Genomic DNA, 141,592 nt, shown 5'->3' with positions numbered 1-141,592 from the left:
TATTGTTGCTGACCATGTCTATCCATTATAATTACACTGATCCCATTGTGTGATGGCTACTTCCAGCAGTCAAACATGCCATCTGAAAATCTCAAACTGGTTTCTTAAATGTGACAGCTCACAGTTCACTGTACCAAACGGCCTCATCAGACACCAGATCTCAATCCAAAAGCGCACTCTTTGGATGTGGAGGAAACGTAGATTCAAATCACAGACCAATCTACAGTAATATGGCAATATGTACCAAAGTCTCCGAGGAATGTTTCCAGGATCTTGTTATGAATGCAAAAGGGGCTCCAACTACAAAGGTGTCACAGCTTGAAATTGAAATAGGCTATTAACGTGTGAAGTGTGTACCTCAAAACTATTTAATCTGCATTTTAAAGGGATAGTTCACACCAAAATATATTATCTGCCATCATTTACTCTCCCTTTCCTTGTTCCAAAACTTGTTTGACTTTATTATTTGTTCTGATAAACTCACATAATTATATTTTGAATGAAGCCGGAAATCTGCAACCATTGACTTCCATATTGTTTTTCATACTGTGGATGTCAATGGTTACAGGTTTTTCAGCTTTGTTTCAAAATATCTTCTTCTGTGTACAGCAGAATAAAGGGACTCATAGAGGTCTGGAAACCCTTAATGGTAAGTAAACATTGGGTAAAGTGTCATTTTTAGGTGAACTATCCCTTTAACAAGTCTCGTTTACCTGCAGCAGCTGCATTGGGTCTGTTCTGCCACTAGAGAGCAGTATCTGCATAACCTTATGTAATCTCATGAGAGTGACCTTGTGTTAGTATAGTAAGCACAGTGCCTCTGACCCACAGTGACCTGGATAATTGCCTCTGGCCTACATTGTGTTCTCCATCCTGCAGAAAACTCCAGGTTCCTTTGTATTACAACTATTATGGTTACCTTCTTTTTGAACTGTTGTTTTTTCATAGTTTGTGCAATCTTTCCAATCAATTTATGATTCAATTTTTCGAAAAATAAGGAATACTCAATAATTAAATTAAAAGCTGCCAAAGTGTCAAAGTTGAACATAGTGTAATTTTGAAAATAATGTCGTCAGTTCAAAGCAATGCAGTTGAAACCACTCTGTGTGTTGTAATGGCTGTGAGCGTGTATGCACGTATAGATGTTGCTATTTGACATGAGTTTGAGTATGAAGAAACACTTGCTGTCTGTAACTTCACACACACAATAAGCCTTACTAACTTGTCAACAGTGGCATCTAACGGCAAAGGATGTGAACTGCTTCTCAATGCAGTGTTTAAAGGGATAGTTCACTCATGGAAATTAGCCTACTCGAAATTTAATCACCGTCCAGTAGTTCCAAAACTTTTATGAGCTTTTATTTCTCTGTTCAACACGAAACAAGATATAAACATGCCTGAAATATGAAACCATTTAAATCCATTGTAGGGAAAAAACTAATATTTTCGAAGTCAATGGCAACTGTTTCCAACATTTTCTTTTTTTGTGTTCAGTAGAAAAATGTAACACACACTGGTAGGTCTATGTAATAAGTGAAGGGTGAGAAAATGATGATATTTTATATTTGTGTGGTCAGACTTATCTATTCATTTTATCAAATTTTGGATGGCTTTCATTGTTTATGTATATTTATTTGTTTATTTGTTTTGAAGATTTCTTTAACCATTTAACAGGCATCATAACCACCTGGTTGACCTTTTATCTATAGGTTACCATTATTATTTTAACTGCTTCATACTGTTTATCAGAGTTGTGTGTCAGCATATTATTCAATACAAGATGTGGGCCGAAAAGGAGCATTGTTTGAAATCCTGCTCCAATTTACAAGAAATAGTCATAATACAAAAATCGGCACGCGCAGAAATTCGCAGATTTATGCAGATTTTTAACCCATCATTTATTCTATTAATTTATATGTGTAAATGTGTGTAAATTTAACTTTGTTCAGTTTTTAATTTATTTTCAGTAATATTATTTACTAACATAAAAGTGTTCATTTGATTCATTTATAATAAACTTTAGTCATATAAAGTCATATTTTCTGTTTTTCAGTATGAGAGATCTAATTTGATTTGCATTGTAAACCTTAAATAATGCTAAAAAAACTATTATTTTTCATTTCATGTATTAAGTTTTTAGTCATGATACTCCCAAAAAAATTCCACATAAATCCGCAGATTTTGTACAAAATTCTCTGCAGAAATAGCTAGAAATGTACAAAGAATCCGTCTGGCCCAAGTCATAATTTATTCCAATTTATTTGGGCAGTTTTAATGTTCTTTTATCAGTTTAAAATCTGAATAATAGTTTATAACATTGTTAAGGCAGAATAGTGGGGAGAGAAGGAACATCAGCTTGGAAATTAATCAAGGTCCAACTCAAACTAAATCCCTTTGTACAAGCTACTAAACATGTTTTATTAACAAAAAATATTAATGTTTAATTAACAAAATAGCATTTGATGTTAAACTGGGGCTGAACTCTGAAACATATAAAGGGCCCCATATTAAATAATATTTCAGAACTGGGTTGTGGCTGAAAGGGCATCCACTGTGTAAAACATAAGCAGGAATAGTTGGCTTTCTATTCTGCTGTGGTGACCCCTCATAAATCAGGAACTAAGCTGAAGGAAAATGAATGAATATTAAATAATGCCTTCTTTAAAAAAATAAAAAATAAAAAAAAGGTTTGTAAATAGTTCACCCAAAAAGGAAAATTCTGTCATCGTTTACTCATCCTATACTTGTTTCTTTGTTCTGTTATGTTGAATACATTGGATGATAGGCCTATGGAAGAATGGGGAAATCAGCCACTGATTTTTTTTTTTTTTTTTTTTGGTATTTATCCATATACTATGGATGTTTTGTGTTTAACAAAAGAAAGAATTTAATAACAGTTTAGAACTACTTGAAGATGACAGGCCCGTAGCCGGGGGGTGGGTTATAAAGATAAGAAAATATCTTTTAAATTGAACAATTTCATAAATGATTTACAGACCTGTGTGTGTTGGTTCATTTCCAATATGTAGTGCAATATTGTTTACAGTTGTGCACAGCTCTACCCAAAGTTTGTTGTAAATAAGGGTGATTTTTCCTTTTGGAGAATGCTGTGAATAAATTAGAATTGCAAAAAGCAAATGCAGTAAACATGTGAAACATACAAACATTCAGTGTCTTGTACTCAGATACCTCACTAAATGCAGTGATGTCTAACTTTACTGTAGTTTTCAAATGGCTGTGCAAATAGTAGCCTACCTAGTGCTGTCATGAGCATTTTCACGAAGTGTCACCAAACTCTGACTTTTTTGCATTGGAAAAAATGTACAGAGTAAACTGTTGTAATGAAAACATGACTAAGCCATTTGGCTATCTTCATAAACAATGGTGTCAGGACTTTTCATCTTGATCATACTGACACTTTCATTGACATCAATACTTGCGTTTGAGGAATGAGCTATCCATTTTGAGTAAGTGACACGCTTTTGCAGGTTATCAACAAGGTTTTGCAGTTTGTAATAATTGTTTTGAGAAATGCACAAACTGTTGTGCAAATGGAAATAGTGTTGTGAGAAATGCAACAAAGCGACCAAGAAAAATAAAGGATGTAATTTCAACAAACAATCGCCTGAGGGCGCTTAATGAGCGTTTTTTTCTCGGTTAAGGATTAAAACCACTATCAACTTCTGAAATATGATGAGCACTGAATAAAATAAACTGTTCAGAACGTGCTTGCGTAATTTATTGGGTAAAGTCCTTTCAGAAGTTCCTTATTATTCTACACTGAAAGTAAACCTACAACAACAACAACAACAACAACAATAACAATAATATAAACGAGAATTATACAGTTTATAATCAATATAAAACATGTTTTTTGCAAATTAATAGTTGTGTTTCTAATAAACGTGGGACGAATAAACGTTTGGTCTGTCAGGTGCTCGCTTACGTCATCGTGGCGAAAGAATGTGAAGGGGCAACGTGAGAGTACTTGACATCTCCATTACTGTTAAGTCCGCTTTGGCTCTATCATCTGTGGGGAAATTCGTGACAGAAGTCATTTAACTTCCTTCGAAATGCATCCGTTTCCTGAGAGGAAGTAAGTGATTCCAGATCTCCTCCACAGACAGCTAGGATGGGACTGACCTCGACCGATAAATACAATTTGGTACTGTTCGCGCTGGAATTAGGTGAGACAGACATTTAAACTCGAATGGAATTACTCATTCTTTGTTTGTATGTAATGTAAAAGTCACAGCTTAGTTGAATTTCTCAGTTAATTTGGATGAAGTTTACTTTACGCATTGGTTATGAATTATTCACAAGCATTTTTAGGATGAAAAATTGAGTGTAATGTTCTGACTAATTTAATATATTTTTTTGTATTTCAGTTTCATTAGCTCAGACAGCATGTGCTGGAGGAACATGCGAAACTATATTTAAAGGTTTCTCCGACTGTCTACTCAGTCTTGGAGAAAATATGATGAACTATCCCCAAGAGCTGGACGACAGAGAAAACCTTCAGACCATCTGCTCGTAAGTATACACTGTACGCTAGCATCTTTGAAGAAAGGCTACTAAGCATCACATAACTGGTAATTTGTCGTATCCTAAAATTGAGCCCATGCCATCCATGACTATTTTATTTGTGAGGGCTAAATGAGAGTGTGTTTATCCTCATGCAGATATTGGGATGACTTCCACTCTTGTGCCTCCACCGCAATCGCAGACTGTCAAGAAGGAGCTACAGACCTTTGGGAAAAACTAAAACTGCAGTCGCGGAGCTTGAACTATCAGGGAAGCTTGTTTGAATTATGCTCTGGGAATGATGGAGCATCTCTAGTTTTATTACCTCTGGAACTGAAGATACTGCTGATGTGTTTCTCCACACTCATTTCTTGGCTTGCTTTTGAGTAACAAACACAAAGATCTGAGCTGAAACAAGTTACTAAATGGATATTATGCACCCCTGTCTCTCTTGGAATGAAGCAATTCGTGTTTTGATGTACAGTATGCGATGTATGATGAATATAAGACATCATGGCACTCTTTTGAAAAATTGGTGTTAAAGAATTCCAAAATTTGGATTTTAAGTAGGAGCTGTTTTAAACCGTTTATTTAATTTGAAGTTAACCCTCTCAAGGCAGGCGTTACAGATTTGCAACAGTTAAAAATTAACTACCTTATTACTCCAGAAACATATTTTATATTTAGTTTTTTTTTTTTTTACTCAGAAGTACCACTGCAGGGCTTGGTTGTCCATTAGCAACAAACAGTTACCCCACTTGCTCACCAGATGACACAAAAGACAAAAACTGTTTCTTGGAGTACCACATGACATAGTGACTTGGAAACATGACCTACTCAATCAGGATTTGAGATATTGGATTTGGATGCCATATTGTTTTTGTTGTTGTTCTGCCACAGAAAAGCAATTTGTTGCATTGTTTGAAAAGTTGTACATAAAAAGTTATTGTTCATATCGTATTCAGTCGTCAGTGTCTAATTACCACACTGGGCCAATGTTGCAAATCTGCAACATCCCAGAACGCCTTGCATGTGAAGGTCTCTCTAAAAAAAGTCAGGATTCTATTGTACTACCCTATATGATAATTTTCCCCAAATATCAGATTTTTCTTTTTTTAAAACTTAGTTTGAGCCTGAGAGGGTTAAAATACATGGCTATGGTGTAATAACAACTAACATTCGGAATCGAGGGGTAAATAATAGCATGTTTTTATACAAAATATGATTATTATAATCATCAAATGGTCAAATTTAACATCCTGTAAATCAAAGACCATCTGTTCAATTAGGAAAAGCGGACTTTTATTTATACACTAATACTTTCAAAATTAAAATGCCAGTTTCAGTACCATCAATTATAGAGGTGTCTTTTCTGATGCTGAATCTCGAACAAATGACGTACAAATCAAATAAATCATGCAACTGTTTGTGTTAAGAGCCAATATTTTCTTGAAATGGCACATTCTGTTGTGTTTTGGTATTATAATTCATTTAAGTAGCTTGAATAACTGATTTTAAAACTGTAAAAAGCAGGTATTTATTACTTAACAAATTTTACCACTGCATATTTTTATATAAATTGTACATAAGCTGTTTTTTGTAAGCTTATAAATGCCTTCAAATAACATTATAGGATGTTTGTCTTTGCTCTGACAACTTTAGATGTTCAAAACTGAACTCAGTAATTTAGCAAAGTGACTTTTTAACAAATGTGTACTAGAATTGTTCTGTAATTACGCAGATTTATTTATTAGTGCAAGTTACTTTTGATTAAATGTAATTAAATACACTCAATCCCACACTGAGAATTGTGTAAAAAGGCTGTAAAAAGTTTATTATTTAATTATTATTTTACACTTAAAATAAACCTACATAATAATAATAATAACAATAATAATAATATGAATGAGAAACTTTGCAGTTTACAATCAATATAAGATCATGTTTTTTGCATATTAATAATTGTGTTTTTAATAAACGTGCCACGTTTCATTTTAATTCTCGTAAGAACCTTCAAAGAACCTTTCCTAAAAGAATCTCTTTTTTTCTTATTGATTACAGAATACGTTCTCTATATATTCTGCTATCAATGCCAGTAAAACACCTTTATTTTTAAGAGTGTATATTTTTCACAGAAGCTGAGCAATTGCATGTGTTTATTTAAAGTTACAGAGCCTCCAGCGTTCCTCTTTAATGAAAGCAGAAACCTGAACATCTGTCTAAAGCCATGCGCACACTATAGCACATATTAAAACAGATGAAACGGGATGGAATGGCAGGAAAAGCACAGATGCTCTTTTTCCTGTGAATCACGGCCCTCAAAATAGGACCACGGCCTGGTTATTAACACGTGCAGTGCTGAGGGTCCGAAGCGTTCCCCAAAGGCATTCATTGACTCAAGCACATCTGTCTTTTTGTTTGCTATATAGCCTAAACAAAATAACCTCTCATTCAGTCACCCTGAGTGTAGAATACACCATCCTGTATGTGGGATACGTTGCGTGTGTGTGGAAAGTGGAATAAGAGTTGCTTGAATTATTTAATCAATATCGTTTGCAGTTCTTACATGCAAATGACTCGTCTCTGCACTGTCTATGCTAATTCCAGAGCAGAAAATGAAAGCGACTCATGAGTGTTTAATTATTTAGAGACTCCTCTGGACCCGGGACAGCTTCAAAAACACAATAATGCACTCAGTTTGGCATGAACGCTTAGTATGTGCTTTTTTTGGCATTAGAAGTAGGTTTTTCTCAGAAATGTTTGCTTTTGGAAAACATTGTCTATAAAATGGCTATGTTAGAGTGGCATGATTGTGGGTATAATAAGAATTATGTTTTTTTTTTAATATACAGGGTTGACCATTTATAAGGATACACCTTAATAAAATAGAAATGGTTGGTGATATTAACGTCCTGTTTGTGGCACATTAGTATATGTGAGGGGGCAAACTTTTCAAGATGACCATGGTGGCCATTTTGAAGTCAACCATCTTTGATCCTACTTTTGTTTCTTCAATAGAAAGAGGGTAATTTGACAGATCAAGTCATAGACAATTGCCTTCAGATGACCCCAAAGATAAAAGTCCAAGGGAGTCAGATCGGCAGACCTTGGGGGACATTCAACTGGCCCACGACAACCAATCCACTTTTCAGGAAAATGTTCATTTAGAAATGTTCGGACCTGACACCTATAATGTGGTGTTGCACCATCTTGCTGGAAAAACTCAGGGAGCGTGCCAGCTTCAGTGCATAAAGAGGGAAACACATCATCATGTAGCAATTTCAAATATCAAGTGGCATTGAGGTTTCCATTGATGAAGAATGGCCCCACCCACTATCTTTGTTGTCTATGGTGTGAAGATACAAGATGTGCAGCACCTGAAATTACGGATACTGGAAGCCTGTGCTGGCATTTTTCCTGCAGTCTTGCTATTAGTGTGTGAAGAGTGGGAGAAGAGGATTGCATTGACAATCCAACACAATGGGCAGCATATTGAACATTTTATAAGTGGTCAGAAACGTGTAAATAAATCATAAAAAGAATAAAGTTATGTTAAAACCAAGCACACCATTGTTTTTCTTGTGAAATTCGTAATAAGTTTGATGTGTCAAATGACCCTCTTCCTATTAAAGAAACAAAAGTTGGATCAAAGATGGTCGATCTTAAAATGGCCACCATGGTCACCACCCATCTTGAAAAGTTTGCCCCCTCACATATACCAATGTGCCACAAACAAGACGTTAATATCACCAACCATTCCCATTTTATTAAGGTGTATGCATGTAAAATGGCCCACCCTGAGCTAAATGAAATAACTCTTGGGAAACTTGCGTTACTGATTTGTATTGAGACAACATGAATGAATTGTGTGGAACCCTGCATTTTTTACAGGTTATAACAAAATAAATAAATAAAAATTATATATATATATATATATATATATATATATATATATATATATATATATATATATATATATATATATATATATATATATACTAAAGAAAACCCAAAGGTGCTCTGTTGGATTAAGATATGATGACTGTGGAGGTCATTTGAGTACAGTGAACTCATTGTCATGTTTAAGAAACCAGTCTGAGATGATTCATGCTTTATGACATGGTCCATTATTCTGCTGGAAGTAGCCGTCAGAAGATGGGTACACTGTGGTCATAAAGGGGGGTGGACATGGTCAACAACAATACCTTGATTGTAACGAGTGGTTATTTGAGTTACTGTTGCCTTTCTATCATCTCGAACCAGTCTGGCCATTCTCCTCTGATCTTTGGCATTTACTCCCACAGAACTGCCGCTCACTGAATATTTTCTCTTTTTTGGATAATTTTCTGTAAACCCCAGAGATGGTTGTGCATGAAAATCCTCATAGATTAGCAGTATCTGAAATACTCAGACCAGCCTGTCTGGCACCAACAACCATGCCATGTTCAAAGTCACTTAAATCACTTTTCTTCCTCATTCTGATACTCGGTTTGAACTTCAGCAGATCATCTTGGTCCTGTCTAGAGTTGCTGCCATATGATTGGCTAATTTGCCTTAACAAGCAGTTAGACAAGTGTACCTAATAAAGTGGCCGGAGAGTTTTTCTATTTTTATATTCATTTTTTTTGTTTGGCTTAGTCCCCTTATTAACCTGAGGTCACCACAGCGGAATGACCCACCAACTTATCCAGCATATGTTTTATGCAGCGGATGCCATTCCAGTTGCACCCAGAGGAAACTCGCACGAACACAGGGAGAACATGCAAACTCCACTCAGAAACTGAACCAGCTCAGGCTCGACCCAGAGACCTTCTTGCTGTGAGGCGACAGCGCTACCCACCGTGCCACTATATATAAAGAATACATGTATTGTGTACCAATATTTATCTGCTGACATTGAATTGATTTAAAGCTATCAGCATATCGGCAATAATGTGAAAAAGTCAGTGATGGACAATCCAATGTGCAATGTTTTCTCAGAGCAAAATTGTTAATGTTGATACGTACAAAATGTCAGATGTGTGTTGTGAAAGCAGCTTACATGCAAAACTTCTTTATGAAGCAATTTCATTATGACAACTGCCCTCTTTGGGTGGAAAGCCGATCAAAATGTCTGGTCAGACCATGTCTCTGTCATGTCATGATTTTAGAATAGTAATGCATGTTTACAGTAAATCAAGATTTGGATCTTTATACAAATAACCACGTAACTTTATAATAATTATTGGACACCACAATCAAGTCACAAACAAATTTAGTTGTTTTTGCAGATCTGTGTGAACAAAAAGTATTATTTTTGACAACACAGCTGTCTGTACATGAAGATATTATTTAAAAACATATTTAGTACACGGTTAAAGTTCAGATAGATATTCATCAAAACTCTAAATATGCAAGTATTTTCAACACACTTCAAATACATCATGTGTTTTGAAAATCTAATTCATAGCTGATAAGACCATTGCATGAGTCATAAAATGTTTAGTACAAGCCCAGGAAATGGGTCTGATGAATATCATTATGTGAAATATTTAAGGTGTTGTCAGAGCAGATGATGCCGCTGGTATGTGAGGAGTCTGAAAGTGTTCTTTACCAAACCGTGAGAAAACCATGCTCTGTGCATCATCTTAGAGTATCAGCAAGACTCAGCACTTACTAGTAAATGTATTTAAAGAAGCCCACTAGGAAATTTTGTGTTTGCTAGACATCTAAACATTAAAAAAGCTAAATTATACAGTATACGTACACTACCTGACAAAAGTTGTTTCCTCATATCCAAGTTTTAGGAAAACTAATAATAACTTGAGATCTAGTTGATCATTTAGTGTCAGAAGTGGCTTATATAAAGCAAAGGCCTCTAGATTACACTTATTTTACAAAAATGAAATATGATCATGTCTTGATTTTTAATGATTTAATTAGGACGGTAAGGTCTGACTTTGCTTAGACAAAAGTCTTGTCACTGAACAGAAATAATCTACAGTATAGAATATATGTTATGGTGTAGTGGAAAAACAATTAATACTATGTTTTGTGTATGACTCCGGTAAGGTTGGAGGACTGCATCCATACATCTCTGCAATGACTCAAATCTCTTATTAATAAAGAATCTGGGATGGCAAAGCAAGTGTTCTTGCTGGACTCCCACAGTTCATCAGGATCCTTAATCCTCAATGCCTCCTCCTTTATCTTTCCCCAGATATGCTTAATAATGTTCTTATCTAATGACTGGACTGGCCAGTCCTGGAGGACCTTGACCTTTTTTGCTTTCAGGAACTTTGATTTGAAGGCTGAAGTATGAGAAGGAGCGCTATCCTGCTGAAGAATTTGCCCTCATGCACAAATGTCTTGATACCTCAGGCTGTTGATGTTACCATCCACTCTGCAGATCTCTCGCACACCCCCATACTGAATGTAACCCCAAACCATGATTTTTTTCTTCAACAAACTTGACTGATTTTTGTGAGAATCTTGGGTCCATGTGGGTTCCAATAGTTCTTCCGCAGTATTTGTGTTGATTGGGATGTAGTTCAACAGATGATTCATCTGAAAAATCTACCTTCTGCCACTTTTCCAAGTGATCAACTAATAGTCAAGTTATTGCTTGTTACTCTTACAACTGGGATCGACTGTGAAGACTTTTGTCAGACAGTGCATTAAAAATATTATATTCAGTAATTTAATATATCGTGATAGTGAACACTATTGATATTGTTCACACTTCAAAATAATCCATATTTAAACCTTAAGAGTGCTTTTGAGGAATATACACATAATCTTAACAGTGCTGTTCAACAGCAATGCATGGAGGCTTAGCTTAATAGTTAGCATTACCATTTTTAAATGCTAATTACTCTATAAAATCAAAATGGTCATAGGCCTATTTTTTGTTAACACCGTGTGATTTCATGCAACTAAAACTCACTAGTATTAATCATATATTTGATCTTATGCTTTGGTTAATTATTCAAGTATCTTAAATTAAGAAAATATTCTTTAATGGCAAAATACTTAACTAGAGTTACAGCTTCCAAAATCACTGTCAAGTCGAGCCTCTGAGTCCCTTGCAGCTTCAGTTTGACGGGCTGCAAACGGAGAGAGTCCAGGCTCTTTCTGGATGTTAATAATGGAGGAGGTTGTGTGAATAAATGGGGCAGGCGGAGGATCCTGTGGAGCGGATGAATAATACACACAGATGACATGTTTGAATGCATGCAAGTCAAGGAGAGACATGAAGGCTTTTAGAGGTCCAACTTAATAGTGCTCCGAATGTCATAAAGATGTTAACATTTGTAATGACATTGGTTCTGTGGTATATAATGCTACATAGTATGCATGAATGCTGCTTTTTTATCTGAATGACGGAGCACTTGTTTTATTTATTTATTTATTTATTTTTGCTGCAAGATTAATAAATGTAATGCTTAGATTGTATTGTTCCAAAAACAAAGCATACAATCTAAGAAAAAAGAAAGAATCAATCAATCAATTCATCCTGCATTTAATCAATAAAACAAGAAAGCATGCAAACAAAAACAGCTTCTGAAGACAAACACACTGAACTTAATGCTATAGAGTTTTATTAATCAATTTTTAAATCAATCAATAAATAAAACAAGCAAGCAAGCATAAATGATGAATGTTGCAGTATTACATTAAAGAAAAATGTTAACACTTAACTGTAAAGTGTCATTGTTTCACATGTTTAATGTACTTGCTATAACTTTACAATTAATTAAGCACAATTACATGCAACTATATAGACCTATGATGGCGTGGATTTTCTGATGGATGGAGAAACACATCCATATCCTTTCTTATGTCTGTTTAAGGGCCTAGACCAGGGGTCACCAATCTCATTCCTGGAGGTCCAGTGCCCTGCAGGGTTAAGCTCCAACTTTCCTCAACACACCTGCCTGAGTGTTTCAAGTATACCTAGTAAGACCTTGATTAGCTTGTTCAGGTATGTTTTATTAAGGTTGGAGCTAAAATCTGCAGGACACCGCACCTCCAGGAACAAGTTTGGTGATCCGTGGCCTAGCCTATATGGTGACCTTAGTGTCTACAAATCAACCATTTATGGACTACAAGACCCAGTCATGCACCACACACACACACACACACACACACACACACACACACACACACACACACACACACACACACACACACACAACCGGTTCCTGATCATGACTGATTGCATACATAGACTGATTACATGGACTATAAAAACAGCCCGAACACACACATTGTTGTTGAGTTTGTAAACTTTATTGTGAACATTACAATGCGTTTTCCTTGCCTTGGCTTTTGTGTTTTTAAACCTTGCTTTGTTTTGTTTGTTTACGTTGCCTGCTGCCTGCCTGACATCTGCCTGTTTATCGACAATTACTCTGAATTGCCCGTAACACGCTGCAACACGCCGGATCCGGCACCTCTGAAATCTGATCCGGTCCCTCATTTTACCAATCCCCCTACTCACCCGCCCTCCTCCTCCGTCCACTGTTCACTTTCACTTTGTTCTGCGTCTCCCCAAACCTCTTCACTTTTTTCTGCAACAACCAACCCCCTTAAATTACGTCCACGACACCCTTCCAATATCCAACGGCTCGCTATTTAGTTAATCCAATTCATCTATAGTGCATGTCTTTGGACTGTGGGGGAAACCGCAGCACCTGGAGGAAACCCACGCCAACAAGGGGAGAACATGCAAACTCCACACAGAATTGTCTACTGGTCTAGACAGGACTCAAACAAACAAACTTCTTGCTTTGAAACGACAGCGTTACCCACTGCACCACTTAAATTCATTCATTCATTCGCCACAATGGAATGAGCCTCCAACTTATACAGCATATGTTCTACGCAGCAGATGCCCTTCCAGCTGCAACACATCACTGGGAAACATACATACACATTCATTCACACATGTACACTACTGCCAATTTTTGAATACCCAATTTACCTATACCACATGTCTTTGTACTGTGGGGGAAACCCACAGTCGGGGGGAACATGCAAACTCCACACAGAAATGCCAACTGACCCAGCTGAGGCTCAAACCAGCGATCTTCTTGCTGTGAGGCGACAGCACTACTGCGCCACTGCATCGCCACCACCTAAATTGATTAATTAATTTTTAAAAATTAGAATAATCATAAATGCTCTATAAACACTCTAATACGAAAATCTAAGGTAAACATCAATAAAATGGTCTAGTTAATTAATACATATGAGTTCTGTTGTGTGTGCAGGCTATGTTTGTTTGCCTTTCCACATCATTTTCATTTCAAGATGCCGCTCCAGTCATTGAAAGAGGCCCCATCTGCACAGTCAGCCATAAAGTGGCCTTGGGGATCTGCTGTTGTTCCCCAGACACAAGCACTCTTGTGGATAGGAACTGTTCTGTAGACTTTAAATTGTGATATTAAGTGCCCCATATTGCATATTCTATAGAAAGGAGTGCTGAGTTAGTGGTAAGTGGGCCATAAATTAATCAAAGGTTAGTATTGATACAAATGGTTTAAACATTGTTAGCATAACATATGATCAGATTTACAAGCATATCCAGATTATTACAGAGCAAAGGTGTGCAAAAATTCACAGATCTTTTGAAGATCACTGAACTTTTATTTAATTTCTTTCTGAAGTAAATTACTGTCCAAAGTCAATGCTATAGTGATTTCTCAAAATGAGACAAACGTGCTATTAATTTAATTTCCAGGCTCTTATTTGTCAGATAAGACACTTCTTTAGATCTTTAACTAGCAGAGGACACCAACCAGGTTTAAATTCCAGTTGAGCAGAAATGGAAACGTGACAGTTACATTGCAATGTAACCTGCTTTGAGACTAGCGATGTGATTGTTTGTGATCAAAAGTTTAATTATTTTTCTCTCACCCCCCCCCCCCCCCCCCCCCGCTCATGATTCAACTTAAAAATAATGATTAAACTTCACCCCTAAATGTACTTTTTAAAACTCACAAGCAGGGGTAAAATGTTGGCTCAGTGGTTAGCACTGTCGCCTCACAGCAAGAAGGTCACTGGTTTGAGTCTTGGCTGGACCAGTTGGCATTTCTGTGTGGAGTTTGCATGTTCTCCCTGTGTTGGTGTGGGTTTCCTCTGGGTGCTCTGGTTTCGCCCACAATCCAAAGAAATGTGCTATAGGTAATTTAAACAAACTAAATTGGCTGGAGTGTGTGTGTGTGCATGTGAGAGTGTTGGGTGCTTCCCTAGTACTGGGTTGCAGCTTGAAAAACATATGCTGGATAAGTTGCCTAATGAATAAAGAGAATAAGCCGAAGAAAAATGAATGAATGAACTCACAAGCAATGTTGGACTCATCAGTTAATTATGTAGGTCATTTTAAAGTAGGATTATCTAAATACCAGGGAAAGTAACTACTGTTATTTTGTTTTTAACCACTTCTCTCAATAATAAATGTTAAATTAATAAAATGGACACTAAATAAACAAATACAATGAATTACTATTATTATTATTATTTTTATTATTATTATTATTATTATAACACATACTATTCTACACTATTTTAATGTTGGTGTGTGAGAATGAAAGACACCTGTAAAATGTATTATTTAATTGTAAGTAGGCATAATATAATAGTGGAACATAAAAAATGTTAAGATGATTTAGAACTTTTTTTATTTATTGCTCAACATAGGTCCAAAAATAAATTATGCTTTCCTAAGAAATCTAAATAGGCCTATAACAGACAGACAGACAGACAAACAGACAGACAGACAAATGTATTTTTTGTCACATAAATGTTCAAATATATCGTCTCAAAAAATGGTTAAAAAATGATTCACCTGTACAATATTTGTGTCCCTAATGGCGGATTCTCACTCTAGATGGCGATGTTTTATACGAAACGCAACGTAACAAGAGAAGAAGCACGACACGGAAGTCAACATGGCGTCGTGCAGCAGGGCTCAAATGATCTCCCTTTACAGGATGCTTATGAAGGAGAGCAAAAAATTCCCCTCATACAATTACAGGTTCGTCTCTGTGCATTGGAGAGTGAAATATAAAGCAGGACGACTTTAACGTTACATATATTGCCTTGCATTTTGTTTTTGTCCCGTTTCGTCACTTTAGTGCTTGTTTTTGTTGTTTTTAACCTGCCGCCACCCGAATTTAAGTCGCCCAAGTTAGTTTAAAAATAACTACGTTTTACCGAAAAAACGAAAACATAATTAGGCTACTGTAGTAAAACCGTGGCAACACTAAATTAATCATAGTTTTGCTAACGTTACATGTGTAAGAGGACTGTTTGCCAAAAACTAAACTAGATTGTTTCATAACAAAACCGGTGTTAATTATCATAAGTTAGCGCTGTTAATATTACTCGTTGTTTGAATTATTTTGTAGATTGAACAAATATTAACCATCACCAGATTGTTTGCTGTAAGAATGCTGTTTGTTTGTAGAACATACGCACTTCGCAGAGTGAAGGATGGCTTCAGGGAAAACCTTCACGTTGACAATCCCAGAACACTGGATTTGCTCATAAATCAAGCGAGAGAAAATCTGGCAGTCATCAAAAGACAGGTGAGCTTTGTTAAATAAGGTGTTGACCAAAAATGGAAAATTTCTCCTTCCTGGTGTTCTGTGTCTTTTGGAGTTTTCATAATCAATAATTGTGTCATTGTAAGATGTAATATAATTAAAAATAAAAGTAATGAATAATATTAATCTTTTAATAAATTAAAGTTTTGGTCAAACTTGAAAGACCACTTGAAAATTCATTTTGTTTATTGGATTTACTCACTTTGGATTTACTGTTTTTTAATTTTTTTATTTTTTATTTACATGGTTATGACTTAAGATTTAGGAATGAGGTCAAATTTTTACCCTTATAGGGGGGAAAAAAACGACTTAAAAAATAAATAAAAGTGTATAAAAAATCATAGAAATTAAAAAGAAATGGTTTGAATTTTCCAAAAAACGACTTTTCCCAGACACAAAATTATTAACGTTTTTTTATACTGACCCTATGAAATGTTATATGTAAGCAAAAAATTACAGCTAACAAAATGGAGGCTCTCTGTGGGGCTATGTGTTTTGTTTTAGAGAAAGTGACGTCAGCAGTTTGATATAATGTAATTTCACTATTTACATGATGGGTATCCTCAGGGGCCATAGTTATAAATTTAATTTGAATATATGTTTTATGATTCTTAAACTGATGGTCCTTGCATTTTATTAATCACCAAGGTTTTATTACTTCAGTATGATGAACAAAAATGTTTAAATGACCTGACTCAAATAACAGAATTTGAAGAATTAAAGGTACTAACAATTATTACGATTTAATTCTATGTAATTCTACAATAATGTTTTATTTTTACCTCTTCTTTGTTCATTAAGGTTTCCATTGGTCATCTATATTCAGCTCAGAGGACCGTTGTGGAGAAAGAGCCTCATTTATAAATGTCTTCAGGATCAAGAATAGGTGCCCATGAAATATGGGTTGTGGATGATAAATCACTGTAACCAATGAGCCGCACCACTGTCTGTTATTGTACATTAGAGGAAACTTTAAATGTAACATGTTGATGTAAATAAATATATATCTCAAGCAAATAAATACGTATTAAGCATGTAAATATTAGATCACTGTAAAAAAATAAAAAAGCTGAATTATAGTAAAATATTCATCTAAAAAGACAAATTCTGTTATAAAGTGTGCCTTAATAGCAACAATTATTCCAATCAATTAATTGGAAAGATGTCTGACGTTTATAATTGCTTAGTAATAACTCCATGAACTACAATATTAATATCTTACTAATAAACAATACGCCTTCTGTGGGATTATGGAGGGGATTTCAAGAGTTTAGTTTTACCTTTTATCAAAACAAAAATAACATTTTACTCCACAAACTTAAAAAACGTTGATAATCATATTTATTTTTCATTACAATTTGATTTGTGAGATTTTTTCAGATACCCAACCTTACATCAGTTAATCTCAGATCTGGTTTAAATAAATAACGGCCTGTGCAAACCGATTAGTAATAACCGATTATTAGTGATAGTTTAAAAACAATTTGTAAACAAACTAAGAAAAAAAGAATAAGAAAATATTATGAGGATGGTCTACTGAGCAAATGGAAGCAAGAAAAGACCAAGGGCTCTATTTTGACGGTCCACGCGCAGAGCGCAAAACGCAGGGCGCAAACGCTTTCAGGGCGTGTCAGAACGCATTTTTGCTAATTTAAGTAATGGAAAATCTGCTTTGCGTCGTGGCGCATGGTCTAAAAGGGTTGAGTTTATGTTCTTAATGAGTTATAGGTGTGTTATGAGAATAAACAAATTAGAGTCTCATCTCCCATTCCCTTTAAGAGCCAGCTGCATCGCGCCAAGAGCGCATTCGCTATTCACAGGACGCAAAGTAAGTCTAAGTGGAAAAAAATGAGCATTTCACAAGCAAACAGTTAACAGTTTTTTTTAACAGAAAACTGTTAAACAGAGCATCTACTGCGTGAGAATGAGAGACAATGGATCTACTTTAACATTCGCTCTTGGATAGGGAAACCTTTACGCACAGACATCAGTTAGTCTATAAATAAATACTTTTGTTTGTTAAGCGCAAATATTCGTTTCAAAACTATTTCTAAATTCAGTTCTAATTTCCAGCAAACGAATAAATGAATAATAATAGCAAAATGTGCTCAAAAACCTGAGTTATATCCTAAAACACTTGCTGTGCCCTATATGGTCTAAAACCTGCAGGTGGGCAAATCTAAGCTTGTTTTTAATAAAACAAATATAAATATGGATATAATAAATAATACTGCTAATAATAATAACATTATACATAAGCAAATTGTTATGAATGAACTGAAAAAGCCTCCCGAGATGAAGAAGACATAAAAGCATTGATTTTTCTTATTTATGTAGGCTAGAAAATAATGTTTTGTAATATTTTAATCATTTATATTTATATTCTATATCTATTCTTATTATATCCTATATATACCCTTAATATTTACATTTTTTCATATGTAAAGATGTTTGCCTATTGCTCTCTTGTGTGTATTAAGCAGTGTGTAAGCGAGGCGCAACTCTGTGCCGGAGTTTAGACCGGGTTAGTTTTGGTCTAATGAAAAATCTATTATAGTTTCTCAAAATAGCAACGCGCCAGTGGTCCGCCTCAGAAAGCCTTCCTTTTTAGACCAGAACGCCTATGGGCGCACAAATGAGCGCTAATGCATTTGCTATTTAAACAGCGTGGCACAACGCCTCAAAACGACTCTTGCGCCAAGCTGAAACTACCAAAAGACTACTGCGCCATGCCACACTGCGCCGGGTGTATGATAGGGCCCCAAATGCTCGTCTCTTGCCTATGTGATCCTTTGAGCTGATGCAAAAATAAAAGATCAGAGGACCCAGAGAACAGACTTGCATTCTCATGGAGACCAGTCTTGCCAAGTTACAGCAGAAAACCATGAGAACACAGAATACATCCTGTTGGTCACATGACTTTCACGTTTAATGGAAAGCTATTTCAACTTTATAGCATTCATACAATGATTAATTGTTTTTCCTTTTCCATATCAATAACAAAAACCTTAAAATAAAATAGACTTTAATATGAATTTCAACAATTAAACCTTTCCATAGGAATCTTTACTTTCACTCTCTATTGGGGAAAGCTCTGAGTTAAACAAAAATGGTAGATCTTGATCATCATTCATTTTCCATTGGCTTAGTCACTGATTTACCAGGGGTAACCACAGTGAAATGAACAGTGAATTTCTGTGGAGAATTTTGGTAAAAATCTGCGGATTTCTGCGGAATTATTTTGGGAGTATCATAACTAAAACCTTAATATGTAAAATAAAATATAATATCTTTTAAACTTGTATTTAATGTTTAAAATGCAAATTCAACTAGATTCACTTTATTTTGTTACACAAAGCAAGTCTCTCAAATAATATCTCTACTAAAAGACCGAAAATATTACTGTACAAACTGCATTGTACATAAATCAGGCGAACATTTTCATATTAGTCATTAATATTACTGAAATTAATTAAAAAACTTAATAAATATAAATTTACACATTTACTCGAGTAAATAAACATAATTAATGAAATCTGCAAAAAATCTGTGGAATTCTGTGCGCGCAGATTCCGTGTGGGCCTATGCTGCATGTCTTTGGACAGTGGTGGAAACTGGAGCACCAGAAGGAAATCCAAACAAGCATGGGGAGAACATGGAAACTCCACAGAGAAAATTCCCAACTGGCTTAGCCAGGACTCAAAGCAGTGACCACCTTGCTGTGAGGCGACAGTGCTAACCACCGACTCATCTTTTGGTTTTGGACATACAGAAAGCGACTGCACTGCGTCCATCTTCTGCAAAAATATTATAAACGTTCAGAATATAACGCGATGTCTGCAGAAGCTGGAGACAAGTTGACATAATCTCTGTGCTTGCCCTGGCTCAGTCCCGCTTGTCACCAAGGTAAAGTATGTGATACACACACACACACACACACACGAATGAACGTTATGAAAACTACAGTCTGTTGTACTGTTGGCAGTTCACTTCAGTTATTTGGTATGATGGCATTCATACCAGAAGTGAACCGTACCTTTCAGGCGGACTCGTGTACGGTTTGCGGGTGCACACCCGAGTTCAGGAGACACCTTCACACTAGCTAAACCTACTGTACTCTGACGTCAAACAAATACGGGTTTGGACCAAAAGTGCTAACGTGAAAGCACCTTTATTTAGCTACAAAGACTTCAGTCGAGTGCTGTGCTCAATTCTGCATTAGATGCATCTTCGACATTGAGTTCTTCATGTGTCCTCTGTTCTTGTTTTGAGTACTGGTGCAATTTAACACTTTTGGTTAATGATGTTATACAAGAACAACGCAAGATCTACGCATATTGAGCCAGACTATCTTGGACAATACTGACTAGACCAGTGTTTCTCAACCCCGTTTCTGGAAGACCACCAGCTCTGCACATTTTCTGATTACCCTCATGTTTCTGTTTGCTCCTGTTTTGACCATTGCCTGCCTGACTCACAGCTAATAAACTTCCTTAAGACCCTCACCTCCATTGCCACTCTGACTCTGTTGTTACAGTCATGTGCCTGCAGTTTCACAAGTATTCAAATTTCAGATTTTTTTCCCTACAAACAAACTTAGCATTCTGTGATAATGAAACACAACTCTTTGATAAGCAGCTGGACTCTTGTTCCTCTACATTAAATGAATTGGAAGAAAACAGTTATTCATCTTTCATTTCTATTTTGTAGAAAAAAGAGGAGTACAAAGTATCACTGGTTGAATTATGATGGTCTTTAATTTTTCACTACGGATTTATTATTGCGCATTGGACTCGTGACTTACCAAGTTTTTCAAATATGAATAAAACACATAGCAAAATGTCAGACTTCAGTGTGTAAAGACCTTTAAGGTTGGTACTTCTGACTGGTCTCTGGACAGCTAATGTTGGGTATCCTTCTCAATCTAAGTCCATTACCCATTCCACATTCCTTCAACACAGGCCAGGGAGCTCATTTGCATTTAAAGAAACATGCACAAAAACAGATCCTTTTACTCTGACCACAAAATTGACATTTTCAATATCTAAAGAGTATTTTAGAGATAAAACGTCTTGCGTCGACCCTGGCCATAAAAGCGTACCGAACCTTACCGTACCCTAGCACTTAGTGGAAATGGACCACAAGTGTGTAGTGAAGGGTTTTACAGCCTTAAAACATCTATAATAATTGTAAAAAATAAAGCTGGCTACTTTGCAGATTTCGCCTATTGCTGGTTATTTTTAGAACTCCCATGAATAACAAGAGACAATAGACTGCACATAACTATGTAAAAAGAGGCATAATATGTGTTCTTTAAAATTGTTGCTTTTCTTATCCACAGAAGGGTGAAGGATTTCCCTGAACAAGGTACATTACTATAGCAGTCCAGTATTTAATGACGTCCTATATATAGTCAGTTATCTTACTTGTTTTGGATGCATGTTCTTAGTCATCATAACATGTCTGTCAATTATGTTACCGGTCACAATTTACGAATAAAACACTTCAAACATAAATCTTCAGATTTCCTTACCAAAAAAACACAAAAACCCTGCAAGATTTGCATTCATTTATTTTTCAAAAGGACCATACAATATAAAAGGAATATTTTATAAGGCAGTTGGTAAACTAGTTCATCATTTTTGCACTTAATCAAATGATTGATTGGCATGATGCAGATCTAACATTCACTTGGAATGGTCAATGAACAAGTGGAGACTTCCTTCGGTTGTTTACATATGGCTTCAAGTATGGCGAAAATAAGTGAACCACGGTGGAAGCGAAATTCTCCATAGCAGCTTGAACTCCAGCTGCTGTGTTTGGTGGCAATTGTGAGAAAACACAAACACTTGTGTGTGTCTCCGAGGTTTGCTTGATCATCAGCACCTGACATAAAGTCTGAGTTCAAAGTATGAGATAAGAAACGATGTTAATCACGTTGTGTGACTGATAAAACACCCCAAAATGATGCGATATGGAAAACATACACAAGTGTTTCACAGACAATTCTAATAATACTCAACGTTATAAAAAACTAATTCACTGTTTTTGTGAAGAGTACAAAAACACTAGTATTAATCAACCATTATGACAATTAAAGAGTTTTTGGCAACTTAAGAAAAGTTATTCCCTTTGTTGTTTCTTTGAACGTGATCCTAGTGTGATATGAAGCAATGGAGATGCTAGAAACCGCATAAGCAACTCAAGGGACTGTGGAGGAAAATAAGCGCTTGATCACAAGAAACTGAGCTACAAATCTCTCTCTCGTGAAAGCACAGGCGTTCAGATTCAGCTCACAACTAATATATTATGCATTGCATGCAAGCAGGAAAAGAAGCAAATACTGATGTTGGCGTTCTTACATAAATCAGCTCTGATTATGCTTTGAGAAAGGAGCAGATAAGCTTGATCCCACCACGCTAAGTGTGACTTTTTAATCTAAAATATTAGAACTTTATTAAATATGAATTCCAAAACATATAAAGATAGAATTGAGAGAAAAAAATTTCAGTATTATGGAAAAAAATAAACAAATTAAACTCAGAAAAGTGAAAAAAAAACTGCAAAAGAAAAAGGAGATAGATATAGGAAATAACCCAGAATTGTGAAAAATTGTGTTACTGCAAAAAAAGCTTATCTTGCTTCCAGCTTTTGTCCTGTTTCTATGATATTTTGACATTATTTCTGAAAACAAGACAATATTTTTTGCTTATCTAAAAATGTTTTTTGATTAAAATAGCACCTATGATGAAAATCAACTTTATAAGTTGTTTGGACAGAACTGTGTGCAGGTATAGTGTGTCCACATTCATCCTGGAGTGATAGAAAGAAGAGTCTCTTTTTATTTTAATTTCTGACTTTAAAATAGGACCCAAATCCCAGTGATTTTGAGGCCCACTGTAACGTGACATAGGAGTGTGGTTTCCCCACCCACCAAATTGATTGACAGACACCATGCTTATATAATAGCATGTACACATGTCCACAGAATTTTTTTTTTTTTGCAAATAAACTGGAATTAAAATATCTTCCAACTCTCTGTGATTAAGTTTTATAAGTTTAAAACATAGCATGTTCAGAAGAAAAGAAAGTAAAATCACAATGTAATTCTTAACTAATATAATCAGCACGGCCGCATGGTGTCAGTAAACGCTAATGTTTGTGTGTGCAGTTCAAACGACATTTGTGTCAGACTCATCATTTCAGAAAGGCTTGAATTAAGTCCACCACAAATACACAAAATAAACTTGGTATTGTTGACTAATTAGCTGTACTTCAGCTTTATCCGAGTCTGTCTCTGTCACTGACTGCTGTTTATCTGATGTGACGCATGATGAGAAGCAGACACAAGCGTAGGAGCGGTGGGCGGGGAGAAGCAGCTAATTTGGACAAAGTCACAACTACAAAAACAGCTACAATAAATTCACACACTTAAATGGGATTCTGAAGGCTTTGATAAATAATCTGATGAGAATTTGAAGCTGAAACTTTACAGACACATTCTGGAGAAAAAAAAACACATTCTTTAAAAAAAGGTTAAATAGGTGCCCTTAAGAATTATTAGATATTTGGACTAGAAACAAGACAAAACCTTTAAGCAAGAAAAGCTGCAAGAAATAAATTTTTTTCTGGGATTAACCTAAAACAGCAAGAAATAAATTTGGAATAGCAAAAAATAACATTAGAATAAACTCAAAATCACCAAAAATAATTCGGTAAAGAACTCAGAATTGCAATTGAATTTGAATTTATAATGGAACAAATAAACTCTGACCCAAACAATTCCGATTACTAAAAATCTGAATTGTAAGAAATAAAGTATTATTTTTTTTTAGTTTAAATATTCATTATTTTTTCGTGGTGGAGACAGGCTTCTATAGAAAATGGAATATTAGGTGAACATCCTACATAAAACTAAAGCTTCATCACTTTCAACCAAAAATGTAATTCTGTCATGATTTTTTTAAACCCTCGTGACTTTCCAAATCTGTAGAAACTCATTCATCGTTTTTTGGAATGTTATTTGTACACCAGAGAACCTCGGGGAAAAATCTTCCTCCGAAGACAGGAATGAACTACTTTAGGGCTATTTGAAACATTTTTAAGGTCAGTAAATGTTGACAGAATGGCCATTTTTGGTTGAACTATTCTTTAAAAAAAGCAAGAATTTTATAGTACCACCATCACATGCTATTGTAACAACATGACTGTGTAGCGCTTTAGTCATGTGATCACACATACTGTTTGTTCTGTTATACTGAAAGACTCTACAAGCATGGGAATAAAGTATGTGAATTGGACAAATGTCTGTGCTTAGTATATATACTGAGGTCAACAAAAAGATCCCCTTCCCCCATCACCTTTCTGTTAGCATAGCATAGATCCAAGGTGCTTATCTTTGCTGCAACTCATCCAAATGGGACTGTAAATGTTTGATCGTTTTAAGAAAAAGTGAGCGACTGGACACCCTCCACAGTTTGGCAGTGTGGGCAGAAAGCAGACCACGAGGGCTTGTGCCAGCCAGTCCCTCTGCCAAATCCTACCAATGAACGTTACACCGTCTTCCTGGCCGTCAAGACTCGGACTATGGAGCCCACGCCACCTGCGGACAAAGCCTAACACAGACACACACACACAAATAAGCTAAGTTTGGCTTTGATCTAACAGTTTCTGCAATATAAGTCACTTTTAAAGACTGATTTTATTTATTTATTTATTTTTTAATTAAAAAAATTATATTTTAAATTGAGCAAATCTGTTCCATATATCAAAAAACGTGAATAATAAGAATAATAATATTTAAAATAATTATTAAAAATCAGAAATCAGATATTGACAATTATTTTTTTAAATGAATTGAAATAGCAAGACTGGTGCATCACTACTTTCTATTCTTTCAAAATGAAGGTGAAATCTACCATACATCAGAGCACACTTCTGAAGTTTGACTTTTTCACAGAATGATCATTAATGATTAACTTTAACATGTTAATGTTAAATATGGTTATATTAACAAATTAACATGGTATAGTCAGAAATAATAGTAAATAATAAAAAATCTAATAGTAAATTTTTTAATTAACTTTAATTATATTCATATTATACTTGATTTCATTTGTAGGTCACTTAAAAATTTTTTTAAATATATAATAAAAAAAATAAAAAAAAAACAGAAATTGTTACAAAAGATATGGTGGTCAAAAATACTGACTTTTACCAATCAATATTTAGATTTAAAAAAATTGCCACTTCTTGCTAACATTTGAGCATGTAAGAAGAAAATTCTGTCACTATTTATTAACCATGAACTGATCAAAAACCGAAAAAGCGATACTTTTGACAACCCAAACGAAATTTGTATTAAAGTATTATAATTAAACATTATTACGTATAATTTAATATAATGAGTATTTGTATAATTACAAACATACTAAAACAGGGGGGAAATGGAATATAGAAATATTACAATTAATAAACAGAAATCATGAGAAATAGAGTTTATATTAGGTTGGTGCAACTTATTTTTTAGGAAACACAGTTAATCTAAAATCTATTTATTAAGATGTTACCTTTTCATGCCACTGAAGAAGGATGGCACTGCTGTTGTCAGAGGGTCTTTCGAAGCCCTTGTAGATATACTTCATGAGCAAATCTACTCCAGTCTTATCCAGAGACTGAACAGCCTTTTCTATATCGCTAGCCTTGAAAGAGCTGAGCACTTTCAACACCAGACCTTCAGCCCGATCCTGCGCAAACGCACACGCACACGCACACGCACACACACACACAAACACACACACGCACACACACACAAACACAAACACACTCATCAGCAACTTATAATATGAGATTTTAAATACTTTATTGCAATATATGTATTTTTATATATGTATTTAAGCTTACATACCAAAGAATCTTGTCCAGCATATTAATATCAATAGTACATGAGAAATCAAAACTTAAAATGTTTATCTAGCTAGCTTACATTGTTATTGATAAAGTGAATAATAAACCATCCATAAATAACAGTTATAAAATACAAATTTAATCATTTAAAAAAAGAAATATTGATTGAAGTTTATTTTATTGTGAAATGTTGTCATTACGTAAATTTATTTATGAATATGTATTTTAATAGTCTAATATTAAACACAGTATTAATCAAATACTGAGTAATCATCATAATTTTAAGCAATATTAATATTATTTTAAACCTTTATGCTTAATATCAAGCAAATCCCAAATAACTGATTACATGTCATTATTTAAATTAATTTATGAATATGCACTTTAATATTAATAATATATTCTATGTTTTCGCTATCAAATACAGAGTAATCCTTATAATTATTAGCATTAATAGTGACATTATTTCAATCCTTTATGCTTAATATCTAGCAAATCACAAACAGCAGACATAATCATGGAGATTTGAAGTTGAAGGTGTTGGAGAAAGAAACTTTGGAGACGGTTGAAGATGTTCATGGTAAAAGTTAAAATAGTTTGAGAGACTACAGACAGGTTTTACGATAAGCTCACCTTCACATTCTGGTTTTTGGTGTGGATGGGTGGATTCTTCAGCACTGCCTGCAGGGCTCCCATCAGGTTACCTGTGTCTCGCGCTAAGGAAGCTAATAATCTTTCAGATCATCTTTAATAACATTCACTCTCAAATGATATCTACAACAGCATAAATAAGAGCTCCAAGACAATGCCGGCAAACACCACGTTGTTTTCATACCCCCCCCCCCCCCATTTCATTCATGAGGTTTTGTTTGTTGTTGTTGTTTTTTGTGGCTTTTCGCAGAAAATTTTCCTTTTAATCTAAGGTTAAATAATCATGCAAAATGCATGTTTCCACCCGACTGAAGTGCTGATCTATATTATATCATATATCATATATATATATATATATATATACATCAGTCATGTGTCAACTTTTTTAAGGTTGAATGCTGAATAAATAAGTTTGCCATAAACCTACAGGACAATATTTTGCCATAACTATATTAACATCTGGAATCTGAGTGTTCAAAAACAAATGTAAAACAATTTTTACAAAAATTAGGGTGGTCAAATGTCTCGACTTCGTTACCCATCAATACTGAAATGTAAAAAATGACCATTTCCTGTTAACATTTGAGCATGTTCTTAAAAAGATCACCTAAAGTAGAAAATTCTGTCATTATTTACTAACCATGAACTAAACTAAAACCAGGTTGGGTTTATTTCTTCTGTTAAACACATAAGAAGATATTTTAAAGAGTGCTGAGATCCTGTAACCACTGACATCTATAGTGTTGGTTTTCCAACAATTGAAGTCAATGGTTACAGGTTTTCAGCTTCCTTCAAAATATCTTCATTTGAGTTCAACAGAAGAAAGAAACTCAAATAAGCCACTTTATACACACTTGAGAGCAGTAGGTAGTGTAGATAGTCACCTCACTGCAAGAAGGTCACTGGTTCCAGCCTCGGCTGGGTCAGTTGGCGTTTCTGTGTGGAGTTTGCATGTTCTCCCCATGTTCGTGTGTGTTTCCTCCGAGTGCTCCGGTTTTCCCCCACAGTCCAAAGACATGCGGTACAGGTCATTTGGGTGGGCTAAATTGTCCGTAGTGTATGTGTGTGAATGAGTCCGTATGAGTGTTTCCCAGAGATGGGTTGTGGCTGGAAGGTCATCAGCTGCATAAAACATGTGCTGGATAGGTAGGCGGTTCATTCCGCTGTGGCGACCGCGGATTAATAAAGTGACTAAGCCGAAAGGAAAATGAATGAATGAATAAACACTAGAGCAGTGATGGCCAAACTCAGTTCTGGAGGGCCGGTGTCCTGCAAAGTTTAGTTCCAACCCCAATCAGACACACCCGGGCTAGCAAATCAAGCTCTTACTAGGCTTTCTACAAACATCCTTGCATGTGTGTTGAGGCACCCTCCAGGATTGAGTTTGGACACCCCTGCACTAGAGAATGAGAAAATAGTGAGTACATTTTCATTTATGGCTGGACTGTCCCTTTAAACACATCTGATTGGCCGTTGAGTGCACATGCTCAACAAAAATGACTGTGATTGGCTCTAAAGGTCATCGCTTCCCCATATTTCCATTAGTAAATTTCAGTAGCAGTTGGTAAAAATGATTTATTAAATATAATAAATAAACAAAATAGAACAATTAATAATTAATAAAACACAATAAATAAAATATACCGAGAAAAAAATGCCTTATTTCAGTGTTTAGCACTGCACATTATTAATCTAAAATTAAGTTTTGAAATATTTACAGTAGAAAGTAAAAGAGTCTTCATGGAAGATTATCTTACTCAATATGATTTTAGCATAAAAGGAAAACATCATTTTGATCCATGCAATGCATTTAGGCTATTGTAAAATAATAATTATAGCAATAATAATAGATACCCATAAGACTGGTTTTGTGGTCCAGGGTAACACATGTTGTACAGATCAGTGGTCTTGCCTTTAAAAAGCACATCAAACGACAACCGGAAATCGGTGGCATCCGGAAGTGTTTCTACAGCAACCCCATTCTAAGTAATTACTGCCCTATCTAAAAGGCTAATCTTTATAAAAGGCACTTTTTAAACACTACAACCACAGTTTGCTATTTTAAAAGAAACTTGATGAGTTGGTTCCCTGACACAAACTTGTGAAGTCAATGTGAAACGTGCATGTTTGAAATGAATGACTGACTACCACACCCATGTCTGGAGAACAGCACAATAATAATAATAATAATAATAATAATAAATATAAGCAAATGGACACCAACATAATCGCGTGCTTTTTTAAAACGACTAGTCGAAATGCTGAAGAAAGTAAGCACAACGTGAGCAGCAGGAGCTGTGGAGCAAAAGGATATGATCTGATGAGGGAATCCACCTCTGCCTCATCCGGACCCAGCTGATTTTCTCCGCCGTCCTCCTCGTCCACAAACTTGTTTTCGTCGTACTCGTCAACATCCACCTTCCTGAAGCGGTCGGACACTGTGTTCTTCGACATGGCTGATTCCGCGAGTCTATCAGTCGGGAAATGTGAGTTTGTACAGAGCAGTTTCGGCTCTTTCAGGAAGCAGATCACTGCTCGTTGACTTCCGCATAAAAGCCGCCTAGTGGCCGAAGCCGGAAACAGCACGTGTTCACATGACGCACTCTAGGTGGCAGCAAAGGACAAATAATAACGAAGATGATTATGATACTTAACGACGAGGATGTTGCTACTAGGACTACAATTAATGCAATAAATTACTAATTTGAGAAGAATCATGTTCTGGATATTAGTTATACTTTATATACCAAACTAACAAAATATAAATCTGTGTATCTCATTTATTCATTCTCTCTCTTACTCAGGGGTTACCACCACAAAATGAACCGCCAACTTACCCAGCACATGTTCTATGCAGAGGATGCCCTTCGACCTGCAACCCATCACTGGGAAACACCCATACACACTCATTCACACACATACACTATAGACAATTTAGCTTACCCAGTTCACCTATAGCGTATGTCTTTGGACTTGTTGGGGAAACCGGAGCACCCGGAAGAAACCCATGCGAACACGGGGAGAACATGCAAACTCCACACAGAAATGCCAACTAAGCCAGCCGGGACTTGAACTAGCGAACTTCTTGCTGTGAGGTGATTGAGCTACCCACTGCGCCACCATGACGCCCGTTGTGTATCTCAAAATGTCCGTCTGTCTTTTTATTCATTACTTCCATTTTGATCGATATTTTGATTGTCCTAATATCATTTAACCTAATTGTTTATATGAATTAATTCATTTTACTAGTTTGTAGAATTTTTTATTTTTATCTTTTAATTTTAATGTTTTAATTTTAAGTTGATTATAAAAGTAAAATGGATATTGAAGCTTTATCTATCTAGAACAGAAATGCCCAAACTAGGGCCCACGAGCCAAAGTTGGCCCTTGGTAACCTTTGATTTGGCCCACTATCCCATAGGAACAATACTTGTAGGGGTTGGGCAATGCCTTTAATAGAGTTTGTCATTTCTAATTTAACATAACCTTTTGTTTGTTTGTGTTATTGTTGAGCTAACTTAAACGTTTCAATTAAATGATTAGTTTTTTTTTAAATGTACATACAGTCACTCAATGGATAGAGGACAACGCACGAGACAATACAAAAGGATGTGCGGCTTGACTAGTGTGGTCAGCATTGAACTCCAACGTGTTCTAAATAGAATTGATTGTTTTTTATTCTAATATGTTCATCATAAACACATTAAAACAGATTATATGATTAAAGTAATGTTTTCTATTAAGTTTTAAATATGAATAAATAAATTAGAAATTTACCCATGGCGATGATAATGTAATGTATATGTTATAAGTTATATAACTTCAGCCCACAGCACTCAATCAGGTTTAGTCCCTGCATAAGCAAAAGTTTGGGCATCCCTGATCTAGACTGCAAAAAAATCAGTATTTAAAAAACATAATAAAATAATCAAAAAAAATATAAGTACACGTTAAGGTACATAACATGTGTTAATTCTTTAAATAATTGTGCTCTGATTGCTTTGATCTGACTTATTTCTTATTTAGTTTCCAGCACTATATTATGATAATGATGCATTACTGATGCTACATTCTTTAGGTAAACTTTATTTACTGCATACAGCAATCCAGCAGATTCCCGTAAAAGGTTAATTAAAACGTTTCCAAAGGTGAAAAAAGTCATGACTATATATTTGATGAATCGATTAATTGATACCAGAATGTTCTCCCAATGAATAAAAGGACTAAAAGCTAATTATTATTTTATATGGACAAAGCGTCATAAATTAAATAGATGTTTCTCATAATATTGAGATCTTGGATATTTTGAGGTTTTGGCATCAACATATTAAGATCATTATGCATTTGCCTTCACAAAATGTCTAGTTTGCACAGAAAAGATATACAAATATACTTTAATTCTGCAGTTTAACAAAGATTGAATATCAAACATATTATTGAAAAGTTGATAATTACTTTATTATATGTAAAACAATCATATATAAACAGATTTCCCTTTTAAATAAACATTTCTAAACATAATAGTTTTCTAATAACGGATTTATCTTATCTTTGCCATGATGACAGTAAATAATATTTGACTAGATATTTTTCAAGACACTTCTATACAGCTTAAAGTGACATTTAAAGGCTTAACTAGGTTAATTAGGTTAACTAGGCAGGTTAGGGTCATTAGGCAAGTTATTGTATATTGATGGTTTGTTCAGTAGACGATCAAAAAAATACAGCTTAAAGCGGCTAATAATTTTGACCCTTAAAATGTTTTTTAAAAAAATTCAGAACTACTTTTATTCTAGCTGTAATAAAACAAATAAGACTTTCTCCAGAAGAACAAATATTATCAGACATACTGTGAAAAATTCCTTGCTCTGTTAAACATCATTTGATGAAAAAACTCAAAGGGGGGCTAATAATTTTGACTTTAACTGTATATTTTAATATGTTTGAACTTACTGGCTATCCTACTGATCAGTTTTAGCAGCAGGTTTATTAAATTGGTATGATTTTGGTACCATTTTGGTATAATTTTATTATGCACTACATGTAACAAACCATACACACATACACACAGTCGTGGATGAAGCACCTTAATACCGTATTATTTCAGTAAAAGTATTTGAGTAAAAGAACAAAAGTTTTATGTATAGCCTACCTAAATTAAAGATAAAATAACTAATTAATGAATGAGTTTCTCAAGAAAACTATTTCACTGCATTACCCAAACTTTTCATAGACTCATAGGTCCCACTTTATATTAAGTGGCCTTAACTAATATGTACTTACATAGGAATTAATAGTTTGTTACAATGTACATATTGTGTAAATACATGTATTTACTGTGTACTTATGCTTGATTAAATACATGTATGTAATTACATCTGTAATTAAATTTTGTAATTAAATTTGTAAATACACTGTTGACCACCCCTTACACCTTAACCCACCCTTAAACCTAACCATGCCACCAAACCTGTCCATAACCCAACCTCTATCACAACTCAAAAGCACCACAATTGTTCTCAAATGTACATTGTATTTATTTTTTCTGATGTACTGTAAGTACATAGTAGTTAAGGACACTTAATATAAAGTGAGACCGACTCATAACTAATACTGAAAATGACTGACATTAAAAGGGTGCAAACACATCAAAATAACAAAAAAAAAAAAAAATGGAAATGGCAGATTTTTAAGCATTTTAACAGACTGATCTCTTACAGCATATTTAGTTCTGACAGTTGCGACCTAAATATGATACAATATTTACATTTCAATTTTAAATGCTAAAATTATGCATTTGTAACTTAAATTTCACAACATTGTAGGGATAGTTCACTTCAAACTGAAACTGACTATTGTATATAACGTAAATAATTTGTCTTACAAAAAATGTATGGTTTTTAAACAGAAGTGTGCCACTACTAACTGTACCCATTGGGTGATGAGCCAATAAATTATATTAAAATTTTTGAATGAGATCGAATTTAGATGAATTAACCACGTAAACAAAAAGTTACAAATAGTTGTGAGATTGCATCGGAATGGAAACCATTTACACACCTTCACTTGTCACAAGTTTTGAGTGTCTTTCTTTTGTTCAATAGAACAGAAAAAAGCTATTTGGAAAAATGTTGAGCCCTATCACCACTGACCCTCATAGGATTTGTTTTTCCTACTATGGAAGTAAATGCTTACAATTTTCAACATTCTTCAAAGCATCTTTTGAGTAAAACGAAACTCAAAGGTTTGGAATAGGGCTGCACGATATTGGAAAAAATCTGACATTGCAATATTTTGTTTTGCTGCGATATATATTGCGAAATGAATATAATTTCACCAGATTATTTGAATAGCTCTGTATGGGATTGTATGGGATGATCAAGTCTTTTTCTACACAGAGCATCTGCATTAAAATATAATAAAGTAAAAGCATATATAACTATGACAATGCAAAAATACATTTTCTGGGGTCCAGCTTTATTTAAATAATTAAAAAAAATAAAAAATAAAAAATAAAAATGAAAATATCTAGATCTGTTCAGATCTAGTTTGGAACCAGGGCTTGACATAAATGCCAAATACAGGTAGATTTTTAGTTTGAGACCGTTTGTCAATGGATGCGTGCAGCACGACTGATAAGTGTTCGCTCGAGCAAAAGAAAGCAGGTGAATACCAAATGAATGAGAGGACGCTTAGGCACACAGTGATACACTTAGTGAGATTCCTGCTCACTGACGACAGTCGCGCGCACAGCTGATGTGATGTACGAGAGTCTCCATGCCTGGAAATGAAACTGATGCGTTTCACTTTAAAATAGATTGAAAGAAAATGGTGCTTCTGCATGAACAGTCCTGCTTCTTTCAAGAGCTCAAGATTTTTTGATTGCTGCTTTCACTTTGAACATTCTTTGAAAAGATTATTAATGGGCTTAACGTTAACCGTGAACATCCTTTCACACACGGAATGTTTTTTTCACCGGCTTTTATTTGCTGTTTTTGTTAATGTGGTTTAATTATCATCCTTTACAATAATGTTGCTTTAATAGGAGATTAACTCTCCACTTATCTATAGTTTACTGGTGATCTGGAACCCTCAGCCAAGACAGACTGCAGTGTAAAGTTTTAGATATATGAGAATAATTTCGTAAAATGTCAATGGTTTTTTGAAGAAAAATTTTGTTGGATAAAAAGTGATATTTAGCTTGTTTTGACGCATTATTTAAAATTTGTGGCAAGGAAATAATTAATTAGTTTGGTGTGGCCAGAGGGGAAAAAAAAAAGAAAAATCTTTAGTGTTGAGCCCTAAAAAGTCATGTGAAATAAAACTAATTGCAATGCGACACTGAAACCACAACCTATTTATTCATGCTCAAGGTCACAAAAAAGTGAAATGAATGAGGAGGCATGTGGGCATAAAACAAAATTTAAATCAAGTAATTTTAGCATGCAAAAGTCAAATTAATGCATGAAAAATATATTTTCCCAACAACATAATTGTGGCTAGTGAAAATGGCAAGTGGCTAGAAAACTACTAGCCACAGTGGCTGGTGATCAAAGAATTTAATGTCAAGCCCTGTTTGGAACAACTTGAGGGAGAGTAAATCATGAGTATGTTTTCAATTTTGAGTCAACTATTCATTTTAGCGCACACTGAAAAAAAAAGATTGATTGGATTTGCTCAATTTTTCTAAGGTACGATGTTCAGCATGAACTTATTTCAAACAAACAAATTAAGTTAAATTGACTTTATTTGTTTAAATTCAGCCCATATAAATTGTTAGCAACTGCTTACCTCAAGAAAATCAAACAAATCATTTTTGTTCAGTGCAGGTAATCTCCTGTTCTTGGTCTAACCTGTGAGTAAACTCAGTGAATCTTCAAATGGAGACTCGCTTGCTCCTAAATGATAATTTGAATCAATTGCTGATTCCAAACATCAGATCGTTTCAAATCATAGCAGATTCATTAAATAAGATTTGTGAATGATTTAACTGGTTAACTCAACTTATTTGTGAATTGAACACAGCTATCATGTCTCTGAAAGGATGATTATTACTCCAGTTCAAAACAATGAAGAACAACTCATTTTCTGCAGTGGAATAAAAAGTATATTATTATGCTTTGCAATGTAATGAGATTTCTAAAAGTATACTCTGAAAATATACAGATCACTAAAAAACCCTTTGTTCAGTCCATCACTGAGTTTTGACATCATAATTACGCCATTCCAAACTGTACAAACCACAGACAGTGAGCAATGTTTGAAGGTAACATTTATTTTGGATTTAAAGAGCAGTGTAACACTTTTTTTCTCTATTTTTACCATACAACCAGTCTTTCCGGTATATATACGGTTTTCCCAGTTCAGTACTATCAGTGACCTCACATTCTCAGCTCAAACTCAACAGTTGACATTTAACAAATGCTTAAAGGGGTAGTTCACCAGAAATAAAAATAGACATTTACTCGCCCTTGCATGATTTCAAGACTTTATGCTTTTCTTTCTTCTGCTGAGCACAAAAGAAGATATTTCGAAAGAAAGCTGAAAACCTGTAACCACTGACTTCCACAGTAAGAAAAACAAATGGAAGTCAAACATTCTTCAAAATATCTCCTTTTGTGTTTGGCGGAAAAAAGAAATTCATAAAAGGTTTGACACAGGTAAAGGGTGAGTAAATAATGACGAAATGTTCATTTTTGGGTGAACTCCACCTTCAATTGTGAGATGTCTGAATATGAATAACTAGACAATGAGATATTAAAATAAATAATCTTGCATACACTTTCATGACACAGTTTGTAAACCAATGGAATGATTATATGGGAAGTCAGATTTCTACGCTGAATGTGCCATGGTTTTACCACAGATGCGTGCGATATCAACAGCAAATGAGATTTTCACAACACGTCCCATCATGTCATTATTCGAGTCTTGCGTGGGAGGCAGAAAATGCGCATTTCACCTTCTTTCTTCCCCCCCTGGGCAGATGACATTTGTAAGCACAATAAATAAAAAGCAGCCACATCCAGTTCCAAAGGGATGAATCTTCCGGCTGAAATATGAGATGAATCCTGTCCTGAAGGCTTAAAGTCAACCATCATCCGGTCACAAAACAACTGAACGCAGAAACCTAGATCGTTTTCTTATCACTTCAGCAGAAACACAAGAAGGAACAGCGTGTCCCGAGGCTCTGAGAGCGTAAATTATTCTCTGAACAGTATTTAAAGCTAAAATGTTAAGCGAAAACAAAGCTGTGTAGAGAAGAACACAGCCAGATTTGTAAGGGTGACCTTAGAATGGTTTTGGAAAAAGGTCTAGTGAGAAAAAGAACGGGAAGTGGTGAATCACGGAGTGACTCTTATATACAAAGCTCCTCGCGTGCTCTGATCATCGAGTGTTTGTTTATTGCATTTTTTGGCTAATTTAAGAATGTTTTCAGTAAGAGCAGAGTACTCAGAGCTCTCAGATCAGCTTACGCACTTTACCACATTCAAATCTATTCAACTGAACTTCTCCCAATATCAGCGTAGAAAAGATAAATACATGTTCTGTGTTACTGATGCAACATTCCAGACAAATTAATATTTCCCATTTCTTAATAACGTTTCAGGCAATCTGATGCCCTCCAGAAAACATCCATTTCGAAATGATCCCACGTCTACTTTAGAATAAACAACCTATGTTTTTATAAATGTCAATTCTGAAATGCCATCAAACTGTGCTTATATCATTTTATTTCATATCATTTTAACTAAAACTAAACCCATAAAAACTAAAACAAAAAATCTTTTAATATAATTTGAACAAAAGCTAAAACCATGAACCTACAAAAAATGCTGTAAAACAAAAATCGGCAAAAAACAGTTTTAAATTTTTTAACTTAATCTGAAAGGTATGAAAATTAGTAAAGGGTTTAGAATGTTTAGTAAACAAATAAAAAAAAAAAAACACATTTTAACTAAAATATGTAATTAGATCAAACTTTTAACAATGAAGTAGGGAAGCAATGCTGGTATTCATTGAATTGAATATTGTGAAATTATTTGATTATATTTGACACTTTCTGTTATTTTTTTAGTCTTTTTAGTTAATGATTCAGTGTAACTGTAACACTTTAATATTTGTTAATGCAGTAACTACCATTGACTAATGCTGCGTTCAGACTGCATGATTTTCTCCCCGATTTTCGCCAACAGGTTTTAAGAAATTGCAGACAACTGCCTGAAATCACAGGCAAATCGGTGCTCAGTCATGTGAGTGACAATTACACAGTATCAAAGAAGCGATCTGAGAGAATTGCAGATGAGTGGTCAACACCTGTCAGATATTTGGTATGCTAAATATGTGGACCTGTCGGTGATTTAAATCATGCCGAGTGAAATGTGCTCTAATTGAAAATAACATCGGCGATCACCTACAGCCAATGAGAGAGCAGCATCCATTAGTATAGGTATCTGCAGGCCAGAGAGGATGGGAGAGAAGTTAAAAGGGCTTATTTTCAGTCTATTTGGACCCAAGAAATGGAAGAAAAACTAGATTAAATTTGGCAGGAGCACCAGTGTCTGTTTGACGAGTCGTCTGAGCAATCTCACAACTGGGTTGAAACAAAAAAGTTTAGGAGAAATTGCTAATTCCCTTTAAAGGTCAGGTTAGCCAAATAAGTACATTTCCTACCCCAGAAAAGGCTTCCTTCTCATTGTGCAGTTATGAACACAATATAGACTACATGACCTCGCATGGTTTCTATTTAACTTTTCGTGTGTTTGGTTATGAGACATATTTTGGACAAAGTTGTCTGCGATTCTTCTTATTTTAAAGTCATGCGGAGTGAAACCCTCTGTCACCGATCCATCTTGCAGTGTAAACAAAGCAGCGACGAAACGCTAGCCCAGATAGTCATGCAGTGTGAAAACATCCGTGACACGACTACTTTGAAAATCATGCAGTCTGAACTCGGCAGAATGCAGGGGTGTCTAAACTCGGTCCCGGAGCGCCAGTGTCCTCCATATTTTAGTTCCAACCCCAATTAAACACACCTGATTCAGCTAATCAAGCTCTTTCCAGGTATACTAGAATCTTTCAGGCAGGTGTGTTGAAGGAAGTTAGACTTAAACTATGCAGGACGACGGCCCTCCAGGACCAAGTTTGGACACCCCTGAAACTAATGGAACCTTATTGTAATTATCAATGAGCTATACATTAGTTACATGCTTATTAACATCAGGTTTTATAAAAATTCATTGTATGTTCTTGTTAGTGCAGGTACATTAGATATTAAAAGATACACCTTTTGTAAACATTTATATAAACATTAATAGATGCCTATAAGTCTTTTCAGTGTAAATTCATTTTATAAAACTATAATTATCTATAATGTAAAATGTTGCCATTTAGTTTTATTTAGTATACTGGCGTAGCTACCATATTATATTGCATCATAAGAAGTACAAATAGCTAGTTAAAGGGGACCTATTATGCCCCTTTTTACAAAATGTTAAATAAGTCTCTGATGTCCTTGGCGTGTGTATGTGAAGTTTCAGCTCAAAATTCTTCACAAATAAGGTTTAATAACTCTTTAAAACGAACCCTTTTAGGCTTTGATCCTAATTGTGCCTTTTTAGTGACTGTCGCTTTAAATTCTAATGAGATTTTGCTCCCAGAACTCATCTCGAAAGAAGGCGGAGCTATAAATGCCTTTGTGTCAGCTTAGTGGCAGATTCAAAAACAAGACTATGGTCCAATGCTAATGAGGGAGATATCCTCACAAAGAGGCGGGTCAACTAAAGTGTTTCTGCAGGCTTTTTGCAGATAGTCTTTAGACAGTTTTTAGTGTGATTATAAAAAAATAAACGAATAAAAGTTTACTATTAGATGGCTGGTTATATTCACAGACTGTTGCCAAACAACTGTGTTTAAACCCCGTATAAAAGTGGTTTTGCTTAACAGGTCCCCTTTAAGACTCAAAACTGCAGTGATCATTTGAACCACATTGGTTTAAAATGATAGAACTTTCATTAGCCCCTTTCACACATACAGACTTTTCTGTAGGGATCATGTGTAAACAGGCCCTTTTTAAAAATACAAGTAAATTAATTCCCGGAATTTTCCGGAAAGTGAACTTGTAACATTACCGGTAATTTGCAGGAATGCTGCAGGAAAATTGCCAGAAAGAGCACGTTCACGCTAAGAATTTGCTGACATGAGATGTCTACTCCAGCCAATCAGAACATTCAGACGCATTCACATCTGCGCTGTTTATAAAAATAAAAGCCTTTAAATATTTTTCCCAGACACATTTAGCTGCTAGATGTTAGTCAGATAACGTTTCTATGTTCCTTCTTAATGCCAACTTTGTAAAAATGTATCGATAAAATGCTTATAATAAACCGCTGTTTGTTTACCTTCAAGCTCTGCTTCAGTTGCCTGACGCGTGTGCACGTGAAGCAATGCACTGGTGAGTGCTAGCACATACACATATTATGTACATCTCGACATGCGAAAGTGTTCCTCCACATGTTTTCATCACAGTTATTCATGAATATGCAGAATGTGTAATGTCGTCAAATGTGTAAACATAAAGCTGCGGTTGGCGCTTCTGCCAAAGCAAAAACAAAGCAGCTACATAAATGCTTAAGCTATAAATAAAAGTGTAACCATCAACAAAAGCCAGACACCTTCTATGTTTACAAATACAAGTGCTCAGTTCTGGTTAATGATGTCAGAATTTACTGGTATTTTGGAATGGGAGTGTGAATGGAAAATTCCGGAACGCCCTTGCCAGTGTGAACAGCACTTTTTTGAATTTACCGGTAAACTCGTTCTGGTATCACTGTGTGAAAGGGGCTATTAAAGATGCTGCACAGTATTGGAATAACAACTTCTAGTAATTGACTTTTTTGGACAATGGACCTCTGGTGGTTGTGAACCCGACATCTCACCTCAAGTGTTCCTGTGGTTATTTTCAAGTAGGAGATGAAAGAATTCAAGAATGCAGCATACAATGATCCTGTAATAAGGTCAATCCAGCCTTGTCTGATGAATCTGCTCACTGATTCAATTTCCGCACCAATGGACCAATGCAGTCTCACACTTTTGTGTAGCTTTTTGCATAGCTGTCTGTTAGGTGGGTCGTTTTGCAATGCTGTTGTCTCGTTTCAGGAACTTCTTGTTTTCGATTTCACTGAGCGAAAGGGAAACCGAACATCGCGCTGGGTTCTCTCGTCTCAGCAGAATGCTGTCTTTAATGGCTTCTTTGATAACCTGCAAAACAAAAGAATCATGTAGAATGAAGAGCAAAAACAAACTGCAGGTGAAAGCCAGAGATTGAAGAGTAGACCTGACCTCGATGTTGTTAAGCGTATTGAACTCCATGAGGTCATGAAGTCTCTTGAAGGCCTGGTTGTTGTATTTGAAGTTGAAAGTGGAGTAAGGGGAGGCTGGCTCGTCAAATATGTCAAAGTCACCAAACTCTATGTCCTTGTCTGAATCTCGAGGAACTCCTTCGAGAAAACAGTGAAGATAAGGGTTTAGTGAGACCTTTTCTATCAATAAATTCACATCATCAGTAAGATACAGTTTTGATATATGACCTACAAATGCAGAATCTAGTTCTTAATATTTCTGTCATTTAAAATGCCCAATATTCCAATAAAAACAATGCTTGTTTACAAGTTTTCATATAAGTTTTTGATATGGCCTGAAATTCAGTTTTGTTGTGCATCAATTGTTGCACACAGGCAGTGTGCAAGGGGAATTAATCTCTGGTCGGCCCTTATGAGGGAATCGCAGAGTTGGATTAGAGCAGATCCTTTTGGATGCTTTGAAAAGGTTAGGTGTCTGAGCCACAACAAATGACTACCGATGTGCCTCAGGGCTCAGTTATTGGATCCCTTCTGTTCTCCACCTACTTGGCATCACCAGAACAGGCCATTTAGAAACATGTATTTTCCTGTCACTGCTATGCTCCCATTATAGCTTATTGATAGAGCAAATGCTGCTTGTATCTTAGCCTGTCTGATGGACATCATTAGATTAAAAAAAAAAAAAAAAACATCATAATCAACTCAACCATACCAGGACAGAACTTATTCATTCAGTTAAATCTGTTTTGATCTAATCTGTTTTGAGCAGATTTGCCTTATACATTAGAATGATTATACACGTGTTCCTATTGAAACATGCACTATTACTTACTGTTGAAGCTCTTGTTTAATCCAGCCTGGATTTTTGCAATGCTTTCTTGAATAGTCAGTACTATCAAACCTTGAAAAGTTTAGTGGGCAAAATGTTAAATGTCAAAGAAAGTGACATCTCTGTTCATCCGTTTGCATTAGCTTGCTGAAATGCCTAAAACCTATTTGTTGTTAGCACTTCACCCTTTAACACTATTGGTCCGATCATATACCAGGCACAAGATGTGTATGGTGCCATTTGTTGCTATTTTCAGACCAGTGCAACTGTAATTTCCTTGTTTTGAGCCACGTTGTTTAAATAGCAAATCCATTTGCGCCACTTTGTGGACTCATGGGTGTTCTGGCCTTAAAAGAAGGTGTGTTAAGGTGCATTGTTAATGCATTGCTATTTTGAATAACTGAAATAGACTGCACAATTGCAAGTCCAGCGCAGAGCACATTATTTATACTTACAAAGAGGGCTTTTTGCCAGTTTATTCATGACAATCTGCATTTTTATAATGTTATTATTATAAGCAGTAGTATTTATCATGTGCATATTTATGTTTGCTTTAATAAAATCAAGTTTAGATTTGTCCACCTGTCAGGTTTTGTAGATGTACGCATTACCATATTGAGCATAAGAATAGGACGTGTGTTTGGATAAAACTCAGTTTTTTGACCACACTTCGTTATTACTGTTCATTTATTTGTCTGCTAGAAATTAGAACTGAATTTAGAAATAGTTTTGAAACAAATCTTTGTGCTAAACAAACAAAATAAACATGGATGTCTTCAGAGGATTGAGTACAACACTGATTTCTTATCCATGAAAGTAAAGGAATAAAGTAAAAAGTAAAAGTAAGGAGAAAGTGAAGAGGCCGAATGGAGGAGGCTCATTCTTTATCCTCACGCTGCAGATGGTCTATTTAACTGTTTTCTCACAACTGAAGTGTTCAGTTTAACCACTTACAAAGCCCACCATGTAAATAGCAAATGCGCCATGGCGTGACACAAATGAGTCTTAAAGTGAATGGGAGATTAGGCTGATTGGTTTAATGCATGTTATGCTGAGAATAAGCACAACATTGTTAGACCATGCACCAGGGCGCAGACCACATTTTTTTAGTCTTTAAAATAGCAAAAGTGTATTTAGACACACCCTTAATGCTTTTGCGCCATGCCCTTTAGACTTTGCGCCTAGATTGCTAAAATAAACCCAATAACTTCCTGTGCTGTTTCTATTCTATCTACTTATTTTCCCTTATTTATTTATCAACTATAATGACATTAGCTGATAACTATTACTGTTTATTACATTTTTAGGTCAGCAAAACTTAGCTTAGGTTACAGTTTTTAAAATATCCTTGTTACAGTGTTTTTATACATTAAGGCTATAATAAAGTGCTGCTACAGCTTCCTCACTAGCCTATTTAATGGTGCTTTTCCACTCCATGATATGACATATTTCAGTTTGAATATGGCACACTTTTACAAGCTTTTCCACTCTGTTTCGTACCTGGTACTTTTTTAGTACCACCTTGCGTGATGTTTCAAGAGTGCCCTACCATTAACAAACATGACATATACACACAGCTTTTCAGATTGATCCGTGGGAATCGTCAATACCAGCATCAACACCAGTGTCATTGGATTTGTGCCACAAGACAACAAACCTGATTTATTTTAATAGTCAGCAGCAGTCACTAAACCACCACAAGAAAAAGACACCTGAAATGGCAGCATCGTGGTCAGTAAAAGAGGTCCAGACATTACTCTAATTGGTAGCAGAGGACCAGATTAAACTACCAAAAATGTAAACGATGATGTCAGGGTAGTTGTTTGGTGCAACAATAGTGACAATCACACCCACTTTAAACAGTACTAAACTGCATAGGAAATGCAAACTGAACTGAGCAAAACCAAATCAAAACAAGCCTAGATGTGCTGAACCATACCGTACCACACAGTGAAAAAGCAGCTTTTGTATCAAACTCTCACCAGGGGCTTTAAAATTCCGGAAGTTGATGTTGGCCAAGACAAAATGAATGATGGTGGGGCAGTTCTTGTCTCCTTTAGCAGGCTTGAACACATAGCACTCTTTTAGACCCTCTCTGTCGAATACTTTCGAATCAATCTTCGGGAAGGGCAGCTTATTCATACGGGCCCATTTTTCAGCCAGCAGTAACTCCTGACACAGACAAACAAGGACATGATTAGACAAAAAAGCCAACAGAAAAAAAAAAAAAGAAAAAAAAGAGTTCTCTGATAGATCAAAAAAGACAATACACTGTTGTCTATGAATTTTGATAAACTTTATAATTGAACTGTTGTATAAAATTAATGTTATATACTCAAAATTAACAAACAGAAAACAAATGACAATTATTTGAATTTCTAATCATATTTTATAATACTGTTAAATCTTTTGTATAGCATTTCAAATCAAATAAATGCAGCTTCTGTGAGGCACTCTGTACAAAAACATTTTTAAAAAATCATATCAACCTTTTAAACCAACAGTTTATGACCAAATCCCAAATCTGTTATGCTCATACAACTAAACCTAAAAAAACAGAAACTATGAAACGAACGAAGGCAGAATTCTGTTTTCCTATTTTTTTTTTTTACTGATATCACAAACTGCATTGTGCATTTTATTTTTTTTCTGCTGTAAACCTACTTTTAAATACATACAATACATTCTTCAGGTGTCAGACACTTACTTTGAACGGTGGGCTGGAGTCACTGGGTCGGGCTGAGAAGTCGAATGAAATGATGAGGTCGACTCCTCTCTGACACCGCAGAATGAGAGGGTAGGGCAGGTTAAAGGTCAAGCCACTGTCCACCACATGGATTTTCTTGCTCTTCACATCCAGAGGCTCATAGATTCGCTCAAACTCATCCGGATCTGCAGAAATGGTTGATTTCTGTTACTGCTTTATCCATAAACATGCAAGTTTAACACGTAACAAAGTTTATGTTGGAAAATAAAAGCCTATAAAAGAGATTGTTCACCCTAAAATTAAAATGTACTTACCACAGTATTTGTTCACCCTAAAGTGATTATAAACCTTTATAAGTTTATTTAATCTGTCGAACACTAAGGAATATATTTTAAAAGAAATCTAAAAACCTGTAACCATTGACTTTCATAATAGAGAAAACAAATACTGTGGAAGATAATGGTTACCGGTTTTTAGCTTTCTTCAAAATATCTTAATTTGTGTTCAACAGAAGAAAGAAAGGCAGACCGGTTTATATCAATTAAAGTGTGAGTAAACGATAACAGAATTTTCAATATTGGGTCAACTATCCAGCAAAATGCTAATGTAGGCAAGATGCTAATGGTCTAATTTGATTCAATGATTTATGCTAAGCTAAAAGTGTCTAAATGAATTAAAAAATAATAAAGCTCAACTGTTTAATTCAAGAGTTGTTCTTTTAAAGGCAGTTTAAAAGTTTAAATAAAAAAATAATTATTCTCCTCAATATTTTGAAATGCCCAAGATAACATCATGCATGTTCATGTTATTGAATAATGGCACGTCTAATAATGACCGACAAATGAACTTCAAGATGTGATCACTTAGATTCACCTAGTGGTTCCGTAATAAAGATTCTATGCAGCAACAATGCAATCATTTATTCACATTCTTACAACAGCTTATCTTATTTTTCACAACCAAGCGTCAACAGGAAGTACAGACTTCTGCTGAGTCACAGAGACATGCAGTGGCCTTATTATCAGTAATAATCTAAGGAGACGTTAAACATAGACCATCTTGTTTAACACAATCGCTGATCTTGCATTGACATGCAAGTGAGAGATGTTTCCTGTGTTATGTTTTCAGGTGTTTCTGGGATGAAAGGTAACCTGCAGTGGGTGTGTTGGTATTTCTTAGATGTCAGAAGTTTTGAGAGCTGACTAACTGACTTCCTCCCACTCGAGCACCGCATAATGTTTGAAAGGCCATCCTCGAGTCCCATGGCACCTGACCAGATTTAACACCATTGTTCCACCTACGGTCCGTCACACCCTTTTCTTTTAAACTCATACTTCACAGGGCTCAGTTAAATCGAGATTTCAGGCACTACTGTGGAATATAATTCTGGATCTGTTAAAAAGTTAAGATAAAAATATGTAGTACTTTTTTAAGTAAAAAAAAAGTTAGCCAAAAGGTGTTTTTATTATTATTCGTTTCTTTTAAAATCAAGATAATTAAATATTATACCAAATTTTAACTATGAAGCCTAATAGTAACACTTGCCAAATGACTAAACTGAGTAAAAATATGCATTAACCAATTTATAAAACATATAATATAATTACTACTATTATTAAAAAAATTCATATAAATAAATAGTATATATATATGAGCAATATGGCACACGTAGAAGTGCCTTAATGTCCCACCAGTGCTGATATACAGTTACATCGCACTGCTGCGAGTGTGATATTGCGTACATACCAAGTAGCAACCTTCTGCTCTCCCTCAGGAAGCCAATACGCAAGTAACTGAAACTGCAATTCATCGAAATTCCGCTAGTCCTGGCTCCGTAATAGAGCAAATTTCAATTAAGCCCACTGTTAGAATGGCCAACTTTACAGCAGAAAAAAAGGTGTTCACAGCCTGGTACAATGAACGATTTTGGTTCATATAACTAATATTATTCTTCATGACAACTATGAGGGGGGTGAATTTTTTTTATAACTCATTTGTTTCCTTTAAATTAGGTAATATTAAGTTTGCATAATTAAGGGCATGGCCACTTGAGTGACAGTTAGGTCTCGCTGGTCGCCGTCACTTCACCTCAGCTGACTTTGGCAGATTAGCCACTGAACTCAGCATATTCATCCTATTTTTGTGTTGTTTTATGTGGCTTTACACAGTTGCCTTTTGGAATTATTTCTAACAATTATCAGATGATATGGGATGCTGTGTGCAGTAAATTTTGCTCACAAACCATTTACGTGGCCTCCGTTTCCCATGCGAGTAAAGTTGTATACATATATACCATCTCTATAAATGTATTTGTTTTCATTTAAGATCATTTATCATTTATATTTTTTTAGACCTGTAATGCAGTCCAGAATCTGACAGACTGATTAGTTGTAGGCTCTCGAACAGTCGTCTGAAGCGTTGTCATACACTGTTATGCTGGATTTCATTAATAGCCTTGCATTTACTAACACAGACTATATCTAAAGTGTTTGGAAGTAATTCGCGTTTTCCTCCTGTAGAAAAACATCATAAGAACAATGCTTAGTGGCTCAAAGTCTTACAACAGTCTTTATTGATACCGCCGTGGGTGCGCCTACTTGTGGCTTCTTTTGAAGTGTTCAGAAACCTATGGGTGATGTCACGGATACTACGTCCATATATTTTACAGTCTATGGTATATACAACAGTTCAGTGGCATAACTGTGTATATAAAAAAAAAAATCAAACACGAAGAGTCTCAAAATCCTTTTGTGAGAGGAACTACTTTTTCCGCCATTCATTCACATTTGCAGCTGACATCAGAACAGTAGAAACTGTCACTTTAGAGCTAGTATTTGAATGACTCTCTAGTGTAATTAATGTAAAGTGATGACAAAACAAGGTGATTTTGCTTACATTTTAAAAGGGCCATGAAACCCCCCTTTTCAGCAGGGTGTTTTCACACCTCTAGTTTGGAAAAAGTCAGGAAAGTGGGTGTGTCAAGCTCTGTTTGGGTGGGAGTGTCGGGGGAGGGAAAATGGGAAGGGTTTGAATAAAAATGGGAGTGCCATTTGAGTGTCTTTTTCTTTTCCTTTTGCCTACTCATTGTCGTTGACTATCATGTATGTAGTCGACAGCACTTGGGAAGAGCGAAAAAGTTTCTGTCTCCTTTCTTTATTCCATAAAGTCTCCGGGTAAATGCTGGGACACCTGGCACCCGTCACAATACCGACGACAACAGAGAAATACTGTAGACTGTAATAGACTGTAGGGAGATACCCCTGTAGACGGATGGCATTTCATGTCACGTTCAGCAATATAATTTTAAAAATGTGAGCAAAATCATCTGTTTTGTCATCACTTTAAGGGGGTCACACACCAGAAGCGCCGCTTCACATTACGTTATAGAAAATCATTCAAACACTAGCTCTAAAGTGACGTTGGTGAATTAGTAACGGCTTCTGTTCTAACGTCAGCTGCAGATCTGATTGAATGGCGGAAGAAAGTAGTTCCTAATACAAAAGGGTTTTAGACTATGCGTGTTTGATTTTCTTTTTTATATACAAGATTGAGCCATCGAACTGTTGTATAAACGCAATATCACACTCGTAGTAGTGTGATATGGCTGTATATCAGTACTGGTGGGGCACTAAGGCACTCGGCCTGCTGCCTCGTGCCAACACACGCCTCCCATCAGTGCTGATATACAGCCATATTGCACTGCTACTCGTGTGATATTGCTCATATATACAGTTTGTTGGCTCATGTGATATAAAAAATATTTTCTTAATATATATATATATATATATATATATATATATATATATATATATATATATATATATATATATATATATATGAAAACATTCAGTTTGGCAATACCGGAGACCTTTTTGTTTTAGGAAAGGGGTTTTAGCTAAAAATATTTTTGGCATCAAATATTTGTTAATGTGCATGTGCGTGTCGGTGTACCAGTAACAGCGTCCACTTCCTCCTCCAGCGAGGTCTGGTGTGTGATGCCGCTGAAGGGAGAGAAGGGCAGGGTTGAGTTCAGGTTCAGTCCCAGCATGAAGTTGTGCACTTTGCCTGCGCGGCCCTCACGAGTGGTGAACAGAGTGGTGTCGCCCATGATGGAGGTCAACATGCGCTGTACCCAGCTGGCCTGGGCATGACGCTGGCGCTCGTCCTCTGCATCTGCAGACTCTGTGCCTCCTGGGTAAAAGACAAACAGACAGAAAATTTGCCTCAGTTGGCTTGCTCACAGATATGTATAGACCTTTTTCTTTGTTGCTGCATGGAGGGCACCATAGAGACCAGTGCCTTCTGGTAGGATGCTTAGAACTTTGGTTTAGGATTGTCATCAGTGAGAGCAGCGTTTTTAAACTGGGTGTCAATACCGTTTTGAGTGTTTTTGTGATGCAAAATGTTGATTTTGAAAGGTGTGTAAAGCCGTTATGCTTCTGTCAGTTGCAGTTTAAGTGCGAGAGAAAAACGTTCTCCTAATTCAGTGTCTGCCTTCAGATAAAATGTTGAAATATAGCGTCAGTGTTCCTGACCTGTCAGCTGTTATACTCTACTCAGCTGGATCTTCAATGCATACACAAATCACACACAAAACATCACTGCATTATAAAGAGCTAACTTTACTGCCATGAAACTTAACAAGTATGTAAGCCATGCAATTTCCAAAAATGACCAATAAAAGTACGTTACTGATACTACTTGGCTGATTTACATGTTGATTCTAATCGGGAACAATTATGTTCAATTTAGTTAGTTTGAATTGTGTAGTATTTACTACCGTTCGATGCATCCACATACCCACAAAACATTATGTTTTTTTTGTGTTCTAAGAAAAGGTCTATATACTGTACTAGTGTAATTTAGTTTGTATATTAATTGGCAAGAATACCAATGCTGGCACTTAAACATTAGACATCAATAAATAAACAAGCAAACCATTAACTAAATAGTACTTGTTTTTTTCAGTTTCAGGTGTGCCTTCAGCGCACCTGATGCTGGTCAGCGCCCCAATTTAAACCCAGGCAGAGAGTTTGTCGGGGCCGCTGTCCATTCACTTGGCAGTTGGCCAGAGCTGCGATCCAATTTGGACATTATGCTTTGTTTTACATTTACCGCATCCATACACTTGCATTTCACACTGATTGAACATACTGATACTGATATTTTGATTTTATTATTCAATTGAGTTAAATAAATCTTCTTTTTGATTATACTTTGCCTTGTCGTCTCCCTTACTTTGTTACATCCCTGAGCCAGGTGTAACACTGGGTAACAATAACATTTGAATAAATAAATTAAATTAAAAATAATCAATAAATAATCAAATAAATAAATAAATAAAAAAATAGATAAATAAATAAATAAATAAATAAATAAATAAATAATTGATAGCAAGCTAAGTTTACTTTTGTAAATAAAAGTTAAATAAATAAATAAGTTAGATAATGTTAGACTGGTAACAATTTAAATGAATAAATAAATTAATAAAATAAACACAGCATTATAGACGAAGAGTTGTACATTTGAAAAAAATTTAAAGTAAATAAATTTACAGTAAATTAAAAATTTTAATAAAATATTGGTTAGCTAATGTTACCTCACTAAATATAAATAAAGAGAAAATGATTAAATAAACAATTTTATTAATTAGATGTTAGACCATTACATTGGTAACAATTTTAATATGCAAGTAAATAAGAAAATAAATACATAAATAAATATTTGATATCAAGCTACTCTTACATTTTAAAATTAAATAAATAAATAAATATATAAATAAGTTAGATAATGTTAGACTGGTAACAATTAAAATAAATAAATTCAGAATTATACATTAACATAATTGTACAATAGAGAAAAAGTAAGAGTAAATAAATTTACAGCAAAATAAAAAAATAAAATCATAGTAAGATCGAAAATTATTAAATAATTATTAATATTAATAATTTATATTAATATTATATTAATATTATATAAATATATTAATTTGATGTTAGACCATTATATTGCTAACAATTTAAATATATAAGTAAATAAGAAAACAAATTAATGAACCAATAAACAAATAAGCTATTTAATTAATTATACATTAGAAAGTTATACTGGTGACTATTTAAAATAAATAACTAAACAAGAAAAAATATTAAAAAATGAAGTAAATATCTAAGTAAATCAATAAACTAGTACAATGCTAATGAGTATCATTATAACGACAAATCAATCATTCCATCAATCAGTCAATCAATAAATAAATTCAATATTAATAATTAATATCTCTTTGGTAAGGACTTAAGTAAAAAAAAAACTCACAATATTACAATAACAATTAAATGAATAAACAAACAAAGTAAAACATTAGACAGTCAGCTTAATAAAACATTGACAATACAAACAGTATTCACCACATCAAGTTTAGACATAAAACTCAACACATGAAGAATGCACACAGGATGTATTGACGCAACGCTAAATCTAACAAGGTAAATGACATTTCAGTCAACCGCCCTGAAACCTAACACGCTGACCCCAGAGCAGCGGGTCATCTTTACTGTTGAGCCCTGAACTGAACTGACTGTGTGCATGAGAGAAAATCTTCTCACCTCTTTGAGTTTCCTCCTCGTTATCAGCAGAATCGTCACCCACAATGTGCTCTGGTTTAATTTGCTCTGACAAACACAAGAAACAAACGGTGTTTAGATCAGCCGCCTGATAAAAGACACCATTTTTTTTTTACCCTGTTCTGTGTTACAACCTACGAGTAAAACTCATAACAACGCATCTGTGCACAGAAGAAGTGCACCTTATGAATATTATGATCACAGAGATCCCCTGATAATTACTAGCTTACTATAAATGAAACTAGTAGCACATCTGTTAATAAGTTTAGTTTAGGCAAGGCAAGGAAAGTTTATTTATATAGCACATTTCATACACAGTTGCAATTTAAAGTGCTTTACATAAAGTCAAAGTCAAAGTCAGCTTTATTGTCAATTCAGCCACATGTACAAGACATATAGAGAATCGAAATTGCGTTACTCTTTATAAACAAGAATTAAAGAAACAAGTATAAGAAAAATAAAAACAAATAATAAAAATGATAAAAAAAACATAAAAACAGATAAAATGTGTTATAAAAGAATGAAAAAGAAGAGAAAAAAAGAGAAAAACTTTTAGTTTAAACTTTATGAAAGGAAAATTTTTCTTTATCACTGGATTTAAGACAACTGCATACATACAACAATCACACAATAGCAACACTCATCAAGACAACAACATGAGTTAAAAATGTAAAAACCAAATTAGCCCCATGCATATTACTGCAGATCATTCTTGACAACCACCCCGTTCACTTCAAGCAGTGATCAGATTTAAGACAACAACTGCAATAGGGATAGATGACATTTTATAAGCATTTCTTGGAGCTTTAGGAATTCTAAACCTGTATCCTGATGGTAACACTTCAAAAGCTGAGTGAAGGGGATGTGTATTGTCATCAAAAATCCCAATTGCTGTTGGAGGAGTCAAATTGAATCTTTAGCAAATGTTGTTTGCGATCAGTTATCTTATTTGCCTGATTAATAATTTGCGATAATTTCTTCCTCTGTTTAAGTGTTAGCAAAGCATGAAACAATGTTATATATGAGAACACTCTATTAATGATCTATATGCCCTGTTTAAAGTGGAAATTAAGTTTATATTATTTTGTACATTGGTTTCCACTTTAAATGGAAATTATATATATATATATATATATTATATACAAACTTGATTAATGTTACCATTTAGTAGAAAACGGCACGTTTTACTATAGATTTTAGACCTAGGGCACCGCCATCTTGGAATATCACCATCACTGCATTGGTTTCATTCCCTCAGCTTAACAGACACAGTGGAAGTAAAGGACTGAACATGGAGACTGCAAAGCCTAATTTAAGCCAATGCGTGAAGTTATGGGTTTGGAACTGGTGCAAATACAAGCATAAGGTGCGTGTCTAATATAAATATATATTTATTTTATTTTTTCTCTTTTGAATGCTGATCATTTGATGCGCTTTGGTCCACTCCCTGTATGTGATGCCTGACTGCCTGTATAGGTTCAACAATGGTTTTAACAAGGTCCAGTACTGACGTGATGGGGCCGGGTACTTTCATTTTCCACTACTACAGCATTCACCTCTTTTCGTGTTCAAACCAAAGATCGGCGTGTTTTTTCACATGGCAGGTTTTAACATCATACATGTTGAGCAGTGTTAATTTTGACCACAAATTTTGATTTAGTTTTAGTCTTATTTTGTCTTTTAGTTTCAGTCATATTTTAGTCTTCTGAATCATTTTAGTTTTAGTCAAGTTTTTTTTGACTACATTTCATAAAATTTTAGTCAACTAAATCTACCTTACTCTTACGATGAAGTAATCGCATCCCTTTTCTACTGTGGATCAGTTACTTTTCAATATGTGTGTGCCTCATACATCACACCAAGATTAATTCTGATTGAATATTTTACAAAAAAACTTTCTCCAATCACATTCTCATGTCTTTTTATTATTAGTCTATTTTTATTATAGTTGTAGTCATCATTACTTAATTTTTATTTAGTTTTCATCTAGTTTTTTGTCAGTAGAAACTTGTTCGTCATAAAAATTATGACAAATTTTTCATCAACAAAATTACCATTGATGTTGACAGATCGAGTTGATCGACTTGAAAAGGGAATATGTCTTGACCTAATCCACACAGACATGACTTGGTAAAGAGTGAAGTCATGTATCATTTTAATCGTTGCATTAGTCTGAATGTAAATCCCCTCATCAGGCAACACTGGAGCAGCGTGAGAGAGTGGACCAAAGCACATCATATAAAAGGTATTAACAAAAAGAAAAATACACATATTAAGACAAAACTTAAATGCTTTTATTTTATGTATTTGCACCAGCTCTGTGATGCACATCACCATCTTTATGCATTGGGTTAAATTAGGCTGTCCAGTCTCTGTGTTGAGTCCGTAACAACCTGGTTGAAACCCAGTCAGGCAGCGTAATACAGAGAGTAAATCAAAGCGCATCAAATGTTCGGTTTGAAGGATGAAGTGGAAAAAAGAAGAATAGAATAAATATATATATATATATTTATATAATAAGCTATTCATTTCTTCCTGACAGAAACCCAATGCCAGATCATCGGCGTATTTTATAAGTATTGCAAGTGTACATGCTGGTAGTGTTTACTGCATTTGCTGAATATAATAACTTTATCGAGGTAAAGAAGGGTGACGTGGTGGCGCAGAAGGTAGTGCTGTCACCACACAGCAAGAAGGTTGCTGTTTCGAGCCTTGGCTGGTCAGAAGACATTTCTGTGTGGAGTTTGCACGTTCTCCCCACGCTCCCGCGGGTTTCCTCTGGGTGCTTCGGTTTCCCTCACAAGTCCAAAGACATGCGGTATGTGTGAATTGGGTAAGCTAAATTGTCCGTAGTGTATGAGTGTGAATGGATGTTTCCCAGTGATGGGTTGTGACTGGAAAGGCATCCGCTGCGTAAAAACGTGCTGGATAATTTGGCGGTTCATTCCTCTATGGCGACCCCACATTATTAAAGGGACTAAGCCGAAAAGAAAATGAATAAATGAATTGAGGTAAAGAAAATATATGATTAAAATGTAATTAATTCAAAGTGTGACATGAATATACTGAATAAACTATAATCTGTAATGTCAATTCATTGAATTATAGAGCCACTGTTACTACATTCCAATAAGCTTAATCATGCTTCTGGACTCACCAAGGTTTTTTTGATAACATCAACTCACATTTCCTTAAACAACAGTTAGATATAATTCTAGACGATAAATGTCACACTCGTAGTGTGGCAGTTTGTTAATCTTATCAGTTTCACAGTGAATTTGAGCACTCATGGTTCCTGTCAACTGTACATGTTTGCACTTAAAGAACTTGTCATGGCACCAATTGCCAAGCAAACTTAGTGATATCATAACAACTGATCTTCCTACATTAGTGTTTTCTCTCTGAATATGACACAATCATTACTTTTGATCAAGTTCTTTGAGTCTGATAGCATAAAAAAGAAGATTTCCTGCCAGTCTGACTCACCCAGCTCCTCCTCCATAGTGCTACTGCTGGTCGTCTCCTTCACACCCAAAACCCGGTTAAAGAGGATGGAAAAAGCACTTCCCCACACACCTGCAGCAAACAACAACAACACTCACAATAAACACTTCATGTATTACTGTAAATATTTTCCAATGATCTGAATTATGAAGAGGCAGTTCGTTCCACTGTGTCGACTAAAGATTAATAAAGGGACAAATCCAATAATGAATAAATTAATGAATTATGAAGAACTTGCACTCTTTAACAGAGAAGTTTCTCGGAAAAAAGGTTATGAATGCTTGTGTTTGATGATGCACATCTCAAAACATGTATTTAGTTGAATATTTTTTTATTTAAATCAAACAAAGCATCATTTCAACTAAAGATTGTTTTGGTGTTTTCTCTGTGTTACAAAAGTGATGTTAAATACATAGAAAGACTTTTTAATGTAACTCTCTGCTTTTATGTTTAAAATAGCTTATATGAAAAAATAAATGTCAAATTTTGGGTTAAATGTTCAGTCCTTAATTATTTAGTATAACCTTTTTTTTTAAAGCATATAAAAGAGCAAGTGATCATGTTAAATGTTATTATATTTTAACATGGTTGTCTGGTATAGTAAATTTTGATTGGTCACTTGCAACATACCAAGGTACTGTATGCTATTCCAAGATATTAACCTGAAACTTATAAAACAGCATCATTCAGGTCATTTGCCACAGGCTGACGACAAGCATGTGATGCTTAATTCTATAATAACAACAGCCAGGATGTACTTTATTCCTTACTTAAATGAATAAGTGAAGTTTATTTATAAACTAATTTTGAGAGGATCATGTGCTTATGATTGATCATGGCTGGTCCCGCATTAGCCTATTCATGATTCACCAATCAGACGATTTCTAAGTCACTATAAGTATGCTCCATACCACAGTCATCTTCGTTTTGAAGAATCCCCTTCCTCCCTGACTCCTCTTTCTTTCCTGGATGGGTGGCCCGGCGGCCCAGTGGTTAGCACTATTGCCTCACAGCAAGAACGTCACTGGTTCTAGTCCTTACCAAGTCACTCGACGCTTCTGTGTTTACATGTTCTCCCTTGTGGGTTTCCCTGGGTTCCCTCCACCAGGGCTTAATTTGTGCCGGAACAAGCTGGATCCAGATCCAGCACCTCTGAAATCTGATCCGGCAACTCATTTTTACTGATCCCCCTCCTCACACGCACCTTCGCTGTTCACTTTCTTACGTGACAAAAATGAGTAAAACCTAGTAGTTTGAAGGAGAGTTTCAAATTATACAGATTTCAATCAGGGGTGTCCAAACTCCTGAAGGGCCACTATTCTGCAAAATTAGGCTCCAACTTGCCTAAACACACCAACATGGAAAATTCTAGTATGACTAATAAGACTTTCTTTAGCTAGTTCACATTTGTTAGCTGGAGCTAACTCTTACGTTTTTTAAATAGAGAGTGCATTCCAAACGAGATATATCATCCTACGAAGGGTACCTCAAAATAAAAACAATCATGGCCTCCATATTAAAGTGTCGTTACAAACCAAAGTGCTCGAAACTGGGCACTTCGTTTTTGAAGGGTACAACAGATGGACACTTCGGGCCACTGTGATGTTTTGTGCAGGGAAGTGGATTGGTGTTGCACACTGCATTCCATTTAGAAGGGTTCATCCCTATGCCCTAATCCCTTTAAAGCTGTTACTCCGTATTAGAGATTAGGGAATAAGGATGAGTCCTTCTGAACGGAACACAGTGCGAGTCTGTTGAAAGTTGAATTTTGTTGAATGATTTTGTTTAAAAATGCCTGATAAGTGGAATATAAATTATTATTATAATAAATCACATTTTCGTCTTCTCTAAATCATGACAAAAATCTATGATAAGTTTTTTTTTTTTGCTCAGGAAATTAAAATAAAGCTCACATTCAAATGAATGAAAAACTTAAAACTGTATTAAATTTTTTCATTTGTTTTAAGACTTTATTTTTTCTCAATTTTGTCAGAATTGGTTCATTGAACTGATCATTTAAACAGCTTCTGTTAATCCAAATTTGAATCAGTGATCCTAATAAAACATCCATCTTAACTCTACCATACACAGATATGGTAACTTCACTGATACTGATTAAAATATAATTTATAGTCATAGACATTTCCTGCTTGTTATCAAACTATTTCATAACTGTCACAAGAGGCAATTCAATCATAATCAATCGTGTTTAAACAGCTCTCATGACATTATTTTTCTATATGTGGCTCTTTTTGGATTCTCATAAGCTACATAAATTAAAAATGTAAAACAGTAAATACGTTGGGACCATTGTTTTTGTTTACATCACTCAAAATTGTCTATACGTTTAAAGGTCTTGTAATAACCCCTAGGGATACTCAAAGGTATTTCCAATGAGTATTTGCCCTATAAAGGGTTAATGCTGACATCTAAAAGACTCTTCAGTCATTACTTTAGTCATTACAATATTTAGACAATAAAGCCATATTAACTAACCACAAACGTCACAATGTTCCTTCAGTTTCTTCATGTTCCTTGAGTCATATAAGTGGCACATTATTTACACACCTCTCAGGAATATTTGATTATCTGCTCATAGGAAGTATGAGCAATTGGCCTTAAATGATTAACTGCTGCCAGTGTCCATTGAAAACGTAAGGAATAATTGACAAAGGGCTACTGAATTATCTGAAAAGTATGCACACCCAAGGTTTCGAACATGCAGCAATGACGCAAAGTAGAAATTTGAAAGAACTGAAATCATTCGTTGTGGTAATTTTGAACAGAATAGCGGTAAATACCTGCCTGGAACTACCTGTGATGTTCCCTGAAAATAACACCACACCTTAAAATGTTTAAGCCACCTTAAAAATCAGCCAATCATAATCAAGCATTCAACAGTAATGTATTATTAACACACATATATTAAGAGGTATGAATTAACGTTTCCAGTCTTACCCATCAGGAAATGTAAGGGGTTTTCCTCATATTGTTTCACAACACTTCCCATGAAGAATTTGCTGCCAAACAGCCCAGGAGACATGAAGGTGCCATATTTGGCCATGCCAATTTCATAAGGGCTGAACTCCACCCAATCTGATTGAGAAAAGACAACAAAATAAATACATAAGAAAACATGACTCATAATTTCGTACAGTCACATTGACCTAATATTATTATGGTGCTGCCAAAACTCAATAACTGCTACCTGACTATGTGGTGCAACTGTGAGCAAATAGAGTGAGTAATGTACAGTGATTGACTCCATTTGGACAGACAAAAACTTCCACTTAACATTCATCTGCTTAGTCACATTCTTTGATCTCATTCACTAGAAAACAAGCAGCCCACACAATGACTAGTCTCTAAAAATAGTGTGTGTCTACATCTGGGATGAGCTGTGGGAGTTCATACAGACTTCACACTGGGTCAATCATTAGGCCCCATAACACACATTTGCATTTTTCCAGCGTATTAAGCAAATATAAACAAATCAATAGAGTTCACCTTCCACAGAGCTAAAAATAAGCTTGTCATATACATTTTCACTGTTTTAAAAGGTGTGACAAGTTGTCTTTCGCATTTTGTTTTTGGTAATGTTATATATGCGTTACATGTGGCAATTTGTGGACAACAGGATAGAACAAGAGAACAACACGAGAACAAATTTGATGTGGACTGTTATCTTTTACCTGCAAACATGAGCTCAGAGACGTCAGGTTTGACGTGCAGACAGGTGAAGAGAGGAAGAGGGCTCTGACCTTCATTAATTTTCCCTTTCAATGAGCTCAGCTTAATGTTCATTCTCTGAGGAAAAGACACACACACACGCACACGCACACGCACACGCACACGCACAAAGTATGTTGTTTAGTGATCAAACTTTTTTTAATTTCATTGAATCATTCATTCATTCATCCATTCACCCATCCATCCATCATGGTTGGGCAATGTTGACCAATTTAGCATTGTAAGATGTCTGATGTGAAACATCGCGATGGATGATTGCATCGTCATCGTAGGCAGCGATAAATTATTATTTATGAATAAGTCATTAATTAATAATTAATTAATTATTTGTAGCCTACCGTTTCTACCGTTTTTAACAACTATAGTGAGACGCAGTCCAGCAGTACATCCTTGATAAACTGTCCGACGTGCACTGCTCTCTGGGGTTTTGTGCTCAAAGCACCCACTGACTGCTGGAGCTCAGCGTCCGACACGCGCATAACCTAATCCATCCATCCATCCATCCATCCATCCATCCATCCATCCATCCATCCATCCATCCATCCATCCATCCATCCCTCCATCCATTAATCCATCCAAAGCAGCTGATTTTGGTTCACCAAAAGCATCCTAAGGCCTAGTAGAAAACATGACTGATCTTGATATTACAATCTGTTTCACAAAAGCATCATAACTTAAGTAATGCTTGAAAATTGTCATAGATTTTCGAATGCTCTGGAGTACTTGTTAAATCCCTACTTGCATCGTAAGAGTACAGCAGAGCTCGAAATTGCGACCATTTTGGTCGCATATGCACCCGAAATTTTATCTATGCGACCTTAAAATATATTTGGGAGCATTTCTGCGAGTGCTTAAAATTGTTGTGTGCGACCAGTTTTTACTGCAAAATGTTCACCACATGCGCCGATTCGGGAGACATTCACGCAGAATGCATCTCTAAGCTCTTTTTCTGCAGCGCTCAGAAAAGGTTTAAACCGTTGTCATGTCAACTTGCTGCAGTAAACAAATCCAAGTCCGTAATGCTTGCCCCGCCTTCGCGCTCTTCTTTTTGGCCCACCACTGCTCTAGCACTGAACGCGAATGATTGGTTAGTATCAGCTGTCAATCACTCAGTGCCTTCTGGCTTCGGATGACAAGAGAGCTACTACCGCGAAAAATTGTAAAGCGCTGAAGATGAGAATGAAGATAACATAACACTGCAGATTTTGTTTTAGAAACCATCTAGTTACAAATAATGACAGATCTTACTAGTGATCATGTGCTGAATGTTAATCCACCATCTACACTTATTTAAGAGTAGAAGACTTCCATTGGCTTCAAGTCCGCTATGAAAAGTCTGTGGGATGGAATTTTCAGGTAACTGTTTGCCACATCTAGCACAAGAGCTTCTGTTTAATCCTTCATATAATCGCCAGATGCTGTCCGCCGTGAAAGGGGCAGCTATATGTCAAATTTAACACCACATACACACCATCGCAAACGGGCTTACACTGAGTAAACTAACATCGCTACTCCTAAAAAGACCGGTATTGCTATTAACATGTATGTATATAATAAGGTACAGTATATGTCAAAAGCATCAGTGCAATATCAGACAGCACTTGTGAGAACAGCACAGTTATATTGTTAACAGATTCATGTCCAGCAGTGCGTGCAGGGCCAGTGAGCGCTCCGTGTATGCTTTGGTCACTCAGTTATGTCAAATTTATTTTCTTGTGATTTCGTTGAGACATATTTTTCTCACGCTTGCATATAAAGTTATATATGAATTTTTTTGCTTGTTAGTTTGATTAGTGTTGATTTCAAATACAATAAATATGTTTGTATAAAACTTGTAGTAACGGTGCTCATAATTGGTGGCTGCAACTAAATTTTGGCTGATGCGCCTAAATTTTTTAAGTTAGGAGCACCGGTGCTACCAAGCAAAAAGGTTAATTTCGAGCCCTGTACAAAGTTATGAGGACATATATATAAAACTGTAGCTGATATATTTGAACATATATGAAGAATATATGACCTTTGAGATTCCGATAATGGAAAAAATATATATATTTTGAAATGTATACGTTGTTGCATATATAAATGAAATATAAATAAGGAAAATTATATTTATAAAATATAAAAATATATAAAAGGAAAGGAACATATGGAAATATCAAATTTCCATATGGGGTGTGATTGTAGATAGTTATGTACATTTTAATTTATAAATGAAATAACAAAAAAGACATGATCAAAACAGATTAACGAAAATAGAAATGCAAATCTAAATAATATGAATGCAATTTAAATAAAATGAAATATGCTTGAAAGACTGGAAGATAATAGGGAAATAGAGAATAACTAAAATAAGAAACCTGTCAATCTGTCTGTACCCATCCATGTCTTGGGCATTTTTTTTTTGATAACTTCATGTTTTTTAACTTAACTGTTTTCCAGTTGTTTAAGCGCTTTAAATGGATTATTCATTGATTACATGACATTTATTAGGTTAAACATGTAGCATACAACTCCATATAAGTTTATTTTTTTGCACTTCTGAAATGGACAGCAACTCCTACGTAGCACAAATAAAGTGTTCTTGCACCATTATGTTATGTGCCTTTTTGGGAAACACATTTCCAAGAGCCAAGTAATATTGTTATCGAAAAACCAAGCGCAGAACGTGTGTTGAAGTCCTAAATTATTATTAACAAAAGGGGCTTGCAATACTAACAAATGCGATATATTTTGGAATATTTTAGTTCTATAATATTGGGTGTGGGCTGCTTAAAGCCTGTTACAGATAAATAAATACAACACTAGAACTGCAAGTCATAACAAATCGACGTTCATTTATAATTCATTGAATCATTAGTTCAAATGTTCCACTCAAAGCAGCTAATTACTTAAAAATAAATTAATTTAGAACCAGCTTATCAAACTCTTATTAGATATACTAGAAACATCCAAGCAGTGGTGTTGAAGCAAGTTGTAGCTAAACTCTGCAGGACACCGGCCCTCCAGGACCGAGTTTGGACACCCCTAATTTAGAAACTAAAATAATTCCTGAAATAAATAATAACTTTATAAATAAATAACCAACTCACTGACTCCAAATTGTTGTCAAAAACTGATTCCTTCAGAATTTAAGGTTACACTTTCTTTTAAGGTGTACTTGTTACAGTGTAACAATAAATTTAACCAATAATTAATTAGTTTATTTAATATTAATGGTGATGCAGTGGCGCAGTAGGTCGTGCTGTCGCCTCACAACAAGAAGGTCGCTGATCCGAGCCTCGGCTGGGTCAGTTGGTGTTTCTGTGTGGAGTTTGCATGTTCTCCCAGCAATTGCATGGGATTCCCTTGGGTGCTTAGGTTTCCCCCACAGTCCAAAGACATGCAGTACAGGTGAATTGGGTAGGCTAAATTGTCTATAGTGTATTTATGTGTGTGCATGAGTGTGTATGGGCTTCCCAGTAATAGGTTGCAGCTGGAAGGGCATCCGTTGCGTAAAAACAGTGCTGGATAAGTTGGCGGTTCATTCTGCTGTGGCGACCCCAGATTAATAAAGGGACTAAGCCGAAAAGAAAATGAATGAATGAATAAATATTATTTAAAGGGGTGGCATGGTGGTTCAGTAGTTAGCAATGTTGCCTCACAGCAAGAAGGTTGCTGGTTTGAGTCCCGGCTGGACCATTATTGCCATGGGTTTCCTCTGTGTGCTCAGGTTTCCACCAGAGTCCAAAGATAGGCGCTATAGGTAAACTGAATAAGCATAACTGCCGGTAGTGTATGAGTGTGTGTGAATGAGTGTGTACGGGTGTTACCCAGTAATGGGTTGCAGCTGAAAAGGCATCCGCTGTTTAAAACATATGCTGGAATAGTTGGTGGTTCATTTCGCTTAGGTGATCCCTGATAATCAGAGACTAAGCCGCAGTAAAATGAATGAATATTGATTCATAGTCAGTAATATTACAGTAATACAGTAATATTAATAAATCAATTTAAGTAATGTTATTTAATTAACTGCATGTGCCTACCATATGATTAGGTTTAGAATGTGGTTTAGGTCTAGGATTAGTTGTAATTATGCATAATTAATTGTAATTACTATAAGTACATGAAATGTGCAACAATGACACTTCAAAATAAAGTCTTAATAAATTATGAAAAAAACAAACATTTTATGTCATTTATTTATGTGGTGGTAAATCTGATTTTCAGCAGCCATTACTCGTTTAAACAATAGTCTTTAGAAACCATTGCAATATTGTAATAAGAATTACTCCTTATATTTTATGTTGAAAATAATGAAAAAAAAACTGTTTAATTTTCTTTCTATTTATTTCTTATAATAAATAAAGAGTAAAACAAAACAAAAAAAAAGTCTTTAAAATATGAATCTTTTGTATAATATAAGGTAAGTGTACTTTAAGATAAGATCATTTTAATGCATCCCTGCTAAATCCAATAATTACACAACACTAGTGTACATCCTAAATTTAGGGTCTATTTCCTTCCTGATCCTTTCCGAGAGAAGGCTCCATTTGCATAGGAATGCATAATAGAGAGACAACATACAAAGGAGTCTTTGTGTTTGATTTACAGTGCATAAACAGAGTACAGTGCAGAGCAGTTTATGCACTTTGATGTCCTCCTCCTGTCCTACTCACCAACAAACAAGTTTTTATTCTTATAAACAGCATCTTACCCCTGGAATAAGCGTCTCTCCTATCAACATCCCGAAGATGTCAGTGAAGGTGACCGGCTGTCCAGCAGATTTCTTCTTCCACAGTGCTTTGACGTAGCGGTTGATGTTTTGGGGCAGGAGCAGTTTGAGTGGGTTATTACTGACTCTGTTCATGAGCTCTTTATTAATGTCGCCTGGGCCTTTAGCAGGAAACTCTGGATGAGAGTACAGCATAGACATATACCTGTGGAAATATAACCAATATAGACGTTTACAAGAAACAAGGCTATTTAAAGTTGTAGGTTTTATCTATACAAACAATACATTTCACCAGTACTGCAAAATATGCAAATATATACAAATATTTTAGTATTTTGAGAATGTAGAGACTCGATCATGTCTTTTGCAGTGCTTTATTTGGAAGTGGGTGGAGATAAAGATATTTTGTCGCACTTTGTTTAATGCAACTCTCGGATTAGTAGGATTTCCCATCAAGTGCAGCATCATGGGTAATCTACATAAATGTGTAAATTACTTATTTCTTTGTGGATTTGCATACTTGACTCAAGTGTAGTCGACTTTTTTTTTTTAAAGCAGTTATTTTTAATCTTCAAATTTCACTTAAACTTAAGTAGTCATTACATTTAAGTTTTTTTTTCATTTTATGTCCATTAAATATGGCGAAAAACCATGCAGCAACTATGTTTTAACGCACAAAACATCATGCACAAGTTTTCATAACTGGCTTTAGAAGTTCACCATTAAATCTGAACAAGCACAATAAGGTAAAAAAGCTTACTCCCTCCAAAAGTCTCATTAGATCTGCTTTTGTAAATCTGTTAGATACATAAAAACATCCATACATATTCTGTTAAATAAAATGTTACCAGGGCTTAACATTAACTTTTTTGATCTCCAGCCACCGTTGTTCGTGAACTGTGGCCATTTTCACTAGCCACAATTTTGTTGTTGGGAAAATATATTTTATATTAAAAAAGTTTGACTTTGGCATGCTAAAATTACTTAATTTAGATGTTGTGTTATTTCCACATGCCTCCTAATTGTGTGTGTATGTGTGTGTATGACCTTGCTCAATGAGCATGAGCAAATAGGTTGTGGTTTTATAGTGTTGTGTTTCAATTACTTTTTATTTTACATGACTTTTTCAGGGCTCAACAAGAGGATTTACAAAATTTTTCTCATGCCACACCAAAAATAAAAAAATAAACTAAATTTTTAGCCCAAAATAACTTAAAGCAAAAGAAAGCAAGTGTAAAACATACTGTGAAAGGTTAAAGCGAAAGTAACCTTTTTAAAAAAATCTGGAGCTCTTGAAAGCAGCAGGACTGTGGGTGCACGACCCTCATTTTTTTGTCTGGTCTATTTAAAAGAGAACCGATCGCACCAGTTACGTTTCCAGGCACGGATGCTTTGTGCAAGGAACCATTTCTTTTTTAAACTTTTAAACACTCACGCACATCACATTAGCTGAAATCGACCTTGACTCTAAAAACCCTCGTCAGTGTGTCAGGATCGCCTGTGTCTCATCGTGCACGTGATTATCCTCTTTCCGTATTCACTGCTTTTTTTTTCTCAAATGAACACAATTATTATTGCCATCACTCATGCTTACCCCCCATTGGGCAATCCTTTATTGTTGAACTCTATTCTAATCTAACTTTATTGAAGAAAAAAAAAACTATAATTTACAAATTATCTTCAACCAGCCAACGTGTTAATGTCAAGCCCCGCATGTTTCATAGGGTCAAAATTCACAAGAAGGAATGCAAATAAAACAAATGAAATAAGTGATGAGGATTAGATTTATAATTTATATTTTGGTGGCAAACATACAATCAATTTCGTATTGCTCAGTTTTTAAAATGTTACAAATCTCAAAAAAGTGCTTATTGAGCATGGTACTGTATATTAACGCTAGAAAAACAGAGGTCGCACATTCAGGGTCTACTGTAATATAAAAATATAAAATATTTCTTTTTAGCGTAATTGTTTTGATATATGATGATAGATATAGATAAGCTCACTGAAGAGGAAGATTTAAACTTTGTCATTGGTAATCTTAGGTTTTGCATTGAGGTGAAAAAATTTAAACAGAATGATACCTTACAGTCCTGATTAAGCATGGTATACTGCGGTGTGGAAAAGTCAAGGTTTTAAAACCTTTAAAACTTTCTTTTTTTTAAGAAAACAGTATCTCCAGCAGAAAAAAAGATCCAACGAATCCTTATAAATCATAAAGAAATGTATGTTTTTGAAACGAATGAAGACAGCAGAGGTCAATGATTAATTTTTTATTATTTAGCCTGAGATGTTTACTGTTCCAACATATTTTAAATGTTTCTCAAAATAAAATGTATTGTGTTAAAAGAAAAAAGTTTTTGTTTTTTACTCAGACATTTAAAAATAATGTATTTTAGAGCAGTAATCACAATACCGTCAAACCGTAAAACCGTTACTTGAGCTTTCAGCACAGATCACTTTATGATGAACACAGCACATAATATAAACATAATATAAAGACAGAATGTGGCAGACAGATGAGAACCCCTATGCTGGATTTAGAGGCTGGCGCACCTATCCTCTGCTGCTGTTTGGTGTGTGTGTGTGTGTGTGTGTGTGTGTGTGTGTGTGTGTGTGTGTGTATGTGTGTGTGTGTGTCTCCACATGTTTGACATACTGCCAGTCTCTTTTCAGGATTTGTTAATGGACGGAAATGTGTGAAGTATCACAATCAATGAATCAACATCCCACAGATTTCCTGAAATAAACTTTGCATTTGGGGATAATACAGCGCAGCTCTTTAATAAAGAGGAGAACTCTCCTTCCCTCCTCTTTATGCAGTATTGGATAAACACAATATGTAGCCTATTCCCCTTTCTTTTTCTACTTTGAAGAAGAAAGAGGAAAACAAAGCATCACTGCTTGAATTGACTGCAAAATGTTTAGCATTTTTTCGTAATGGATTAATTAATATGCATTGGACTTAGTGTGCAAGGTTTGTATATGTGATGAATTTTTTGGATATGAATAAAAACTTCAGTGTGCAAAGACCTTAAATCTAATGGATGTTTAAACATGTCTTCATGCAAATTAATTTGACTTTTTACTGACCATGTTGATCCTGAAAGTCCTGCCACATATGTTGCACAGTCAAACACGCCAGATTCATACAAAGCCTTCATCACACCAGAGAAGCCCACCATTGCACGAAAACCTCCTCCAGAGCCCAGAATAGCGATGGTGGGAACCTGAGCGAAAAATAGAGCAGCCATCAGACACGATCTGTAGAACTGTTGCTCTTTTTAAGCACAGTTCACAGTTCAGTTGTTGTAGTTTCTGTTTTTACCTCTCTTGGTGAGGATGGAAGGAAACGAGGGTTTTCCATTTTAAGAAGCTTCTTTATGCTGAGCATGACCCTGTCTCTGCGTGTCTGCATGAACAGCTTCTCTTGATCACACAGTGTCATGCTGAAGCGCAGGTCTGTGGATGCGCTGCACAAAAACAATTCACTTTTGCTTATTTATTTTTTCTGATAAACCAAAGAGTGAGAAACAGAAGAGTAAAAGAGCAAGAGCAAATGTATTTGAATCATAGATAGATAGATAGATAGATAGATAGATAGATAGATAGATAGATAGATAGATAGATAGATAGATAGATAGATAGATAGATAGATAGATAGATAGAAAGTTAGATAGATAGATGGAATTATTATTTTTTTTTTACAAATTTGAACTTAAAATAATTAATTTGTCCCAATAAACATACATAAGTAATTTGCACAAGCAACAAAAATAATTGTTGAGTGTACAGTACATGCATAAAAATAATTGTGCATTTCTACTATGACTTACGATAGACAAAAGACTAAAATGTCTTTTAGTATAACAATAAGTTCAATTCCAAAAATATTGTCAATCATGTTTAATCATAAATAATTGAATTAGTCATTAAAAGACTAGCCATCATGGTGTAGATTTATTTTTTAAAATGTGACTTCATTTGACTTCATTTGATAAATAATTTGAATATTAGGTAAAGATCAAGGTCCATGTCTTCCATGAAGACATTTTGTAATTTTCTAACTGTAAAAATATAAAAGCTTACCTTGTTTTTAATAAATAAATAATAATAAATAATTTTTGTAACATGGATTGCTTTTACTTTTGACTTGATTTAGACAACTTTACCAGTAATTTTTTCAATATTTCAATTTTTTTGACCTTCAGACTCAAGTAGTTGAATCTCTGCCAAATATTTTCCTATCCTGACCATAAATCAACAAAAAGCTTATTCAGCTATTTATCATGAATTTACACCTATGACTTTTGTAAATACACCTTGATGCAGACATCAAAAATAGGACATTGAATCATAAACCTGTGTATATAATATGTGAAATGTGTGAAAATAAACATTTCTTTATACATACCAAACTTCCAAGAGCAAGTCGAGGAACACTTTGGTTGTCTGGCAAGAATAAAAAACACAAATAAACACTGGAAATCAGTAACCATGACATTAACGTATTCTTCTTTTTAACAAAGAGCTCAGGACATAAACAAAAATGAATTCCCTTTTAGAATTTACCTTGCCGATAGAGAGGGTCACATGCTCCATTTGTGCCACTTTGAGTTTTGAGAGGGAATATTTTGCTGTGCCAAGAGTTTCATCCATGACATAATTGGCATCCATCAGTGTCACCTGAATAAAGAGCATTCAAGCAGCATTATCCTACAGTGCTCACATGTTATATAATGCAGTATAATACATTACAGCATACGCACAGTTTAAAAACAAAGCATGTCCAAATAGACGCTTTATAGTTTAAAATAATAAAACAATAGATACACAGTAGGCCACCATACAAAAGCTTAGGGTTGGTAAGATGCTTTAATGTTTTTGAGAGAAGTCTCAGTAAGAGTGCATTTATTTAATAAAAAGGAAAAAAATAGATTTGATAAATTGCTGTCAAAAAATTAATCAGTGTTAATCAATACCAAAAATAAATGTACATAATATATGCATGTGTACTTTGCTAGTACTTTGTACTTTACTATACTTTGTACTTTACTATATATATATATATATATATATATATATATATATATATATATATATATATATATATATATATATATATATATATATATATATATATATATATACCTCTAAATGCTTTGCTGCTTATATTTCCTTCTAAAATTTGCAATTTTCTACAACTCTTGTGTAGGTTTAGAAATGTTACTTTTCTAATGACGAATAAGTTCTTTTCATTCCCTTTAAAGTGAAATAACTTAACATAAACATAGGAGGCTGAGAAAAAGGCTCATTTTAGGAGAAAATTTCAGATAGCATTTAGAGGTTTTTGCATCTGAAGTCTTCATATATACATTTAAACCTATAATTAAATGTTTTTTGTCATGTATGTATGCATATGATTTATATATACATAATAAATCATGTTTTTTCTACAAAATATTGCTTTCTTAACCCTTCTGGGATTAAAAATGATTAGAAATTGTTGTTATCTCATCATCTAAATGTCAAAAAATGCACCTTGATGCTATTTATGAAAAAAAAAACAAAGCAGTAAATTACATTAATTATATTTATTTTAGAAGAAACATTGCCAGTAATGTACAGAATAAAACAAAAATAGTTTTATTCAAACATATATCTTTAAATTCCAGTTAATGTAATATGTAATTTTGACACATTCTTGTATTTTATTTTTTTTCTAAAGGACTAATATATTGAGTCTAAGCATGGTACTGAATACAGTATTTTAAAATAGACAATATAAAGCCTTGAAATATGATTTTGACAATATGAATCCTTGAAAAAGTTAATGTATCTAATAGGCTATAAATAAAAACACTCCAAAAGTAATTTGAGTAAAAAAAAATCACCTCCAAAACATTGGATTGATTGGGATCCAATATGAACTCAAAGGTTTCGTTCCACTTGGGGTTAATGTCATTGTTAATGTGGCGGGTTCGTTTTCTTGACTCTGGTGTGGTTGGCACTGACAGCTCAACATAAGGGTCCGGGGTGTCCACTGTGTACAAACAAACAATCACTGGATCATTAGAGGGTTTCTCCAAATTGCAAGAAGACTCATATAAGAACATGTATACTCACATAAATCCCCAAATGCTCCTTTAGTTACATTTTCAGCTCTCACCACAGTCAACTTCAGTCTATGAGAATACTGATGCTCAACCTGAACATATAATGAACCATAAGTTCAGGGTTTTAAATGCAGTAAAAGGTGCATCTCTTCATAAAGGAAGCTCATTTAATTACAGAAGTAGGAAATGAACAACAGGTGTTTCCCAAACAGAATAATATCTAAACAGGAGACGTGTCTTATGAATACATGCAAATAATTTAGACAGCAGAAAAAGAACAGCAGCTTTATTGTTTCTCATTTCATACATTCATTACAGACTACATGTTAATACATATTGATATATGCTGTGATATTGGCCTTTAAAAAACATATCAAAGTAATGATACAAATCTTTAAAGAAACAGGGTTCTCGTTTACTTGAAGTTTAAAGCGTCACTTACTATAATGTTGGACATTGTGGCAGCCAGCAGTTTGGAGGTCAGGATGGCACCTTATTTCAAGGCAGTCTGGAGATCATCTGTCAAATTAAACAATACAAAAAAATGAGGAAGAAAAAAAGACTGTCTGCGCACAAGCGGTTGAAATGCGAAATGCAGAGTTCAACGTCTTGAGACCCACAAGTTCGCCCTCAGCTCAGAAGAAATGTAGATACAAAGTGTCGGAGCAGAGTTTTGTTGCATAAGTCATACAGACTCGTAGACGCTCACAGTTTGACGGCTTTAGAGGAATTAAACATGTACGAGCTCACCATATCTGGTGGTACAGTGATGTTAGACCCTCTCCGACAAGAAAGTCATTTCAGGAAGCCGAGAGGAATGCGCATTTCAGGGCGGACTAAAAACGAATCGTTCATTTGAGATGGTTCGGTTAAATGATTCAGTCGAACCGATTCAAATGATAAATCATCTGAGTGTGCGAGACAGCATACTAGGCGAATTTTTGAAACCATAAACATAGTAACATTTTAAACTACGTTTTTTTCAAACAAGTGGAGACATTTCTGTTTAGAATATGTTAAGTCGACATGGCTCTTTTTAAATAAAAATGTTCAATGTCAACACCTGATACAGACTTACGTTAACTCTTGAACCAGTCCGTTAAAGCGAATCGTTCAAATGAATCGATTCGCAAAAATCAGTCGACTTTTGGGCGTACTCAAACTCTCCAATTCGTTTTTCACATGGACACCACTGGGAATTAGCCTAGTTCAGCGCTATATTGTTGTTTTTCCTATATTTCCCTTGTTCTCAAAGAATATCGTATGTGACAGTGTGTGACTTTTCTGAAGTAGTTAGAATCATAGTAATAATTAAATTATAGAGTGTAAATGCAGAATTCTTGCAATACTGCGATTAAATGCAAAAATAGAAGCACTTTGTGTGCCACTAGGTGGCGCTCATGAGCTAAAATAAGATGATTATTGGAATGCCAGTGCTCTGCACCTACATCCTTTACTCCCCAAGGCAAAAGAGGTACAATTTATAATATAAAATGATGTATACCCTTCTAATATGTTTTTAAACTTGAAATTAAAGGTTGAAATTTTATTTAAACTTAACTGAAGACACAGAACTCATATTTTTTACTTGCAGCTCTGCTCAATCATTTTGGAAAAAAGTGCAAGACTGGTGGATAATAAAGAATGTGAATGCTGAAGGTTTGACTTTCACAAGATGTACAATATGGATTTACTAAAGATTTCTCTGTTTTGCATGATTTGATAAATATGATCATTGTATTAGCCAAATATTTGGTTCATAAATGCAGATATTTCCAAACACATCCACCACTCATTGTATGTATAAAAATACTTAAAATCTGTTCGGATGCCCTGGCTAAAATGAAAGCAAAAATTGCCTTAAAATGCTTAAATTATAGCCGATTCTGTTTTATATTGATTTATTTAATGTTTTTTTCCACTCTTAATTTTATTTTAGTTTGAATGTTTTTTGTAAATCACATTTTTTTGTATTTTGGTATATTATTTTGAGTTGAGCCTTCCATGTGTGATACACAATTTGTAGAGTTGAATGCCATTTTGTTGTATTTAGATTTTGTATTTCCAATAATAATAATAATAAATAAATAAATAAATAAATAAATAAATAAATAAATAAATAAATAAATAAATAAAGAAAGAAAGAAAGAAAGAAAGAAAGAAATAATAAAATAAAGAAGCCTTAAAAAAGTTTGACTTTATCATTATGTAGGATTACGCATATCTAATAAAATGAGCCATTTGTATTTGAAACGTTTTTAACTATATGATATATTATTACATATTAGCCTATATTGTCTTTATTGGTTTTCAAAAATGTCAGCAGGTAATTAAAGACATTTTCTTTTCATAGATTCAATCCAGAAAGTTGTTTAAAACAATAATAGCCTTCAAAAAATAAACGTGGAATATTATTATTTCACCCATATTTATTTTTTACGTTATCTTTACAAAAAAAAAAAAAAAAAGCATTCTTCAATATGTTTTTTAGGCTAATCTGTGCAATATATAGGCCTGTATCATTTTTAAGTTTAATATCTCATACATTTAATCTTGTCTTTTACACACATACGCTAGTTGCGAAGAAAAACATAATTGCATGTAGTTTATTTATATTTATTTATATTTTGTTATATAGTTTTTTTTTCAGGGTAAACATTTTAAGAGTGATTCGATTCATTTATACATACATTTCCGGATTCATGAATATAAATCACTGTGTGGAAAAATGCAGTCGGATGATGACGTAGCTTACATAACTTCCATTTTTTTAAGCTCGTTTTGCGCAAGACCTCCTCCTCCTGCAGCAGTTAAAAGGCTCTGTATCGCATGCAGGCACTCAGAATACAACGGGCTCGACCAGAGTAACGCATCTCTGCTTCAACAGCCTCTAGATAATAACACTTCTGGAATGAATAAACTGGTTTGCTTGGTCCTACTTTCAAGCATTTGGATCTTTCCTGGTGAAGGATGTAAGTTAAAACAAATTTCCTCTGTTAGACAGACCTGCTTCTGTGAATTGTTCTACTCAAATGCAGTCTAACAATGCCTGGGACAAACATTCAATTTTCCTTTATGGCTTTTTTATTTGCAGACGACCCTTGCTGTGCACAGCCTTGCCAAAACCAGGGCGTGTGTTTATCCAAGGGAGCTGATGCTTATGAATGTGACTGCACCAGGACAGGATATTATGGTGAAAACTGCACTACCCGTAAGTTCAGCCATGGGTTTCTTTACATTAATGCAAACTTTACACAGAAGTCAACACTGTTTTTTTTCTCCCTTACAGCTGAGCTTCTCACACGCATCAAATCAGCTCTGAAACCAAGACCAAATGTAGTGCATCATATTTTAACACATTATAAATCAATCTGGGATATCATCAACAGCATCTCTTACCTGAGGGATGGCATAATGCGCTATATCCTGTTGTGTAAGTTGAATGAAATCACTTCAGCATTGGATTTCCAACAAAATTGTACGTAATTGTTTTTAAAAAGCATAGAAATCCGCATAAAATTAAACTGTTTTTCTTGTTTTACAGCAAGGTCCCATTTGGTTGAAAGTCCACCGACGTACAATGCTGATTATGGCTACAAAAGCTGGGAAGCGTACTCTAATTTGTCCTATTACACCCGCACGCTTGCCCCGTTGCCCCAAAACTGCCCAACGCCTGATCTCCCAAATGCCAAGCAGGTGGTGGAGCAGGTGCTGTTGAGGAAGCAGTTCATCCCTGATCCACAGAGGAGCAGTCTCATGTTTGCTTTCTTCGCCCAGCATTTCTCTCACCAGTTCTTCAAGTCGGACTTTAAAAAGGGACCAGCCTTCACCAAAGCCCTGGGTCATGGAGTAAGTGGCATTCAAGCTTTACATCTGATTCAAAGTGCATACAAGACTGCAGGTAATATGCTAAAGATTCTGTCGTGTTTTAGGTGGATCTGGGGCATATTTATGGAGAGACGCTGGAGGTTCAACACAAACTTCGTCTGTTTAAAGATGGAAAGCTTAAATACCAGGTTTGTGCTATAATGTGAATAATGGATATTAAACTGCACCTAAAGGGATTGTCTGGGTGCGATTTATACGTTGACGTTCGGAGGGGTCAACTTTTTCAGTAGTAGTTTGGGAATACATGCTTCAGTGAATCAAATTTATGAATGTATTTAAATTACATCTTATTTATTAAAATGTGTACATTTTCAGTGTTTTGAGGGATATTTAGTGACTATTTTAGAGGTTACTGTCAGTTAAACTATTCAAATTATGTGTCCAATTTTTCTTTTTTTTTTGGCTACATGCAGATATAAACACCTGCGTTACAAGAAATGTGTTTTTTGAATACTTAAGATGTCTTTCAATTGGCATGATTATGCATTTACATGGGTATAAAACATTATGGGGGCTCAAATGTATATTTATTTTATAAATTTTTAATTATAAATATTTAAGATATAAATTAGAGATCAGCGAAAGTTATTTTTTTTACTATTAAAGGGCTGACCCCCATACATCTTGTTTTTATGTCCTTCAGGGGGGATCGAGCGTTAATTAGGGGGGTCAATCCCCCCTCAAAACCCTCCCGTAATTTGTACCCCGGGGATAGTTCACTACAAAAATTGTAATTCTAACCCTCCTATTGTTTTAATTGTAATCCTCCTATTGGTTTAATTGTTTTAAACATATGACAAGGTTATTCAAACCCGTTCCTGGAGGTTTTAGGTCATACCTAAAATAAAATTTTACTCACTATTTACTCACTATGTTGAACACAAAGTAAGATATTTTGAAGAATGTTAGAAATTGGTCTACACTGTAAAAAATTATTTGATCAATTAGTCCTGACAGCATATGTTTTTAAGTCATTGTAACTTATTAAACTAAGTTAATCATGCTCTAACTTAATTTTATAAGTTACACAAGCTGTTTTAGGTCAGTTTAGCATAATAGAAGTTCAATGGACTTAAAATTTGAAGGCAACCATGATTTTTTTTACAGTATATTGACTTCCATGGTAGGAAACACATATACTATAAAAGTTAATGGTAACTTGGTAATAATATTACCAGATTTTAATATTTTTCCAAATATTTTTTGTTTGTGTTCAATAAAACTAACAGATTTGTGAAAATTGAAGAGTGATGACACACTTTTTTTTTTTTTTTTTTTTTTGTGAACTGTCCCTTTAATTATATATACTTGAAACCACTAACTACTAGTTGGGGCTAAAATCTGTGGGCCATTGCTCCAGGAGCAGGATTACACACACCTGCTGTGTTTCTTGTTTTTCTGCTATAGAGTACAGGGGTGTCCCTGAGGGCAACTGTCCTGCAGTGTATAGCTTCAGCATGCCTCAGTCAGAACACCTGGTTGGAGGTTTATAGTATGCCTGTTAAGACCTTAGTTGACTGCTTCAGGTGTACTAAAATATGCAGGCCTACATGAGCAGGACTTGACACACCTGATCGCCTAAAAAAGAACATTTAGCATTAAAATGTCTTAAGTATTGCTTATTGGATCAATGTAAGATACCTAGGTAATCATGAACATATTTTCTCCTTCAGGTTGTGGATGGTGAGGTGTACCCTCCGCTTGTGAAGGACGTCCAGGTGGAGATGCACTACCCTCCTCATATCCCGGAAGAGCAGAAATTTGCTGTGGGCCATGAGGCCTTTGGTCTGGTTCCAGGTTTGATGATGTATGCTACCATTTGGCTCCGTGAGCACAACCGTGTCTGTGACATCATGAAGCAGGAACATCCTGACTGGGATGATGAGAGAATCTTCCAAACCACTCGTCTCATCCTGATTGGTGAGTCATGGTCCCATCTTCAAACGTAAGGGTGTCCTGCCCCTGAAGTTCTCCTGAACAACACACTTGCCTGGAAGTTTCTAGTGAGTCTGAAAACCTTAATGGATTTAGGCTTGTTTAATTAGATTTGGAACTATATTTTGCTGAACAGTTAAGTCACGATCACACTAGAGTTTAAGCATGCAAAATTCTGTCGTACTTAGACGTTAATAAAGCGAGCGATTGCTCCAAGTTTTAATTTCTGTACAGAGAGGTCATGTTTTGATCTTTCATTGGACTCATGCAATCAAATGATGAGATATCGCAGAAACTCGAAACTGCAAAACTTTTTGCACAAGGTTGCGTTTCCGGTCTGCAGCATTCGCATGCATATGAATGGAGGTCTATGGGGCGAAAAGTGTAGTGTGACCATGGCTTTTCACTCCAGGAACAGGTTTGGACACCTTCAACTGTTTGGAGTTGTTATAGGTGTAGCTGAGGGCAGTTGTGACTTAATGGTTAGGGGGTTTTGGGGAGGTTGAAGATGGGGCAATTGAAGGTGGAGGAAGTGAATGAAAAGGGCTCTCTCCCACCTTTGATACCCAGCTGAGATGCAAGGCACCCAACCCTCAATTGCTCCTTGGGCACTCAAAGCAAATAGCTGCCCATTGCTCATAGTGTGCGTTCACAGGATGTGTTTGTGTGTGTGTTCTCTCACTCTTTACTCATAATGTGTGTGTGCACTTGTATTAGTCAATTTTAACTATGGGTAATGCCAAACATGACAATACTTACTTCACTTCATTAAACATCCATGTTTTTTATTTTCTCCCAGGTGAGACCATCAAAATTGTGATCGAGGACTATGTTCAGCACTTGAGTGGATACAACTTCAAGCTCAAGTTTGACCCAGAGCTCATCTTCAGTGAGCGTTTCCAGTACCAGAACCGTATTGCGGCCGAATTCAATACCCTGTATCACTGGCATCCACTGTTGCCGGACAACTTTCAGATCCAGGATCAGATCTACGGCTATCACCAGTTTGTGTTTAACAACTCTATCGTCACCACACATGGCATCCGCAACATGGTGGACTCCTTCACCAAACAGACTGCTGGACAGGTGAGTTTCATTCAGGGTTTAGACCAGTTCACTCCACACCAAAAGTACATTCAGCAGATTAGAGTACAACATAAGCACAGATTAAACATGATAATAGTGAAAATAAGCTCAATCAGATGGCAATAAAGTTCGCACATTGATGCACAAAAACTTGATGAAGCATCTGCTGCTATAAGTTGTAACATTGTGAATTGTCCTATAGTTTTTAAGAGACTCCTAATACAACTTCAGTCTAACAGTAACTTCTGTGGAACACAAAAGGAGATCTGTTTTTTGTCCATACAATGAAAGTGAGGGAGGTTCAGCATTGCCAATTGGCTTTTGCAATATCCCTTGTGTTCCAAAAAATTGAAACAAATAAAAAATGAGAAAGTCATACAGGTTTAGAACAACATGGATGTGTTTGTAAATGATGAGTAAATGTGAATTATTGGGTAAACGTTCACTTATGTTCTTTGTTTGCTGATTTTTACAAATTTTTGTGTGTGAACAGGTGTCTGGTGGACGTAACCTGCCACCTGCAGTTCAAGGAGTCGCTGTTAAAGTTCTGGAACAAACCAGACAGATGCGCTACCAGTCTTTCAATGCATACAGAAGACGCTTCAACATGAAGCCCTACTCATCCTTTGAGGAGATGACAGGTAAGACTGGTGTCAATCCCACAGGCCCTAAATATAGGACAGTATTTCAGATAGGAACAAAGTGGGAGAGGGGGGGGGGATGGGTTGGGAGGGGGTAGGGAGCCAGGATTCAAACTTGCGATACCCTTAAGTGCCACTGCACCATATGTCAGTGCGCTAACCATTAGGCTATTGCGCCAACAAATAATAACAATATTGACACACAAGAGCAAAATACATGAAATCCTTTTAAAATATTTAAATGATAGAAAATAACCAATGGCGACACGGTAGCTCAGTGGTAAACACTGTCACCTTACAGCAAGAAGGTCGCTGGTTTGAATCTCGGATGCTCCAGTTGGCATTTCTGTATGGAGTTTGCATGTTCTCCGCATGTTTGCATGGGTTTTCTCTGGGTGCTTCGGTTTCCCCCACAGTCCTAAGATGCTATAGGTGAATTGAGTAAGCTAAATTGGTTGTAGTGTATGTATGTGAATGTGAGAGTGGAAGGGCATCCGCTGGGGAAAACATATCCTGGAATAGTTGGAGGTTAATTCTGCTTTGGCAACCTCTGGTAAATCAGAGACTAAGCTGAAGGAAGATTAATGAACGAATGAAACGACAACCAATCAGAATCCTCCTTATTATTTAAACTGGTGAACAACATACTTGTGAGCATGTTTAAAACAAACAGACTGTTGTTAAAGGGATAGTTTGTCCAAAACTGACATTTCTGCCATCATTTACTCACCCTTCACTTGACACAATCCCATTTGAGTTTTTCTTCTGTTGAACACAAAAGAAGCTATTTTGTAACCATTAAATCAGTAATCATTGACTTCCATAGTATTTGTTTTTCCACCTATGGATGTAAATAGTTTTCAACTTTCTTCAAAGCATCTTCTTTATTGTTCGACAGAAGAAACTATTATTGTTTCCTGCACTGTAAAACATGCTGGGTTCTACACAACTAATCTGTGTTGGGACAACATGAAGAAATTAAGTTAGCTTATTAAATTTTACAGGTTATACACTGTAAAAAATGCAAAGTTCAACACAATTCATTCATGTTGTCTCACAACAAATTGATTAAGTTAACGTAACACTTTTAACAAACTTATGTGGATTGAACATAAAAAAAATTAAGCTGTCCCAATGAAATCTCAAGAATTGGGTTGTTTCAGCTCATTTTATAAATGTAGTTTGAACAAGCAATAAAATATATATTTTTAAGTGTAAGATAAGTTACAGATTTAAGTGGATTGAACAATAGGGTATATGAACGGTTAATGGGACTTTTTTTGTTTTATACGATTCCTTTTATAGCATCTATGTTGTTGTAATGTAATTAAAATATAATCAGTTAAATATACTTTAGCATTCATTTAGTTTCTCAAACGTAAAACACAATGAAAAGTCGTTTTCACGCATGTACCCATCAGGATTAGCAGGCTAGCGCAGTCGCTACATTGAATATACTGGGGTAAAATAAATGTTCATATTTTAAACTTTTATTTAAAGCTTTTTGAACATTATGAGACACTCTTTGAATCGGATATCACTTAGCCAGTGGAGATCACTGATTTTAAAAGAAAACAGACTTAAACGCGACAGTTTTGTTACAACATACAGTTCACCGGAAGCGGCTGACCCAGGTTACTAAAAAATTGAAAGTACTTCTGCATACTGCTGCATATCCCCTATGCAATTAAGTTGTCGCATAAATAAGCCCCTCAGAAATATATTGTTTTAGCTAATCTTAAATGAGTAGTTTGAACAAACAGCAAACGTCATTTTTGAGTGTAGTGTGAATGGGCTTTAACTGTATAATAAGGAACTTCAAAAATGATACTTGCACAGATTTAGAAGTGACACATTATGTAACCTCTTGTTTAATTAAAATGGTTTTCTCTTTGGTAAAACAGGAGACAAAGATCTGGCTGCCCAGCTGAAGGAGCTGTATGGTCACGTAGACAAGGTTGAGCTGTATCCTGGCCTTCTTGTGGAGAAATCCAGACCCAACTCTGTGTTTGGGGAGACTATGGTGGAAATGGGAGCTCCCTACTCTCTCAAAGGCCTCATGGGAAATGCTATTTGTTCTCCTGAATACTGGAAGCCCAGCACATTTGGTGGGAAAGTGGGATTTGACATCGTTAACTCGGCTTCACTGAAGAAATTGGTGTGTTTGAACGTCAGTGGGCCCTGTCCGATGGTGTCCTTTCAGGTGCCAGATGTGAAATTTCAGAGTTCAGAAAACGTGAATTCAAGTTCAGTACACTCCACAGTAAATAATATAAATCCAACTGTTGTTTTGAACGAGCGGAGTTCAGAGCTGTAAAAGGTCTCAAAATCTTCAAAATCCCAGATACTTGATATGGTTTTGTAATTTATTTATTTTTTATATATATTTATTTGAATAATTTATTGCAGTAGTGTATTTATTGATTGTTTTTTTTTGTATTGTGATCGATGTGCAACTTTGTTTCATAAATTCATGTGAGATATTCAACTAATTGGACAAACACATTTCAAATGCCAATCAACTGTTGCAAATGTTTATTTCATAAATAAAAACAAATGATATTTTGCAAAAATACATCTTGTGTCATTTTTTCCAAAACAATCTGATGATTTAGTAGCTAATTTATAACAATTGTTAAAATGTATTCATCCAACAATGATGATTGGGTTTGGGGGTGGAGGTTTTGAAAATCGTTTTCAAGAGTTTACACTTAGCTGATGATTGATAATAAAGCGTGTTTGGCATGCTGTCCCAGGAGAGATTAACACTTGTTAATAGTGAATGCAAATTATGAATAATTATGGAGAAAAATACTGCTGATTAATCGCTCATCTGTGGTGTTGATTTGGTTTGGTCATTTTACTTATGTTGCATGTTTTTGGCCTGGGGGAGGAAAGCAGAGAGCCCGGGGAAAACCCACACAAACAAGGAAAACATGTTAACTCCGCACAGAAATGTCAACTTGTTCAGGTACAGACTTGAACCAGTGACATTCTTGCTGTGAGGCAACTGTGCTAACCACTGGGCTTCTGTGATGCCCTGTCAAGAAAAGGGGAGGTGTAGGGTTGGAAAGGGGATTCTTCAAGACGAAGATGGCTAAGGTAAGATACTCTGGTTATTTATAGTGATTTAGAAACAATCTGATTGATGGATCATGGATTAATGTTGGACCAGCCAGTCAATCATAAGCAAGGGCTCTTATCGAAATTAGTTTATAAACAAACTTCACTTTGTATGAATGAAATTGTATGAATTTGTAATAATGCGGTAGATGCCAAACTAGTGATTCTTCCCATACTGACAAACTTATGGCAAATGGTTAATGTGACTTTTTTCCATTTTATACGGTTCCTTTTACAGCATCTATGTTGTAATGTAATTAAAATATAATCAGGTAAATAGGTTTTGACATTTATTTAGTTGCTCAAGCGTGAAATGACACAAAAAGTTGTTTACTTGCACACGCTCGTCAGAATTGAAAGGCCATCGCAGATGCTCCATTGAATATACTGGGGTAAAATAAATGTTTATAGTTTGAAGACATGGAAAATGTAATTTAGTGCAGTGCTACTTGTACAATCTGAGACCCCCTTTATATCGGATATCACTCAGCCAGTGGAGATCGCTGATTTAAAAAAAAAAAAAACAGACTTAAATGACTTTTATTCAATGCTAATTTTGGTTTTGTTGCTAATTCGTATTACAATCTTATTCGTACATTTATTATGATTTGCTCCTCTCTCAATGATGTATAGGTTTAAGGGTGGGTTATTTTTAATGTTCAAATTTTTTATTCCGAAAAAGCAAACACTTTTAGTACAACTAATTGCATATCATTATCTTTGATGTTGTTGTTTTTTACAAAAGAGAAAAAAAAATAATAAAAATAATAATGATAATAGTAATAAAGGGAAAAAAATAGAAACGAGTGATAAAAGTGTACAGAAAATTACACCCAACTGAGTGCAGACCCTCAACAATCCCAAATGTTGGGAAATTGTAAATGTTTACAATTAAACAGAATAAGATAACTAGAAAAGTAAAGTTTGTAGACAAACTATATGGTGGCTTGAGGAAGCCTATAGTCGAAAGTTTGAAATAGTTTTAAAGCTTAAATAACTGAAGTAGTTTTCTGGCATAGATAGATAAGTACATACATGCTAGCATGTTTCTAGTATGGATTGGCATGTTTCTTGCTTGGTGGTTTATAGGGTGTTCTGAGTGGTTGATAAGGTTTTAATAGGCGGTTGCTTGGGTGTTCTGGGTGGTTGCTAAGGCATTGCTAGGGTTGCTAAGGCATTGCTAAGGTGTTCCAGGTAGTTGTTAAGGTTTTGCTGGGTGGTTGCTAGGGTATTCTATGTGGTTGCTAAGTGGTTGCTAATTAATTGCTATACATTTGCTACGGTGTTCTGAGTATTTTGCTAAGGCATTGCTAATTGTTTCTAGGTGGTTGCGAAGACATTGCTAGGAGTGGTTACTAAGGCATTGCAAGGGTGTTCTAGGTGGTTGCTAAGTTGTTACTACGCAGTTGTTAAGGTGTTTTAGGTGGTTACTAAGGTGTTGCTAGGTAGGGTGTGGCTAGTAAGTTTAAAGCTCATCAGTGATTGGCAGATTGAGTTAAATGAGCCCAACCGTAAGTCTGTATGACAGTCTGGCGCACAATTATGAAATCACAAAGTTTGGTCCAATGTTAAGTCAATGAGACTTTTCCGGATTTTGCGTGTCAGTTTTTGGAAAACCGTAAGTCGAATCAGTTGGAAAAGACAACTTAATCCAGTATAGTTTAAAGGTTTGAAGTTAGTTTGGTGGTTGTAGTATGAACGGTCTAGGAGGAGATAAATAAATAGTCTAAAAAGAAGAAGTGTTACATCCTCAGCTTGTTCCTACTGCTCCAATCACCGTTCTCCCTCTCCATCCACCTCTCACCACACCCGTAATCATGGTTCACCTCACCTTCTCTCCCTCTCTCTCTCGTCTTCTTTGGATGTTTCTACTATCCTGTGGATGCAAAAGCAACTGAATAAGGGCAGTGACCAAAGCTATTCAGGTGTTACTGAAGATCTGTTGTTTACCTGATGAACTGTGTGTGAGATTGTTCACTGCTACACCACTTGCCTGCTTCTTCCCTGTTCAATCCGCATTTATTTGCTATAAATAAATAACCTTGGTAAGAAAACCATCTTTGTTTTCCTTGTGTGACCATGACAAAAAGAAGAAAAATAATGAGTCTATGTTATATAATAGTAAGTTGGTTTACGCAAGCCACCATAATAATAGTTTAAAACAAACACAAATTAAATTCATTCATTTTCTTTTCGGCTCAGTCCCTTTATTAATCTGGGGTCGACGCAGCAAAATGAACCGCCAACTTATCCAGCATCTGTTTTATGCAGCAGATGCCCTTCCAGCTGCAACCCATCTCTAGGAAACACCCATACACACCCATTCACACACATACACTATGGATTATTTAGCCAACCCAATTAACCTGTACCGCATGTCTTTGGACTGTGGGGGAAATCAGAGCACCCAACCAAAGCTTGAACCAGCAACCTTCTTGCTGTGAGGCGACAGCTCTACTGCGCCACCACGTCGTCATCAAAATTTTTATTACTACGAAAAAAATTAATTAGAAAGAAAGTGAGTGCATCCATTTAATGGAAGGCAAGAAGTTAAGAGAATTAAAGTAAGTTATAAAACATTTCCACTGTTTAAAGAAATGAGTTTTCTCAGAGCATCTAACCTTTTCCAACTTTAGATAATGCATGGTTTCTACAAGCCATTGGGAAGTTGTTGAAGGCTTATCTAATTTCCAGTGAAGTAAAATATGACGCCTAGCTAATAATGGGGCAAAGGCCAAAATATCAAGGTATTTAGATTTATACTGAGACCGAATCTTTGGAACCCCAAAAATGCAACATCATGGGATGGGTCTATATTTACCTGCAACACCTTAGACAGAATTGTAAAATAATTAATCCAGTAATTGTGTAACACAAGGCACATAAAGAACATATGACTTAAATGACACTGTGGTACATGACATCTGTCACATCTGTCATCAATATTGGGAAATATTTTAGAGCGCCTGGTTTTTGTGAAATGGATTCTATGAATACTTTAAATTGTATCAGGCTAAGGCGAGCACATATTGTACTAGAACGTAAAACAGTAATGTTTCTATGTGAAATCCTGATGGTTGTTTTCAGTCACATTTACAATTACAGTTACTCACGTAGTGCTCAAGCATTAAAAAACCTTGAAACATGAAAAATGACTTATTCATCTTCAATTAATTTACTTATTAAATATGTAAAACAACCTGCAATCCTGCAGATTGCCAACAAATGGTTACCTTGGAATTATAAGGTTCTATCTGACATTTTTGTTAAAATTGAGCGATTCACATAGTCCTTTTAAATGACAAATTATTTACATTATGGGATGTTTTATTATAAGTTGTTTACATTTTAAGACTCTTTATTTAAAAACACTGAAATAGTTTTATCTACAAAGTCGAACTCTAGCTCGGCTCTATGAGGTTCTTTCTGTGATTCTCCAATCAGCATTTCGAATGCATGCACGAGGGCCAATCAGAGTCCACTAAATAATGCTGCACCACATAAAATTGAGATGAAAGCTGACACTGAAAAGATGTGTGTAAATGTGATGATTTACAAGCATTTTTTTGATATTGAGATGAAATGTTACATTTTACATGGTTGAAAAAGAAACAGTTATTTAAAAATATAAGTAGTATGTAATTACAAACTTTGATCTTAATTTATAAACATATTTGTACGTATGTGCAATTACTGTGTTGTTACATTGTCATTACATTGTCAGTGTATTGTAGTTACATCTAAGATAATATAAAAATATGTGAATGTTTCTTTGTGTATTTCATGTACAGTATTTGTTTTTTTTTTTCTATAATTGTATACGTAAAAATACACAGTACACATGTAGTTACAAATTTTTATTTTGGATGTAGTTACTATTTCATTACATTATAATTACTATGTAGTAACATTATAATTACATTGCTATAACATCGTATTTTACATCTAAGATAGTATTGCAGAATTGCTTTTGTATATTTCATGTACCATATTTGTAAATTATAGTTTTAAACATAAATATACACAGAACACATGTAAATTATATTTACAAACTTTTATCTTGGATGTAAGTAATGTGTTGCTACTTTGTATTTACTATGTCATTACATTGTAAATACATTGTAGTTACATCCAATATAATATTTGAAAATGTAAATATTTCTTTGGATATTGCATGTACAGTATTTGTTTATTTATAGATGTTTACATAAATATACACAGTACACATATAATTACAAACTTGTATCTTGTGTGCAATTACTGTGTCATAACATTGTAAATACATTGTTGATACATTGTAGTTACATCCAAGATAATATTTATAAATGTAACTATTTCTACGTATATTGCATGTACTGTATTTGTTTTTTCCCCCTAAAGTTATATACGTAAATATACGCAGTACACATGTAATTACAAACTTTTATTTTGGATATAATTATTATGTCATTGCATTATAATTACTAGGTAACAACATTGTAATTACATTTTTATAACATTTTAGTTACATTGCTATAAAATTGTATGTACACCTGATAGTGTTGTAAATGTGTTTTTGTATATTTCATGAACAGTATTTGTGAATTTTAGTTACATATACACAGTACACATGTAATATGTAATTACAAACTTTTATCTTGGATGTAGTTACTATTTAATTACATTATAATTACTATGTAGTAACATTATAATTACATCATTAAAACATTGCTATAACATCGTATTTTACATCTAAGATAGTATTGCAAATGTGCTTTTGTATACTTCATGTACCATATTTGTAAATTATAGTTTTAAACATAAATATACACAGAACACATGTAAAATATATTTACAAATTTTTATCTTGGATGCAATTACTATGTCGTTACTTTGTATTTAATATGTCATTACATTGTAAATACATTGTAGTTACATCCAATATAATATTTGAAAATATAGTTCTTTGAATATTGCATGTACAGTATTTGTTAACTCATAGCTGTTTACATAAATATACACAGTACACATGTAATTACAAACCTGTATCTTGTGTGCAGTTACTGTGTCATAACATTGTAATTACATTGTTGCTATATTGTAGTTACAGCCAAGATAATATTTAGAAATGTAACTATTTCTACGTATATTGCATGTACTGTATTTGTTATTTTCTAAAGTTATACACGTAAATATATGCAGTACACATGTAATTACAAACTTTTATTTAGGATTTACTTTTTATGTCATTGCATTATAATTACTAGGTAACAACATTGTAATGACATTTTTATAACATTGTAGTTACATTGCTATAACATTGTATGTACACCTTCAAGTGTTGTAAATGTGTTTTTGTATATTTCATGAACAGTATTTGTGAATTTTAGTTACATAAATATACACAGTACACATGTAATAGGTAATTACAACTTTTATCTTGGATGTAATTACTAAGTCATTAAATTGTATTTACGCTGTAGTTACATCCAAGACAATATTTATAAATGTAAATGTTTCTTTGTATATTTCATGTACAGTATTTGGCTATTTATAGTTGTATACATAAATATACACAGTACACATGTAATTACAAACTTTAATCTTGGATGTATTTACTTTGTCATTACATTGTAATTACATTGCTGTTACATTTTAGTTACATCCAAGATAATATTTATAAACCTAAATGTTTTTTGTATGTTTCATGTACAGCATTTGTGTATTTATATGTAAATCCACGAGGTACATATATAATTACCAAATTTTATTTTGGATGTAACTACTATGCCATACCATTATACTTAACTGATTGTTACCAGTGTGTGAATATTAATGGACAGCCTTCACAAGTCAGCCCAGTAAAGTATGGGGTGCCTCAAGGATCAGTTTTAGGCCCTTTGCTGTTTACAATATACATGCTACCACTGGGAGACATTATTAGAAGGCATGGGATCAGCTTTCACTGCTATGCAGATGATAGCTCCTGTTTATCTAACCAACCTTCTGTCTCGCTACAATCCAACTCGCTCTTTAAGATCTCAAAACTCAGGGCTTCTGGTAGTACCTAGAATAGCAAAGTCGAGTAAAGGAGGTCGAGCCTTCTCCTTTATGGCTCCTACACTCTGGAAAAGCCTTCCTGATAACATCCGAGGCTCAGACACACTCTCTCAGTTCAAAACTAGATTAAAGACCCATCTGTTTAGTAAAGCATACACTCAATGCATCACTTAGCGAGTTTCCACACAAGTTTCTGGGGGAGTGGAGAGTATGAGACTGATTCCAGTGACGCTCCAGGGAAAGACGAAACTTCGCTGAGGCCAGCTTCCAGCCTCAACCTCTGAGACTGTAGCTCTGCACAAGACTTTTGGCCAGAAGAGAAATTAAAATGGTTGTGCCCAACTGAGTCTGGTTTCTCTCAAGGTTTTTTTCTTCACTCTCCTATTGGTAAAGTTTTTTTTCCCTCTCCGATGTCGCCACTGGCTTGCATGGTTCAGGATCGGTAGAGCTACGCATTGATGAATTTGTTCTTCAGTGTTTGGGACTCTCAGTAATGATTTAAACCACACTGAACTGAGCTAAACTGAACTGAACTGAACTTAAACACTAAAAACTGAACTACACTATTCCAGTTACTATGGCCATTTATGTGAAACTGCTTTGACACAATCTACATTGTAAAAGCGCTATACAAATAAAGCTGAGTTGACTTGAATTGAATTAATTACATTATTAAAATATTGTAATTACATATTATAACATTGTTTTATATCTAAGATAGCATTGTAAATGTGTTTTTGTAAATTTTATGTATAAGATTGTTGTAAATATTTCTTTGAATATTGCATGTACAGTATTTGTTTATTTATAACTGTTTACCTAAATACACACAGTACACATGTAATTACAAACTTTTATATTGTGTGCAATTACTATGTCAATACATTGTAATTACATTCAAGATAACATTAATAAACTTAAATGTTTCTTTGTATATTTCATGTACGGTGTTTGTGTTTTTTATGCAAATAAACTCAGTACAGATGTAATTACAAATTTCATTTTGGATGTAATTACTTTGCAATGACTTTGTAATTACATTGTTATAAAATTGTATTTTCATCTAAGACAGTATTGTAAATTTACTTTTGTATAATTCATGTTAAGTATTTGTAGGTTATAGTTTTATACATAATTATACACAGTACACATGTAAAATGTGATTGCAAACTTTTATCTTATATGTAACTACGGTGTCATTACATTGTAGTTACATCCAAGATAATATTTATAAATTTAAATATTTCTTTGTCTATTATATGTACAGTATTTGTTTGTTTATAGTTGTGTATGTAATTATACGCAGTACACATGTAATTACATTCTTTTATTTTGGATGTAAATACTATGTCATTACATTATAGTTACTGCATAACAACATTGTAATTACTTTGTTATAACATAGTATTTACAATGGATAATGTTGTAAATTGGTTTTGTATATTTCATTTACAGTATTTGTTTATTTATAGTTGCATACACAAATAAACACAGTACACATTTAAATACAACTTATCTTGGATGTAATTACTATGTCATTACATTGTAAATACTTCCAAGATAATAATCATAAACCTTAATTTTTATTTGGATATTTTAGTATTTGTGTATTTATACATAAATGTACACAGTACATATGTAATTACAAACTGTTATGTGGATAAAAGTATTATGTCATTGCATTATAATTACTATGTAATAACAATGTAGTAACATTATTACAAAATTGTATTTACACCTAAGATGGTATTGTAAATGTGTTTTTGTATGTCTCATGTACAGTATTGGTAAATTATAGTTATTTACATAAATATACACAGAATACATGTAGTATGTAATTACAAACTTTTAACTTGTTAAAAAACATGGAAAGTAAAAAGTAGTAAATAGTAATTACATCCAAAATAATATTCATAAATTTAAATATGTCTTTGTATATTGCATGTACAGTATTTGTTTCTTAATAGTTGTATACGTAAATATCAACAGTACACATGTAATTGCAAACCTTTATCTTGTGTATTATCACTGTGTTGTTAAATTGTTACTACTATGACATTACATTGTAAATAGATTGCTGTTACAATGTATTTACATCCAAGATAGTATTTATAAACATGTTTATTTCATGTACAGTATTTGTGTATTTACATGTAATAAAGCAGAGTATACATGTACTTACAATACTTTATTTGAAGTATTTACAATGTAATAACATTGTAACTACATTGTTATAACATTGCAAATACATCTAAGATAGTATTGTAAATGTGCTTTTGTTTATTTCATGTATGGTATTTGTAAATTATAGTTATATACATAAATATACACAGAACATATGTGATATGTACTTAAAAACTTTTATCCAGGATGTAATTACGTTGTCGTTACATTGTAATTACTTTGTCATTACATTGTAATGTCATTGTAATTTCATCCAATATAATATTTATAGATGTGAATATTGCATGTAGAGTATTTGTGTATTTATAGTTGTATGTGTAAATATACGCAGTACACATGTAACTACAAACTTTTATATTGGATGTAGTTACTATGTCATTACATTATAAATACTGTGCAATATCATTGTAATAACATTATTATAACATTGTAACTACATTGCCAAAACATTGTATTTGCATTGGATAGTGTTGTAAATGTGTTTTTGTATATTTCATGAACCGTATTTGTAGATTATGGTTATGTACATAAAAATACACAGCACACATTAGTACAAACTTTTATTTTGGATGTAAATACTGTCACTACATTATAGTTCCTGTGTAATAAACATTGTAGTTACATTATTTTAATATTGCTATAACATTGTATTTACATCGGATAGTGTTGTGAATATGTTTTTGTATATTTCATTTACAGTACTTGTTTAATTATAGTTGTATACACAAATACACACAGTACACATGTAATTACAAACTTTTATCTTGGATTTAATTACTATGTTGTTATAGTAATGACATTCAAGATAATATTCATAAAATTTAATGTCTATTTGTATATTTTAGTATTTGTGTATTTATACCTAAATATACGCAGTACATATGTAATTACAAACTTTTATTTAGGATGCAATTACCATGTCATTACATTATACTTACTATGTATGAACATTGTAGTTACATTATTACAACATTGTATTTACATCTAAGATGATGTTGTAAATGTGTTTTTGTATATCTCATGTACAGTATTGGTAAATTATAGTTATATACATAAATATACACAGAACACACGTAATATGTAACCAAATGTTTAATTTGGATGTAGTTACTACGTCGTTACATTGTAAATACATCCAAGATAATATTCAGAAATGTAAATGTCTTTGTATGTTGCATGTACAGTATTTGTTTCTTAATAGTTGTATGCATAAATATACACAGTACACATTTAATTGCAAACGTTTATCTTGTGTATAATTACTGTGTTGTTAAATTGTTACTACTGTGTCATTACATTGTAAATACATTAGTGTTACAATGTAGTTACAACCAAGATAGTTTTATAAACATGTTTCTTTGTATATTTCATGTACAGCATGAAAATTTTATTTTGGATGTAACTACTATGTTAAAAACATTGTAATTACAGTGTCTTAACATTACATCTTGGATAGTATTATTAATGTGCTTTTGTTTATTTCATGTATTGAAATTTACAAACTTTTATCTTATGTGTAGCTACTATGTCATCACATTATAAATACTATGTAATAACAATGTAGTAACATTATAATATTGTAATTACATTGCTATAACATTGTATTTACATTGGATAGTGTTGTAAATGTGTTTTTTATATATCATGTACAGTATTTGTAGACTATGGTTATATACATAAAAATACACAGCACACATTAGTACACACTTTTATCTTGGATGTAAATACTATGTCATTACATAATAGTTACTATGTAATAACTTTGTAAATACATTATTATAAAACATTGTAAAAACATTATTATAACATTGTTGTAATACTGTATTTACATCTGATAGTGTTGTAAATGTCTTTTTGTATATTTCATGAACAGTATTTGTATGTTATAGATTTCAACATAACTATAATATGTAATATGTAATTACAAACTTTTTTTCTTGGATGTCATTACTACATCATTACATTGTAGTCACTCTACCATTACATTGTATTAACATTGTAGTTACATACAAGATAATTTTTTTTTATAATTGTACATTTTCGTTGAATAGTGCATGGACAGCATTTGTTTATTTATAGTTGTATATGTAGTTATACACATGTTATTACAAATGTTTATCTTGTGTATAATTACTGTGTTGTTAAATTGTTATTACTATGTCATTAAATTGTAATTAAATTGCTATTACATTGAATTTACATCCATTATAATTTTACAAACATGTTTCTTTGTATATTTCATGTATAGTATTTGTGTATTTACATGTAATAATGCACAGTACACATGTAACTACAAACTTTTATTTTGGATGTAGTTACCTTGTAACAACATAGTAATTACATCTAAGATAGTATTGAAAATGTGCTTTTGTTTATTTCATGTATTGTATTCGTAAATTATAGTTATATACATAAATATACACAGAATACACCTAATATGTATTTACAAACTTTTATCTTGGATGTAACTACTATGTCATTACATTGTAGTTACTATGTCATTACATTGTAGTTTTATTGTAGTTACATCCAAGATACTATTTATAAATATGAATGTTTCTTCCTTTATTGCATGTACAGTATTTGTGTATTTATAGTTGTATACGTAAATATACATAGTACACATGTAACTACAATGTAACAACATTATTATAACACTGTATTTACATTGATATAACATTGTATTTACATTGAATAGTGTTGTAAATGTGTTTTTGTGTATTTCATGTACCGTGTTTGTAGATTATGGTTATGTACATAAAAATACACAGCACACATTAGTACAAACTTTTATTTTGGATGCAAATACTATGTCAATACATTATAGTTACTGTGTAATAATATTGTAATTACATTATTATAACATAGTTATAACATTGTATTAACATCTGATATTGTTGTAAATGTGTTTTTGTATATTTCATAAACAGTATTTGTAAATTATAGTTTTAAAGATAAATATAGGCATAACACATGTAATATGTAATTACAAACTTTTATCTTGGATGTCATTACTACGTCGTTACATTGTTGTCACTCTGTCATTACATTGTATTTACATTGTAGTTACATACAAGATAATTTTTATAATTGTACATTTTCATTGAATAGTGCATGGACAGTATTTGTTTATGTATAGTTGTATATGAAATTATACATATGTAATTACAAACTTTTTCTTGTGTATAATTACTATGTCATTACATTATATTTACATTGCTTATACATTGTATTTAAATCCAAGATAATTTTACAAACATGTTTCTTTGTATATTGTATATTTCCAGTACAGTATTTGTGTAAATATATGTGAATATACACAGTACATATGTAATTACTATCTTTTATTTTGGATGTAATGACATCGTAATTACGTTGTTTTAACAATGTAGTTGCAACTGAGATGCAATATGTAGTTACAAACTAAATGTAAATGTTTCTCTTCGTATATTTCGTATATTTCATGCACAGTATTTGGTTATTTATAGTATACACTTTACACAATTATTTACAACATTAATTACTATATCATTACATGATAATTACTTTGCTATTACAATGTAATTACATCTAAGATATTGTTTATAAACTTAAATGTTTATTTGTATATTTCGGTATTTGTGTATTTATACGTAAATATACATAGTACATATGTAATAACAAACTTTTATTTAGGATGCAACTACTATGTCATTACATTATAATTACCATGTAACAAGATTGTAACTACATCTAAGATCGCATTGTTAATGTGTTTTTGTAGATGTACAATAATAAATTAATCTGTGTAATTCTGAAAGTAATAATGTTTAAAAACAAAAAAATTATTTCATATTTAGATGTTTAGATGCGATTTTGATATTTTGAGAAGTTTTAAGGGAAAATAAAGGAGAAAACTACCTTCAGGGTAGCAGAAACAGATTTTTTTTTATACATTGTTCTGTTTATGTTGGTGCACATATAAGACTGCTTCGATAAGTGCTTATTGCTATTGCTTCTATAAAACAAAAACTTTTGTAAAATAGCACATTTAAAATGTCTTATATTTTTAATATTATGGATATAAAAATACACACAAACATGCATATACTTTAAAAATGTACATGTACATTAATATTTATATATCATTTTGGTACATATAAATATTTTATATATAAATTAAAAACAAATTTAGTATAGACATATATGAATGGATGTGTGCATTAATAGTTATACACAGTACAAACAAAAGTATGTTAAACATCTCTAGATAGATCATTAGATATTCTCATGAAAACAAGTACAGTAGTTATTCTATGGCACTCTGTATTTAACTGTTGTGTCAAACACCACTTGAAACTGTTGTAACTGAAATTTGTTTTCTTATGTATCTTTTCACTAAGAGTCTTTCTAACATAACTGCTGAACTTGCTGAACCTTGCAAAACATTGCCAAAAAATAAAGCTGCGTAAAAGCCATAAACCAATGAAAGTCTTGAGCCAACAGTGACTCAGTAGATCCAGCTTCCCCACTGATTTACCATGCCGTGATGTAAAACGGCTGCAGTGAACTCAGACAAAATAACAGCTCCGGCTGACCTGAGTCAACACACACTGCCAAGCTCCATAATAATCGAGCTGGAAAAATAAACAGCAAACTGTGCATGGTGATGTGCAGGAATGTGTCTTTTGTAGAGGGGCAGGAAAATGTAGCCACTGAAACTGTTCTGGGAAGCGACGTATTTCCTTGCTGACTGGAAGGCGAAGTTAGGGAGAAAAGTTTGCTTTTCCCAGACAGTTTTGCAAAGCTGAAACACAAAAGACTGCAGCTTCCCTCTGAGGAGGAGGAAAGATTTATTTTTAAACCATAGATTTAAGTATGCACATATAGTTGTCAGCTTAAGGTCTTGACTTCTCATTTATGGGAAGAAAACAAAATTTAGAGCAAAGAACAGATGAAATGTTGATATTATCAGGTTTAAAAATGTTTTGGTGGAAGATTTGCATCATAATCAATAAAAAAGCTGCTTTACCTACAGCTGCATTGCACTGATGGTAGATCACCATAAACTAAAACAAACAAAATGTTCTAAATCAAAAGACTTTAATTGGAGAAACTACACAAACAAACATTTTGTTACTGGGAACTTGCAGGAAAGTCTGTGCAAGCACGGGCATGCCAAAAAAAATCTGCTGAAAAATGCTTTTATTCACAGGTGTGGTGAGCCAAATTATCCAACTGACAATGGAAATTGAGATGGATGTTTAGTCTAGAGGAAAGGAAGAGCAGAAGACACAAAGACCTGCATTTCAACAGCTCATCGTCACTCACAAAGGTCAACAGGGGTTACGGATCGTTGATGAAATGGAGGTTTTGAAAGTAAACCCACATGTTTGCTGCACGTGTGTGGTATAGAAACAGGAAAGAGCTGGAAACGGGCTAAGAAAAACAAATTTGGACAAGGGCTGTGAATTATTTCCTGCTCTGACAACAGACAGTCAGCAGGGTTGTTTAAAATCTCTTTGATTGAATTAAAAGGCAATTAAAGGTTCACAAAATAAAAAGTTTTATCACTATCAATACTATATTATATACAGCTGAAGTCAGAATTATTAGCCCCCCTTTGATTTTTTTTCTTTTTATATTTCCCAAACAATGTTTAACAGAGCAAGGACATTTTCACAGTATGTCTGATAAATTGTATTTTTTGTAGAAAGTTTATTTGTTTTATTTCGGCTAGAATAAAAGCAGTTTTTATTTTCATTTTCATATCCATTTTAAGGTCAAAATTATTAGTCCCTTTTTACTATTTCCCCCCCGATAGTCTACAGAACAAACCATCATTACACAATAACTTGCCTAATTACCCTAACCTGCCTAGTTAACCTAATTAACCTAGTTAAGCCTTTAAATGTCACTTTAAGCTGTGTAGAAGTGTCTTGAAAAATATCTAGTCAAATATTATTTACTGTCATAATGGCAAAGATAAAACAAATCAATTATTAGAGATGAGTTTTTAAAACTATTATGTTTAGAAATGTTATTTAATAACAATTTAAGATGTAGTGAAATTGGACCCCCCTGATCATACGCAAACATCACACATTTTAGTATAAGACAGGTCAGATGAGAAGTAGCTTTTAGAGGAAATTTGATACATTAGGGAAAAGGGAGGCAAAAAAAAGCCACTCGCACACTGCCATTGAAGAAGGGCAGTGTGAGATCAGGGGGAACCCCCCCCCCCCCAGTCCCAGCACAAGCACGTAAACACATAGACATAGACTTAACAGAGCAACAGGGTTTGGAAACATGAGATGTGGATATACTCTGATAAAGGTGGCAGCCATCTGATCCTGCAGCCAGGGGGCGCTGGTCACAGACCTGCCTACCAACATCGGTGGGTGAAAGCACACAAAGGCATGGGATGTGGGGAAGTGGCAATGATTGTCTATCTGTAGTTGTGTATGTGTGTGTGTAAGCCTGTAGAGTCTCACAGGTGTCCTTGGAACAGGGAGCAGGAATTCTGAGTGCCTTGTTATCATGTTTCGGGGAGAAGTTGTTTTTCTCTATATGAGGCCTTCTTGCAGGAGAGTCACAGGTGAGCCAAAAGAGAAGAAAAGGTTTTCAATTTGTGTCAATATCTGCCAATTTCGCAGATATCTAATGTCCGTCACTGTTCTCCAGGGCTGATCAAATCACGTTGCAATGCCGCTAGTTTCCCTGATGTTTTCCAATCTGTAGTCTAATGCCACAGTCTGAGTACCAACAACCCTGCTCACCACCATTTCAATCCAAAAGCTTATAGTGGGGTTTTGAGCTGCACTGACCGCTTTTATCAATTGTTGATACCCCAGGTCCCCGCCTAAGCCCATCAGCAGAAACCTTGTTATCAAAGTTCCAAATAGGTAGTTATCTTAAATATCCTTCAGGGACTGAGCGGCCAGGCACACAATGCGCCTTCTCCCACCCGTCTAACATGTATCCAGCTGCAAATGTTCCCACACATTGAAATAAATTATTCAAAGATGATTCCTTGGATTTAATAATTTTTTTTTTTTTTATGTTAAGTGGTTGTAAACAATTTATTTGAGCTGAATTTAAACAAACAAATTAGGTTGAACATTATTAAATTAAATTTGTTTGTTTAAATTCAACACAAGTAAATTGTTTGCAACAGTTCTGCATGCAACACTTTTATCAGTGCAGGACAGGTGGGTTCTCCCAAACCCAGACTTCTTGTCGAGAAAATTGTTTCAATTGCATTCAGAGACCAGTTGATCAAATCCATAATTCCTTATTTGTTTGGAGAGCAGGGCAAGGAGAGCCTCAGAAATAAAATAAGACGAGACAAGAGGAGCCAGCTAGGAGAGATACGGGAGGGAGAGGAGCCGAAGAAAATAAAAGTCAAAATAAAGTAAAATAAAATAATTTCAGATTGTGGAAATTTCACAGCATATCAGGCGGGCAGAAGAGTGCTGGTAGAATGCTGGTGTAATTGTAGAAAAAACTAGATTCAACTAAATTTTATACAAATGTCACTGTTGAAGTTCAGTTTAAAAAAAGAAACCTTGGGAAAAACCACACTCAGCCAGTGCGACAAGTTCTCCTCCGGCCAAAAGTACAGGGTAGAGCTGTAGTCTAATGCTGGTTTCACACCAAACTTTGAGCAATGTGTCACTCGCTCTATAGTTAATTCGCAGGATGTTTTTCACCTCACCTATTCATGCGTTTATATTGACTTTGTATCTAATTTACGCACATAATTACCTAGTAAAGTCACATTTGGTGTGAACCCAGCCTTAGACATGTTAGGGATTAAGAATTATGCGCAATCATCATAAAGGAGGTGCAGGTTCAAGTAGGTCATCAATATTTCTTAGATTTTCCATCTGTATGTGGGCTCTTGTTTTAAAAATTGGTCATGTATTAACTCTGGGGTAGGTTAAGGTGCTATGAAATTAAAATCAAATTTTAAGGATATCTTGTGTGCTACAAAACAGTGCTAAAAGTAATTCTAAATTTACATTTAGATCAAATTTAAAATTATTTTTTGAAGATATAAACCTGTTATAAACATCAAAAGTTTGCAGTATGACAGCATGTATGTAAATGGATATTTTTTTCTCACAGCTCCTCATCAAACTTCAGTTTCGCATCAAATCTTGACCAATCAAATGCTTTAGTATCTGACATGTCAGAAGACAAACACAAGACATAAACCACCTTTATTGTTATTTAAGAGAAGTAACTCCATTGTAGCACTATGCTAATATTGAATATCCATTTCAGCTACAGTACACTGCTAAGACTGATGTTTGGAGTTGGGATATACAATTAATTACATGGTGTTTACTAAAAAAAAGGTCAGAAGAGGGTTTTCGTCAATGTGAAAAATATTTTTAAAATTTATTGGATACAAATGAATGATTCGATGAACAGAATTCTGGTATCCTCAATGCAAGAATTACATTCAGGAGGTGCGCAACAATCCTACATTTCCTGACTCAAGAATTTATACACCGCTGATATTAACAGGTGGAGTTTAGTGGAATTCGTCACTTGTCAAACATTCTCCTGTCCTCCGGCAGCTGCCCCCAAACATACTTCTTTCTCAACAAATTTTCTGTACAACATTAAAAGCTTAAACTTCACAACTTCAAACATTCTGTGTTCAGTTTCAGCACATCTCTGCACACAGGAAGTTTAGATGCAGAGCTAAAGTTAATTTTAGACATTGAGGCCTTTCCAGCAGCTCCATTTACTTCTGCAAAAATGCTAATTAGTATTCAAGCATGTCACAGAGAACAAGTTTGGTTAATATTCAATTCAATTCAATTCAGCTTTATTTGTACAGCGCTTTTACAATGTAGATTGTGTCAAAGCAGCTTCACATAAATGGTCATAGTAACTGGATCAGGGTAGTATTAAGCAGTTCAAATGTTTAATGTTAAGAGGCCAAAGTATTAAAAAATTAATTCCTTTTTCACGACATTGGATAAATATGTAAATATGTGCTGCTCAATTTCCTCTCAATAACAAAATAAACACACTCAAAGAAAAGAGAGAGAAAGAGAGAGAGAGAGAGAGAGAGAGAGAGAGAGAGAAACATCTGATCATAGTATGCATTAGACTGCAGTATATCAGCATCATGTTGATGAGCAAACGTTAACACTTTTATTTGATTTTAAAGTATATTTGAGACTATAGACTAGATCGGGATATGTCAGACAGACTACACTTTAAAGGAAACAAATTTTGTTGCTTGACACATTGACATCGCTGTAACAGAATAGCTGTTTTTGCATTATATTTATTTCACGTGTCAAAAAATGAAAGCAGAGAAGCTCTCACTTTTCCTAAAACAAATATCTAGATACATTTTCTTTCACAGAAAACAGGCTTTCACATTTTAATCTTAGCTTTTCACAGTAAAAAGGGATTCACACATCCAATTTCTTACATCTATCTCCTTCAACATTAAAGACTGAATATTCTTTCAGTCTTTTAAAACAATTTAAAAATGCTATTATAACAAGGTAAAATTCTTTGGGGCATCTAAGGTAGCTCATAAAAAAAGTTGAGAAACAGGTAATTCAGCTACAAACATGGTTTCGCTGTGATTTAAGCTGTGTTATTCTCACCGACATCACATGATGTGAGTGATACACAAACACAACACGCAAGGACACACTTTAAGACTATTCCATCTGAAAACCAATCAATAAACTGCTAAAATTTCACGTAAATAAAACAGATTGCACAAAGCACATATTGTTCACCATTGAGTTTTGCGTTGATACACTGATAAGAGACCACAACAGCTATGACAACCTGATGATTAATAGACCGATATGACATGACAGAGCGATCATTACTGCATACACTCATCACACCGCTGTGACTGCATAAAGTGTAACAGGTGAATATGTCAACATCGTTTACGTTTGTTTTGGCATCGCAGGAACATAATTTTGACAAACCCATGAATAATGTGATATAAAAATGACATGTCTGCCATAAAATTGTTTGGTAAAAGTTGTGGGATGACATGAATACTTTAACACATTTTTTGTGTATCATAGTAAACAGATATGAGGTTAGCTCATCGGGTTTCATCTGATAACGAGATGAGTTTCACCTACTGTATGAGGACAAATGACGACAGCAGACGAGACACATTATTACACACTCAGTTTTACACTAAAAAAGGCAGGGTTCCACATAATTCCTTTATATTGTCCCAACACAAATTACGGTAACTTAATGGCTTTTATTAATCTAAGTGGATTGAACACAAAACATTTAAGTTGTCCTAAAAAACCCTAAGAAGTGTGTTGTTTCAACTATTTTTAAATAAATATAACAAGCAGTAAAAGTCATATTTGAGTGAAGGAATATTGCCATATTTTTTGGTTCATTTTTATCTGGTTACAATTTAAAGGGAATACACTGCATTGTTGCACACAATTCATTTGCTTTGAATTTAAACAAACTAAATTTAGTAATGTTCAACTTAAATTGTTTGTTTAAATTCAGTTCAAATAAACTGTTTTCAACAAAATTTGTATATCCAAGGAATCATCTTTGAATCATTTTTGCCAGTGCCCTTGTACTTTTACTTTACTCAAAACATTACTTCGTTCAAAGTACTGATTCAAAATGAAAAGAGTCAACACAATTCTCACGTTTGTTTTTCGAGAAAACCTTATTGTTTCAATACTTACATTTGTAAAAACATTTTAGTTAACTTAATCGATTTGTGTTGGATCAACATGAAGGAATTGTGTGCAACCCAGCATTTTTTTCTACATTATTGAGTAGATTTCTAAAGAAAAAACAGTACTCTTCTCAAAAACAACACTTTTAGATCTTACAGTCTTATTTCAACTTAAAAATTATTTAGTATCTTATTCACTTTTAATATGGCATCTGGATTCACTTGTAACTTTCACAAGAAAAAATTCAGAGTTCAAGATTTCAGGAAGCTTATTAAGGAAGATGTTTCAATTAAAAAAGGCAAAATGTAACAAATCTCTATTTAGTCCCTGTGAAATCAAAATGGAAGTTTATTTATTTATTTATTTATTTTTTGTTGTTGCTGTAAACATCAATATTTTAGTCTTAAAGTTATCTAAAAGGTAGTTTGCTTTAAAACAGTGATAAAATTAGTTTTTTTCTTTTACCCTGTATGAACACAATCCCTCCTTTCCATGTGTCTAGACTCTAAAGGGATAGGGGAAAACCTAACTTATTTGATATTTTTTAAACCAACTTAGACTTGTCATATAATTTATATACTGCTACTGCTTTGATGATTAAAGTGCTTCTTTTATCTTCACTCTTAAATGGCTCTGGTGTGACAAATGAATAAATGTCTTATTTTTTCAGTCACACTTATGTCAAAAATCGAACAAAACAGTGATTTTCAAAGCACTTTGCATGACCTTTAACTGCCGTAATTGTGTTTACATCATTCATTCATTCATTTATTTATTTTCTTGTCGGCTTAGTCCTTTTATTAATCTGGGATTGCCACAGCGGAATGAACCGCCAACTTATCCAGAAGGATTTTTTACGCAGCGGATGCCCTTCCAGCCGCAACCTGTCTCTGGGAAACATACACACACACACACACACACACACACACACACACACACACACACACACACACACACACACACTACGGACAATTCAGCCTACACAATTCAACTGTACCGCATGTCTTTGGACTGTGGGGGAAACTGGAACAACCGGAGGAAACCCACGCGAACGCAGTGAGAACATGCAAACTCCACACAGATACACCAACTTGCTGTGAGGCGACAGCACTACCTACTGTGCCACTGCATCGCTGTGTTTACATCAACTTTAAGTTAATTAGATGTGGAAAAGATTAATTAAAATGATTTAAGTAGTAACAATTGGGGCTGTAAGTGCTCTGACATAGTTTACACTCATTTCTGACATTTCATTCAGAATGAATAAGATATTTACATCATAAAACTTTTAAAAACAGCCACACAAACAATACTTATTTCAAAAAATGATACTGATTTTAAAAAATTCACTGCAAGGTTTGTAAAATGTATGACATTTATATTAAAAGAGCTCTGGAATTTACATTAGTGTCACTACTGTTTACAAGCCAAATATACAGTGACGCAAAACAAAGTGAAGTGGTCTAAAGATGTCTGCACCTGTATACACAGCTCATATCTGTTTATATACATCCTCTTAAAGGACTGATAACAGATATACGTCATTTGCTATTCAATGTAGTCACCACAATAAAGCAGTGGACAGCACTTTTGATAATCCTTTTACAATGTAAAATTGTTGAACTCCACACAATCGATTTGTGTTGGGACAACATGAAGGAATTAAGTTAGCCTGTAAGTTTTCACAAATTTAAGTGGATTGAACATAAAACAATTAAGTTGTCCCCCAAAAAATTTCAAGAATTGTGTTGTTCCAGCTCATTTTAAATAAGTAGTTTGAACAAACAGCAAGTATCGTATTTACTTTGTTACTTCTTATCAGTATATGTGCATTTTCTGATCTGTTTTATCAAAGAAAAAAATCTTCATGTGTATGTTTCAAGTATGAGTAATGTAAAGCAAACTTAATGCAGGGCGGCAAATGAGTGGGTGTGCTTTGACCGGATATGTTGGACTTGTAGGGGTAAATATACTTCAATCTGACTCCTTCAGCTCACAATGGCTCATTTTTCAAATCTCTTTAGGTTAGGCCTGTTACCTAGGATACAGGTCTGCTTATGTGTTTTGAGTGTGGCGTAAAACTCAGGATGATATCAGCTCATGCTACATGTACCACTACTCAACTGATGTCATAGACACTGACAAATATTCAAGCAGAAAACCGGTTCTTGCGTTTGCTCTGTTTTGAAAAGCGTGAATGGGGTGTCTGGGAATGTCAGTTGCTTTACTGTACCGACGGCTTTTTCTGTAAAGGAAACATGAAAGAATTGCCCAAAAACACTTTTCTCCCACTGACTCATGGTGTGCTGTAAACCGGTTGGATTGTATTGGCTGTAATAACTGTCACTTTTTAAAAGCAGATACAAGAAAAGCTGGAGAAGACTGAATCATTCACTAAACTTGGTGGTCTGTGTGTGTGGAGCAGGAATTTCTGAGTTGGAGATTTGCAGGGTTGCTGCTTTGCTTGGCTTGCAGCAAGCATCTGGCACATAACTAGGAATGAAAACATTTGTGACTGGAAGAGATAAAAACGTAGTCAAGTCAACCCGAATAGACAGGATGAACACGCACAGCATTCATTTGACAATAAAAAGTCTAACTTCTCGAAAAATCTGGATCAGCATTTCTATCGTAACGTGATATTAAATTGAGTTTCCTTTTTCTGATCAATGAGGCCATTAGTGAAAGATACATGCTATGGTTACTAGCTGTGTTTCCATAACTCTTTTCATTGCAAATGTAAAGGTGTCATGAGTTCATTGATTCGATATGTTAAATTGTTTTCTGACAACTCGGTATGTCGCTTAGAGAAAACTGTGGCTTTAATTATTCTCCAGAATTATATGAAGTTTATTTCTAAACTAATTTCGAGAGAATCACATGCTTATGATTGACCATGGCTGGTCCTGTAGTAGCTATCATATGATTTACCAATCAGACAAATCCAAATGCACATAAATAACCAATTTCCTTACCTTAGTCACCTTCGCCTTGAAGAATCCCCCCATCTACCCTTACTCCTCCCTCTTTTTCCTAGATTAATCCAGGACACAGCTCAGTGGCTAGCATTGTTGCCTCACAGCTAGAAAGTCACTGGTTTGAGTTCCGACCGGGTCAGTTGGAGTTTCTGTCCGCTGTTTACATGTTCTCCCCATGCTCGGGTTTCCCCCGGGTGCTCCGGGTCCTTCCAAAGACATGCAGAATAAGTAAATTAATTAAACTAAATTGGCACAGTATATGAGTGTTTTAGTACTGGGGATTCACCACATAACCATACGCAAGTATAGTTAATTTGCAACACCTAATAATCAAGGAATAGGCTGAGCGAACAAATTTGGGTGAGCACTCAAGACCTACCTGAGCTCAAACTCCCCTCTTTCCCAATGAAATGGGCAGATTGCACAAAGTGCAAAGTGGGCTAATGGTTCTTCTAAGCTCAGGGCTTTTTCCCAGGACAGCATGCCAAACACGCTTTATTATAAATCATCAGCTAAGTGTGAACTCTTAAAATGGTTGTGTAAAATCACAGGAATTACTACTAGAATAAAAAGCTCAGAGGCAATGCGGGGGCACAGTAGGTAGATAGATTTCTCTCTGTTTATCCTACAGTCAAAAGATATGCGGTTCAGGTGAATTGGGCAAGCTAAAACTGTCCATAGTGTATGTGTGTCAGTGAGATCGAATGAGTGTTTCCCAGTGATGGGTTGCAGCTGGAAGGGCATCCGCTGCATGGAACATATGCTGGATAGGTTGGCAGTTCATTTCGCTGTAGTGACCCCAGTTTAATAAAGGGACTAAGCTGAAAAGAAAATGAATGAATGAAAATCTCAGTCTTAATAATCATACTTCATTTGTCAAAAATACTTTAACAACTTGAGCAGACAATTTGTTAACTGAAGTGGTTAAGAGGATTTTAGCTAGAAGGAGTGAGTAAGCTGTCTTTATTCAACCAGAGTAACCTATTTTGCTCCTGAGTCAATACCTGTACCTAGCCTGGTGAAAGGGGTGTTTCTTTTTTCTCAAAAAGTGGACTTTTTTATGCATTTTTTTGCCTTAGTTTCTATTTAAATATGATGTTTAAATGCTTTATTTAGTGACATTCAAAACATTATTTTTAGCTGCATTAGTTTGATGGATGGTCATCATAACCAGAATTTTGATGCACCCAAAAAAATTCCTAATCATTTAGAATGGAGAAATATGAAATGTACAAATTTATTACAGTACATCATTTATCATTAAAAAGAAATTGTAGTCTATTGTCATTTATTAGGCAAATAACACACTGGCCATTACAGTCAATTTATCTGAATTTGGCCATTTGAATAATTAACTATTAAAACATAACATTAATTATGCAGAGCTTCATGATTAATGATAAAAGCCTTTCTTGTAAAAAAGTAAATCTGAAAAGTCATGGATAACAACAACAGCCTCATTAGTAATAAAATTAACTTTAATAAAGGCACCTTTTGGTGCTTCACACCTTTTCACATCTCTTCGTTGTAATTTTTCTTTTAAAAATAAGGTCCAAGATTTTAGAATAAAAGCCACTTGTTTTCAATATGTAACAAGTATAGTTGGTCAGAAAGTCGAATTCACCTACGTCAGGTTTTGCATAACTCACTTGATGAGTTATTTCCACAATTTATGTTGGCATAGCAGTCAAAATAGGACAATCAAGCTCACGTATGGGGCAAATTCTGTATTTTTGTCATTGGGTGGTGGAACTTACCAAACCTGGCTACAGGCCTGCGAGTGGTGTTTTGGGAAAAAAATACAGGCTAAGTTATAATAAATTTTTAATTCACTCAAGAAAATTCATAGTTAGAGCTTAGTGATATGAAATAGTGCACACTTAATTCAGCATGTTTACATGTATCTGTTGCCTCATTACAAACATACTTGGCACATTTTACAACATAAACAATAAACTAATAAAAGATCCTTTTAAACAAACTGATTCTGTGGGGTGGCACTGAATCAATGTTTAATTTGTATATCCTGTATTTTGTATCCTGACGAGCTGGGATATGATGAGATATGACTGTTTCCATTACCTGGTAGCTTTGTAATGCCAATCTCATTTTCAAAATAAGAGTCCCACATACAAAGTTTCATGTAAGTTTAAATAAAAATATGATCATTGTGGCAATCTCGAAAGCATTGTGGCAAATCAAACGTAGCCTGGGACATGCATATAAATGATCCTGTGTTGATCGTTACAGTCTGTTTGGTTAGGATTGAGATGTTTTTTTTTTTACTGAAATTATACACTCACATGGTTTACATGAAAACTGAGAAACAATAGTGTTTGAGGCTCACAGTAAATCATTTCCGTGTACTGAAGTCTTATCATTCAGCTATGCCTAATAAGTAAGATTTTCATTCCACAGCTTGGAATAAACACAGCTATGTAAAGACATCAGAAATATTATTTCCCAAATAAATCAAAAACATGACTGCACTTTATGACAATTAATAAAACTAATCACTTTTAATGGACTTTTTATGATCATATATGCTAATTTCAATGTCAAGATACATCCTCACTTCCAGTGTTCATCTTTACAATCCGGTTTAAATCTTTAATTTTTTTTTTAAAACATCCTGTTTAAAAGATTAAAAGCATTAATGTACATGTAACAAGTGAGCAGGTAGTCAGTGTGGTTAACAGTGTGTGTCACTAACACAAAGGTATAAGCATTCCAGACGTGTGACGATAACTTGAAAAATCCAGCACAATCCAGCAGTGGGCTTAAGTTTGGAGACTCATTTCCGCTGCAGATTATGATAAAACCATATGAGGTCAGCATGGGAAGCACTCACACATGTGCTGTTGCTTCTGTGCTAAAGTAAAAAAATGAGGTGCCAGTTATCCTGATGGTCTGTCGTAAGAGTGGAGATTCAAGTTTCATTCAAACTTTCACTTCTTAAGCAACAGTCTGAGTGTTGTGGTGGAGCTGTGCCAGGCTCCGACGCACTAGCGAGGAGGAGTGTAAAGCGTTTACCTTACGGAAGGTCAGATTTTATGACAATTATCTGACTCAACTATAATTTCTGGAAAATCTGAACTTCAGCTGAACCTGTAGCTAATTGAAAGGTTTTGAGTCACCAAGACTTGTTTATGTTGTAGAAAGAAGTCTTTCATTCTCTACAAGGCTACATTTACATGACATAAAATACAGTATAAAAGCCTGTAAGGCTGTGTGAAACATTATTGAAATTGAAAGTAACTGTTTTTCTACTTTAACATTTTTTAATATGTGACATTCCTATTATAATAAAGCTAAAGATTACAAAATTATGGGATATTAGTAGATAATTCTGAAAATATTAGATAAGCTGCTTAATGTTATTTTTCTGTAAACTGACAATTCAGTATCTCTTATATACTGTATATTAATTTAAAATATAGTTTTAGTAACATTAATTTGAGAACATGCTGGAAAAAAGAATCTGTTTGTTAATAGTAAATAGTATACATGTGAATAGTATACATACCTTATATTAAACATTATCATTAGGATGATCATGAAATGAGTCCTACAACAAAAAAAAATGAAAATATCAATTTAACAAAATATAAATAATATTCATTCTGTAATTTATTTAATTCAACAATAAATTAATGGGAACAGTATGCAAAAATATCACTGTTAATCCAGTTAAGCAAGTTTGAACAAAAGCTAAATGGTTAAAACAACAATTATATTCATCAAGGCAACAGCATTGCACTATCACAGCAGTTCTAACATTTACAAAATTTGTTGCTAATATACAATTTTGAGTAGAATTAAATTTGATGTCAACCCCTAAACTGGCTTAAAAATCAAGTTAACTCTTGTATGACTCAAAAAGAAATGATCTGAAACAAGGTTAACTTATCTTACGTTAAAGTAATATTCTTTTAATATTTTACAGTGAAGTTTTACAGTATAAAGTGGACTTTTGATAAAGGTTAATTATGTTTTTAAGTTTATATCATTAAATTACTACTTTTTAAAATGTTCAATATACAAAGCTACATTTTTTTTTATTATTCAGTCATTGAATCAATGCTCATCATAGCTGGAGATTTATTCATTTGACATAATCAGTGAATATGAACCAATAATTGTCACGGTCACACAATGAAGTGTGGAGTTTGCATGTTCTCCCTGCCTTCGCATGGGTTTCCTCTGGGTGCTCCGGTTTCCCCCATAGTCCAAAGACATGCGGTACAGGTGAATTGGGTAGGCTAAAATTGTCCGTAGTGTATGAGTGTGTGTGTGTGAATTTGTGTGTGGATATTTCCACAAAACTTGCTTGATAAGTTGGCGGTTCATTCCGCTGTGGCGACCCCAGATTAATAAAGGGACTAAGCCGACAAGAAAATGAATGAATGAAATGGTGAGTCTTCATAAGGGACTGTGATTGCTGGTGCAGGTGAGTGTAATTAGATTTCAGGTGATTGTGCTCGGGTGTGGTGAGAGGTGGCTGGAGAGGGATAGCAGTGATTGCAGCTGCAGGAACGAGATTTCGAGGGAGAATCGTGCTTGGAGCAGCAGGAACAAGCCAGGAAAGTGACAATAATGTACTTGGAATTTATATATGCTATTAGACCAAAGTTTGAACGCATTTTCTTTGTTTGCAAGTACATGTCAACCTACACTAAGTTTGCAAGTACATGTCAACCCACACTAACCTTAACCCCAACCTAACAATCTACTTATAATCTATTGAGACGTTTAGGCTTCTGAAGTAATACTGGTGTTTATTATTTTTTATAATTATTTCATAAAAACGGTATTTTGTTAAATGAATAAGCGAATCTGTGACCACATTTATTCATTTATTCATTCATTTTTTTCGGCTCGCTTTATTAATCTGGGGTCGCGTATGTTTTACGCACCGGATGCCCTTCCAGCTGCAACTCATCACTGGGAAACATCCATACACACTTAAGCTGTGGTCACACTAGAGTTTGATAATGCGAGAATATGTTGTACGGCGCTGCGAAAAGAGGCGGGATTAAACAAGATTATTAGACAATTTTAAAAAAAGCCAGCGATTGCTCCATGGTTTAAATTTCTGTCTAGAGAGGTCATGTTTTGATCCTGATTGGTCTCACGCAGTCAAGTGATGCGATTTTGCAGGTCAGAGTTCACCAAGCTTGAACTTTGCACCGCAGCGACCTTACGTTTCCGGTTGGTCGCATGCTGGTGCCTATGAATAGAAGTCTGTGGGGAGAAAAGTCCAGTGTGACCGCAGCTTCATTCACACTATACACTACGGACAATTAAGCTTACCCAATTCACGTGTACCTTATGTCTTTGGACTTGTGGGGGAAACTGGAGCACCTGGAAGAAACCCACGCAAACACAGGGAGAACATGCAAACTCCACACAAAGACTCCAACTGACCCAGTTGAGGCTCGAGCCAGCAACCTTCTTGATGTGTGGTGAATGTGCTACCCACTGAGCTGCCGTGCAGCCTCTGTGACCACAAGGTTATGGCAAAAAAGTCAAACACCCGTTAATCATGTGAAATTCAGTTTCAGAGAGAGAATAAAGTACATGCAGAGCTGTGATTGATATACATCATAAAAGAGGCTGCTATTTGTTTAGTGAATAACTGTAGACTTATCAACACATCTGAAAGAAAAGTAAAACAATGCAAAACACTATACATTTCCCACCCAGCCTCAACTCCGTGTTGTCAAAGGGTGTATGTGTGTGTAAATGGCTCGGAAATACGCCAAAGAAATCACTGTGCAAACATGGTGTTGGCAGATTGCCTAGCTCAGATAAAGTGCGAGTCTGGTGATATAACATCATCATAACACTATTGAGGTCTCTCTGCCCCCTTTTCATGGAGACTTTCTAACCTTTAAAACTTTTCAGTGGATTTTACCACCCTCTAGTGATGGAAGAAAATCTAGTTTTACCTTTTCTTGATGAATTTACTCCATTTTATGTTCAAATCAAGAATGTGTAAACTATGATAGAACTGAGGTGAGATGAGAAAGCAAAGCCAAGGACATGAATCAACATGTCAGATTTGCTTCATGTGCAGACAAGAAAGCATATCAGTCAGTACATCAAGTCTTTTTAGGCCGCCATTGTACCTAGCCCAGGTGTTAAACACTCATGCGTCAGGCAACTAACAAGCTATTAAAATGAATAATAAAGATATTAGAGATTTAATTGACTATTTTCCCACTGTTCTTAATGTTGCTGCTTATCTATATTCACTATAGATGTCTATTAACTACACTCTTAAAAAGGTTAATTCTTTAAAGCATTTCTAGTAATAGTTCAATTTAGATTTGTATTGTTCTGTAAAAGGCTTTTTAAATGAAAAGGAAATGGTTCTTTATGTGATCTTAGGGCTCTTTATTTACCGCCTTTTTGTTTTTCAAATCTGTAACTGACAAAGCACCTGCAGCTTGTTACTGGTTTTCTGGAGCTCAGTCATCAACACAGACTGTCAAACTCTCACTCAGCAGGTAAATTGATACTTTTAATTCATACTTTGAAGTTGTCTATGTGTTTTAATTTTCTAAATGTCATTTGTTTCTCGACAAACCTTTCTTTCTTGCTTCTAGTTTAACTGACCAGAGTTGGCCTTGAAAAAACAATTGTTTGTACCTTAACAAATCTAAGAATGAAACCCTGTGAGACATACTAATAAAAGAAAGACAATTAATAATAATTTTATTAATATAAATAAATAAATCAAAAAATTAAAATAAATATGAAAAAAGAAAAAAAAATAGATAATCAAAGCATGATTCTTTAAGGATTTTCATAAAAAAGGGTTCTATTTCGCACCAAAAAGGGTCTGCTGTTGTTACAAACCAAAGAAGATAGGTAACAACCCAAAGAACGCCATTTTGGTGTTGGTTACCATTTTACTACCTTGATCTTATCAGGATTTTCTACAACTAATATAAAAATGAGCATGAATTCAGTACACTGTAAACCCCAATAGTCAATTTTATCAAATTAAATAAGTGTCAAAATTGACTGAACTCAAAATTTCCTGAAAGTTAATTAGACTTACTCAGTGTTGAAGGCAATGAGCTAAATAACTCATTACTAGGCCCACATGGAATCTGCACGGGCAGAATTCCGCAGATTTTTAGCGTTGATTCTGTTTATTTACTTGTGTAAATGTGTGTAAATTTAGATTGTTTTTTAATTAATTTCAGTATTATTGACTAATATGAAAATATCTATATGATTTATTTACCATATAGTTTGTCAAATAATATTTTCTGTCTTTTAGTAGATATAATAAATGAGAGACTTGCTTAGTTTACCAAATAAAGTGGATCTAATTGGATTTGAACAGATACTGATCAAAGAATCAGATTCTGTCTGGCCCTACTTATTACTTCAACTTAAATGGAGTAAGTTCACAGTACTCACATATATATGATTTTTTAAACTCAAATGATTTGTTGCAAATGGTTTCCTCAAATGGTTTGAGTTGTCTTAACTTACTGGGTTTTACAGTACTCAGTTGGTTTGAGTTCTCTTCATCTATTGGGTTTCACTGTGCTCAGATTGCTTCGTTTACTCAAATGGATTAAGTTCACAGTACTCATTAGGATTAGTTTTTGAACTTAAATTTTTTGTTACAATCGGTTTCCTCAAATGGTCTGAGTTACCTTAATTTTTTGGGTTTTGCAGTGTAAATCAAAATGATGACATACTATTTGCTGGATGCAAAGACAAGCAATTTTATTTGTTGTTGTTTTCTCGACTGTAATATGGTGGCTGAGAGTTAACATGCTGTAAGGTAAGAAAACACATACGAATAGAAAAACACTAACACATTGAGATTATATTTTAACACTGTTTAAAGTCAGCAGTGTTTTCAGAGACCTGAGAGGTGATTATTATTTTTATTTGAATCTTCTGGTCTTATACTTACTTATTGTTTGCATATTTTTAACCCCAATAATCTGACAAACTACACGATTATTATTAAATTGCACCGAATCTAAACAGAAAGCAGAGGGGTTTATCACTTCCTCCCAGACACATTTCCATTTTGGTCTTTTGCACCATTTCCTGTGTCTTTCTTTGCAAATATCGTCTAATAATGTATGAAGATGCTTTGACCATATTAATTAGTATATACAATTAAACATTAAACACATTGTTAAAACTTTGGTAGAGACATAAATCAATTACTAAGGTAATTGTGGCAAGAACTCTGTTTTATAGTTGGTAGTTGAATAAATTACTGTTATAATAAACCAAACCAAAAGGGTCACAATGGCTACCCCCAAAAACATTTGAAACAGAACATCATTAAAACAATGTTTAGAGATTTTTTATGCTTTCAATCAAAAGGGCAACTACATAAACACATCCTTACTTGTTTTGGTCTATAACACACAAAATAAAATTAATAGCTTGCAATGAATTATTGGCCCTAACCACAGTCAAAAAGCCAAAACACTAGGCTTTAACAGTTTAAACTTTATTCAGCTTTATAAAAAGTGCACATTTAGCCGTAAAGTTAAGAAGGATGTGTCTGACAAAATAGAAATGAGATTTTTAAAAAGTTTTTGGCTTATTGCAATAACGTAGGGTCCGTGTATTGTCTGTTCATCTCTATCTGCGACAAGCTTGTTTAAGTCCTCTGCTGTAATCCTATTACATCACATCAAATTATTACCGAGATGTAACCATGATGTGTTTGCAGACAGAGGCATTATTATCTGAGACAGTACACAGCAAAGACAGCTAATCACAGCAAACACTCAGGTAAGAATGGCTATTTTTTCTACACAGAGCAGATTGAAAATATTAAAATGGTTAAAGCTATTCAACAATGCAACACCACAAGCATTTTACTGAAGACGTTACTGAATTCACTATATGCAGGATGCACTAACATGCTGATATATTATGAGAAAAAATAAACAATTTTAAGTCCATGCATTTTTACATTGTAAAAAAGGTTGACTCAACTCAATTTACAAAATTGTAAGGCAACTTGCTGTACAGCTTTGTACAGGACTTTACTTGAGTCAGCTGAGTCAACTAAAACAGTTCAACTTGAATCGAGTTTAAAATGGAGTCATTTTTTATTATATGCTAAATAAAATAATATATGTAATGTTCTATAACACATTATAGTTTCCATAATGCAGTAACAACATTTCTAAAACCTGCTTCAAATGTATAGGCATACTGTAGACCTTGTCCATGCTATCTTACATTTTTGCTAATTCAATTTGTTTATGGGTGGGAAAATTTGAGGTGGCAAAGCATCTGCGATAGCCAGATTGAACAAGATTATTACTGACGCATTTCTGAGTGTGTCTTGTTTATAGCATCCAGAGAAAAAGCTCATCTGGATATTCTCAGGCCAGTGGCTTACCATACACTGAGGAAGCCTTATAAACAAAGGTGGCTCATTGAGATTGAGATGCTACAAATTGCTACAAATTTAACTTCTCAGATGAATACGTGAGAAATTGAATTTCTCAGATGAATATGTGAGTTGTCATTCACATCATGCAGAAATAAAGGAACACTCTAGGTGTCAACAGGAACAAAGCCCTTACTCATAGCAATATAATCTGATTGTAGTGCAATCCATTACTTGTAGGAGAGTAATCTGCTAATTCCACCTCAACCTTGACAACTGTAACAGACTCTGACAGACTTCATGCCACAGTCAACTTTGATTACATCATAATTACAGCATTAAAGTAACAGACATTAAATACTTGTTAATTTTTAAATAAATGGATAAATAAATGAGTAGTCTGAACATAAATTTCCACAATAATGTGGTTCTCTTCAGTAGCACCCTTCAAAATATTTCAAAAACTGAATAATACCTAATCAACAATAACAATAATCATTGTAATGGACAATTGTAACAAACTCTATTGTTATGAATATCTCGTGCAACAGAAATAAAATCTACTTTGATTACATCAAAACAACAGCAGAGCAGTACGATATTGGAAAAATCTGACATTACGATGCTTTGTTTTTCTGCAATATAAATACAATGTCACCAAATGGCTTGAATAGCTGTATTTGGGGAAAAGAATCACTGTAATGAGTTTGACTGGGGTGATTTGTAAGGGTGTGAATCATGTATAAAAATAATAAACAAATTGCAAACAAGGATAAATACAATAGAGCAAAGAAAAAAGTCAAATAAACAGTGCTTTATGATTTTCCTGAGGCAAACAGTATTCAGATACAGAAATTGAATAATGTAAGACATTTCTTCATTAAAGTTACAATTGTTGCACGATATTGTGCCTGAATGCTTCAAACTCTCTTGAAATGTCTTTAAAACACATGCAAATGATAAAGTTTCACTCTGTTGCGGTCATACTTTGCAATAACTCCACAAATCTAATGTATTCTCATCTATTCAACTGTTGATCATCTCAGCATTGCATATCCTGCAATGTGACTTATTGCGGACACATATTGCAGAATATATACTAAAACAATATATTGAGCAGCCCTAAACTGCACCACAGTAACTGACTGTAAACATACTGCAAAACTTTTTATATGGTCTGTCAATATAAAAGTGAGTAATGGGCATGTCAAAGTGTAGAGGATATTGCACACAATGGGCATCTTCAGATGGAGCAACGACTTCCTTTTATTGTCCAATCCCTAGGTGAAACCAGCTGAACTGGAAGTTGCTGAGATTATAAGACCTTGTTTGCATCTGGTATTTAAAAACATTTTCGTTGATCTAATCACAAATGGACTACAAGTAGGTCTGAACAGGGTGTGAAACATTTTGAGCTTGTCCAATTTTGGCCACTTCCAGAGGTGGTTGAAAACTGATTTGACCAGATTGCTCTAACAGTGCAAATGCACAGGTGGCTGAAAGTGTTTAAGCAGATGCTAAACACCACTTGTTCACTGCTCACCTCCAAATCTTACATTAATATTATATATTTAGTAATATACATAATTATACTCCTATTTAAGGATCGATCCTTGTGATACATTGCCAGTATCGGAAATATCAATACTTTAGGATTAATCCACACACCCCTAGTATCTAATATTTAATTGAAAATAAACAAAATAATCTTTATATTTTTAATTAGTCAATGCATAAAGTAACCTATTTATAAAGGATTTTAATTTTTTTCTCGTACTTTTAATATGTATATATACTTTTAATTATGAAAATTGCACTATATGTTACATAGTATTGAAGATCAGAGAAAGTCAAACTGACAGCTCCAAACGCAGAAGCAAATGCTCAGACTTTTTTTTTATAGCTTGTACAAATTATTCAAGCAAAGTAAATTATTAAATTGCTCAATTATTCACCTAAAGATTGACAATATGCTTCAGCTAAATAAACGTTGTCAATTTAGATTACAGATTGACATAAAGGAATGTCTGTATTTTTTATGATTCCACTTATCAGGTCTTCATAGAAGATTCATCATGTCAGAGTCACCTGAGATTGAGGAACTACCAGCAACCCAGACAGGTAAAAAAAAAGCCCTTAGAGTTTCACAGCAATTTCAGAACTCGTCTTACAAACATCAGTATTTACTGTAATCATGAGGTAATAGTGGAGATTTCCCACATGTTGTGATATGGCCAAGATTACTTTAATTGAAGGTTATGGTCAGTATCTTGTAAACAGTTTATTATTATTATTATTATTATTTAATTAACCCATTGATTGCAATGTGGCAAAACCTCTTTGTAGGGCCAAAAGGTGTCATCCATGATTGGAGGAAGTTTAAACTTGAGAGTGAAGACCATGAAAGTATCCCTTCCAACAAGAGAGAGCTCCTCAGACAGATGTCCAACCCTAAATCCAGTGATGACCCACGGGAAAAAGTGAACCGCAAGGTAATCACAGAAACATATTGTCAACCTTATTTGTCCAAATACAGTTGGAAAGTTTGAGATTGGTAAAATTTTTTGAAAAATAAATACCACGTCTACATTCGCTTGTTAGAAATAGCAATTTTGTGAAAGATCCCATTTTCTACATTAAGAAATAAAAAATATATTACCTTGTGATTATAAAGTGGATTGGTACCAGCCAATGATAAAACACATCAGAAAATAATTACCAGGTTTCACTAGGAGGAAAAAACTTTCAGTTGAAAAATTAAGGGTCCCAAAATCGATTGCTGAGGAACACCCATAGATACTTACATTAGAAGTCATCTATGCTATTGTTGTCAATTGGAAGGAATGTGTCGATATAGCTGCCATTTTAGCTGCCACTACACTGAAATGAATATGGCCCAAGGTGCAGTGGAGAACTAGCCATCCGAAACCAGAGATATATACACATATATACATATATCTATGATCAGGAGTTTACCCGGTAGTCAGTATGCAGTTTTTTTTTTAAATCCTGAAAATTATCATTTTACACCATTTTTCTACATCGATGGATAAAGGACCACACAGGCATTGCCGACAAAGAGCATGTGTTTGTGTGTATGGAAACGTAATATTTTCCCTCCCTGTTAAATTTGATCTAATCCGTGTCCTGAAACACCCCCCTCCTGCTTTCACTTCTCATTCTAACAGAGGGATTGATTCATTTGTGATTGAATCTCTGTAATGACTCGTTCACTTAACTTACAATAATACAAGTTTCTAGCACTTTTCATTGTTTGCTGATTTTATTCAACAAAACTTGCATAAGCCTATAATTTAGTACAAGTTGGTGCTACTTTGCCTAATGGTCAGGGCAGTAAGAGATTGTATTATCATCAATACATGTTTAGCACAAAGGCTCGTAGCATACAAAAAACGTAAATAACAAAATCTTACCTATTATATGTTCTGTCTTTGTGCTTTGTTTTCTTGTTTGCTCATTATTACACCCGTACACAGTGCTAAAGTCCAGTATCTTCAGATTGCCTTTAGTCTTGACTAGTGCGGTTGAATGACATTTCTCCAGGGAGAACAGTACAAATGTGGCGGCCTTATTGACGCATGCTCAGGGTCTGTATGCAATATCTAGTGTATATATCTATGAGGAACACCTAAATGAACTTTGGATATCCAGCAAAGAAAACAACCTATGTAAACTAGTTTAATGCCAATATAAAAAGTCAAGATGAGCAAGTAAGACCTGTGGTGCTTAATATTTTTATTTTAAATATAATACATATTTTTGTCGAGATTCCTTGATGAATACAAAGCTCAAAAGAATAGGATTTGCGCCAGACAAAAATCTTTTGAAATACTTAGATTTTTTTTGCTAAATAAAACTACTTTCTTTCTCTAAAACATTTTAACTGAGCCCAAACTTTTGCACAGTTGTACTGCCTTATGGACATGTTGACTGCTTTCCTATATTTTCTTCCTGATTAGATACAGTGGGCCAAATAAATAATTTAAAACTGAAAATTATAATAAAATGAACAAGATTACTAACATTTCTTTAATATCAGCTTAATCATTTCACAATCAAGTCACTCAGGTAGGACCAGATTTGTGTGTATATTTATTAAAACAGTCCTATGTTCGACCATCCGCAGATGAGCGTTCAAGAATACGAGATGATCCAAGAAGAGGACGAACAGTGTCTCCGTAAGTATCGCAAGCAGTGCATGCAGGATATGCACGAGCGCCTGAGTTTCGGGCCCAAGTTTGATTCTGTGTTTGATCTGGAGAGCGGAGAGGCCTTTCTGGATGTCATCGAGAATGAGCATCGCCTGACCCTAGTGGTGGTGCACATCTATGAGGATGGGATAAGAGGTTGTGATGCCCTCAACAACTGCTTGACTTGCCTGGCAGCCGAATATTCCACCGTCAAATTCTGCCGAATTCGAGCCTCAGCCACAGGAGCGGGTGAGCGTTTTTCAGAGGACGTTCTGCCCACACTGCTGGTCTACAAGGCTGGAGAGATGCTGGGCAACTTCCTATGTGTTACAAAGCACATGAACGAGGAGTTCTTCGCCACAGACGTGGAGAACTTCCTAAATGAGTACGGCCTGCTGCCAGAGAAAGAGTTTGCAGCAAGTCCTGATGAAGAAGAGAATGCTGATGTGGAATAATCAGAAGTTAATTACTTTAGTCAACCTGTCAGACCTATTTCAGAGATAGAATGAGTAATGACGCTGTGACTGCTGGGCCATGATTCCCACAAACACGCACACCTCAAGGCATTTACTAACAGCTGATTTACAGCAGTTTAATACTTCATAGTGTTATCAAAGGCGCACAGTCATGCTTGTTTCATTAACCAGAGCTCCCACAAGTCTTTCAAAGACTTTTCCATGACTGTTCCAGTAGTTTCTGATAAGGGTTTTAATGCCCATTCAAATCAAATTTTCAATTTTTGAAGCAGCTGAGTGGAAAAAACCCTGATTCATTTAATTATTACTTTTGTAAGTCAGTTCTTTGCTCTTTACTCCACAGAACTTTAAAAAACTTAAGACCCACATATATTGTGTATCGCAAACTGATGTGACGTCTTCTCAAACAATATAACGCAAAATTTAATAAACCTTTTAGAAAAGTTTGCATCGCATGGTAAACCATTTTAAAACTAGAAACCTAAAGTTCATTGTCAAACTTTGATGTTGACTTGAGAACGCCAACCTGACTGCGCTAGGACTGGAAATGGCAGTTGGCAGGAAGCACAGTGGTTTCTCAGTATTTGCTAGGCAGCTGCTAAAATGTTTATGGCATTGTTGGTTGCTAAGCATTTGCTAAATGGCAACGCTCGTGTACATGTTTGATCAAATGCTAATACTTCATAGACATTTCTAGCATATGTTATTGCACTTAGATAATCATTAATAGCTTCACTTATCATCATTACCAAGCATAGTACACAGGAAGTCCCATTGCTAGCATGAGTAAATTGAAATAATACCCAGCTCCCTTCGATGTTCTGATGTCGAGATATTGCTGTTTTTAAGGGGTTGCTAGGTTAGCCTGTTTTGTTGCTATGGGGACAACTGACAGCTTAGTGATGATACATCAAAGCTTCTTGCACATATGAGTGATATAAATCAACCTCGATGTCAGAAACTGGACTTGGACATTATGTAAAAATAGCTTGCCAAATTTTATTGAAAATATAATGCTCAATCAGTGTGAAAGAGATACATGCAAAAATGGCTTGCCATATCAGTAAAAATATGGAGTTTAAAAATAATGCTTAAAATACTTTATTGGAAAACAATAGGTCTGAAAAAACTGACAAGATATAGCAACAAAATCTAATGCAGAACACAGCTAAATGGACAAATATGGGGCTTGTATAATTTTGTTTAATGCCCGGATTGTTAAAATGTAAAATAAAATAAAAAATTGTTCAAAAATTATAAGTCCGATTGGCATGAGGAGATATAGCCACAATCGTGAATGCAGAAGGCACATTTTGACAGAAATTTGGGCCTTGAAGCATGAACGGCGAGAAGTACTCTCTCAAGACAACATAACTAGAATTGGTTTCCAGTGAAGATGTCATGTTAGATTTGGCTATGAGGCTCTTTTCTTTTTAAGGTAATCTCTTTTTTAGGTGTTGTGTCTTTTTTTAACCACCTGTCGATTTATAACCCCATCACTGATCTCGCTACCTGTTTGTCTGATCCAAAACCTCACCTCTAATTCTAACACCTAACCATAAACCTACCATGGGGTATTAATTTGGCGGGGAGTGACAATTTGGCACACAGCCTATTCACATCCTTCTGTCCGTTGATGTCAGACGATCACAAGTGAAAGTATAAACACTGAAGAGTAGCACTAAGTGAAGGTTTTATATTGGATCAGTACAAAAAAAAGAAAAAGAAATCATTAGTTGCACTGACCAAACGTTGTACTGAGGAAGTATTTTAAATAAATGATGCTTTTAACATGATCAAATAATCCATAAAAAAATTTGAACAGTATACCTGGTTTTATTCTCATTTGTTTACGTATGTATGATTTATTTGTTTATATATTTATTTATTTGCAGCCTTGGTAAGTATAAGACACATTTTCAATAATATACAGAATCATGGTGACTTTTTACTGTTTATATTCATATAAAGAATTTAAAATAAACTATTTGATACATTTCTGACCTCTTCAAGTCTATGAAGAGTTCTGGTTTTCCCTTTTGAAACTGAAGGTTTGCCACTCATGAACACAAATGGTCAAACATTGACACTGTAGTTGTCATTTACTGTGTATGGAGCTGCTGTCTGCTTAATAAATAAATTTTATCACAAAAAAGTGTGACTTCATTTGTTGTCATGCTGCACTGCATAAAATCAGAGTGACTTCATTCATTATGAACTAAGGCAAAAATGGTCTGAGGGCACTCCTCGCTCTTTTGTTTTCATTTCCATACAAATAGTTGTGTGCTCCAAATGTCATTCCAGGTTAAACACGTTCAGACAAGTACCAAAACAAACTCTAACATCACATAGTCACAGGATTATTGTGTCTTGGAGGAAGAGTGTGTGCAAGTACCTGCAAGTCAATATGGATTTATGTCTAAAAGAGACTAATAAACTTTAGAGCAGGGGTTTAAAAGGGGGTGAATTATTGTTTGTAATGGCATTCACTTTTAAAAAGTGAGCAAATCCATTGCTTTTTAAATTAAGTTGCCTTGTACGATTTTACAAATTTAAGTGAATTGAACATAAAACAATTAGGTTGTCTCCCAAAAAAAAAACAAAAAAAAAAAAAACCTCAAGATCTGTGTTGTTAGCACTCATTTATTTCTGGGTGCATTACTTGTAAAGCAATTAGTTGATTTTCTAAAAATAAGTAAGTATTCCCATTGCTATTTAAAAAGTAAGTAAAACCATTAATTTAAAGGGGTGGTCCACTAAAATATCAAATTTTAAACTTCAGTTGATGTGTAATGTAGCTGTGTGAACATAAACAACATCTCTGTATGTAATACGTTCAAAGTCCCATGCAAAGGGAGACAGAGTTAGCTTAGCAAAGCCTACATCAGACTAGGTTTGGGAATTTAAAAAAATACATCTGGGCTGGTGAGATCACAAATGCTTCAGGTTACGTGCATTCACCACGCGCAGCAAAGGGGTGTGGCCTGAGGCGCTGTAGTGCTGTAATGTAGCAGAGAAAGCTAAAATGCCATCCAAATGCTGCTATTTTTACAGAGCTTGATTTGTTTCTGTATTTGGGCTTCCAAAGGACACGACACAAAGATAGAAGTGCCCACAATTTCATTTAAATTATGTTCCAGAGAATTATAAAAAAAAACAAAGCTAGCATTTGACAAAGGACAACTTCCAGAATCTCTTCCAGTTCAGTGCTGGATACAGCTAAAAACTCCTCCAACCAACGAAGCTGTGGATTGTGAGCCACAACCCGTAAATATTTTCATTTGTTAAAATTAATCTATTACATGCACAGTTTCCCTGTGTTTTAGGGAGGATGTAAACAATGGGAAATGCTGTTTGGCACTGATATCAATTTAGCTACAAATTTATGTTTAACTGTCAAACCGCTGTAAAAACCTACAATCTTTCGTAGCGCTGCAGTGTTTCTCTGTGCAGCCACTTTCCGCCCGTTCTACATCCCAAATAACAAACTCACAAAAGATACGAGGATGTTTCATATTTCTTACACATGCTTATTCTGAATATATGTGAAAGACACTTGTCAGATTTTGCTTTAGAGAGCAGACATGAGGCACAAACTGATATGGCTAACAGCTACCCTGACAGTATTTACACAGCGCAAAGGCGCCATGTACCCATTGATTCATTCATTCATTTTCCTTTGGCTTAGTCCCTTTATTCAACAAGGGTCACCACAGCGGAATGAACCACCAACTTATCCAGCATATGTTTTACATTGCAGATGTCCTTCCAGCTGCAACCCGGTACTGGAAAACAGCCATACACAATCACATTCACTCTCATAAACTACGACCAATTTAATTAATTAAATTCAAGGCGCTTGACACTTTTCCTGGTGATGTGGAACCGATCTGTGATTCACAGCACATTATGTGTATCTGACCAATCAGAGCCTCTTGAGGGCGGGCCATTCAGAGGAACTAGGAATTATGACAGTCGTTTTCATTTTAGCAGAGTAGCTGTATATAATCAAAGTATGGACAAATAACCTGATTTTCTACAAATGAAGCATGAGCACACATCGCTTTGCATCTCATAAACACAACCAAGCCTTAAAAACACACTCTGGACCATTCCTTTAAGCAATTAGGTTGACTTTACTGAAATGAGTACACCTGTTGCCTTAAAATTAGGTAAATGAACGATGCAAAATTATGAACATTAACTAAGAGGTTCTGAGTTACATCAGGTTTAAAGTAACCAATCACTTTTACAGTGTACTTGGTGTGATAAAGGTTGATTTACAATTGTGGAGTGTCATTGAATGACATCAGGACTCACACAAAATATTTTTACATCAATTATATTTTACGCCTCGGGCATTTTCCGTTCAGTTATTTTGAATACATCAAATCCTGTATGACATTTTAAGTGGTAACAGAAGCCAGACAAAGCTGGTTTGATTTTGAAAACATAGCACATACTGTTGAAATCAGACTCATTAAATCCTCTTTGATTTTTTTTCCTTTTTTAAATATTCCCCAAATTATGTTTAACAGGGCAAAAATGTTTTCACAGTATGTCTGATAATATTTTTTTCTTCTGGAGAAAGTCTCATTTGTTTTATTTCGGCTAGAATAAAAGCAGTTTTTAATAAAAAAAAAACATTTTAAGGACAAAATTACTTAAGCTAAATTTTATTTTAACTGTCTACCATGAGCAAACCATTATTGTACAATAGCTTGCCTAATTACCCGATCCTGCCTAGTTAACCTAATTAACCTAGTTAAGCCTTTAAATGTCATTTTAAGCTGTATAGAAATGTCTAAATAATATTTACTGTTATCATGGCAAAGATAAAATAAATCAGTTATAAGAAATGAGTTATTAAAACTATTATGTTTAGAAATGTGTTGAAAAATCTCTCCATTAAACAGAAATTGGGGGAAAAAATAAACAGTGGGGCTAATCATTCTGACTTCAACGGTTTAAGGCAAAGACAGCATTTTAAGCAAACCTCAAACATTCACTAAACACACATAATATGACAACTATTTTTGTTTTCTTTTGATTTGTTATGAACTAAAAGATTAGTATGACTACATGCCAGGTAAAATATTGCACAACAAAGAAAACAAAAAGGAAAAAAACAAGACACGTGATTGCGTAAGGTGCACTTTAGGCATCTGGTATGTTATTACCCAAATAACACCTTAAGATATATTGGAAATGCTGTTTTTCTAACTCCATGGAAACCATTCAAAAACACAACAATGTCCATCAACAAACCATTTTTGAAAACAGCAGACCTGACCTTAATGTTTTATTTTCAAATCATGTCAAAAGAATGAAGCCATCAGTGAGGTGAGAAGGTAAATGTTGTGTAGTGTTAATGACTGTCAAATATTTGTATGTGTATATATATATTTTTTACAATATAATGGCTCTATTTAAGAATTATACTTGAAATCAATTTTTAAGATCACAGTATATTACACATACTCACTTGTACACTCATGCTAACATATTCAATATTTTCATTTTCATTCACTCAGATACAGCAGAGATACGGCCGTGGCGAGGAGAGCAATGGCTGCTGATACTGCAACACCTGAGAGAGAGAGAGAGAGAGAGAGAGAGAGAGAGAGAGAGAGAGAGAGAGAATTTGAATTTTCAACACACCTTTAATACAATTTTTAAAGACATTATACATCAAACCAATCTTTACATTTTAAAACTAAATGACTCACTTTAAAAACCCCTTTATAACACCAAATCGTTTCAAAACACTTAAAATCTAGATTTATAATCAGGTAAAATCCAGGTTTGTACAACCAAAAAAAATCAACCAAGATCCTGGATTTTACAAATTAATAATGAATAATGATAATGAATAAATAAATAAATAAATAAATAAATAAATAAATAAATAAATAAATAAATAAATAATAAAACAGTTTTTTACCTTCCTAGTGTAGTAAATAGCCAATTTTGCTTGACCCAAAAAAGTTTATGAGTATTTACAGAGGGGAAAATAATTGAACACGTCATGTTTTTTCCTGGAAATTATATTTCTTAAAGAGCTGTTGACATGGAATTGAAAACCCAAATAATACAAACATAAAAATTAAACAAAACAAAAATAATCTAAAAATTTAGCTGTGTAATAACAATGAAAAGAAACAAGGAGAAAGTACTGAACTGGAAAGGGGCTGCCGTTAGCTTTCTTTTATACTGGTAAACGAGGTTACCATTGTTATTAGCTGGTATTAAAGCCATTTAAAATGTCACATTTAAAAAGATGCGGCTTTATATACAGCAAGATTCTTAATATTCACATCTGCGGATTGTCATGGAAACCCTGTGTGTTTTATAAACAGTAGTTTCAGTATTTAGGCAGAAGAAAATGTGACATGTGAGGTGAAGAGGAGAGTTATTTATTAAGGGCGGTTCTAGGATTTCATCCTCGGGGGGAAATCAGTGAGAATGTGGCAAAAGAGATTATTGTCAAAGTTCTGCCTCTTTCTAAATTGAAACCAGTGTACAATTATGTAGCAGTTAAAAGTAACTTACACATTAAAACAATTACAATTAAACAATTACCAAAATAATACAAAAATGCATTTAATGACATAACAATGTATTTTCGGCAGTGCAGTTCAAACTGTAAAAACTGTTAAAAAAATAAATAAATAAACGTTTTCAAAAGGGTGTGTTTTTGCAGTGATACCAAATAGAAACATTTAGTGAAAAAAGTTTTTCTTTTACTTCTATAAAGAACTATTTGTGGAATGAAAAGGTTCTTAAATGGAACCACTGATGGCAACAATGAAAATGCATTTTTAAAAGTCTACATATGTCTACATATCCTTTTTGTCTACAGATACTTTTTGCCAACAAAAAACAATTGTCATCAAATTATAATTATTAACTAGTAAAACTGGCATAGTCTACCCAGAGGTTTAGATGTTGGTCTTGAAAAAGCATTCACTGACCAAAAATACTGTAAAAGCATTCACTGACCATATATATCAGTTAATGTTCACAATTCCCAATTACAATGTTCAATCACACCAAAAAAAATTATATAATTAAAAATCTATTGCTAGACTAACTAACATGAAGTTCAAATATTAAACTTAAGATTTCTTTCTTTTACAACTGACAGCATGAATAAATACAGAAGATTTTGACTTTGCTTCAGTAATTTAAGGGGCTGGACAGGAGTGATTAAGGATATTCTGGCAACTAATATTCTGTCAAACTGATTTCAACAGAGAAACACACTGTACAAAAAAGTTTAGTTACTTTATTTATAGAAGTAAGTAAACCTGTTATGACTTGGAATAGTTACGTTTACTTTATTTTATAATTTTGCACACGGTTCATTTACTTCATTTTATAGGACAAATGGATTACTCACCTTTTTTTTTTAAAGTAAAGTCAACTAACCCCTTTAAAATACAACTGGTTTACTCTTTTTTTTTTTTTTTTTTTAAGTAACATCAACAAATGACTTAAAAACAGAGCAAAGACAATTCTTTAGATTTCAATTAAAGATAACAAAGACAAAAAGGCGTGGGGTTGTGAATACTGACCCCCGGCTAAATAATTACCACTTCCCTCAGATAAAAGCGGCTACTAAATTGCTAATCCTGACCCCACCCCTAATCCTAAACCTATCTACACTGTGGACTTAAGTGGGGGTAATAATTTGGCGGGGGTCAGAAGAATGGCTAACAATAAACCAATAAATGGCCTGGCAGTTTGCATGATTGTCAAGGTAAATCAACTGCAAAACTCATAAGGCAATCCTGCCTAAAAGCATAAATAATACAAAAATTGTGAAAACACACAACTTTCTAGAGTAAGCTGCACAGGCCAGCTTGATCAGATACATTCTTATAGTTTTAGGGGGACTGTGATGACCTGTAAAAACCCTGTAAAAATGATCTAGAACTGGCCCTTAGTTTAATTTATGATTTTATACATTTATAGGGAATTTGACAGCAATAAAATGTGAGGATGCGCAATCCCGTGGCTTGGGGATGTATTGATAATGAAATTTTGACTAATACTGGTAAATTATGACTTTATATTTGGAAGTAACTATTTTCTCCCATTACATTGTGTCTTCCACTAGCATAAACATTTCTAAAATGCGTATCTGCTGTGTGTGTGTTGTTACGTCATATAGAAAACACCAATCAAATACCTCATGTTCCTCCAGCAAACTCATATAAAGTTGATAAATAGGTAAAAATAATCATCATTTTACCAACTGACTAACTGTGTTCTTATCAGTCAATAATGATGATGAATTTAAGCATTTATCTGTAATACTAATATGGTTGCCAATATATTATGCATCACTAGTGTGTACCTGGGGTTTAGAATAACCCAGAGTTAACGAAATCAAGTGTGAAAACCCCTCTTCCTACTACACTTGTCCCAAACATATTTGAGTTTCTTTCGCTTGATTAGCATTCAAAAGAGGATAATTGATTTGTACTTATACATTTTTTTACTAGAAGTCAATGGCTACAAGGGGCGACACGGTGGCTCTGTGTGGAGTTTGCATGTTCTCCCCGTGTTTACATGGTTCCTCTGGGTGCTCCGGTTTCCCACACAGTCCAAAGACATGCTGTATAGGTAAATTGAATTAACTAAATTGGTCGTAGTTTATGAGAGTGAATTTGATTGTGTATGGGTGTTTCCCAGTACCAGGTTGCAACTGGAAGGACATCTGCTGTGTAAAACATATGCTGGATAAGTTGGTGGTTCATTCCGCTGTGGTGACCCTTGTTGAATAATGGGACTAAGCCGAAGGAAAATGAATGAATGAATCAATGGCTACATGGTACTGCTGTTCTTCAAAATATATATTTATGTGTTCAACAGAAAAGAGAAGCTCATTAAGGTTTGAAACAACTTGAAGATGAGTTAATTGTGAGTAAATTTTAATTTTGGGGTGAACTATCCCTTTAATTTTTTGGTGAGACCAACTATTTTAACACCACAAAACAAGGAATATTATTTATTCTATTCTATTACTAAAGTCATTCCACAACCAAGAATTAAAATACGTGATTTAGAGGAAGTTGCAATTATCAATGATTTTAGCCACTTACCAGCATAGTATTGCGGTGCTTTCTGAATTTTGAGATTTTCATCTTGGACTACTGAGTTGATATGTTCACTGGAATCATCACTGTGGCTGTCAGTTATCACTGATCCAGTGGAAAGTACTGGAAAAAAAAGACATGTACAAACATGTAAACATTTAATCAATGGGCATTGTAGGCTTGTTACACTTACAAAATGAAACTAGAAGGAGCAGGTTGAGTTGTGTTGCCATAGAGACGATAATCCTAAACTCCCCAAGGCCCTGTTATTACAAGGGATCTGATATTCTCCAGCCTGTGGCTAGTCACATTACAACGGTTTTCCTTTTAACCATACATGGAAAACCATTTGTGGCCTTCAACTGGTTTGAACAAGAGACGAGGTGTAGCTGGCTATTATTTTGAGCGGGAAATGAGGCAGGGTGTGTCACAAAAGGTCTGTATGTGCTCATTTAGAAAAGGTTTATCCCTTGGTATTCTCCAAATCACACACCTATACGCATTCTTGTCTGTTTAACCATAACTATTCTATTGACTTTTTGTGTTCAGTCATCCTTGAGTCCTATAGAACACTGCAAGGACTTGCTCTACATTGCACAATACTCTTAGAGATGACACAAACAAACACAACAGTGAAATTCCACTATTTTGCTATTCAAATAAGCTGTTATACCATGAAACACTCAAATAAAGTAAGATAATGGTTTAATTAATCCCTAAAGTCTCATATTGAAATATAAAAAACATACACTGGTTGCTCTCCAGACTAATGTCTATGTCCTCTACTGGTGTTTCACAGTCCAGCATCTCTTTCAGACGCTCTGCCACATCAGCTGTGTTTTCATCTGGGAACATGTAGTCACACACAGAGAGGCTGGAAAAGGGCATTGGGGCAAACACACGGCGAGGAAGAGCCTGTTGGCCAGTGGAAAGACCTAAAAAAACAATATTTAAACTCACTACACTTATTGAAACTATGAACTTCAAAACAGTACAAAATTCCTTCAATCAATGAAGAAAGAAATGGCATCATATCGCCATCTGGCGGCCATTTTGTAAAGATTTCTAAAAATCTTTAAGCGTTTGTTTACCTATTTTTTATAGCCATCTTTTATTCACCCTCACATTGTTCCAAATTTAAAGACTTTGGGTTTTTTTAGTGGAAAAGCTTTGGTTTCTACACACTACTACAGCATGATTACCAGCTTTCTTCAAATAATTTTTGTTTATGTTCCACAGAAGAACAAGTGTCTTGATTTAGAATGACATGATGAGTATAAATAAGCCTAAATGATGGCATTACTTTTATTTCTATATGCACTGTTTTTTTCCAAACATCATGTGTAAGACATTGTGCTCAACTGTACCTTTGTGACTCCCTTCACTCATTAAAAGATCTTCTAGAAACATCTCCACTCTAGAGGAAACTGTGTTTATGATGTCTCTTTTAATAGCCTATGAGTACAAAGGGAAAACAAATTAAAACTATATCCTAAAAACAGGAGAAAGTGTGGTCATCTGCAATGCTTGAAGTAAATTCAGACATCTTAACATTAGAATGTACAGAATGGAAATTGATATTTATTTGACATTTAGTGATATTCAATGTAAATTGAACCATAATGATAATAACATGTAAAGTTAATTATAATTTAAAAAATTGTTAGAATAACGTCAATTATTCTTGTGATTCAAAGCAGAATTAAGCGTCATTCAGTGTCACAATACTTTGGAAATCATAATATTTTTTTGATACAAGGCTTTAATGACCTGCACTGCATGTCTGGCTTTAGGTTTGTTGCTGTTTATATAAGCCCTGCAGTGAACGACTCCTCGAACTCTCATGGAGCCACTGCACACTTGAACCACAGCACTGCACCGCTCGTCCACATCTGACTTCTCCTGCAACATTAATATTCTTATTACACAACTGTCAATATACACACACACACACACACACACACACGTGCACACACGCACACACGCACACACGCACACACACACACACACACACACACACACACACACACACACACACACACACACACACACACACACACACACACACACACACACACACACCCATGCTCCATTCAAACAATTGATGTAAATGAGAAGATTATCATAAGCTCACATTTGAGACAAGGATCCGCACAGGTAGTATCTGACGATGGCTTGTCTTTGGGTTCTTTTTCTGGAAGAAAAAAATGTACATTTTATTTTATATATATAATTAATATGACAGAGGGATTATTTAATTAGTTTTTACCTGTCCTATGAAGAGTTCAGCGTCATCTAATGCCTGTCTGCCACTTATGAGACAGTAACCAGCCTCAATCTGTTTAGCCCACCTCATAAGACCATCCTAGACAAGAGGAAAAAAAAGAAGATAAAATGCACAACCCACTGGCCTACTTTTATTCTATTACTTTCTTGTTTATACACTTGTTTATACAATGGCCACTTTATTAGGTATTACTTCCACTTCTTGTCAACTGAAGCACCTAATCAGCCACTCACAGAGAAGCAACTATATGTGGTTAAGCAAATCTGCTCAGATTCAAATGATCTGAAAAAAATTAGTTAAAGGGATAGTTCACCTAAAAATAAACAATCTGTCTTTGTTTACTTTTACTCTCCCCTTTTTCTAAACATTAATGAGTTTCTTTCTTCTGATGAACAGAAAAGATTTCTTGAAAAAGATGTAAACATGCTTTTAATAAATTGCTATTATTTTTTGGTTTGTGTCCAATGAAAAAAGAAAGGTTGGAACCACATGAGCGTAAATGATGAGTAAATTTTAGTTTTGGGTGAACTATGCCTTTAAGTGACTTCGAATGGTTGAATCTGCTGATCTATTGTTTTTTTTTAGGCATAACCATTTCTGGGCTTTACAGCAAATGCTCTAAAACAGGGGTCACCAATCTCGGTTCTAGAGGGCCGGTGTCCCTGCAGGATTTAGCTCAAGCTTGCTTCAACACACCTGGCTGGGTGTTTCAAGTATACCTAGTAAGACCTTGATTAGCTCATTCAGGTGTGTTTGATTAGGGTTGGAGCTAAAATCTGCAAGACACCGGCCCTCCAGGAACAAGTTTGGTGACCCCTGCTCTAGAAGAAAAGAAAACGTGAAAGAATAAGACCAAACTGGTTTGAGCCGATTAAAAAAGCAAAAGTAACTTAAATAATCAACTCAAATAACTATTTTTTCACATTTGCATCCTTTGACACATTTTTACAATAATTCCATATAAAAACCCTTTCTCAAAAAACATTGTGCATTAATGAAGTGTGCTCCACAACTTGACAAACCACCTGTCGAAAAAAACTCTCTCTTGCTCTCTTAAAAAAACACTTTCCTCCTCTTTACACTAAATCATCTGAGCACAAACATTTTCATTGTATAATTAGCTCTTCTTGTGTGCATTGCCTCTTCTAGTTGAATCGCCGAATTCAAAAGTGTTTGCTAAATGACTACATTTAAATGTAAATGACCACACATTACAGCCGGTGTCTGCAGTATGACATCTCTGAACACCCAATTTGTTAAATATTAAAGCAGAAAAGCAACAACAGCAGAGGAAGAGCTGTGTGATGTCAGCCTAGAAATGGTAATAAAAGCCATGTTCTCAAATGATGCGACCCAGCGAAGTGGTGTAAATAAAGGGAGAAGGGAAGAGAAGGGAACCAGGAACTGATCCCTGAGGAACCCCGATAAACAAGATGCGGCCTGTACCATGAAGCTGGATTAGCTGGCTATAGTGGGCAGAAGATTTACATCATGAATGTGCAGCTGATAAAACCTCTATGATGATCACATGTCAATATGAGGTCCAACCCAGAGCTCTAGAGAGTCTACCATGTCTTCTGTCTCACCTTCATGCACGTTTCTATGTTATCAGAGGAAGAACCTATGAGAGGGATCTGCAGATCCACCTCAACAGAGCAGGTTAGCATGGGCCAGGGTGAAGAGACTCCTGTCTGATACTTCCAGTCTGCTGGCTTGGCCGAACTCTATTAATCAAAGCGCAAAAGAAATAAAACACAACAAAATACAATTTCTCACACTATTTTCTTTTAAACAGAAGAATTAGTCTCGAACCTTTGGATCTTTTACATCAAATGTTTTGCAGACAGCTCTGTACAGTTTAAGTTAAGGATTATGCAGATTTTTGAGGTTCTTAAAGGGTGATGCTTTTAGTTCACAGGAGAAATATTATTGAAGGCCATGTGAAGGATACTTCTTCGTTTTGGAGCAGATGTGCAGGGTGACTCGCTCAGTCACGTCCTCCTCTGACAGGTCCCACAGTCTTCCCTTAGTTATGTACTTATCCATGGCAAATATAAGCTACATAAAGAGACCAGGACATACTGTATAAGTAATGATGCTGTGATGGTTTACAAAATGTTCTTTGACAAAGCAAAATAAAAAAGCTATTTAAATTATATCATTTAAATTATATTTAAAAAAAATAATTGTACATAATTGTACAATAATTGTTATTATTCAGTCATTTTAAAATAAAATAAAAAATCATTAGTTCAAGACACTCAGAAAGTAGGTGAAAAAGCCCAAGAATTTTGGAACACAATAGATACCCCTGAAGCACTTTTTTTTGGATTCTGTATTCTATCATTAAAAAATAAGTTATTTGCTCTGGATAAACAAATTAGCAAATAAACTAGGGCTGCACTGGGGTAAAATGCTTTGTAATAAATATTTATTATTTTATAAAACATAATAAAAATATTTAAGACTTGTAATGTAACTCAATAACCTACATTATACTGCTTTCAAAGAAGAACATATTTAGGTTTTTTGTTACATCGCGAGAAATATTGCTATAGCCATACTGAACAGCGACATTGAGTATTACATATATTCCCAGTATCGTGCAGTAGCCCTAAAATAAACAGACAAATACATTAATGGTATACCCTTTTTAAAGTGTTGTTGGCATCTTTGGAGAGTTCAGGCGGAGTTACTATAAACAGGCCAAGAATACAAAGACCTCCCGGCAGCATGCGGGACACCTTGAAGAGAGAAAGTTTAAATATTTATTTGTATACAGACAGTCATGAAATGGCCTCAACAGGGTCCAAACCTGAATATTACAGAGATTGTATGAGATCACCTGAACAGAAAAAGAAAGATATGACACTGTAAACCTAAAGAAGATCTCTCGGAAGTGCTAAAAAGCCTGATATTACACAGCACATTATTTAGGAAAAACAGAACAAAACAGTTCAAGTTGTGCTTAGTGCCAAGGGAACCCACATTAAACATAGACCTTTGCTTGTAGAGGAAATGTTGTGCTGTTGTTTTTTTGTACATATTTCCTACATCTTGATATATTGTAGATGGTTTTCTTGTGATATATCACAGAATCGCTGAAATTGTGATATATTATTATTGAGAATAAATAATGTAATGATAGTATTGTATCGTGAGCTTACCTGTGATCCCCACCCTTAATATATAAGGTGGGAATCACAGATAAACTCATGAAACAATAGTATCACGCCATTTTTTTTCTCAGATAATGATATATCATGATATTAGCATGGGTATTTAATGTATGTATGTATGTGTGTGTGAATGTATATAAACTGTATATACAGTATGTATGTATATATATATAATCAGTGGTGCCTGCAGCTGTACAACAGTACACACTGTGCCTACCTATCATGAGGGGGCGTAAATTAATGCTGCTTTTTTATTTATTTACTTTTTACATGAATCAAATTTATTAATAAACAGTATACACTACGATATACTGAAAAAGGAATGAGAATAAATAAAGGTGTATGTTTGTGTGTTTTAAAGTGTGTATGATGGGAGATGGGTAAAGAAATATATTGGCTTTAGTTTTGCTGGCGGTTTTTTCGGCACACTAAAAAATACAATTCAAATAGCTATTGTTTAAAACAAGGTTCAAAATGAGTTAAAGAATAAGGGATGATGGGGCAGGGTGGTGCTGGATATGTGCTTCCCTTTGAATAAAATCATCCCTTGCTCCGTTCCTTATTCTTTCTTTTCTTTTATTATGACCATTCTTAATGTAATGTATTTTTTATTTAGTGCCATGTCAGCACCCAAGGCTATCTTCATGGCAGGAATCTTTCAACAATAAATATACAATTTAAAAATCAACAAACAAAATAAAACATAAATTAAATAAGATTTTTTGTGTTAATACATGATAAAAATTCTAAAATCTTTTCGGGTGTTACTTTGTCAAAAATGTCCTTAAAAGAGTTAATTTCATAAAAAGTCCTTCAGGAATCAGTAAAAGCAGGACAGTCCAGTAAAATATGTTTTACAGTAAGAGGAGTTTTGCAGCACAAACACTGAGTAGGGTTTTCACCTTGAAGAAAAAACCATGTGTTATTCTCGTATGCCCAATACCACATCTGGTAAAAACTACTTGATCAAATCGATTCTTAAAATGTCTTAAAATTCTGTGTGAAACTTGAGGTTTGATTTCATGTAATTTATTGTTTTCTAATGCATCCCATTCCTTTTGCCACTTGTTTAAAATGTAAGCGTTGATAAAAGGTTTCATCTCTGATGGAGGAATTTGGCATTTGTTCACTACTTGCTTCAAAGCATCTTTAGCAGCTGCATCAGCTCGCTCATTGCCTAAAAGTCCGACATGTCCTGGAACCCAGCAAAAAATGATGTGATAAAAATGATTTTGTAGTTGGTGAACTTTAGTTAAAATATTATCAATCAAAGGATGATTATTCGTTGAAGATTCCATAACTTGGAGGCATGATTTAGAGTCTGTAAAAATGATGGATTTCTTTTGTTGGGCATTTTCTATATACTCCAATGCTAAAAGTAAAGCGCGGGCTTCAGCTGTGAATATGGAGCATTCTTTAGGCAGACTGATTCCATAATGTTGTTGACCAGTTACCATTGCAGCTGCTACGCTATTTTCCACCTTAGAGCCATCTGTAAAAATAGGTGAATGCTGAGAATATTGGCTTCTAATATCCAAATAATGTTGTCTGTAAACATTGGGATGAGTTACTCCTTTCTTCTGATGTCCTAAATCCATATTGATTATTGACCATTCTTATTATCATTATTAATGTTGTAATTATTACCAGTGTTACTAATCTTTTTCTTTTTTTAAATTTATTTGTTAATTTTTCTTTTTCAAATATCTCTCAAAACCCTATCAATCCAATCTTTTTGCTTACACCTATACACATTATAACACAAACACACAGACACATACACAAACACACACATTTTTATAAAAGGTTGAATGTTAGCAGTCAACTTATGTTACATGTTTGGTTGTGTGTACAGGATTAATGCTTTATGTAAATATTGTCATATATCTTGCCATCACTATAAAAAAATACTGCCCACCTGCTTGGCATGTTCTGTCAGCCACGCCACATCAATATCATCAAGTGCACTTCCTCCAGCTGTAGCTTTTGTCTGCCCCTCGCTCTCCCTGTGAGGAGTCTGCACTGCTAACACCACAAAATCCCTCTGAGGAGACGACTGTAAAAGAAAACAGTCAGGAAAGAAAGTGTGTTTCTGTGACCTAACATGTTTAAATACAGGTTAGTTTCGCTTTCTTACGTGACCAGCGAGGAGTCCTGTGACACATGATCCAGGAGCTGCCTGAAGACCACTAAGGTATTCCTCTACAGCTTCATCTACGAAGTAACTCCTTCCCATTCTGCCTGTTAAAACAATCAATATAGTAAATGGTAATAATATATCAACCAGCTTGTAAAATACCTAACTACAAAAAATATATTCTGTTATGTTTTTGAGGTAGATGTGCCATAACAGTTAGGGAGCTGGACTTAAAATCCAAATGCACAGTTTACAATGCTCACTTCACATAACTGTTATTTTAAACTATATGCAAAATAAATAAATAATCCATATTGTTTTTCAGTTAGGTACTGCAGTTATTAAGGGAAAATGTTATTAGCATTATGGTTACACTTTGTCTTAATGGTCCGATTGTGAAATTTAAGATCCATTGCATCTACGTGTCAACTTATTCTCATTCGATTATGAGCAGACTGTTAGGTTGGGGTTAGGGTTAGTGTAAGTTGACAATGACTTATAGTCAGGTAAATGTCTGTAGAAGCAGTATTAACAGATATTAAGCAGACAGTCGACTAATACTCAAATGTACCAACAAAATAAAGTGTTACCAGCATTATTACTATTAGTAACACAATTAATACTCCCACCAATACAAGTGAGAAATTGAATTAGGGTAAATTTTCTTACTGAAATGGTTTACTTAATCGACTTTTGGTCATGACAAATCTTCTGTGAAATCATTTTCATGTTGTGGCTAATTATTGGTGCAGGACCAGTATTAAAATCTCTGATTATTTTTATTTTAAGGATTTATATGTATCTGAACCCTAAAATGCGATATTACTCTTGCAAATGACACCCAACCTTAAATGTAAAAGGCATCTGAATAGTTTCTTGTATAAAAACTCATTTTACACTGTGAAAATACACATTATAAAAAATGTTTAATGTTTAGTTTTTGTTCAGTTACTCATCATTATTTCTTATTACTCATTGTACTGCTATATTATTGGTTTAAATCACACAGTTATCTACTTATTTTAATACAGTATTAACGATTGTCTGTTTGTTTACTCTGATTTGAATTTACTTAATATATTAAACTATTTTTGTTATAATTATTACAACACATTTGATTTAATTTAGTTATGCCTATGTTAATTTTAAAACTAAGGTAAACCCTTTTGAATTGCATTATTGGCGTCAAACATTATAATTATAAGATAATATATAATATAATACACAAGTATAAAAATATCTCTACAGTCTAGTTCCAAACTACAGATACACAAAACAGTTGAACGTCCAACAATAAATCCATAGCCATACATATAAAACATCTTTAAACATATTGAGAATAACGATATCTTAGCAAACACAACAAAAACAGTGTCGTATATAGAAATATATAAATATATAAGAAAAATATACAGCAAATAAAAACCTTCAGATCATGCACACTTCTTCAAACAGCTGATGAGCTCTCACAGCAGTAGTAAATGGACCCAATACGTGTGACATGTCGTCGCATCAAAGTGACGCACACCAATTCAAGAGACTTGATTGGACAATACGCGTGCAGGTCCGTGCTGCTTTGCGGCTTGAGTTTACATCGCTCAAATATGACGTAGGAACTACTAGCTGGCTGCTAATGCTAGCTGTTGCAGTGAGCCGGAGAGATGGCGGCACTTCTTCAGCAAGCGCTGGAAAGAACCGAGGTCAACAAACTGCCGAAAGCCATTCAGAACAAGCTCGAGAAGGTTCTGGCAGAGCAGCAGACGGAAATCGACTCGTTGAAATCACAGCATGAGCGGTATAAAGCAGACTGTGGTGAGTAACGGCAGCAGGCGGGACAGAGAGTCATTCAACAGCAGCTTAGAAAGTAGAAACGTTATCTACCCTCATTAAACCGCATGCTTGGGCTTCATACGCTCGTTTATACTGGTTAAACATTATGAAGAGCAAATTGTATGGTCATTTGCTCCCATGATGCACTAAAATGTATCTACTACTAATTCTTGTTTTAAGTTTAGTTAACCAAGTTAGTAACGTCTGTAGTTGACTAGATAATGGGAATAAAGTGGAATATTAGCTCTCTTGTTAACCTTTTTGGTAAAAAAAACAACAACTTTTAATTGTGGTTATTTATTTATTTGTGACTTAAAGGGATAGATAAGATCAAGTTGTTAAAGCTTTGCGTTTCATTCTTCTGTTGAATGCAAAAGAAGATATTTTGAAGAAAGCTGAACACCTGTAACCATTGACTTTTATAATATAAAAAAACCAAACATTTAAGTTATTGGTTGCAGGTTTTAAGCTTTCTTTAAATGTTGTCTTTTTTGTTTAGCAGAAGAAAGAACCTCAAACAAGTGTTGGACAAGTAAAGGGAGAATAAATGATGACAGAATTTTATTTTAGGGTGAACTATCCCTTTAAGTAATTAATTAAGTTGAATCAACTTAGTAATTTTAACTCCTGTTACACTGAACTGAATTAAAACAGCTCTTATGACTTGAGTTTAAACGCAGTTAACTTATTGTAATATTATGATAATGTAAGGAATCTTATGGTGTCATCACTTTTTTTTTTTTTTAACTTATCACTTTATTTTTAACAGCACTCTAATTCATAAATGAGCAAGTCCTGGTTATGAATGTGACGTTTGCAGTAAAATCTTAAAACGGAAATTCACAGCAAAAGTATATGTTAAAATTATATTGAAACATCTGTTCTTATTTTCCAAAACAACTTACCACAGAGTTTAAGGACCAGAAAAATATCAATCTGTAAACACTTTTTTTATACTTTAAATGAGGAAAATAAACATGTGTTATGGATTTGACCAACAAAAGTCTGCAAATGTACAGCATACAACATCCTTTGTAGAAATGCTCTGAATTAAACTGCACAACCCAAAAGAAGTAATGCTCATCAAAAGTATAAGAGTAGGTTCTCTATAGAACAAAGATGATTCATTTTATTTTATTTAATATTTTTCCAAAAGTGTCGTTATGTATGGGACATCTCTCTGTTATGGATGTGAAATTGCCACTTGTGTGACTTTGGTAAATCAAATATATTAGTTTGAAAACATTGAAAGAGACATTAGAGTATTTCTGAAGTACTGTAAAACACTTGGTTTCACAAAAAACAAAGAAACAGTTTCTGTATTTTGGTGAAAACGTAATTTTTTTTTCATGGTAAAGTTGACATTTGCATGGAATTGCTCAAATGCTCATGAGTGTCTAAATAAGTGTTGTTAAAGAATCATATTACATGTATTTGTATCTACAGAGCAACAGTACTTTAATCTCGAGAAGAAGCTTGCTGAAAGTCAGGAGCAGTTTCTATCCCAAAGTAAGGACTACCACAATATTAAGGAGGAAAACAACCGTCTTGGTAAGTTATGTCTTATTTTATTATATATATTTTTTCCTTTTTTTTGGATCGTATTGACAGAGATGGTGTATAACATGATTGCGTGTGTTTTGATTGTTAAGTGGAAGAGCTTAAGAAGTTAAAAGAGATAGAAGAAGTGCAGGGAACAACGCAAGAGGTAACTATTTGAGTTTCTCAACTCATATTCATGTGTATTTTTTATTTGAGTGTTTAACGATGACGAAGATATCCAAATGTTTATGCATTTCAGAGTAAGCCTCCTAGAGCCAAATATGAAATCGAGGCAGAAAACCGAGAGCTGTCACGATTGCTTGAGAAGAGATCTCAAGAAGTGGAAAACCTCAGTGGTAGGAGTTATGGCACTGTTATATGAATTAGTGATCAAAGTTGTCATTACTTGATCAATTTGACTGTTCTTGTGGTTGCTATACAAAAATATCTGTACAACTAATAAAAATGTGAGATTTTGCCTTTAAATTAAATATAAAACATTTATATAAGTGTAATTTTACAATCTTTTGAAAAAAAATCTTGGTCAAGTTGATTCGTTTGTTAGTATTTTTTTCCTGACTAAAGCACCAGTACTTTTGACATCTGTAATTGCTAACATGTTTTGTCTAATGATGTCAATTCATTCCATATTTTCATTCCTCTACATTACCAATATGCAGAGGATCTCAAACGTCTCAATGACAAACTTGTGGAGACCAACACAATCAAGATGGAGCTCCAGCTTAAACTAGATGAACTTCAGTCTTCTGAGGTTTCCATTCAGGTAAGCAGGGACTTTCATTCAGCTCTGTCTACAACAAATTAAAGGCATCATATGCTTTTTACACTTTCACTTTTTTTTTTTTACACAACTTCTTTCAGTTTTTAAAGGATAGTTCACCCAATTATGAAAATATACTCCCAATTTACCCAACCTTCAGTGCTTTCAAAACCTTTTGAGTTTTTTCTGTTGAACACAAGAAGATATTTTGAAGAATGCGAGTAGCTGTAACCATTGACATACTAGAAAAAAAATTACTGTTAAAGTCAATGGTACCGGTTTCCAACATTCTTCCAAATATCTTTTGTTTTAACAGAACAAAGTGGAGGACGAGTTAATGGTGAAACAATTAATATTTTTCTTTGTGTTTGAACTTAAGTGACCAATTCCACTTCAAATGAACTATTCTCCATATCAATTAGCATTGTTTCTCAACATGAATGCACTGCATTTGCTCATTCACAGATATAATATTTTGTGTATCTTTGAGATTTTGTTTGGTCATACCAGAGTATTCAAGGTGCATGTTAAGGAGCTTTAAATGTGCATTTAATGAGATATTAAAATATATATTTATATATCACAGGATATTTTTTGCATATTAAAATGGCACATAAAATGTTTTTGCTTCCACTTTAAAAGAGGAGAAGATTTACAAGAGATTTAATAAAACAAACAAACAAAAAAACGAACATTGACACTAGTTATAAGGTATTTTGAGCTGAAATTTCACAGACACATTCTGGGGACACATGAGATAATACAATTTCCAAAAAGTATAATATAACCCCTTTGGTAAATTTGATCATTGAGTCCATAGTTTTATTTAAATGGTGTACTTCACTTTGTTTCAGTATCGTGAGAAGCGGATGGAACAAGAAAAAGAGCTTCTCCAGAACCAGAACACATGGCTGAACACAGAGCTGAAGAGTAAGACGGATGAGCTGTACACCGTATCCAGAGACAAAGGCAAAGAGAACCTGGAGCTCAGGTGTTCTTTAGAGAGCAAGAAGGAAGAGGTGGGGGAATTTTTTAGATACATTTGTGTCGGAATGTATTCTTAGTAGACCTGCTATTAGTAACAGTCATGTATGTGCTGTAATCAGGTGACCAGACTTCAGGATCAAGTAAACACACTCAAGAAAGCAAATGACAGCATGCAGAAGAGTACAGAGGATCTGATGAGGAAGCTAAAAGAGGTTGCTTATCAGTTTATTCTTATTTGGGTTACCACTTTGCATAGAATAGAAACAAATAGCTTTTTGTTCAATTTTTAGGCTAAAGAACAACGGGCCTCAATGGAAGAGAAGTACCGCAATGAGCTGAATGCAAACCTCAAACTATGTAATTTGTACAAGGTCAGTTAAACATTTATTTATTTATTTATTTTATTGACTTGCTGATTTATTTTAATGCCAATTAAATAAATGACAAGTGCCTGTCATTGTTAATGTGTAATATAATAGCATAACTTTTTTTGACAGGGTGCAGCATCAGATTCTGAAGCCAAGAACACTGAACTGAACAGAGCTGTGGAAGAGCTCAATAAACTGCTGAAGGAAGCAATGGAAGGTTTGAGCAAATCTTTTATTTTTCTACAATAAATGGCCTCGACTGAATGTTTTTCTGGCTGATTTATAAACGCTTTAGTTAATAATAATTGATAATAAAGTAGTGACTTTAGTGTCATTTATTACATTACTATTGGTATGCTTATTTTCTATATTTTTGTAGTTATTTTACACGGGAATAACATATTTTTATGACTATTGAAGTAAGATCTCTTTTGTTATGTTAAAAAATAATTGTTAACTTGTAGCAGGTATTATTTCTTGTTCAGTCGACAAAACAAAACCAAGAAGGAAGGCTGAACACTGCATTGTTTTGAAATTTTGAAAGACATGCAAACAATACAAGCTTGAAATCTTTACATTCATGCATATTCTGTACTGCAAATATTGTAGTAATATTTAGGAAATTGTATTAAAAATGTCCATTGTCTTGTTTTTGATGTACAGAATGCACACATTTTTTCTCATTGCCTCATTCAATGTGGTGGTGAGTTACATCTCAAATCAAAATCAAATTAAATCACTTTTATCATCACATCATTAGTAGCACGTGTGCTATGATGATTGAAAAGCTTTGGTGCTGGCTCCAGATAGTACAAATTACTGATACAGCACACTCCTCAAAAAAACAAACAAAAAAAGGACAATGTAAAATTGACAGCGATATGTACAATGAATAGGTGTCCACATAGTTATAGGCAGTATTGTATCAAGTATGGATTGGTTAAAGTGAAGTGCATGCTACATATTGATAGTGTGCAGTGAGGGGTATGGAAGAGTCTGTGTGGGGTGTGTTAAGTGTTCATCAGCCTGATAGTCTGAGGAAAGAAACTTTCCTTCAGTCGGCTAGTGCGTGACCGGATGCTGCGGAACCATCTGCCTCAGGGTAGCACAGGGTGGCTGGAGTCAGCATCTTAAATGACATTGAACTGAAATTCTGCCTTCTTAATTAACAGCCAATAAAGGAACCGAGAAGAAGCTGTCAGAGTTGCAGAGCGAAAGGGAGAAAGCAGAGTCAGATTTACGTGAGAAGGTTAGGCATCTGGAGAAGGAGCTGGAGAACTCCAACACAAGGCTCGCAGACTTTAAGAGGAGAGGTAAGGCACACAGAAACACTGCGACAGTTATTCTTTTAGGCCAAGTTAATGCTTCTGTGTACTTGGGCTACATTTTTTCATGAGTTTATAAAACCGATATATAGGTTAAATCATGTGAAGATATTTTTTTTCATGACTTTGTTTTTTGTATTTCATCAGGTGTTCCAGCTCTCACAGAAGAGGAGCTGACAAACCTTTCTCCAACTGCAGCGGCAGTGGCCAAGATCGTGAAGCCGGGCATGAAGCTAATGGAGGTATAAAAGATGTTTAACCACAGGCTAAGGCTGCATTTCAGCCCAATTTTCAATGTTCTTTAATTGCACATTTTCCTTTCTTTCCCTTTTGTCTCGTTCCCTCGGATGTATGTAATTGATTACACTAGTGTCCTATACTTGCGGAACATCTAAATGGGTTTAAATGAAATGTTCTAAACCAGGAGTACCCAAACCTTTTCTTATGAAGGGCCAAAAACAATGAGCCAGCTTTGGCCCGCGTGCCCTACTTTGGGCATTAAGCCTGTTTACTTAAAAGTGTTTTAAACCCTTGAGCACTAAGGAACTACGCTGTTGTGATGTCACAATTGCATTGCATTCTGGGACATAAAGGCGCTTCATAGGTAAAGTGCAATGCAGCATCAATTAATGTTTATTTATAAAGCGCTTTTTACAATGTAGATTGTGTCAAGGCAGCTTAACAGTTTTAGTAAAGGCCAGATTTTAGAGTTAAAGTTCAGTTTAGTTCAGTTCTATGGAGTCAGAATAGACTCAATAATAATTTACACAAAAGACACTATGTACACATGCGTAGCCAAATTCACGTGCATAAAATCAAATTCACGTGCGTAAAATATTTATTTATATTCACAAAAAATTTTCAGGTGCACAAAATAAAAATACATTTTCATAAAATACGTTTCACAAATGCAAAACACCATTTGCAAATGTATTGGAGTGTACAAAAAGTTTTGAATGTTTAAAACTTTTTCTGAATCTTCTGAATCTTCTTCTGAATCTTCTGAATCTTCTTCTTCTGAATCTTCTTCTTCTGAATCTTCTTCTGAATCTTCTTCTTCTTTTGAATCTTCTTCTGAATCTTCTTCTGAATCTTCTTCTGAATCTTCTTCTTCTTCTGAATCTTCTTCTTCTTCTGAATCTTCTTCTTCTGAATCTTCTTCTTCTTCTTCTGAATCTTCTTCTGAATCTTCTTCTTCTGAATCTTCTTCTGAATCTTCTTCTGAATCTTCTTCTTCTGAATCTTCTTCTTCTTCTTCTGAATCTTCTTCTTCTGAATCTTCTTCTTCTGAATCTTCTTCTTCTGAATCTTCTTCTTCTGAATCTTCTTCTTCTGAATCTTCTTCTTCTGAATCTTCTTCTTCTGAATCTTCTTCTGAATCTGAATCTTCTTCTGAATCTGAATCTTCTTCTTCTGAATCTTCTTCTTTTGAATCTTCTTCTTCTGAATCTTCTGAATCTTCTTCTGAATCTTCTGAATCTTCTTCTTCTGAATCTTCTTCTTATGAATCTTCTTCTGAATCTTCTTCTTTTGAATCTTCTTCTTCTGAATCTTCTTCTTTTGAATCTTCTTCTTCTGAATCTTCTGAATCTTCTTCTGAATCTTCTGAATCTTCTTCTTCTGAATCTTCTTCTTATGAATCTTCTTCTGAATCTTCTTCTTTTGAATCTTCTTCTTCTGAATCTTCTTCTGAATCTTCTTCTTCTGAATCTTCTTCTTCTGAATCTTCTTCTTCTGAATCTTCTTCTGAATCTTCTTCTGAATCTTCTTCTTCTGAATCTTCTTCTTCTTCTGAATCTTCTTCTTCTGAATCTTCTTCTGAATCTTCTGAATCTTCTTCTTCTGAATCTTCTTCTTCTGAATCTTCTTCTTTTGAATCTTCTTCTTCTGAATCTTCTTCTTTTGAATCTTCTTCTTCTGAATCTTCTTCTGAATCTTCTTCTTCTGAATCTTCTTCTGAATCTTCTGAATCTTCTTCTGAATCTTCTTCTTCTGAATCTTCTTCTGAATCTTCTTCTTCTGAATCTTCTTCTGAATCTTCTTCTTCTGAATCTAATTCTGAATCTTCTTCTTCTGAATCTTCTTCTGAATCTTCTTCTTCTTCTTCTGAATCTTCTTCTGAATCTTCTGAATCTTCTTCTTCTGAATCTTCTTCTGAATCTTCTTCTTTTGAATCTTCTTCTTTTGAATCTTCTTCTTCTGAATCTTCTTCTTTTGAATCTTCTTCTTCTGAATCTTCTGAATCTTCTTCTGAATCTTCTGAATCTTCTTCTTCTGAATCTTCTTCTTTTGAATCTTCTTCTTCTGAATCTTCTTCTTTTGAATCTTCTTCTTCTGAATCTTCTGAATCTTCTTCTGAATCTTCTGAATCTTCTTCTTCTGAATCTTCTTCTTATGAATCTTCTTCTGAATCTTCTTCTTTTGAATCTTCTTCTTCTGAATCTTCTTCTGAATCTTCTTCTTCTGAATCTTCTTCTTCTGAATCTTCTTCTTCTGAATCTTCTTCTGAATCTTCTTCTTCTTCTGAATCTTCTTCTTCTGAATCATCTTCTGAATCTTCTTCTTATGAATCTTCTGAATCTTCTTCTTTTGAATCTTCTTCTTCTGAATCTTCTTCTTTTGAATCTTCTTCTTCTGAATCTTCTTCTGAATCTTCTTCTGAATCTTCTGAATCTTCTTCTGAATCTTCTTCTTCTGAATCTTCTTCTGAATCTTCTTCTTCTAAATCTTCTTCTGAATCTTCTTCTTCTGAATCTTCTTCTTCTGAATCTTCTTCTTCTTCTGAATCTTCTTCTGAATCTTCTTCTTCTTCTGAATCTTCTTCTGAATCTTCTTCTTCTGAATCTTCTTCTGAATCTTCTTCTTTTGAATCTTCTTCTTCTGAATCTTCTTCTGAATCTTCTTCTTCTTCTTCTGAATCTTCTGAATCTTCTTCTTCTGAATCTTCTTCTGAATCTTCTTCTTCTGAATCTTCTTCTGAATCTTTTGAATCTTCTTCTTTTGAATCTTCTTCTTCTGAATCTTCTTCTTCTGAATCTTCTTCTTCTGAATCTTCTTCTTTTGAATCTTCTTCTTCTGAATCTTCTTCTTTTGAATCTTCTTCTTCTGAATCTTCTTCTTTTGAATC

General features: G+C 34.4%; 9 protein-coding genes and 1 long non-coding RNA gene across 11 annotated transcripts in view; 5 read left to right on the top strand and 5 right to left on the bottom strand.

Moving 5' to 3' along the window:
- Positions 1-4,002: 4,002 nt before the first annotated feature.
- nrn1b (neuritin 1b) lies at positions 4,003-5,875 on the top strand. The gene is given in 3 exon segments (NM_001006007.1): positions 4,003-4,187; positions 4,389-4,533; positions 4,683-5,875. Coding segments are annotated over 3 exon segments (432 nt in total). The 5' UTR covers positions 4,003-4,132; the 3' UTR covers positions 4,915-5,875.
- A 9,493-nt stretch (positions 5,876-15,368) lies between these two features.
- On the top strand, positions 15,369-17,361 carry lyrm4a (LYR motif containing 4 a). Its single transcript, NM_001164241.1, is given in 3 exon segments — positions 15,369-15,544; positions 15,977-16,097; positions 16,917-17,361. Coding segments are annotated over 3 exon segments (270 nt in total). The 5' UTR covers positions 15,369-15,458; the 3' UTR covers positions 16,980-17,361.
- A 4,308-nt stretch (positions 17,362-21,669) lies between these two features.
- On the bottom strand, positions 21,670-29,216 carry arpc5a (actin related protein 2/3 complex, subunit 5A). Its single transcript, NM_194378.4, is given in 5 exon segments — positions 21,670-23,658; positions 23,788-24,730; positions 25,685-25,861; positions 26,655-26,727; positions 28,987-29,216. Coding segments are annotated over 4 exon segments (453 nt in total). The 5' UTR covers positions 29,127-29,216; the 3' UTR covers positions 21,670-23,658; positions 23,788-24,667.
- A 10,317-nt stretch (positions 29,217-39,533) lies between these two features.
- On the bottom strand, positions 39,534-69,065 carry pla2g4aa (phospholipase A2, group IVAa (cytosolic, calcium-dependent)). Its single transcript, NM_131295.2, is given in 18 exon segments — positions 39,534-39,932; positions 40,014-40,171; positions 42,845-43,034; positions 43,570-43,754; positions 47,521-47,760; positions 50,172-50,237; positions 53,676-53,765; positions 56,652-56,789; positions 57,386-57,500; positions 62,137-62,359; positions 65,248-65,384; positions 65,483-65,627; positions 66,569-66,606; positions 66,727-66,840; positions 68,049-68,197; positions 68,281-68,362; positions 68,713-68,789; positions 69,021-69,065. Coding segments are annotated over 17 exon segments (2,226 nt in total). The 5' UTR covers positions 68,728-68,789; positions 69,021-69,065; the 3' UTR covers positions 39,534-39,791.
- A 2,048-nt stretch (positions 69,066-71,113) lies between these two features.
- On the top strand, positions 71,114-78,395 carry ptgs2a (prostaglandin-endoperoxide synthase 2a). The gene is given in 9 exon segments (NM_153657.1): positions 71,114-71,242; positions 71,365-71,481; positions 71,560-71,703; positions 71,815-72,119; positions 72,203-72,286; positions 73,832-74,078; positions 74,893-75,179; positions 75,673-75,820; positions 77,725-78,395. Coding segments are annotated over 9 exon segments (1,806 nt in total). The 5' UTR covers positions 71,114-71,181; the 3' UTR covers positions 78,138-78,395.
- LOC147846330 (uncharacterized) lies at positions 78,177-82,023 on the bottom strand. The gene is made up of 2 exons (XR_015478460.1): positions 80,856-82,023; positions 78,177-79,118 (listed from the first exon to the last, which is right to left on the bottom strand). It is a non-coding gene; the product is annotated as an uncharacterized LOC147846330 (long non-coding RNA).
- Positions 82,024-109,577: 27,554 nt separating this feature from the next.
- pdca (phosducin a) lies at positions 109,578-117,080 on the top strand. The gene is given in 4 exon segments (NM_001291500.1): positions 109,578-109,628; positions 112,294-112,359; positions 112,585-112,730; positions 114,386-117,080. Coding segments are annotated over 3 exon segments (711 nt in total). The 5' UTR covers positions 109,578-109,628; positions 112,294-112,313; the 3' UTR covers positions 114,905-117,080.
- A 3,120-nt stretch (positions 117,081-120,200) lies between these two features.
- odr4 (odr-4 GPCR localization factor homolog) lies at positions 120,201-133,126 on the bottom strand. Its single transcript, NM_200616.3, is given in 14 exon segments — positions 120,201-120,515; positions 124,036-124,152; positions 124,779-124,964; positions 125,397-125,484; positions 125,800-125,931; positions 126,164-126,223; positions 126,299-126,394; positions 127,903-128,040; positions 128,129-128,165; positions 128,268-128,374; positions 128,965-129,060; positions 131,414-131,551; positions 131,633-131,736; positions 133,059-133,126. Coding segments are annotated over 13 exon segments (1,362 nt in total). The 5' UTR covers positions 131,732-131,736; positions 133,059-133,126; the 3' UTR covers positions 120,201-120,447.
- A 135-nt stretch (positions 133,127-133,261) lies between these two features.
- The window catches only part of LOC141378042 (nucleoprotein TPR-like), a 55,751-nt gene continuing 47,420 nt past the window's right edge, over positions 133,262-141,592 (top strand). For both annotated transcript variants that reach the window (XM_087240719.1, XM_087240718.1), the window contains exons 1-11: positions 133,262-133,444; positions 134,909-135,013; positions 135,115-135,170; positions 135,264-135,360; positions 135,685-135,788; positions 136,640-136,804; positions 136,892-136,984; positions 137,063-137,143; positions 137,270-137,357; positions 138,313-138,453; positions 138,613-138,707. In XM_087240719.1, coding sequence (XP_087096845.1) covers positions 133,294-133,444; positions 134,909-135,013; positions 135,115-135,170; positions 135,264-135,360; positions 135,685-135,788; positions 136,640-136,804; positions 136,892-136,984; positions 137,063-137,143; positions 137,270-137,357; positions 138,313-138,453; positions 138,613-138,707 — 1,176 coding nt within the window. In that variant the 5' untranslated portion in view covers positions 133,262-133,293. The remainder of the gene's footprint in view (positions 133,445-134,908; positions 135,014-135,114; positions 135,171-135,263; positions 135,361-135,684; positions 135,789-136,639; positions 136,805-136,891; positions 136,985-137,062; positions 137,144-137,269; positions 137,358-138,312; positions 138,454-138,612; positions 138,708-141,592) is intronic.
- LOC147846328 (uncharacterized) lies at positions 140,282-141,012 on the bottom strand. The gene has a single exon (XM_087240777.2). The coding sequence runs from the start codon at positions 141,010-141,012 to the stop codon at positions 140,518-140,520; it is 495 nt and encodes a 164-aa protein (XP_087096903.1). The 3' UTR covers positions 140,282-140,517.

The sequence above is a fragment of the Danio rerio genome, chromosome 2, assembly GCF_052040795.2.
Source record: "Danio rerio strain M-AB ecotype USA chromosome 2, GRCz13ab, whole genome shotgun sequence".
NCBI lineage: Eukaryota > Metazoa > Chordata > Actinopteri > Cypriniformes > Danionidae > Danio > Danio rerio.
Note: the sequence above shows the minus strand (reverse complement) of the source record. Positions and strands in the feature narration are given on the sequence as shown.

Excerpts from the sequence above, each read along its gene's own strand:
- LOC147846328 (XM_087240777.2), bottom strand. The coding sequence starts at position 141,012 with ATGATTCAGAAGAAGAAGATTCAGAAGAAGAAGAAGATTCAGAAGAAG.